This window comes from Patella vulgata, chromosome 6 (assembly GCF_932274485.2).
Source record: "Patella vulgata chromosome 6, xgPatVulg1.2, whole genome shotgun sequence".
NCBI lineage: Eukaryota > Metazoa > Mollusca > Gastropoda > Patellidae > Patella > Patella vulgata.
Window position 1 is genome coordinate 51,307,881 of NC_065884.2, and position 119,513 is coordinate 51,427,393.

At 34.7% G+C, this 119,513-nt stretch overlaps 3 protein-coding genes and 1 long non-coding RNA gene across 8 annotated transcripts; 1 reads left to right on the forward strand and 3 right to left on the reverse strand.

Moving 5' to 3' along the window:
- Nucleotides 1–4,567: 4,567 nt before the first annotated feature.
- LOC126823221 (peroxisomal membrane protein 4) lies at nucleotides 4,568–16,952 on the reverse strand. Its single transcript, XM_050551888.2, has 4 exons — nucleotides 16,810–16,952; nucleotides 13,871–13,933; nucleotides 13,375–13,573; nucleotides 4,568–5,567 (listed from the first exon to the last, which is right to left on the reverse strand). The coding sequence occupies exons 1-4, from the start codon at nucleotides 16,902–16,904 to the stop codon at nucleotides 5,316–5,318; spliced, it is 609 nt and encodes a 202-aa protein (XP_050407845.1). The 5' UTR covers nucleotides 16,905–16,952; the 3' UTR covers nucleotides 4,568–5,315.
- A 1,198-nt stretch (nucleotides 16,953–18,150) lies between these two features.
- LOC126824152 (SAP30-binding protein) lies at nucleotides 18,151–32,735 on the reverse strand. 4 transcript variants are annotated; one of them, XM_050553324.2, is made up of 11 exons: nucleotides 32,590–32,735; nucleotides 29,162–29,434; nucleotides 28,727–28,845; nucleotides 25,732–25,762; nucleotides 25,222–25,310; nucleotides 24,529–24,620; nucleotides 24,328–24,388; nucleotides 23,682–23,733; nucleotides 22,581–22,651; nucleotides 21,713–21,764; nucleotides 18,151–18,826 (listed from the first exon to the last, which is right to left on the reverse strand). In XM_050553324.2, exons 2-11 carry the CDS (start codon nucleotides 29,412–29,414, stop codon nucleotides 18,699–18,701), a joined length of 948 nt encoding a protein of 315 aa, XP_050409281.1. In that variant the 5' UTR covers nucleotides 29,415–29,434; nucleotides 32,590–32,735; the 3' UTR covers nucleotides 18,151–18,698. The 4 variants fall into 4 exon arrangements, with proteins under 4 accessions (XP_050409281.1, XP_050409284.1, XP_050409282.1 ...); XM_050553327.2 differs by having other exon boundaries at nucleotides 22,593–22,651; nucleotides 32,590–32,731; XM_050553325.1 differs by lacking the exon at nucleotides 32,590–32,735 and adding an exon at nucleotides 32,527–32,585.
- A 146-nt stretch (nucleotides 32,736–32,881) lies between these two features.
- LOC126824787 (kinesin-like protein KIF27) lies at nucleotides 32,882–94,901 on the forward strand. 2 transcript variants are annotated; one of them, XR_007681626.2, is made up of 37 exons: nucleotides 32,882–32,942; nucleotides 45,129–45,200; nucleotides 45,972–46,109; nucleotides 46,718–46,804; nucleotides 47,530–47,637; nucleotides 51,156–51,288; nucleotides 51,529–51,675; nucleotides 54,267–54,365; nucleotides 54,786–54,881; nucleotides 57,266–57,387; nucleotides 59,079–59,180; nucleotides 59,588–59,668; nucleotides 59,988–60,112; nucleotides 62,122–62,257; nucleotides 62,414–62,497; nucleotides 68,052–68,138; nucleotides 69,446–69,565; nucleotides 69,666–69,785; nucleotides 70,398–70,573; nucleotides 70,921–71,012; nucleotides 71,837–72,029; nucleotides 72,353–72,449; nucleotides 72,746–72,849; nucleotides 73,083–73,190; nucleotides 73,645–73,744; nucleotides 73,895–74,037; nucleotides 74,941–75,037; nucleotides 75,201–75,305; nucleotides 76,068–76,282; nucleotides 86,924–87,038; nucleotides 87,660–87,797; nucleotides 88,081–88,262; nucleotides 89,065–89,168; nucleotides 89,372–89,447; nucleotides 90,700–90,899; nucleotides 91,256–92,677; nucleotides 93,150–94,901. XR_007681626.2 is itself a non-coding variant. In XM_050554170.2 (36 exons), the coding sequence occupies exons 2-36, from the start codon at nucleotides 45,168–45,170 to the stop codon at nucleotides 91,288–91,290; spliced, it is 4,098 nt and encodes a 1,365-aa protein (XP_050410127.1). In that variant the 5' UTR covers nucleotides 32,882–32,942; nucleotides 45,129–45,167; the 3' UTR covers nucleotides 91,291–94,901. The 2 variants fall into 2 exon arrangements, 1 of the variants encoding a protein (XP_050410127.1); XM_050554170.2 differs by having other exon boundaries at nucleotides 91,256–94,901.
- An 8,527-nt stretch (nucleotides 94,902–103,428) lies between these two features.
- Nucleotides 103,429–106,445, reverse strand: LOC126824795 (uncharacterized). Its single transcript, XR_007681629.2, has 4 exons — nucleotides 106,315–106,445; nucleotides 105,863–105,977; nucleotides 105,603–105,776; nucleotides 103,429–103,764 (listed from the first exon to the last, which is right to left on the reverse strand). It is a non-coding gene; the product is annotated as an uncharacterized LOC126824795 (long non-coding RNA).
- Nucleotides 106,446–119,513: the final 13,068 nt, after the last annotated feature.

Sequence of the window (119,513 nt, forward strand, 5' to 3'; positions counted from 1 at the left end):
ACTCCCCGGTCCGAGCTACCCCTATACCCCAAATTTCAGACTCGGGGCAGACCTAGTGTAGCCGCAAACCCCGAACAGACCGGCTTCGCTCAGGGGTCATAACTCCGAAACCGGAAGTGGTAGACTAACGCCACCTGGCCTATGTTACTCCCCGGTCCGAGCTACCCCTATACCCCAAATTTCAGACTCGGGCAGACCTAGTGTAGCCGCCAACCCCTAACAGACAGACTTCGCCCGGGGGTCATAACTCCCACCGGAAGTGGTAGACAAACGCCACCTGGTCTATGTTACTCCCCGGTCCGAGCTACCCCTATACCCCAAATTTCAGACTCGGGGCAGACCTATTGTAGCCGCCAACCCCGAACAGACCGGCTTCGCTCGGGGGTCATAACTCCGAAACCGAAAGTGGTAGACTAACGCCACCTGGCCTATGTTACTCCCCAGTCCGAGCTACCCGTATACCCCAAATTTCAGACACGGGGTTTGATGTAGCCGCCAACCCCGAACAGACAGACTTCGCTCGGGGGTCATAACTCCGAAACCGGAAGTGGTAGACTAACGCCACCTGGCCTATGTTACTCCCCGGTCCGAGCTACCCCTATACCCCAAATTTCAGACTCGGGGCAGACCTAGTGTAGCCGCCAACCCCGAACAGACAGACAGACAAACGACAGTCACAAATATATATACTATTCAAAAAAAGTAGGGGATATTTGATTTTGGGGGCATAATACTAAAATATGCAAATGACTACGAAAAAAGTCACTATAGAACCTAACAGAAGAAACATTTCCAGTTACATGTGACGCCCAAACGCACCAATAGCTACCGCATGGAATGCAGGTGATGCTTGGGATCATCATGGGGGTCCAACCCAAGATTTGCACGACTCTGACTTTGAATGTTACAGTCATTGTGGCATTGAATTCCAGGGTGGAAACATCAGTTTAATTGTTTTAGTGACCAGAAAACAAATTTTGATATGCGTCGGCTTACCCAAAATGAAAGGTTACGTGCCCTTGGCATGCTACAGATCGGCACAACACAGGCGGTTGTGGCGCGGACGATGAATGTTTCTCAGTCTGTCATAAGCAGGCTATGGTCCAGATACCGTGATACACAATCTGTACAGGACAGACCACGCTCAGGTCGACCAAGGGCGACAACTCAAGCCCAGGATCGATTTATCCGTACCTTGGCCTTGAGAAATCGTGTCATCACAGCAAATCAGATCAGCGCTCGTCTTCAAACAGACACTGGTGTGAGAGTGAGTGGCCAGACGATTCGGAATCGACTGCATAGGGGTCACCTTCGCGCCCGACGTCCTCGCGTGATCCCTTGTTTGAGAGATCATCACATTCAGGCAATACGTCGTTGGTGTAGGGATCGTCAACACTGGGATAATCGACGCTGGAGCAATGTGATGTTTTCAGATGAGTCAAGGTTCACTGTTGATTTTTTGGACAGACGTAGGAGGGTGTGGCGTCGTCGAAACGAGCGCTTCCAAGACGTTAACGTCATCAGACATGATCGATTTGGGGGTGGTTCTGTTATGGTGTGGGGAGGCATCACTGTTGCTGGAAGAACGGCTTTACATGTTGTTGCAGGGCGTGTTACAGGCCAGTACTACCGGGACAACATCTTGGCAGTCCATGTTGTGCCGTTCGCACGACGTCATGGCCGCCGTTTCATCTTCCAGGATGACAACGCAAGATGTCACAGGGCCAGGATCGTTACAGGTTACCTCCAACAACAGAACATCACCACATTACCATGGCCAGCACTGAGTCCCGACCTCTCCCCCATCGAGCATGTCTGGGACATGCTTGGACAGAGGTTACGTCAACGTCAACAACGTCCTGCCAATGTCCAAGAACTTGCTGCTGCGTTGCAACAGGAATGGGACAATCTGGACCAAAATGACCTTAGACGTCTCATTAGGAGTATGCCACGTCGGATCAATGCTTGTTTGGCAAACAGAGGAGGATTTACCCTTTACTGACTTGGTTGTGATGCTGTGGTAACTTTGCTGTTTGACCCCGGGTATCATTTTACCCTTATAATGGTCAGTCTGTGCCTTACTTAGTCTAACGATCATTTGGAATAAATCGATGAATGTGAACTTCATTTCATTTTGTCATTTGTTTCTTCGTCAGTTTCATTAGGTGACTTTAATAACACTTAAAAATCAAATATCCCCTACTTTTTTTGAATAGTATATATAGATTGACTAGCAGGATACCCGCTCGGGGGTCAACTCCGAAACCGGAAGTGGTAGACTAACGCCACCTGGCCTATGTTACTCCACGATCCGAGTTACCCATATACCCCAAATTTCAGACTCGGGGCAGACCTAGTGTAGCCGCCAACCCCGAACAGACAGACAGACAGACAAACGACAGTCTCAAATATATATAAGATAATATTAAAATCATTTCAAAATTATGTTTTTGTGGTTTGTGAAGTACACAACAAAATTGATTATTTTTATATTTTATTTGCAATTATATGGGTGAAATTATTTCCATCGTATGGTGTGCCCAATACCTTTATGTATGGTTTGCACACAAGTTGTCAAGTTTTTCTTGTAGATCATTTGTTGTTTTTGGGTGGTTGTCCGCATGAGTATTGCAGGAGTGCAGTCTTGACATTGCTGTGATCCAGACGGAGATGTTCGAGAGCCTGCCAGATTGTGGGGTCTGATATTCCCAGCAGGGAACTGAACACCCTGTTCCAAGACTCGCATAGATTGTTAGTGCGAGAACCGCCACCAAGTGTTGTCAGATGAACGTTCCAGAGTTCTGCTGGGAATAGGGGTGGTATAGGAGATTTTAAATTGTAGTGCCATGACTTCAGTTGAGATTGATCAGATAATTGCATTTCACTTGAATGATTACAATAACTGATGCTATGTTATTCCTAGTAAAAAGCAGATTATGTTATGTTAATTGTGTGGTCCATTGTCTTAGTTGGTCATCGTATTTTTTTTTTAAAATAATAATATTTTATTTTTCAAATATTTTTTAATAATAATAATAATAAAAAAAATAAATAAAAAGGGGTTTTTTTTGTCCGTTTTTAAAGGAGCTAAATCGCTAACATTTGGGACCTAGAAATTGACAAAAGTGGGTTGCAACGCATATAATACTGTAATATGAATGTATATAAACTGATTTACATTCAATGGTTTCCGTTTTTACTCCAATTTCAAATCAGCAGTCTCAATCGAGTGCAGATTTCTAGCGTCTGGTTATTCCAGTCTACATACGCCGTTTGATTTGGTGCAATGTGTCTAGCCTCGTCCCTCGAGACTCTTGTTACAACTGGGGCTGAAGCCCATTATGGTACACGATTCGTGTACCAATGGTAAAATGTTTATTTTGTCTTACATATTGGATATCAAAAGCCCATCTTTTTCCGGTAAGATCACAACATCAATGTTGATTTAATTTGACAAATAAATCGTGTTTTCAATGTTGAAGATTTTGGATGATATTGAGTTAGAGACTTAGCTACTTTAATTTAAGTCCAAGGGGGTTTTGACCGGAGGGGGTTTTGACACGGACCCAAGCAAAACAGTAGGACGTTAAACCCCATTTCATTTCTGTTTAATGTCATAAAAGCCATCAATAAGGAAATGAAATCGGGTTCAACGGCCTACGTTTCTGCACCGACTGTGCTAATGAAGACGGGCATACGCGTGCACGTGCACCTCGGATTTTCGTCCCATCCGACACTGTCCTTGCCAGGCCAACACTGGGAGCGAACTCGAGATCTCCTGGCTAGCAAGCCAGCGTCTTACTCACTGAGTCACCGCGGTTCCATGCGTTAGAGAGGGAACTTGGCCCGTGACAACTTGTGTATCTTTTTAATTAACTATAATACGACAGTTTTGGACTTGCAAAAACTGTGTATTTATTTCGAATGATGAGGACATATTGTCGACAATGGCATAAATCACCTCTTATAGATAATAGACGACACAAAATCTATTAAATCAGATTATTGTATTTCTGTTTGAAGTGCACGAGCAAGTTGATTTGTTGGGCGACGATATTATCGGTAGATAGTATTCCGCTGCCATGACATTGTGTATGTGTACATAGGAAGATCTATAACTTTGGAGATCTTCGACGGTCCATTCAGAATTTGTGTATATGACTGCGTGCACATTTTGACACAGATCTGTAAATCCATTGCTGAAATATAAATGCTTTACGACTCCATGCGAGGTGTACGTTTTATCATAGCCTAAAACAGCAAGCGGGCGCACGTAAAAGTGATTTGGACTCACCAGGACAGTTTTTGCAAATTCGATAATTAGCCGGGTATACTGGGATTATTTTGAATATGATATATAATATTAATTACATTTTGTTGATGGTTTTTATTTAGCAGAAAGAATGAGACTTAGGAAAATTTCGACAGTGTTCATTTATAGCCATCAATTTTTAAAAAAAAAAAACCATCTCTCAAGCAACGCCAAAGGTTTGTTAAAAAATATATAGATGTAAATATTTTTTCATAATTTTTTTAAGATTTATAGTTTACTATAAAATAATTATCGGGCATTTAGAAATTAAGATATTTATTTTCAAAACTTTTGATTTTATTCACATATGCATACATTTTCAGAATACATTGTCACTGCTACCCTTATTATTTGCAACAAATGCCAGGCATTATATCACCAATTTGCAGTTGACCTAGGGTTTAAAAATAAAAACAGGCAACTTATTGCATTTTAAATGTAATTTAGATGATGAGGGCAATAATTCTGGTATTAATAGTAAGTTGCATGACAGTAAATTCGGACTGGCTAAAGGGATTTTCTCAGAGAGAGAGAAATGGAACTTAGTGTCTACTCAACCCAAACTAGGTCATTTTGGGACTAAGATTTGGTACAATTTCATTTCAATAATTTGCTTGCGCAGGTAAAAGTCAGGCAAGCTACCCAACTCCTTATCATGTACAAGTATGGAGTTGAAACCGTCCACTTAAGTCACTTGAGTTAGGATATGTTGAGTTAGGATCTGAAGGCATGCATTAGATCATTTACCCCCCCCCCCTTTCTCGAAACAAGTTTGAACCACCTGAGAAATGGTTATTTAAAATATAACATGTAGCTGTACAAAAAATAATCTAAAACGTCTATTCAAATAAAATAGATATAATGAGTCATAAACATTATGAGTGCGGTAGTTACATTCTATGGCAAAATAATTTCATAAAAAGACATATTTTTATAGGAGAAAAAATCACTATTTACATGGTTTAAAAATATATATTATCAAACTAAATATATAAAATTTTCATCAAGGCTTGTTATGGATAATAAAGTCCTTAAGATCATGCCACTTGTTACTATCAGTATATAAATATGTCATAGAAGATCTTAAGGAAGGCTGTAATGTGTCCTTTTCATGTTCAAAAAGCCAGAGAACTATTCCCCACACAAGTGCTGCAAACATGGGAAAGGCATCTTTCTTGGGTTTAGGTATGTATCCTTTCTTCACAGCTAATTGTGCTAAACCATATATTATTCTTGATAGAAGATACAAGTTTATCTAAAAAAAAAAAATATAAAAAAACCCATTAATGACCTTGGACTAACTAATCTAGTCTGTTCCAATTTTAAGCTTATATGACTACAATAATCAGCAAGAAATTTTATACCCTATTCTATAATTAAAAGGCTTTATATTTAAAATATTTTAGTTTAATTAAAAGATATATTTCCTAAGTAAATACTTCAATAAATATCTTCCAGATACTGTACTTCCATATAAATTTTGGAACACTACAAATTTGAATGTAGCTGCCATTATGTATTTCACTTGCAAGACAATGAGTGCTGAACACCTACATATACAATGCAACATTACATAATTCAAGATGGCATAAGTGTCAGAGCTATCTCCAAAGGGTTGGCATCACATTACAATCCTGAGACTAGCAGATCGTTTACAGTAGACAGGGTCCACCATAGATTGGCTAAAGCCTGGTTTGGCAATGCTTGGACAAGACTGGCACTTTATCCAGCAACATCTGCATGGCAGACATCCTTATGTTGGATCAATTCTTACTCAACGTGTCATAAGATCCAATGTTTGAGCATGATAATACTCACATGCATACAGCACACGTCTCCATGAACTTCAGTACCCAAACAATGAGGCAGTGCATGAAAGGCCAGCCCTCTCTACTGATCAATCACCTATTGGGCATCTAAGGGACAAGCAGCCATCCCATTTAGTGGCTTATCTGCTCCATGCGCTAATTTTGCATGGTGGGTGTAGCTGCTGGAAGTGGACATACGTTCTTACTTTGGATTTTTACGCCTTGTGCCTACCTTTTGGTAAATGTCCAGCATACATTCATGCCAAAAATCATATTTCAACAACATTACATTTTGCCAACACTTCTAGTCAAATCAGTGCTGTGTTTTTATTGTGTCTCAATAAGATTTGAATCAAGCATTGTTCTTTCAAAGCAAATTTATTATTTATTCAAAATCATTCTTAAAACTTAAACCAAAAATCAATTTGAATTGAAGAACAGAAAAGAAAAATATTATAGCGTTAACCGCTTGTAAATTTGTCGTTTTAATTGGGTTTTATTTGCAAATAATGACTGACAAGTAACATAATGGCTAGAAAATTAGGTAGAAAAGTTAGTAGAATTCTGTCTGGCCTAGTCATTTACATGTAATATGGATAGATCCTGTTAATAAGTTCAGACAAATAGCTTGAAGTTACTGCATACCAAGAGGCAAATTGGAAAACAAGTGAAAAACGAGTCTGTAGGATAGGTTTTGTATGAAGTGTAAATGAATCCCTTCTTTCTAATATCTGTCTAGAGATAAACTCCAATGCATTTATCAAGACAAACTAAATGAGAAAGAATCTTAAAATAGACCAAGAGTCAGGAATCCTATATGTTTCAATGTGATTTACACACACACACAGAGAAAAAAATATTCATTCCCAGACAGTGGCTGTAAGACAATTTGCCAGGATGAAATCCTAAAAGTATTAAAAAATGAGTTTTCTGAAAATATCATTAGATCACTGGAAAGAATTGGTATGGGTTTACCAAAGTAAAGTCTGCACTATTAGACTTAGAAAGTTTTATACTACAAAACATTTACATCTATTTTGAAATAAACATTAATTGATCAATAATGCTGATGATCAACATATGAAGGCACATGTAAAGTTATTCCACTCCCATTTGTTAAAGATACATTAGTTAAGAGTTTGATAAAGAGTTGGTCATTCTTACTATAATAATTCAAAAATAGACGATGAAAAAAAAAAATATTGAAAATTTCATTCAAATTACTTCATTCTCAGCCAAGTTATCATTGTTTGTAGTTTTGACAAGATGCGTGCAAAGTGGTAACCAGGGCACTGGTATAATCGGGACTTAGCCTCGCTTTCCCATTTTTAAATTAAATTTTTAAATGGCGAACCATTTTAATCTAGTTAAAATCTTGAGTATCCGATGCCATCGAGAGGCGATTATAGTTTTGTTTTGTTAATAAATTTTTAATTAATAGTTTATATTACATTTCAGGCCTAAAGAAAGACCTGCAATAGGCAGATTTAGCCTCTTGCATAGTGGATGTTTAATCTTATTAGTTCCGAGTGGATAACTAAAATTTCAAGTTTTGGTATTGACTTTTAAATATTAATTCTCAAGCATACTGCATTAAGGCATTGTATGTAATAAGACCTCATAGCATGCCATGGTTCACACCACTTTCTTTGCTATTACATTGCTCACGAAAGAAAATTAAAGAAGGTGCTCCACCAAATGATATATAACCATGACATCGACTGGAATCAACATTTAAAGACATACCTCTGTTCAAACACTACAGCACACAAAATTTAAGATTGCATTTGTGATGTCACTGGCACAATCAAAGATAGGTTGCCAGGCAACAAAACATACGCCCACAGCAGCTAAATCGTTCGAGCAGTTGACAAGGGTTGTCACATATTTATTCTGTTGTAGGTAATTAGGGGAATTTAATAGACAATTTCACACAGATTACATTATAATTTTCGTCGTTTGAGGGTTCACAAGGTTCTAAAAACTAAAACAAGGGCCGTAACTATGGAAGTAATCTACAGAAATTGTTCAAATTCGACAGGCTTTTTCGTTTTACTAATTCAAATAATCAATATAAATTTCATACAGATCGAATGATAACTTTTGTCGTTCGAACATTCACAAAGTTCAACAAAGTAAATCAAGGGCCATAACTCTAGATGTAATTAACGGAAATTTGCTGAAACTCAATAGGCTTGTTCGTTTTACTAATTTAAATGATACGTATAAATTTCATACAGATTGGATAATAACTTTCGATGTTAGAGCATTTACAAGGTACAACAAAGTGAAACAAGGGCCATAACTCACGGCATAATTAACGGAAATTGCTGAAATTCAATAGACTTGTTTGTTTCACTAATTTAAATGATGCATATCAATTTCAAACAAATCGGATGATAACTGTTGTCATTAGAGAGTTCACAAGATTCAACAAAGTGAAACAAGGGCCATAACTCTAGAGGTAATTAAAGGAAATTGCTGAAATTCAATAGGCTTCTTTGTTTTACTAATTTAAATGATGCATATAAATTTCATACAGATCGGTTGATAACTTTTGTCATTAGAAAAAAATGTTTTACTCTGAATACATGAACTCAATGCCTTATCTAAAATACCTGATTGGTAGTATAATAAATAAATGTAAAATCTTTCTTATTTTTGTTACTTCAAGATATATTTCTTTGAAAATCAAGTTCATAAAAATTTTGTTTAGAAAATATATATTCAAGCAACAGGGAAAATATATTTTGTAACCAAAACATTATACCTTATGATATTCTTCAAGAAGAGGACAAAATGACATGAAGTTGGGATTAATGTCCTACTTTTCTAGACAGACATATGTGCTATTAAGCTGAGGGAAATTTTGCCTGAACAGTGACGCTATGGCCTACTCTTATTTCAAATTCTAACTGTCAAGGGTTCTTTTATCATCTAATCCGACCGGATAGACCATGTCCTTGTCAGGGCCTCCATCCTGCACCACTGACAAGGGGAAACCACACCGGAAAATCTTGACGAGTACACATTATACAATACAAATGTCCATGCAGGAGCCCTGATGAATGACAGTGAGAGATGAGCATACTAGCAAGAGTCCACATAACTATGCAAAAGAGGATATAAGCACACACCGAAATCTCAACAGCAAAAGTTATTTATTGCCAGTTTATTATTTAATTTCGGGCTGTTCAAAAATGTCACCCCAAAAAAACATTTCTACTAATAAAATTCTATAACATTATCAAGAGCAATAAGTCTATCAGTCATTATTGGGATTAGCTTATATGAAAATTGAAATGTCTCTAGTAGAATGTTCACAAGATTCTACATAGTGATCACAGGTAACAGCTCTGAAAGTTCTTATAAGAAATTGCTGGAAACCATAGGCCTTTTAATGTCACTAATGTGAACAATGCATAGTTTAAACAGATAAAATGAAAAATGTTGGTAATAGTGTCTTCAAGAAATTGTGGACAGTGAATGGACTGATAGATATATGGCCATATTTCAACATGGCTATATAGAAATACATTTAGTGACCTACTTGGGTGCTTTACATATGTACCAGTATATTAAAAGGATATTATTAATGCAATGGAAACAAAATAAAATAATATGGGCACTCAAAGTTAGTTTAGATCATTTAAGAGAAATCGTTATCTATTTTAAATTAAAAGTGTGGTTATAATTGAATACATGTGTTAGATTATTATACTTCTATAGTGGGCGTACTTCAAACGGCAAGATAAACAGTGTATGTCAACAGGTGCATTAACATTTCACAAATTAAATAATAAATTACAAATCAGCATTCCTGTTTTACCACCTCAAAGTATAAATGTAATTACTATATCCTGCAAACACATATTAAAGAATAATATGAAGGTAGACATGAAAGCAAGGAAATTACTAATATGTACATGTAGGTAGGAGTGGAAAGCAGCAACAAATTTCCTCTCATGTATAGATATATCAAGATAAACAAACAGGGGGTGCCGGGGAGTCTGAACACCCTCTTAGGCCCCAAAATAATGGAGTAGCACCTTTAAATTCCGGAAGTGATAGATTAAAATTTGTGGACATAACACCCTACTTGGAAATATCCCAGCTACACCACTGACAACAAATGCAATCAAAGCAAGAAATTCTATTTAATTCTTTAGTGGTTTTGAATAAATATAAGAAAGATTAAATTGCTTAGTACAGCTGTTGAGGCAAACCTTTAAAATTTAAGGGAGGGGCCCTCTTTGATTTTGTTCTAAATAAAGTGTTAAGTTTCTCTGGTTTGTTATTTTGATTAATAATTGAACACATGCTCTATGATTAAATTTATAATTTCAGGACATCTGACAGTGAAAATATTTGACGGAATAGAGAAGGAGCCTTGCTGTGCAGGAGAAAATATGAAAAGTTCTTAAAGGGCTCATCACTGAGTAATCTTAGCAACATAAAATACAAAACTTCAAACACAAATATAGCTGGGCGATATTTTATAAAATGTGAATGATTTCAGTTTATCACCTTTTTCATATAAATAAACATGCATAAGAAGTTGGACCTACCCCCTGAGGATTTACTTGAAACTTTGTAGTCAATATTCTTAAAAAATTAGGCATAAATACAGTACCGGTACCATATTTACAAACAAAATTTAATGAGCAGGTTCAAACATAGATCTATATCACAAAGACTTGCTAAAAATGTTCGTCAATGCTGTTGTTGTTTATTACAATTTTATCTTCCAATACATCAGTTATGATATTTGATTTGATTAAGATTATTTAAATATGATGGAGGCATAAAAAGGAAAAAAAAAGGTAAAAAAAAAACAGTTTGTGTCGTTCTATCGACCGTGTATGTTTTTATAGCTAAGGATATGATATGAGTATGAGGCTATTCATTTACCCTTGCAAACCCGTTTTTACTCATTCAAGCATATGCCTTCTTGAAAATGAATTTTACTATACAGTGCCCAACGGTACTTTCAATATAGTTGGCATTATTCATATTTCTGTTATTTCAATCAGAAAATATCATCCAGAAAAATCAAAATCGCAATATATCTCAGAATGTTTAGTTTTTCGATATTTTTCTGAAGATGTTATATTTGACAGTTTTTATTTCTCCGACAGCTTTATATGGAAAAACTAAATATTGCTCAGCTCTTAAACACAAATATTCAGACTTTTCAAAATATACGCTAGCTAATCAGACAAGAGAAAGAACAAAGGGAGATCAATCAGTGCCTGCTCTCTTCCTTTCAAGATTACATAATTTTAACAACAAAAAAATCACTGAAATCTATTTCTAAACTTGGCAAGAACAACCAGGGTTGCAATGATCCAGTCAAATCTGAATTGCCAAACATTGTAATATGGAAATATTATATAGCAAAAGGAATTCAAGACGTATGTTTTATATTTAAAATTGTATATATTTTATGAAATGAAATAGAGTTTAATGTTCTACACAGACTGGGCTAATGAAGACGGATATGTTTTATGACAAAAAAATATGTACCGGTAATTACCTCAGCAAAGCCTATTAACATAGCAACTTGTCATTCTTCTTCTACTTTTAATATGTTTCAAGAATATTTAGAAAAGATATCTGAAAGGTTGTGTCCTACTTTTATAGTCTGAAATTACAAGTGCTATTAATTTTTCCATGTGATATGTAGCCAAATTTCTGTAGAAAATTTTAACTAACACCACAGAGAAATCAACAACAAACTCAAATAATTAGTTGCATAACAACCATGTTTCAGTAATTTCTGACTCTGAAAGTCTTATTTAATATCGTTAGCTTCACCAATCACTGTTTTTCCTTTAGACTGTTTGTCGTCTTCTCATTTTATACATAGTTCTGTTGTAATTTTTACTCCAATTCATGTTACAGCAGAGGTTGGTTTAAGAGTCAAGATATGGGCAACATGTTCTCACTGGTTGATTTCAATGGCATATTTACTGTACTTACTCACATGCATTTGTTTTCTAATTTTTATTGTACATTAAGAAAAAAAAAACGTCTAAAGAGTTAATATAATAATAAATACATATATTAGTATTATCTACTGTGCTTCCTAACTAAAAGCAGCAAGGTGTCAAAAGTAAGGTCTAAATTGTATTCTTTAGATAGTAATCTATACTATCTTGACCTTGATACTCATGGATAAAAACAAGTTATACTTCACAAGCTGACTGATGTTTAAGATAGAAAAAAGTGAAGTGAAGAAATCAATAGAATGTTATAAGAACTTAAGATGACCATATCTAATTTTAGGATTGATCAATTTAAATAATTTTGTAACCAATGTTTTTTTATATATAATGATAAAACCATGTCCTAATGTACGAAATGTTGTGGAATATGGTGGCTTTAATACAACACTTGATCATTATACAAAAGAATTAAATCTAGATTTTGATAGATAGACAGAACTACAAAAGATCATGTATGTTGTCAATTAAATACATACATTAGATTAGAGCAAATAAATAGTTTGATATAAACGTTTTGATCATGTAGCATTACAGTTTATAACACATTTAATCTCAACAGAGTTGCCTCCCTTATTAATATCAAATAATAGGGTTGAAATGAAATGGTGTTTAAAGTTCCACTTTTCTACGCCAACTGTGATCATGCAGAAGGGCCTGCAGTGTGATATATCCTGAGGAACTTTCTTGGCCAACACCAAGATAGAACCTTAAGAATACATGTTATTAATTCTGTTCTAACTGATTTACCAAAGTAAAATGAAGTTGTTAGAGTACAATTTTTCAGCTCCCGTTATACTTTCATGGGAGTACATAGAGCGCAATGCGATGTGTTATTTGCTTGACAAAGACTTGTCAAAATGTGCTTAAAAATAGAATTTTGTGTATTAAATTTTCCAGCATACAATTCAGCATCCCCTCGGTTATTATTTCTTTCCAGTAGAAGACTGAGTCTTAAAAACTGGCCAGGTCATCCAATGCCTACAAACTTGAAAACTACTTATTCCTTTTTTGACAGGATTTTATCCAGTCCAGCAACCCATTTCTTTCTCGACAGTCCCAGCCTATTGGGAATTGTGCAAATGCCCATATATGGACAATTTGTTATTATTTCTTCCACCACCTTAACATTAAATGTACATGCCAGCCATTAGATTTGGTGTTGTAGAACCATGAGCTACATAAAACAAAATATTGTCAATTTGAAAATGAACTTGCTCAGATGTAAATTAAAAGTGAGAGAACTTACTTGTTCATTAACTTTATTATATCGACCGAATATAAGATAACCAGCACAAAAAGCAGCTATGAAAGACTGGGGTTGATATTTCTGTGTCTGTACATACTGCATTATTGTTGTCAAAGTTTTATAAGACAGAACAAATAAACCTAGATTCTTGGAATGTGTGTAAGTTGCTTGTAAAATTGTTATGAGCTTATTTCTGAAACTAAAATATAGTAATATTATTGGATAACGTCAAGTCATTTTGAAACTAGATACATATATTCCTGCATAAGAAGTTAAAGGAGTTATTCACATTTAAAAGCAAAGCGATTGTTCAAGGTGAAAGGCTAATTATGAAAAAAAATGGCATTAGCAAAAACAGGAATGATTTACTTTTTACTGAGTAAAATTAGACTAAGACAAATTTGGAGATGAACTGAAGTGATATTCACTAGAAAATGGAATGTGTCCACACAGTGATTTCTATTCTAACACATATTGAAAAATATAGAATGCTTACCTGTCACTTTTAAAAAGAAATGTCATGACCAATGCATGTGGAAATCGTACTTTTGCTCCATATCTAAAATTGAAATAAAAATCAACTTAATAATACACATACCACAAGCAGTTTTTTGTATTTTGTTTCGCAAACATGAGGTCTCACCCCCATTCGCACCCCCAATGGTTTAACATAAATTGTTATTATATCTAAATCATGATTCTATGTATAGACCTAAAGTTTTTAATGTAGACAGATACCATTACCCATTTCACAAAACAAATCAACATACCAATAATATTAATTCAACAGTTTTATTATTTACCCTAACCCACCAGGTTTAGCAATTTTGGAATAGGAGTAAATAAATGTATGAATAAGGTATAAAAATTGGACATTTTTGTCGGTGAGTTAGCCTTAAACACCTTGTAAATAAAGGTTTTGTAACACCATTAATTTTATAGTAGAATAGGAATTATAACTAAATCATTTGTTGCTATTTATTTGATTATGGTCTTTGTAATAAGTTTATATTCCATTAAAAGCGGATATATTATGGAATACAGAATTTTGGATCATATTAGGCCTATTAGTTGCATACTATCAAATGACCTGTAATGGGGATATGGATAAACATTCATTTATCACATCCAATACAATAGAACTTCATTTAGATTTTCAGTTATACCTTTATTTATCAATTTGCTATTTCATTAACTATGCAGTTCAGAGCAGTGGCGGCGACAGATTTAGTAGCATGTATATCTAAAAAACGCATGATTAAAAAGAAATTACTATCATTAATATTTTCACTTGCTGTAATTTTTATCAGATTATTAATATTCGTTTACAAGTGGTACACATGTCATTCTGAATTCAGATTTGGGCAACTCTCTATAATGTTTTGTATAAAATAGTCTTGACAATCTAGGCTTATTGGTCAGTTGATGAAGGTCAGTAGTCAAATAAAAGCAAGTAAAGTGGACTCTGTCAAATCCGACATCATACGGGATCGTTACAATATGTCGGATCACCCAGAGTGTCGGAATACCCAGTTTTCTCAAAACCATAAATATTGTAACTTTGAAAAATGGAAGTATTATCATAAGGCCGTGTTGAATTGATTCCTTGTTTCTCCTGCCACCACTCTGGCAATCATGTGCGGTAGTGCGGTAAACACAACACAAAGTGGGTTTCAAAACACAAAGTGGTCTGGCATAATACCTATATAGTCTGAGGGTTGTGTACCATTTTTAATAATATTATAAATAATCTAGTTATATTATTGGTTAGAATAAAAACAAAGATAATATTTATTTAATTAAATAAATTTAATAACAAACTAAAATTTAGTAACAAGTGGCTTCTTTGTTTAACTTTTTAAAAAATGAAATAACCATATTTTGATATAAATTTTCCGTATTCTTGTGTTACAATACAATGGAAACATTTCAGTTAGACGAAATTTGATTTGCTTGTTGAGTTATAGATGGTTTCGACAATATCATCGAACGTGAAAGTGCTGGGAATACACACCAAAGTCGAGTCGAGATAAGTAAATTTGCGTACCGGTCAGCCTAATTTATTGATGTTCAAGGAAATAATAGTGGTCCCGTTCCTTCGTTAATTTATTGATGTTCAAGGAAATAATAGTGGTCCCGTTCGTTCGTTCGTTAAACTCCAGAAACAAACGAACGGGACCACTATTATTTCCTTGAACATCAATAAATTAGGCCGGCCGGTACGCGAATTTACCTATGGCCCGGCATAGCTCACCATTTTGTAAGGCGTGCGTTATTTATTACACAAGATATGATTGGGTAATACTTGAATAATAATGACATGTGTTATAATTTTAGCCAATGAAAAAATTGATTATTCAGGTTCCCGGTTGAATATTAGCGACTGTCTTACAGTTTATAATATGCTTTCTCATTAGCCGAAATGACTGCTACACGCGCCATTTTGCGGAATTCATCCAATCATATACAGTGTAACTTATTCCATAGTATGCGGGCCCCTACATGTGTATTATCAACCGGATCCATTCACTTGATTTGATATTTGTTTATTCGGTGCAATGCCTATTTTTTGTCTTGTCCGCAGGTTTATCTTGTAGATTTTTGTTTTGCGTGAAGTGCGGCCCCCCTGCACTTACTTATTTAGTTCGTAACGAGGAATAAACAACGAGAATTAACTTCTGATGTTTGGTAGAATTTTTTTTAGATGTTATTAACGTAATTTTTTTAATATTTTTTGGGGTGTTAAAAACGTAAGCGCACGATTTTCGGGGTCCTCGACCTAAGCGCGGGGGCGAGGAGAAACAAGGAATCAATTCAACACGGCCTAATGTAGCTTCGAATCACCAGAATGTTATTCCCTTTAAAAATGATAAACCTTTCTGTACATTCAAAATTTTATTACATTAATTTTTATTTCATTTAACATGCGTAGCCATTTTGAATAGGTCAAGTCTGTCGTTAATTTATCTTCTTCGCCGTCTCAAACAAGTGGTACCTGGAATTATTTTATTTGTCCAATTACCTAACTGCCGAGATCATATTCATAAACAAAATATATTTGATTTTGAAACAAGCAATATATGGCACCAATTACTTGAAAAATCAATGCGTATGACTTAAAAGTTATTAAGCCTTTAGCACTTGGACCACCTGAAACTGGTACTCCTTTTAGAGCACTCCAAACTTAACTGCTGGAGCCAAAGAGAATAACTAATATGTTGCTCCAATGAACTAGTATATGCAGTCCTATAATGCTGTTTCAGGTAGTCCAGGTTTTGCCATGCGACAGAAGTACTGCCCCATGACAAAGTTCACAAAGTCCATGTTTGATGTTTCTAGTCATATAGAGTCCATAGTGCAGAGGCTATAAATATTGTCTGGATCAAAAAGAAACTTAAATTAGATGCAAACTACATGTATGCTATTGGTACTTACACAATTCCATTTCGTAAACCTTTAATTAGTGCCAAGATTGAATGATATTGACCAGAAACTAAAAACTGGTTAATTGTTTGTATTGCCGCCGCCATTTTGAACGTCACCTGACCCCTTTCAACTTTCTCCCCTCCAATTGTGAAAAACATGAGATTATCTCCCTTCCCTTATTATTTTATGATTTTGAATTACTTAAACAAATTAAATATACATGTTCAATGAATATCAACAGCCAAAATTATATAGGCAATTTCAAATGGAAGAAATCCAAATCGAGGATCAAAGATGAATTAACTACAGGTAACAATAAAATAAACAAAGTTGAAATTCTGCACAGACCTGGCTAATGAACTACGGGTGTACGCCATACAGTGTGCTATGACCGAAATTTTGCCTGGACAGTGGTACTACGTCCTACTCTTATATCAAATTCCAACTTTTATGCAAACGCTGTGTACACAGACCTTGGTTTTTAGTCCCATCTGTATGACCAGACGTCCTTGCCAGGCCCTCTGTTCTCAACTAACACAAGGATCGAACCCAGGTACACTTACATGTGAGCCAGTGCCTTATTCCCTAAGCCATATTGAAGATCCTTACACATTTTGAAAATAAAGGGTTTTGAAATTTAGTGAGCATATATAAGATAGCATATATAACCCCATGATCAAAAACACACCTTTTATAGGTTTGAATGGTTAATTGCACCAGATATTATAAGGTACATGTATGTGCATACAAGTATAACCAAGATAGATACATACCAGTACTGGTATTTAAAAGATCTCCAGAAAAGCTGAAATTCTATAATATTCAATGTCCTGTTAATATTCTCCTCTCCTTGGTTTGGGTGGCCGAAATGGTCAATCGCATTCACTTTAGATCATAAGATCTGTCATTGAGTCAAGTGGCGTAGTGTGATTCCTAGCTTGGTCGTCTGTCCTGCCTCATGGGTTTTCTCCATGTACTCCCACTGCTAAAAACCCCAATGCACAAGCAAATTATTGAAATAAAATTCTCTCTTTGCAATCCTTGATACAACTAGTCAAATTGTAAATAATTGTTAAATTTCTTGCCCGATCTCTTCTTAACTCGGGAACTTCATTTGTTCAATTGCCTTAATATATCAAAGCCAAACATTCAATTTGTCTTATTTTCTTATTAAAAAAGTGATATCTTAACCACTAAGTAATTTCAAGATCTAAAATTTTCACAATTTGTCATTTACCAATCGATTACAGCTAAATTTTTATGTACTATAGGTTTAAAGTTCTTTAAACAAGGGCCCACTAATATTGTACTATTAAATATAATTTTTGCCAAAAAAAAAAAGAGAACTCATTTGACTTAACATTATTCTTTTTTTTTAATACAAATTAGTTTTTATTTGGTTGATAATGATATTACATGTAATGTACAAGAATATATACAAATGATAGAATTTTACTAATTCAAACTACACACACTTTTGAATTCCTGTTGTGATAGGGTTGTCAATCCATACTAGTTTTTTTTTATTGATCATCAAGTCAGTAAGTTTTTGAGATCAGAATAATCTTATAACTGTGTTAATTGTTTTGAACTAGATTTACATATATTCTCAATCCAGATAGTAATATCTCTAAAACATTCCATGAATATGACTTCAAAATCATCTTCATTTTCTCATCCAGTTTATATTCTATAGACTTCTATATGAATGATCACAGTTATTTTCATTTCAACAATAGAATTTGTTTATCAGTGAAACCATTAAGACAACAGTCTTATAACACACTACATTCTTGAATGGAATACACTGGCCGGATAATGCTCTTTGTTTATAGTTTAAAGACACTGTAAGATGTAACCACTGTTTAGATTTATAAAACTAATGATATAGTACTGTGTTATTTCGATTTCTTTGATATATTGCCCACAGCGGGTATAACTGTCGATTTTGTGCCTGTCACTGAACTAGTTAATGTTGATGATGCTGATGGTGCAGTATCCCACTTGGTTTTTCGTTTCTTATCATCTGTAAAGAGAAAGAGGACGTTTCTTTACAGATCTGCTAATGAACAGAATGCATATGTACTGTCTGAGCCATGCTAAAAAATAAACTATTTTTGTTCAGATGAATAAATTTTTTAGTTGTGGTTATGAAATCATACCTATATGTTTGAAGTCACCTTTGGTTAAATACAGTTCTCAATTGAAAAATAATATGTTTACTTGTATATTCGATTAAGTTCAAACACAACATGACACAAATCATGTTTAATGAAAGATGTTGGGGGGGGGGGGGGGGAGGGCAACTTTCATAGATTTTGACAACCCTGTTTTGCAATAAAAAAGAACTCTGAACATTTTGGTTGCTTGAGTCTGGGCAACATAAATATAGGAGATTTATATTGAAGCCGTATACTAAATTTTTATTCATAATAGATATATCATTCATTAAGCCGATACCAGTAAAGATATTGAGCCACAGTGGCTCAGTGAATAACACACTGGGTCACTGGCCAAAATGTCCCAGATATGATCCAGGTGTGGTCTTCCAATATCAGTGTTGCAGGACTGCATCTAGTGTTTCAGATGGGATGGAAAATGAAGGTAATTATTATTTGGGAATGAAAAACTTAACTATGACGTAAATTGTTCTATATTTATAGCCGTACAAAAATACATTAAAGACACTTGTCGCTTTTCTAGAATGTGATCATATATGTATATCAGCTCAAACGTTCATGTCAGTAAATATTTACAATATGAATTAATTATACAAGAAGTGGTTTGTATTGATCAAGATCTTTTGAACTAGTTTATTTTATTTTTTTGTGTTCTTCATGTCTTATTCCATATAAAACTTATTTAATATTATCTAAGTTCATTTATGTAATATGTATATATGTATTTCAGAAGACTTTTATAAGTTGTAAAACTTATGTCTTATCCAGTTGTTTATTGAACAATAAAATATGTTTAAATTAAATTAAATGTAAAAGAACATTTGGCAGATGGAATTCAAGGGGGATTAGGCATATGGCACGGAATAATCTACCTTAGCTTCCATTATGGTATTCCCAGTTAGTGATGTGTCCAAATTTTTAAAGAAAAAACTTTTTTATGCATAGGAACAATTAATTGTGCATGACATATATATTGCCTTTTTACTCAAACAAGGGGATTTCTAACATGGGTAAACCTTAAAAGATGCCTTCCCATGTACAAATTGTGTGATTTGATGATATATTTTGACTAAATATGTATTCAAATTAATTAATCTATCTTAATTTGCTTCAAATGTCTCTCAAATCTATTTAAAGGAGCCATGTTTGTGTCACATGACTTGGGGTCACGGAGGATGCCTAGCTGAAGGAGAATTCATTGCATATAAGTCTTTAATCGCTGTCCATTTGTCATAAATATCGAAGCCTAAGTAAATTCTTGAATTATCCCAGGCCCACTTCTTTTTCCGCAGTATAGTTTCAGAATCTGTTGTATGTTTGTAAGTCTCTCACTTTTCCCACATCCGCTCACTATAATCTTTATCAACATATACATTAGGCGCTCCCTAATGAAAAGAGGTAAGACAATCTACGCGTGCACTTGAGCAGACAGCCCTAAATCATCAGGCTGACAATTAGTGACACCCTCTCGTTTTTGTCTTGTGCACGCACCATAGATGTTTTTCAGGGAATACAGTATTTTTCTAGTAAGATTGGGTGTCTCTACTTTCTATATATACCACTATTGTCATACTTTTATTGGAAATAACCACACGATAAGTACTTTTGTAGGAATGTATTTTTAATAACCATAAATTAAATAGTTTGTTCATACAGAAAAAAAATACTTCATTTTTTAGAATGGCTTAGACTAGCTATTTTCAAGAATATCCCAATATTATTTTTTGATCAATATGCCATAGAGTAAAAAGGAACAAAAAAACAGGAAAGTAAGAACAATGGCATGTGATCACCAGTAGGTTTTATGTCTGACATACAATCATATTTTCAACACAATGTTCCTATATTTAGTAAAACAAGTGCAATCGTATATGTAAATTAATAACTGTACAGCTGTTGAATTTGAAAAAATCCAATCTGTGTTAAAAAAAAGAAAAAAATACATTGGCATTTCTTTGTAAGAAGTGGAACAATCTTATTACAAAGACCCAATGAAAATAGCAGACTCCAGAATGTAAACAAAATTTTATAAAGAAAGGTCTTACACTCAAGTTTGAGTTGAAAATTGATAGAGGTTTTCCTTTTACGAAGCTGATAAACTTTTAAAATTTCATAAAGAGACAATGATAACTGTGGCTCCCTAAGTATGGCTATTATAACTCAAGTCTACGCTTGATATCCCAAGGTTTTTATAGGCTGGGACCCATCAATTTGTAAGCTGTAAAACCAAAGATAGGTGTATGACTATTAAAACTATGCGGTGTTCAGAGTTTGTTCTGCAACACTTGTCTTTGTAAATTGCGATTGAACATTGTACAGTTTATAAGTAATGCTAAAAGAATTCTAAAAAATTATTCCAGGGCAGATTTTCATTAATATGTATGCATTTAAGGTCATTCAAAAAAAACCATTCTGGTTCTCCAACAATCCTTAGCAAAATAAATCTGATGCGTAAGGCAGGATTTTATTTATATTTTGTCAAAGGATTACCACTTGGATAAATCACATTTCAAGGCACTATATTTATCTGTTTATGGGATTATATGATTATCCAGTATCATCTATAATTGTCATTAACATTTATACTTGATAAATGAGTCTGTGGATTCATTAGAAAAAGTTACTTCCTGTATGCGATAAATAATGAGGTTGAGTTTTATTTTTTGATGCTGGATTATCTGAGAACCAAAATATTTTTTTTCTATGGTCTGAAGTTTTTTTATTTCATTTACCTGAAGAATCAACTGAACCTGATGTTTTTTTTGTTCCTGTAACAAATTCCACCTGAAATAATAAGTAATTTAGTGAAAATCAAACTGTAAAAACATCCCATTATTAATCATATAATTCCTTTTGGAATATGCTTCATATGAATGTCAAATGATCAGCCATGCCCCTATTAGGCTTTGTTGAGCTGTGGGGTCTCAGTGGGTGAGAAGCCGCATTGCTAATTAGGTCTTGGTTTACACAAGGCGTTGCCGCATAATGTTCTTCAGGATTTTTATGTGTGGTTGACCCTTGTGTGGTGCAGGATGGAGGCCTGACAAGGACAATGTCTAATCATTCAGTTCTGTTTAAATTGGAATGCACTTAAAAGAACCCTTGACAGCTGGAATATTATAATAAGAGTAGACCGTAGCGTCACTGTCCATTTCATTTGGTTGTGTGTAGTACAATTTGAGATTTTTGATGTTCAGGGAGATAACTAAAATTGCTTTTAAGTTGCAATATACAAGACAAGTCATTTGTATAATTATTTTCTATATGGCAGGAAATTAATTATAGTGCTGTCATTCAAACGAAGCAGTGATACTATTGATAAATAAATAAAAACACAGGTTTCTCGGCACCTAAACATATTTCCCTTTGATTCCCTCAGGTTCTTCTTTTCAATAGGATAGTCGTCAACCAATATAATTTTCAGAGAAACATATAATAATTACATTTCAGCCTTTAAGATTCTAAAACGATTTCATAGCAAAACTGTTGAATGTCAATAGACAACCCATATCAATTTCCAAAAGATATATGAATGCTAAAAAGAAATGTGAACGACATATGGACAGACAGGGAGGAGTGGCAATATACAACATAAGAAACCTTTGAAGAAACCTTAGTTTTGTCTTTTCTATCTTTTTCTCTTTTTTCCATTTCCTTTTTCTGCACTTTATCTGAAATCAAAATTTGTTTTTTATTTCTTGTACATAGATTCAGGGCTCACACTGGTGGAAAAAAATCATAAAATTCTAATGGTATTTATCCTAGACTGCCCTTTATGTTGAGTGTTAATCACTATCATGTGGTGGCATGCTATAAATTAACAAATTTGTTGATAATCTGGATCATGTCTATGAGTAATACTAATCTGTTGTTTAATAATTAGTATATTGCCAATGATATATATGCAGCTTATCTCAAGTCATTATTTACTCCAAATAATTAATCCAAGCAGTGATTATTTGATGTTTTGTTTCGTCTTAAAAAATAAATGGAAATAATCAAAATTGCAGACAATTCTTTTCAGAAATACAAGGATGCCTAATTGGATATTATTATTTCAGATTATATTATCATAATGGGTCGGAGAAGTAAGAATGGGGTGAATAGCGACAATTCTCAAGTAAGAAAAGAGTCCACTATTTGAAATCAACAAAAGACCTATTGTACATGCAAACGTCAGTTTAAAGAAAATAATTTGCCACTTCGCCGAACAGGCCTAAGTGTTTCTGTTACTTTCCCCATTCTTCATATAGCGCTTGTCATTTGTAATACATCATGGAAAGTTAACCTCTTTAAATTTCTGCCAAGCATGAGATATAGCCTTAGCTGATTGGCAAATTAATTGTTTTACAGTATTTATTAACCTCATTACTCTATAAACAAAGAAACAAAAGAGTTTGATGTGATGAAATAATAAAATAGACAGGATAGTGATGCAATGCGATGCAAAGGTTAACTTAAAAGCTATAATACTTATAATTTAGACCTGTATCACCATGGTTTCCTGTGGTTCAACAGATATTTTTTTTTTATAACAATTAATAGGTTACAAAATTTCTTAACTTTTTTTTTTAGTTCAGTGGCTAATGAAAATTGTATTTGGCTAATACTTTTTTCATGCATTAGCCACAGTAGCTAAAGAATTTTAGAAGCTAGTGCTAACACAGGATACATGCCTTATCCATAACAAAAATAACTTACCTAACTCATCATAATAAGATTCTTTTGACCACAAATAAGGATTATATATTTCCTGCAGAAAAGAAAAAAGAACGAATTTAAAAAGATACAATACACTGTGTAAAGAATGGTGTTTATGTATGTTACAAATTACCTCTTGCCAATACTTTACTTTATTAGGAAAATTATTAAAATCAGTGAATCTAAAAGCTAACACTGCTTTCTAAATATTTATTTATATTTGTCAACATCTGAACACGAACTCATTTCTACCAACAAACTGCTGCTTTAACTGTCTATATTACTATCTACAGAATTGTTTACGGCTCTTATCTTATTTTTGTTAAATTTAAGGGAGAGACAGAGCACAGCAGATTTATTTTTTAATCAATATATTATATTGGATTTGAAATTGGATTGGGGAACAGACTAGGCCTGTGTTAAACCCTGCCACCAGCTCAGTAGATAAAATCAAGATCCTTTTAGTCTACATATATGTCTAAGGCGTCCATGCTTATTGAAATTTATATGTACAGTATTTCACAGTTTTCTTGGCTATTAAAAATTTAAATTCTATAGCAAAATATTTCTGTAGCTCATTCCCCAAACCAGCCATTTAATAATATAAAAGGTCAACTGTTTACAAAGTAAAGCAAGTAAAACTCACAGCAGGGAAATTAGAACCATGTGAATCTATTCCACAAAAATCTATTAATTTTTCATATATACTGAAACAGAAAAATCAGATTTGTAAACAATTCATCCTTACATGAGATTGAACATTTAAAATGAAATATAAAAATTCTATAGCAAAAATATTGTTTAAAATTATAATTGAGTTTATCTGAGGATACTTAATTGTATTCACCTAGGATTTCTAAAATCTTTTCTTCTCTGTATTGTAGCATTGAGATTCAACCCATCTCTTCTCATTTTTTCATACAGACTTGATATCTTATCCTATAAATATATATCAAATAGAGTTCCACTGAACCTCTCTGCCCTGCATTTTGGTTTACGAGCAAACAAATAATAGTATATGCTTCCTCTAGCACATAATCCACTTATTGTAACTTTTTAAAAAAAATGTGACACATGAATGTTGATTTCATTGTTTATTCTGCTAAATATGTGTTACCCTAAACTTCTAATGAATATTAAAATCTAAAGAAAGTAAATCGGTTCAATAGTCTTCCATGAAAATGCATATTCAAACAAAGAATCCCCGCCAAAGATTTTTGGGCTAACAAGGGACATTTGGTGATGTAGGTGAACCTTAAGCTTGTAACAGAATATTGAGCATATATTTTGCGTCTCAACAATTGAAATAACTAGATCACCGAATATATGCAGACAGCTAGTTTTAAAATGTTCCCAGGTTCTTTCTTCATTTTCCTACTGATATATCTGTAAGGGTCATGACTTTTTTTCCTGATGATTGTGACTTTGTAATGCCTTCAACAATGAAAACTGAGTTTTGGTATTTATCTGCCTGTAAACTACTAAAAGTGTTATAAACAATCTAGTTTGAGACAGAAAATCATGTTACTCCAAAGTTTACCTGTAGAGTTTTAGTGCATTTCCCAGGAGGTTCTGGTGGTAGCTTAATATCTTCAGCTGGCATGTACAAAACACTTCTTGACAAAGATGCTTTAGAAAAAAACAAAGAAGATAAAAAAAATAGTCAGTACAAATTCCAAATTTATTAATATGGATTTTCACTATTGATTTAGTATAAACAGAAATATTTTCACCTAATACTTATAAACGATAATTCTTCTTCTTCAAATAATGTCGAAAAAGAAATTATTGTGCAAATGAGGATGCAATCAAGCAGAGACAAAATTATAGCTAATTAAACTTGTCAACTTATTGCTCTTAATTATTCATGTCATCATTCATAAATTAGTTGTTAATAACATAACAATAGTATAATCAACTGATAGTTAAAGAAGTGTATTACTTTTTTGTTCACGGTGTGTCACAAGCATTTCAATATGTAAACCACCTTCAAGTCACATTAACTTCATGACACATTAATTTCTTGTTTTACTGTTTACTGGATACTTACATGCAACTTCTGTTTCTAAACAACTACCTCCCTGAAATAGAAATCATTATTGAATATACTATTTTAATTAAAACATTAAAATTCAAAACAACAATATAGAAAATGAACAAAACAATTTTACAAGCCAAGAAAATAGCCAGGAATTATTTTATCAAGCTCTTCAGCTAAACAACATTTAGATAATATAACAATGACTAACGTCATAGCGTCATAGTAACACAGTAGTACAAAGAAGGGATATAAATTGAATATCAAATCAGACAACAATAACTTGGCCTATATGCAGTGAAACTAATACAATTCTGCATTTAAAGCTGGCCAATATTTGTCAACAAAATATTCCTCTTTGGCTTCTAACAAATCATTATCATTGTTATTTAACTTGTACATTGGAAAAATGCTAAATTTGCAACTGTCACAAACATCTATATGTCCACTAAGTGGGATCATCCTATATATCTTGTCGATAGAGACAAGGTTCATCTTTGTCTTTAGCATACTTATAGTTTTTCCAATGTACCATCTATTACAGCCAAAACAGACAATCACATATATGACATAACTGATTTTACAGTTCATGGGTTGCTTAAAGATACATTATGGGAGATTCGATAACGAGTTGGCAGTTCTCACTATAATAGTTAAAAACCAGTAGACGTGGTACAAGGGTTAATCAGCGAACTGGATGTATGAGATGTGTTGTTGACGTTTGGGAAAGTAGGACGAGGGGAAATGTGTAGGGAGTGAAGTGCTGTAAAGGGATAGTTAGATGTATTATGAATGGTTAGAGTGGCTGTGGTGTTACGGTGAAATACTATGCCGCCACCATAACACCACAGCTTTATGATTTGTTAGACAGGAGTGATGTAATGGGTGTCAACAACTGGGTATGCTGGTACCGTCGCAACGTAGCCGTGAAATATATATTGTGGGGGGGAAGGGCGGAAACGGAAAAATATACAATGTTGACAGTATGTGCCAGGCATGAGGCTGCGCAGACCGAGCGGCAGCTCGATAGGGAGTGTGTGGGAGGGTCACCCTCATAAAAATTTTTTTTTTAAATTTCAGTTTTCTGTAAGCAGTGAAAACACTATTTTGGCATTGTGTGCGGGGTTAAACCTAAAAATCACATTAATACACCTATTGCACGATATTGTGAAACTAGCTGACGAAGACAGCTCGAGCGGCGATGGTTCGACTCGGGGCTGCTCTGTCAGTATCTAACAAACGCATTTAGTTCGCGTACAACTTTTAAAAACCGAATGTCAGTATGGTATTTCTCACATAATTGCCTATCGCGAAAACAGAGTAAACTGAAAGCGAGTAATCTCGACTCAAACCTATAGTCTATAGCCTACTTACTACACTCGTCACTAGGCTTCCTATATTATTGTTTGTGGACGGTTTACTACTCAGTGATAAGCCTGCGCCGCAAAAAGAGGTCTCGCCTTTTATTATTAGTATAATGACTTCCTCATGTGCGGCAGGTTAGTTTGCTTCTAAAAACACTGTTTTCCGTTCCAAAAAATACAAAAGTAATTTTCTACCAGATGACCATGGTTCTTTTCACCGAGACTAGATAATTTCTCTCGGTGTAAGGATATAGCTATGGATAAGTTCATACAAGGTCAATAAATCCGCGGTCACTTCGGGTCACACTGTTGAGAAAATAAACCGATGGGTTTGTTTAGTAGCAAATCAAGCGTGAATCAACTGAGTTTGTACTGAAAAATTTTGAGTGATATGTATGAACTGTCTTCACACATTCGGTTTATAATTAGCGATACACAGGTACAGTGGCAAGTGTTGTACTTCACAGACTGTTTACCTCCGAACTACCTCCGCACGAAATCCCCGATTTGGGTACTTGTTAAAAGAAAAAGAAATAGTACCTGTGCGCATGCCAGTAAAAAAAAACTAAGAGTTCGCGCATAAAAATGCCCGAACGTACCAGGCGCCAGGTCATCTAGATAATGTAAAGGCAATTTGCTGAAAACATCATTCAAATTGATCCACTATGAACCGAGAACTAAGCAGTTGAAATTTCCACCTAGCCTCGATCATCATTACTAAAGTCAGTATGATAAACAGCATAGTCTTGATTATCCATTTAATCGTTAAATCGTCATAATCCAGTAAAGATTGCAGGCTAGCATAACCATCTAGAGTTGATTATGGTCTGGATAGGTTAATTAATGTCTAATTAGTAATTTAGATAACATTTCAGGCCTAAAGAAAGACCTGCAATAGACAGATTTAGCTCTTTCATAATGTATGTTTAATATTTAAAAATGTTGTCTGGATTAAAGAGCCCTTAATTATTATTTTACAGTTCTTACAATTTATTTCTCCACATTCACTAACCAACATTTAGATTTTTGCATTCTTGCATCCTTATTTTGTCTGATCTAAACTTAAGGCCCGAATCGCTGCATCTTCTACGAAACCTAGAGGATATTCTTGTTTCAATAAGAATGTTTTTAATTCCTCTAGTCGCTTAACTTTGACAACCAGGTTTGAAACAATGGTACATACTCTCCTAGCTAAATTATATGGAATGCTCCATTTGATATGAGAAGGATGACAAGAGTGAAAATTTAGATACTGGTGGGTGGTATCTGTTTGTAATACAGATCCGTTTCAATCACTCCTTTTGGCTACGTCCAAAAAGTTTAATGATGTTGGACTAAACTCTATAGTGAATTTGATATTAGTGTCCAACCCAACATCAGTAAACTTTTTGGACGTAACCATTAATCTGTCACCAAAGGAAGTGATTGAAACAAATCAGTATATAGAAATATGAGACTTTTAGAAAGAAAAAACTAATTTCATCTTAGCTAGCGCTTCCACCCACTACGGGGATCATCATATATATATGTATATATATATAAATCTGTCAGGTCCCAGTGGGCATAAATGTCTGCATTTAGCCATATGGCATATGATATTATAATTATCAGGTCTCTACTCTATTTTTGTCTACTGAACTAACCTTAGATCTATCTAGTGCCTTTATTTCAAATTCGTCCTCCTCCTCTTCTTCTACTTCTTCTTCAGATGAACTTTTATCTTCCTCATGGTCATCAGGTCCATATGACACTAATTTAGTAGCTGTAAAACAAAACACTAAATAAAAAACCACACAGGATATATTGATATCCAGATTTATTGAAATACCATGTTTTGAAACACATACAAGTAAAATTATCAAGTAAATGATTTACAAATGAAACGGAATCAAATGGCAACAGGTGTAATTGTAAAATAAATGCAATAATAAAGGACTATATGATGAGGACCTAAACACTTTCCCTAAGTAAGGTGGATTTAAGAACAACAATCAGAGATGTATCATCTACTCCCAGCTCTATATCCTGTAATCTCAATTTTAGAATGCATGTGTAATCAAAATATCGTTCTTTTGTACCTTTCTTAACTAATTTTGGTTTGGTAGGAGTATCAGAATAATCCATTATTTTAAGACTACTTGGTGAATTTTCATCAGTTATCATTGGTTCTGTTTTTGTGAGTTGGTTTCCTTCCCTTTTGTTTTCAGATTCCTCATCTGATATGTTGTCAACAGCAGAACCGGGTGCTTCATTAATAATTTCTTCATCTGATGCATCACCATATTGAGACAGTAGGGATGAGATAGCAGTAGAACTGTCTTTGTTTTCCATAATGTAACTAAAGGATAAATCTGTAACATATAAAAAATATTTATTTATTTATAAAAATACTATTTACGTCTAGTACTAGTAGTAGGTAATACACAAATTATATTCAATATTGTTACTGCTGCAAAATCTTAATCGGTCATATTCATTGGAATGGTGAATGAATGCCAGTCAAGTCGTCCACAAGCAAAGTCATTCACCCGAAAAATCTGGTTAAGTCGTCCACACGACTTAGTTTAATTTCGGGTTGTAGAAATACGTTGGTTAAGTCATAGTTTACTTTCTAGATACAGAAAGTATTCTTAATTAGTATATTTTTTGTGCTGAGTGGTGCTTTATCATCATTTCCACCTGGTTTTCATAATGTTTTGGATATGAGTATTATTTACTATACGTCAACTGGCAGACTACCGCTAAGCTAGAGCAGGTGCATTCATGAATAAGCAACAAAGTAAATCATAATGCCAAATAACAAACAATACGAATATACTTTATTACAAAAACATTGTGTTAATACTAATCAAACAATCCCCCCAAAAAATGCTAAAATCATAACGCCAATTTACAAACAATACAAAAACATTGGTGATTTGATCTAAAATCAAACAACCAAAACAGTCAATGAGTACAGGCCATTTCTTCCACTCAATTAAAGTGTGTACGAGTCATGTATTGGTTATGGACGACTTAACTATTAGTTGTGTACGAGTCAAGTATTAGTTGTGGACGACATCACCAATAGTTGCACTGGACAACTTAACCCTTAAACCGGTCTACGTCATTTTGACATTATGACGTTGTCTCTCGTTTTCTAAATCATTTTTATTGGAAATATCATCTTCAGAATCAGTTTCATCAATATAATCCGAGTCCGAATCATTTATAAGCATTTCAATCACTTTGCCAGTCTTTAACTAGCTACGAGAATGTAGCTAAAAACATTGAGACATACTGATGTGTTTGTTTTTAGCTACAATTGGATGCCTTTAGTTCCAAGTGGCAAACTCAATTTCTTTATTAATGCATTTAACATCTTTAAAATAAGATAAGTTTATGCTATTATGATTAATTAAACTTACAGAGGCCAATGTAGTGGCACAACTATCGCCTAACTCCAAATATTTGCGTTTAAATTAATGAAGCGTTGTTTTTTTCTGACTTTTCCCTGCATCGAAATCCATTCATAGTTACAGTGCTTTAGATTGCCCCTTTGATTGGCTGTTATAAAAGCCTTATATTTAACCCCGCCTTCATGATGACAGCGTATCGTTTAAAAAGATGGCGGTCTCAGTAACGGCTTAACGCCTCCATTTTAAAAACGATGGTTTGTACCCGTTTCAGGTAGGATTATATGCTTAATTGTAGTTTCGTGTGGCAGAAATATTATAAATAACAATAATCAATCGTTGTTTTGATTAAAAATATTGTCAATTTTGTTTACAAATGCCGGGTGCGAATCGCTCCCGCATGTGCTACGTGGAAGTTAATAGCACAAACTCTTATCTCGAAACACGGAGGGTTGAGAGATGAGATTTGTTATCTAGTCTTTAACCTTCTTGAAATCGAAAAATTTAATTTTTTGTCAGGAAATATTGAACAAAGGCATGTTTTTTTTTCAATGCCTTTGACATGGTCATAAATGATAACAATTAAATACGAAACTAAATACTCAAATGCGGCTTATAAAAAAGGTTCTTACTATGGTCGACAGCGGTCCACCATGACCACTTAGCTGTAGAACGTTATGGTGACTATAGTCGAAAAAGACCGGTTAAGGGTTAACCAGTGGCTGAGGACAACTTAAACTGGGTGCAGGCTGTTTCGTAACCTGGTTGTTTCGTACTTAGTTCATTCGCACCTCGGTTCGTACCTTAGATTGATTCGTACCTTTTCTTAAATGTTGTTGAAATAAAGATGAAACATGACGATTTAATAATATCCAATCACACCTCAAATTGATTCGTAATAATATCCAACGACTACGCGTGAACTGTTTAAAAAACAAAGACTGCTAGCTACGCGCAATTTATAAAAATGGCTGCTGAACCTCTTAAAAATAAGTTGAAATAAACATATAGGAAAATAAACGATTGACACTGCTACCTGTCTTTTGTTGTTTTTAATCTGTCCATTGAGTTGTGATTCTTGACGATAATTGATTGGCGTTTTTAATCCGCCGAGTGAGTTGTGATTCTTGACGATAATTGATTGACGCTTAAAAAGCGATTGAAAAATATTTAATCTGGTATTGATTATAGAGCCCATACAGCTGGGGGAGTTGTGATTATTGAAAATGAGTTTTGATTATTGACAAAATTGAAGCGATACCAACGAGTTCGCACCCGTTTTACACAGGGTCGGATTTTTTCCCTGTGGGAGGAATACACCCAGAATCAAATTTCGGCCAGTACCCTGCTAAGGAGGTGTGCATTTGTATATGGACCAACTGCCACACAATAGAACAGAAGAAAATAAAAGCAAAATTTTAATTACGCTAGCTGTAGTGACAGAAAAAAACAACTTTAACTCCGCCAACGCCGGTCCCAAGCCTGGGTGCAAAAGGAGGAGGGTTAAGCTTAAGTGCATGTAAAAGTTGAAATTAGCGAAGTTACGAAACAGCTCATGTTCTTTTGAAATTAACCGAGGTACGAAACAGCTCATGTGAGGTACGAATGAACTGAGTACGAAACAGCCAGGTTACGAAACAGCCGACATCCCTTAAACTGTGGTCAGTGTCATGTGGACGACTTTGCTTGTGGACGAGTGGACGACTTAATTGGCACCCTGGTGAATTATGAAACACACACTTCACTTGCTAAACTTGAAATATGTTTGAGCCTCTATTTCTTAGTCCAAAATATCTTAGTACACCCATAAATCTGACTCTTCCAGGCTTTTAATATATTTTTGGATACAGCAGATCATTTGAGGATAACTTGGTCTTGGATTTCTCCCAATAAAAAAAATTGAATTCAAGTCATAGTCATACGACAAAAACCCTTTCCTCGCCAACAAAGTTGTATAGTCACATGATCTGTAAATGTAAACCAGCCTTGGAAAGAAATATAATCCTAAACTACACATTAATTAATGATAAATAAATATCTGAACATACTTAGATAAGAGAAAATCTCAATAAAATTATCAGAAAAAGAAACCTGACTAAAAACACACTCACCGGAAATATCCACCAATAATACCTTCTTCCGCTAGAGAGTTCTGAAAATTTGTTCCAACGAAAACGGAACGAAATCGTTTAGAATTAACTACCCAACCAACAGTTGTACCAATTGTTCTTTGAAACAAAGAAATATATATTTTTCTGTTTGAATTGATTAACATACATGTCTAGTATTTTTCAGTTATGTGGTTGGTAAACATTTTTCCGCTTTTGTTTAAACTGGTTATTCATTCGTTTTGAAATATTTTTTGCTACTGGAAATTCGCGTCTACACATTCTTTCAAAATGGCGTCCTCATCAATCGATTAAAAATGTTTACGCCGTTACTGAGGAGAATAATGCAATATTAGGTAATTCCTTTACGCCCTTGAAATCCAACATTTGCGAAAGTATGATTTGTTTATCACCACTACTAGGTTGATACAGTTAAGTTATTTGTTGAACACGTTTTTGTTTATAAATTAAAACGTCGACAACAATTACAAACAAAGGCTAGATGATCTATAATAATAATACTAATAAAAAGTAATAGATTCAATATTTCATATGTTTTATGAAAGCTTATTGTTTTTGTTAATATTATTATTATTGTGTTTTTCCTGCCAAGCTAACATCTCAGAATCTAACCATAGGATCTTTCTGGAACTTTGACCTACCCCCCAAAGATTGGGTGGTGGCTTTGGAATGAATATATTTTCGAATCCGAAATCACCGAATTTTACTAAATTTTACGAATGAAAACACTTGACCTACATAGCTGTAACTTTCTGACTAGGCTAGTTCACCGATTTTACTATTTTTTTTTTTTAAAAGTACCTTGAATTTAATATGTAACAGGCATTGCCTGAGTAGAGCGAAACTGATGTGATTGTTGTTAAATATAAACCTTCATAATTAAGTGACACAACTGTCACACAAGTAATGTTAAAAAATTTCGTTTTTCCGAATTGAATTTAATTTAGATCTAAATTGTATGATTATTTTGTTATATAAAAAAAAAAAAAGAACAAAAAAGTTTGAGAATGATTTTCATTGACGTCAAAAATATGTGACGTCATTGATTAAACGTGTCAAAAATATTTCTATGGGTGGCGTAATCTCACTTGGGCGAGTTTTGGTAAGTTGGCATGCGCATTGCCATTTTTGCCCAATGTATCCGGTTCCAGTCTGAATTTTTTTTTAATCAACAGTCTGTGGTGGCAGATTTAATTACGCCCCTGTGTTACAGGAAAAGAGCTTTGCTCAAGCACCGCACTTCGTGTGATGTTTTAGAGCTTCACTCTATATTAGAAATAGGCCAATTATAAACGTCACTTGTGTCACTTGAGAAACTTAATTATGAAGGTTTATATTTAACAACAATCACATCAGCTTTGCTCTACTCAGGCAATGCCTGTTACATATTATGTAATAGGCATTGCCTGAATAGTGCGAAGCGGATTATTGTCAAATATAAAACCTTCATAATTAATTTTCTCAATTGATACAAAAAATGTTAAATAATTTAGTTTTTCCAAATTGATTTTTATTTAGATCTAAATTGTATATACATTAATTTTGTTTTTAAGAAAAGAACAAAAAAGTGTGAGAATTATTTTCATTGACGTCAAAAATATGTGACGTCATTGATTAGACGCGTCATAGAAATAGTTCTATGAGGCGCGTAATCTCGCTTGGGCGAGATTTGCTAAGTTCACGTGTGCATTGCCTGTTTTGCCCAGTGTATCCGGTTCCGGTCTGAATTTGTTTTTAATCAACAGTCTGTGGGTGACAATTTCAGTTACGCTCCTGTGTTATCGAAAAAAGAGTAGGTCAGATTGCCTTGAAATTTATTTTGTGTACTAGCTAAGACACTGCTGATGCATACACATGAGGGGTACTCAATTGAATGTTTCTGGAATTGAATTCTCTCGATCCCATAAATAGTGACAATCGAGTGAACAGGTGGATTTCGGGCTACAACGCATGCGTCGACTGAATAAGTAAATATCTCAACCAACCATGCAGCCGAAACATATTCGTTGTGTTTAAATATGTCACGATTCTACTCAAACCACCTCCATTGTCGGGACTGACAGAACTGTGACAGAACTGAATTCCGCGTTACTCGATTGCAATGCTGTCAATTCGGGACGTCCTGGACTGTGAATCGAGCATCCCCATGATATGGAGTTTGTTGATCAAATTTGAAGTGACACCATCTTGAAACGTGAAAAATGCTAAGGCTTTTGTGATATTTTACTTACAGACATAGGAGTTACATTTTCTGAATTTTCGAAGGAATGCCTAAATATCTATTGGATCAGAATTGTGATTTCGGTTAACTGATGGTCACCTTTTGAATTGAATATGAAAAAAAGTGAAAATGAACACAATAGGCAGTAGTTTGGAGACTACGTCTCCTATTTCCAAAATAAATACATTTCTGAATACTCTTGATCAGGGTCGAATTTTTCGGATTTGAATATTTCACAATTTCAAATTTTTCCTAAAAGGGGAAGACCAACGATTTTGAACAAGGTTTCCATAAATCTTAAATATATATTCATAAATAATCCCCTCTGTAACAAAGGCAAATTTGGCATTGGTTTACTGCTGTATTTTGTTCATGCGTCGTCGTTCGGCCAAAAATCTGATCAAATGGGCTGTTATTAGCATATAAATATAATAAACACCAATTTATGTTTTTATACGCCCACATTATGCCGTCGCCCCTGTCCGTCCGGACGTCCATCAGGTCAGGTGACTCTCTACAGGTCACAATTCTTATCCGATTTTGACGAAACTTGAAATATAGGTTTATCCCCAAAAGATCTCGGCTGCTTTAGATATTGGCATGTATCGGATCGAAACTTCATGGATTATGGCCCCTGATTGTACGAAAAATCACGTTTTTAGCTTGTGGACCCTATAGAGGTCACAATTTTTATCCGATTTGTTTGAAACTTAAAATGTAAGTTTATAACCCAAAGATCTCAGTTCCTTTCGATATTCGCGCATATCGGACCGTAACTTCCTGAATTATGGCCCCTGATTGTACGAAAAATCGCGTTTTTAGCTTGTGGACCCTATAGAGGTCATAATTTTTATCCGATTTAAAAAAACGTATTATTATATCACCGTTACACCCTAAGGAAGGTTGAGTTCGAATTTCGTGGAAATCGGCCCAAAATTGACAGCAAAATAGCCGCCGTTCGTTCTCAACTAGCGTAAAAATATGGTATGTCAAGGTTGTGGACCCTATAGAGGTCACAATTTTTATCCGATTTTGTTAAAAATTGAAATGTAAGTTTATAACCCAAAGATCTCGGCTTCTTTCGATATTCGCGCATATCGGACTGTAACTTCCTGAATTATGGCCCCTGATTGTACGAAAAATCGCGTTTTTAGCTTGTGGACCCTATAGAGGTCACAATTTTTATCCGATTTAAAAAAACGTATTATTATATCACCGTTACACCTTAAGGAAGGTTGAATTCGAATTTCGTGAAAATCGGCCCAAAACTGACAGACAAAATGGCCGCCGTTCGTTCTCAAATAACGTAAAAATATGGTATATCAAGGTTGTGGACCCTATAGAGGTCACAATTTTTATTCGATTTTGTTGAAACTTGAAATGTAAGTTTATAACCCAAAGATCTCAGTATTATAATATCACCGTTACACCCTAAGGAAGGTTGAGTTCGAATTTCGTGAAATTCAGCCCAAAACTGACAAAATGGCCGCCCTTCGTTCTCAAATAGCGTAAAAAATATGGTATATCAAGGTTGTGGACCCAATAGAGGTCACAATTTTTATCCAATTTTGTTGAAACTTGAAATGTAAGTTTATAACCCAAAGATCTCGGTTCCTTTCGATATTTGCGCATATTGGACTGTAACTTTCTGAATTATGGCCCCTGATTGTACGAAAAATCGTGTTTTTAGCTTGTGGACCCTAAAGAGGTCATAATTTTTATCTGATTTAAAAAAAAACGTATTATTATGTCACCGTTACACCCTAAGGACGACTGAGTTCGAATTTCGTGAAAATCGGCCCAAAATTGGCAGACAAAAAACGTATTATAATATCACCGTTACACCCTAAGGACGTCTGAATTCGAATTTCGTGAAATTCAGCCCAAAACTGACAGACAAAATGGCCGCCCTTCGTTCTCAAATAGCGTAAAAAATATGGTATATCAAGGTTGTGGACCCAATAGAGGTCACAATTTTTATCCGATTTTGTTGAAACTTGAAATGTAAGTTTATAACCCAAAGATCTCGGTTCCTTTCGATATTTGCGCATATCGGACCGTAACTTTCTGAATTATTGCCCCAGATTGTATGAAAAATCGTGTTTTTAGCTTGTGGACCCTAAAGAGGTCATAATTTTTATCCGATTTAAAAAAAACGTATTATTATATCACCGTTACACCCTAATGACGACTGAGTTCGAATTTCGTGAAAATCGGCCCAAAATTGGCAGACAAAATGGCCGCCCTTCGTTCTCAAATAGCGTAAAAAATATGGTATATCAAGGTTGTGGACCCAATAGAGGTCACAATTTTTATCCGATTTTGTTGAAACTTGAAATGTAAGTTTATAACACAAAGATCTCAGTTCCTTTCGATATTTGCGCATATCGAATTGTAATTTCCTGAATTATGGCCCTTGATTGTAGGAAAAATCACTTTCTTTTTAGCTTGTTCTCTATCCATCTCTCGAAAATGTGGGCGTATCCTGCCTGGCAGCCGCTGGTTAAACGTTTAGTGCACAAAACTGTCGCATAAATTCACTCATACTGAACAGTACGCGGTGACCCAATTCACGCCACATGGTTAATTGTTTACATCACATGCTTCGATGTTTTTATATACTCAGCCAAATTAAAAACTTGACACTTTTTGGGACTAGATTTTTAATATTTGGTTTAAGGCAACTATTTTAGTGTTATGTTGTGCACAGATGACCTTGACATCAACAGAAAGCAAGAATACGTCTCGCCGAAAGTCCTTGACATTGATAACGTTCATGATGTCACAGTACCCCCCAAAATGAAATTCACAGACTTGGAGAACAATCGGAATAAAGTGTTTAGTAAAGGCTGTGGCCTCCTCTAGCGTCTCGTACTGCCACACAACGTCTTCTCATGGATCTCAGAACATTAGTAAACACTACCCGAGGAAGACATCGCGACTGCTCAGCAAGATCATGTTGAAGGTCCTGCAACGTCAGTGGTGGATTCACTTGCTGACGAACACGTCGACACAGTTCGTCCCAGATGTGTTCAATAGGATTAAGGTCGGGGCTAAGCGACGGCCATTCCAGGACTTGGACACCGGCATTTCTTAAAAAATTCTGGGTAGCAATTGCTGTATGGGGTCGAGCATTGTCTTGTTGAAACGTTAGTCCAGGCCCATTTTTCTGCATAAACGGAAGAAGAACAGGTTGCAAAATCTGATCCCTGTACTGGACAGCATTTAAGTTCCCTTGGACAACAACAAGAGGAGAATGTCCATGTGCACAAAAAGAACCCCAAACCATGACGCTGCCGCCACCAAATCGGTCAACTTCTCTGACGCATACTTGAGCGTAACGTTCACCTCATCTGCGGTACATTCAGGCCCTGCCATCGGCAAATCTCAAAGTGAATCGAGATTCGTCACTAAAGACAACCGAATTCCACTGTCTTTGAGTTAATCTTATGTCTCTTGTGGCCCACACAAGTCGGTTACGGCGATGAAGAGGTGTCAATATTGGTCCATTATAGGGCCTCCTAGCTCGAAGACCAGCAGCCTGCAAGCGATTACGAACAGTTTGTGCAGTTACCCTTCCACCAAACATCTCTCTACTTGTGGAGGTTGCAGTGACAAATCTGTTTCTAAGATGACGTAATCGTATTGCTTGATCTTCCTGGAGTGACGTCACACGTGGCGCTCCCGCCCTTGGGCGGTCAGCAATAGTTCCAGTTTGAAGCACTCTCATTCTAAGATTAATTATTGTCTGGCGTGAACAATTAAAGGCTCTTGCAACAGTGACCACAGACTGACCAGCATAGAGCCTACCTATAGCACGTAGACAGTCTACATTTGAAAGGCGCCGCATTTTCTAACAAAGATGAAAATAACAATTTTAATTTGTTTTTCCAGTTCCAGTTACGTGTGCGTGTTCAGTTTAACCAAACTTGCATCAATTGACCTCAAGAGTTTGTGTTTGCACGTGTTTTTCAGGTTTTTTATCTTTATATGCTCAAAAGTCACATTCCACGTGACTTTACAATTTAATGAAATTAAAGGCTTCGTACTACTTACTATCGTTTGAAACATTTTAAAATTTATTTGACTTACCAGAAAAAAAAATTTGTTGAAATTCATCAGTGTCAAGTTTTTAATTTGGCTGAGTATACATGTACATCCACATTTTCATGTGGACGTATATCCCGTGGCCCAGTCCGTCTGTACACAATTAGTTTGTGGACACTCTACAGGTCACAATTTTTATCCGATTTTGACGATGGGTGGGTGGATGGCCGAATGGTTAGCAAGCCGCTATATCATACAGTCTGTCATTGAGTCAACTGGCGGGGTTTCGATTCCCTGGTTGTATGTGACAAGGAGTAGGGTCGTCTGTCCAACCTCGTGGGTTTTCTCCGTGTCATCTGGTTTCCTCCCACAACTAAAGACACCTACGCGCAAGCGAATTATTGAAATAAAATTGAACCATGTGTTAGTCCTGAAATGACCTAGTTTGTGTCGAGTGGACGTTAAACCCCATCTCTCTCTCTCTCCAATTTTGAAATATAGGTCTATCTCCTAAAGATCTAGGTTCCTTTCGATATTGGCATGTATTAGACCATAGCTTAATGGATTATGGCCCCTGATTGTACGCAAAATCACCTTTATAGCTTGTGGACACTCTAAAGGTCACAATTTTTATCTAATTTTGATGAAACTTAAAATGCATGTTTGTAATTCAAAGATTTTGATATTTGCACATATCGGATCGTAACTTCCTGAATTATGGCCCTGATTGTACGAAAAATCGTGTTTTTAGCGAAAATCGGACCAAAACTGCTGGACAAAATGGCCGCTCCTTGTACGCAAATAGTGTAAACATATGGTATATCAAGGTTGTGGACCCTCTAGAGGTCACAATTTTGATCCGGCTTTGATGAAACTTGAAAGACATGTTTATAGCCTAAAGATCTTGGTTCTTTTGATATTCGCGCATATCATCGGATCGTAATTTCCTGAATTATGGTCCTTGATTGTACGAAAAATCGTGTTTTTAGCTTGTGGTTCCTCTAGAGGTCACAATTTTTATTTGATTTAAAAGAACATATGAATATATCACCATTACACCCTAACGATGACTAAGTTCGAATTTTGTAAAAATGGGACCAAAACTGCCGGACAAACTGGGCGCCCCTTGTACCCAAATAGTGGTTCCTTTTGATATTTGCACATATCGTACCATAACTTTCTGGATTATGACCCCTGATTGTACGAAAAATCACCTTTTTTAGCTTGTGACCCTCTAGAGATGACAATTTTTATCCAATTTTAAAAACCGTTTAATTATTATCACCATTCCACCATAATGGAGATTGAATTTGAATTTTCGGGAAAATCAAAACGAAACTGCCTGACAAAATTGTGTAAAAGTACGTAATACAAAGGTTGTAGACCCTCTAAATGTCACAATTTTTATCCAATTTTGATGAAACTTAAAATATATCTGGGCAATTCCACGCCAAAGTAAACAATTAGGTGAAAAATTTAATTAGTTTATAAGTGGATAAGTGGACAAAAACAGTGTGTAATGGTGAGAAATAATCTATATATTTTTTTATTTGGTCTTGTGTAAAGGTTGACATTGTAAATATCGCATTTATATAATTTTATTGTATTTCCTTACTTTGTGTTTGATTATTCTAAATCATAATTGATGATTTGTCATTAGTTATCTGACAATGTATATAAACATGATATTTGTCCCCCGCCTTTCGAAGAAAGCAGGGGACTATTAAAATGTGTTCGTCCGTCTGTCTGTCCGTCTGTCTGTCTGTCTGTCCGTCTGTCCGTCTGTCCGTCCGTCTGTCTGTCCGTCTGTCTGTCCGTCACACTTTTTGGGACACAATAACTCTCTTCCTAATTGAGCTAGAATGTTCAAACTTGGTGTATGTGTTTATTAGGTCAATGCCTTGATGGAGTTCGAAGATGAGCATTTTCCGCTTAGGGTAAGCAGAGATAAGCAATTTGATTGGTTGATGCTTTGGGACACGATAACTCTCTTCCTAATTGGGCTAGAATGTTCAAACTTGGTGTATGTGTTGATTAGGTCAATGCCTTGATGGAGTTCGAAGATGAGCATTTTCCGCTTAGGGTAAGCAGAGATAAGCAATTTGATTGGTTGATGCTTTGGGACACGATAACTTTTAATTGAGCTAGAATGTTCAAACTTGGTGTATGTGTTTATTAGGTCAATGCCTTGATGGAGTTCGAAGATGAGCATTTTCCGCTTAGGGTAAGCAGAGATAAGCAATTTGATTGGTTGATACTTTGGGGCACGATAACTCTCTTCCTAATTGAGCTAGAATGTTCAAACTTGGTGTATGTGTTGATTAGGTCAATGCCTTGATGGAGTTCGAAGATGAGCATTTTCCGCTTAGGGTAAGCAGAGATAAGCAATTTGATTGGTTGATGCTTTGGGACACGATAACTTTAGTTCTAATTAAGTGAGATTGATGAAACTTGGTGTATAGTTTCATTACAGTAATACCTTGACTAAGTTTGATAATGAGCATTTTCTGCTCAGGGTAAGCAGAGCGATACGCAATTTGATTGGTCGAGACTTTGGAAAACAATAACTCTCCTACTTTGATTGTTAGACTATAAGTAAAGATATACTGTTTGATTGTTCAATACTTTGTAAAAGATAATTTGTGATAAATTTATATGTGTCCTCTAATTATTTTCCTATTTCGGCAGGGGACATCAGCCTCACTGTTGGCTTGTTATACATTAAAATATAAAAATAATATATTTTTGTGAAAGTAACCAACATTGAAAAATATCGCTATGAGAATGTACTTCCGTTACCAAATGTTTACATTTTTTTTTTCTCTCATTCAAATTTATGTATCATGTATGGAATTGTTTAAAACTTCATACCTAAAGCTAGAATAACCTATTCTTATTATAAAGGCCATAAAAAGGAAAAAAAGATAGGTTGCCAAGCAACGAAACATACGCTAAATCGTCCAGGCAGTCAACAAGAGTTGTCGCATATTTTTACTATTTTCGATAATGAAAAATTTATAGTACACTAAAATCTGATTAAGAGTAACATCTCAGTAAGTAATTATCAGAAAATCCTTAGAATTTGTTTGGTTTTTATAAAGTTCTGCCCCATGCTAACCTTTAGTATACAAAACATTTAAGTCAATCGGATGATAACTTTAGCCTCTAGAGTGTCACAAGATTTTTCAAAGTGATCAAGGGCCATAACTTTGGCAGTAATTATCGGAAATCGTTGAAAATCAATAGGATTCTTTGTCTCATGACCTCAAACACTGCGTATAAATTTAAAGTCAATCGGAAATTAACTTTAGCCTCAAGAGCGTCCACAAGCTTTTTTGAAGTGATCAAGGGCCATAACTCTGGCAGTAATTATCGAAAATTGCTGAAAATCAACAGGCTTCTTTGTCTCCTAACCGCAAACACTGTGTAAGTCGGATATTAACTTTAGCCTCTAGAGCGTCCACAAGCAATTGCGGACGGATGGATGGGGGCGACGACAATATACGACCACATTTCAATGTGGGCTTATAAAAATTGCAAAAATTCTCAGAATAACTTGGGTAAATTGAGTAAAAGTACGTAATATAAAGGTTGTTGACCCTCTAGAGGTCACAATTTTTATCCGATTTTGTTGAAACTTGAAATGTAAGTTTATAACCCAAAGATCTCGGTTCCTTTCGATATTAGCGCATATCGGACCTTAACTTCCTGAATTATGGCCCCTGATTGTACAAAAAATCGCATTTTTAGCTTGTGGACCCTATAGAGGTCAAAATTTTTATCCGATATAAAAAAACGTATTATTATATCACTGTTACACCATAAGGACGAGTGAGTTCGAATTTCGTGAAAATCGGCCCCAAATTGACAGACAAAATGGCTGCCTTTCGTTCTCAAATAGCATAAAAATATGGTATATCAAGGTTGTGGACCCTATAGAGGTCACAATTTTTATCCGATTTTGTTGAAACTTGACATGTAAGTTTATAACCCAAAGATTTCAGTTCCTTTCGATATTTGCGCATATTGGACCGTAACTTCCTGAATTATGACCGTTGATTGTCGGAAAAATCACTTTCTTTTTAGCTTGTTCTCTATCCATCTCTCAAAAATGTGGGCGTATTCTGCCTGGCAGCCGCTGGTTCAACATAAACAGACCAAAATTATGGACACATGAGACATACAAAATAGTGCATTTTGGCATATAATGTTGACATGGACAACTTTTCCTTTTTTTTCTTCTATTTCCTCTTGAGAATGGCTGGGCTCAAATCTGTATGGCATTACTGTAGTCCCACAGAAGAGATATCTTATATTATGATACGTTGGTGACTGACATTGACATACTTTGGAAATTTATATATTTATTTGAATATGCCACAAGTCCGTTGAAATAGATAAAAACACTGTCAGGAGACTCAGCACGCACAAAAACATTCAAGCAAACAAAATATCTCTCACTTGCCGGGTATCAACCAAACCATGTGATGTAAACAATTAGCTGTGTGGCGTGAATTGGTCCACAATGTACTGTTCAGTATGAATGAATGGACGTGTCGGATTTGTGTATTAAACGTCAAAAAACAATATAATTCTATATTTATAATATCCCAATAAACAGTTCCTTTGGTTGGATTCTCATCCAAATGAAGGCACGTGAATAAAATACAACAGCAACTTATGCCAAGTCTGTATAAATATTAATTTCCCACCTACAAAATCTTTTTTGCTTGTGTTACTTACAGATGGGATTATTTATCTATATTTAAGATTTATGGAAACCTTGTTGAAAATCGTTGGTCTTCCCCTTTTACTTATGTCAGCATAGAATTTAAGCGTAAAATAACTTGGACGCTCTTATGCTTTCCGAAACCAAACTGTCCCTCTATATACTCTCTTGCAAAAATAACATTCATTATTGCTATCTACATGACATGATTTGCAATAGCTTTTAATGCGCTTTTATACTTTTTAAAAGGTTTATAGGATAATAAGGAATTGGGTAACCGAATGGTTTAACACATCCACTTTCGATCAAAATTAGTGTACCATGATTCAGCTTCTCACAATTGTGAGAGACTTAATTGATATATATCCGCATTCATTTTTTTCAGTTTTTTGTTTCAATTAGTATTAATTAGTAACCTGTAATTCGTAACTCTTAATTTTCCAGGTCACACATTATCCATAGGTACACAAACACTCTTGAATTGTTTTGGTCCTTATTTTGATTCACATCAATATTGTGTTATAAAATAGTTTTATTTCTTCAACATCGGCAGAACTAAAAATATCAATTATTCTTTTACCCTGTTGTTTTCTTGATATATATTATCCTGGTTGTGAATTGTGCTACAAATCATATTGTAGCACCTGAATCGCAATACGTATCGTATCGTGACTGCAGTGGCAATACCCAGCACTAATCAAAACTTCTGTCATTGAGTCACTTGAGCGATGTTGTTTAGATTCCCCGCTTGTACGTGACAAGGAGTAAGGTTGCTTGTTCAACCTTTTGGGTTTTCTCCGAGTCCTCCCACGGCTAAAGTGAATTACATTGGCTACATGTAGAAATTGACACAAATGTGTCGCAATGTATACAATAATGTAATATGAATGTAAACTGATTTACATTCAATCGTTTCCGTTTTTACTCTAATTTCAAATCAGTTATACGCCAAAAGTCTCAATCAGATGGCAATTTCTAGCGTATGGGTATTCCAGTCTACACAAATGGTATTTATTTTGCATGCTCTCCAGATAAGATTATGGTGTCCCGGTTTGACATGACTTGTGGAATATGTCTAGCCAAGTTCTTTTAGTCCCCTGTTACAAATGGCGCTGAAATGCCTTATGGTACACGATTAGTGTACCATTGGTAAAATGTTTATTTTGTCTTAAATATTGAATACCAGAAGCCCATCTTTTCTCGGTAAGATCACATCAATGTTGATTTAAATTGGCAAATAATTTGTGTTTTCAATGTCGAAGACTTTGGATGATATTGAGTTAAAGACTTAGCTACTTTAACGAGGCCTATTTGACTATTGTTTGTATTTTTATCATTACGGGGGAAAAGACCAATGTCAAGCTGAAACACTATGTAGCTATAGCCATAGGGCTAACAATTATTTATTAATAATTAATTTTATGACAAAGATCCATTATGGTCATGATCAGTGATTTACAGTGAGTATACTCCTCAGTATACAAAACAGTGATTTTCATACTTGATAAAATATTATTTTTTCAGAAAACTTTTGGTAAAATATGTGAACACAAACACTGCAAAATGCAAGAAGATAATGTACAAGTAGCAGTAAGGGTAAGCCATGTTATGATTAAATAGGGAAGATAACTTGATGTGAGGTAATGACACTCAATTGAGATGATGATTATCTAATGTGCAATGTGCAAAATATTTAAATTAGGGGTTATTACGTGTTTCGGTACCTTTAGTACGAAACATATATTATTTTCGTAAGGGTTTTTATACGCCCACATTGAACTTTGGTTGTATATTGACGTTGGTCTGTCCGTCCATCCATTGGCCTGGCGTCCAGAATTGCTTGTGGACACTCTAAAGGCTAAAGTTAATATCCGATTGACTTTAAATTTATTACATAGTGTTTAGGGTAACACTGTAACCCTGATATCATTTAATCTTGCACTACCGGAAATTTCTTTCACATTCGTTTAAAATCAAATCTGTTTAAAAATTCGCAAAAATCATTTAAAATCAACCAAAACCATTATACTTGTGTCTGTTGTGGACCCTCTAGAGGTCACAATTTTTATCTGATTTTGATGAAACTTAAAACATATGTTTATATCCCAAAGATCTCAGTTCCTTTCGATATTTGCGCATATCAGACCATAACTTTGTGGATTATGGCCCCTGATTGTATGTAAAATCACATTTACATCGTAGGGAAGGTTGAGTTTATATACAAAGCTTGTAGACCCTCTAGAGGTCATATTAATATACCAAAGATCTTATAGTTCCTGTCGATATTTGCTGATTTCAGACCATATAATTTCATAATATTATTATAATATATAGCCAATTTATTTCTACTTTTGCATGTATTTGTAGGTTCGCCCTCTGCTACCAAAAGAACAACTAGCCTCAGAGCAGATGTGTGTAAGAATAATACCTACTACAAAACAAATTGTTATGGGAAAAGATAGAGCTTTCACTTATGACCATGTTTTATCTTCTAAATCGACACAGGTGAGATGTTTTATTCATCAGTATAACAGAATTATGATGTGAAACTGAGGAATTATTGTGATTATTAAATGATTTATATGCACATTTTGAGGGGTTGGGTGGGCGTGGAGGATTCAGTAAGTGATGGCTGAATGGTTAGCGCATGTACGCTGTATCATAAGGTTTCGATTCGCCAGTTGTACGTGGCAAGGAGTCGGGTCGCCTGTCCAACCTCATGGGTTTTCTCCTGTCCTCCAGTTTCCACCCACTGCTAAAGACCCCTATGCGCAAGTGAATTATTGAAATAAAATTGAACCATGTGTTAGTCCTGAAATGACTTAGTTTGTGTCGAGTGGATGTTAAACCCCATTTATCTCTTTCTCTCTCTCTCTGGGTGGCCGAATGTGCGCATTAGATCATTAGGTCAGTGGTGTGGTTTCGATTCCCCACTTGTACGTGATGAGGAGTCCAACCTCGTGGGTTTTCTCCCACTGCTAAAGACTCAATGTGCAAGCGAATTGTTGAAATAAAATTGAACCATATGTTAGTCTTGGAATGACCTAGTTCGTGTTAAGTGGATGTTAAAACCCATTTTTTTTGTCTCTCTCAATGCAATTTCTATTTTACAGACTGAAGTATATGAAACCTGTGTAGAACCTTTAGTAAACAGTTTATTTGAAGGTTATAATTCTACAGTATTTGCTTATGGACAAACCGTAAGTAAAGATAAATAAAATTGGGTCATAACAGAAATACTATGTGGAACCACATGAGTTTTTATACGGCCACATTTTCAACAAGGTTGTTGACCCTCTAGAGGCCACAGGTTTTATCCGATTTGGATGAAACTTTAAATATATGTTTTTATCATAAAGATCTTGGTTCCTTTTGATAATCACACATATCCAAACGTAACTTCGTGGATTATGGCCCCTGATTTGTCGAAAAATCGCATATTTAGCTTTTGAATTCTCTAGAAGTTACAATTTTTTATCCGATTCAAACCGTTCAGATATATCACTATTCCACCATAATGAAGGTTGAATTTGAATTTCTGGAAAACTGAAATGAAACTGTCCGACAGAATGGCCGCTCTTTGTATGCAAATTGTGTATAAGTATGTAATACAAAGCTTATGGAACCCTCTAGAGGTCACAATTTTTATTCTGAATATTATGTAGTCTCAAAGTAATCAAAGTGTCAGAGTTTCAGTAGTGGAAAGAAAAATACCCAGAGTATACAAATTGACAGTGTACATAACAGATACAAACGCAGTAGGAATTTTTCTGTCTGAGAAGATTCTTGTCTTATATAATGTTTAAATTAGATACCATATAATAAATAATTCTCAAAAGCTCTTACATAGAGCTGAATAGATGAAAAATCACATTTTGTTCATGGCTTTTATAGTGTTGAACATTTTTCGGCAATGTTTTTGCAGGGATCGGGTAAAACATTTACTATAGGAGGTGGTAATATTACATCTTTAACAGAAGAAGAATATGGTATTTTACCTAGAGCGCTTAAAGAAATGTTTTATATCATGCAAGTAAGTAACTTTATATATATATATATATTTTTTTTTTATCAAATTTATAAACTTTTCTAGCATTTGTTTCAAATGTTTAGATAGCATTTAAAATACAGAAGATTTTTTTTCATGTTTACATTAAATTTACATCATATAAGATTTAGATAAAGATCTGGCTGTTCTTGCTATAATGCAAAATCAATGTATTGAAAATTCATTATCGTAACAATGGTACTTGTCAGTCGAGACTTTGTCTTGGTTCGCTATTTTTATATGCCCACATTTTCATGTATTAGCCGTCGTCCCTGTCCGCTCTACAGCTCACAAATTTTATCCAATTTTTATCTCCCAAAGATTTTGGTTCCTTTAAATCATGTCATTTTTGCTAATTGTATGAAAAATCACGTTTTTAGTTTGTGGACACCCTAGAAGTCACAATTTTTATCCTATTTTAAAAAAAACCGTTTAAATGTATCACCGTTACACCCTAATGATGGTAGACAGGGATGTGCCCAGAAAATATTCATACAGAGTGGTAATCTTGGGCAGGGGGTGCATGAAAGGGGCTGTTGCCCCTCTCTTAATAGCAGGGGGAGTTTGAGGGATCAGCCCCTCTGGAGAAAATTATCAATTTTTCAGAGCGAAAAAGCATAATTTTGTGACGTTTAGGCACAGTTTTCCCGTTTTCTTAAATAAACTTTTTATGAAGTCTCTGGTAATTTATGATAAGTGGAAATTGATTGCCTGTTTTCCGTTGAGAAAATTCATACTATTACAGAGCTAAGCTTTACCATGCTGAAATATTATGAAGATCCAGTCTGATTTCTGAACATTTCGTGCACTGCCCTTGTTTACTAGCCAAAGTTTTCCAAAGGAAAACATTATGATGAGTATGTTTTGTGGATGACAGACTTGCTCGTCTGAATCAGCAAATTGATATTTTAAAGAGCATTTATTAATTATATTCCATTAATAATTACAACGGTACAGTGCCAGTAAACAAACTAGACTTTTTGAACCAGTCATGCTAGTTAAATGGCACTGATATGACTGGTTAAAAGAATCTACATATCTGTTAGATAACTCTACACAGCAAACAACAAATCGAAAGTAATGAATTTTTCCGAAAACAAATGTTATGTTTGGATGTTACAAGGTTAGTTAGACGTGAGTCAAGATGATTTATTCAGATTCTGAGGTTAAAAGGAAGAAATAAAGACGCTTTTTTCCATTTTAAATAATCTTTGTTTACAAGAAAATGACGATGGGCGGAAACCTGCTTCAAGATATTTTTCTTGGTGGATAATATTGATGCTGGGCGGTGCCATCCGGTAACTTTAATAGTAGGCACATCCCTGGGTAGAGTTCGAATTTCTAATTTTGGACTGAAACTGCCTGACAAAATGGCCACTCCTTGTACGCAAATAGTGTTTAAGTATATAATACAAAGTTTGTATTATCAGATGTTGATGAAACTTAAAATATATGTTTGTGTCCCAAAGATCTCAGTTTCTTTCGCTATTTGCACATATCAGACCGTTGTGTATTACAGTTTTTCAAAAAAATAATGTACAATAATTATTTCAAAGAATGCATAATGATTTAGCATTTAAAAATGAAATGAAAATCAAAGACTACAAATCTACAATCAAATTTTTATGAGATCAATTTCTTGTAATAATTTCTGCCAGCTTCCATCTACTGTTGTAGTTTTGAACAAATGTGTTGATTGCATCAAGGACAGTCTTTCTTCTTCCAGGCTTTAGGATATTACTGGTGGTTGTATTTAAATGTCATCGTTGTAAAATATCGATTAGGTCTTGGAAATCAAGAGTAAAAAATCTTTTCCTAGGTCTTACCTAAAAAGGCGGAATCAAGGTGTCAGGCGACTCAGATACAAGGAACGATTTCTTCTACAGGAACAGCAACCGATTTACACTTTGAAGTTATCATTTTCAAAGATGTCTTCATACTATTACTGTTTAGGATATATTTGTTCTTCGACCTTTGTGGATTTTCTTCAAGTGTCTTATGGTTATTTTACTTGTGGTTACCAGCAGTGAAGCAATCTGTTTAAATAAGTCCAACTGATTAAAACCGTCACATACAACAGTTAGGAGTAAAAAAAAAGATGCGTTAAATGAGTTCAGTTTAAGTTAAGGATAATGCCTATTATGGTATTTGAGTGATCAGTGCATCCCATGGATATCAAATTAAGCTTCATATTTTAGATGGGAGCTGCAGTGGCTTAGTAAGTAAGATGCTGGCTTGCTAATCTGGAGGTCCCGTTTTCTATCCTTGTGTTGACCGAGAAAACTTAGTGGAATTTTCTGGTGTGGTTCGCATTGGACAAAAACCAAGGTTCCTTGTAAACATTGGCATGATGCACATATAAAAGAATCTTTGACATTTGGTATTCAAAATAAGAGTAGACCGTAGTGCCGCTGTCCGGGCAAATTTTCTATCATAGCGCACTGTACATGTATGCATATGCCTCTCTTCATTAGCCCAGTTGTTTCAGAGCAGTAGATCCGATTTTCACGAAATTGAACTTAAAATTACTAGTGACAACTTGCAGTATTTAGAAAAAAGCCATTATGGTATGAGATATGCATGTCAATTAATTTTTAAAAGACAAAAAAGAGATTGCTAACAGATGTTTATTTTTGCACTAATAAAAAACAATCTTCTGAGGCATCCATTCAAATTTCCCATTTTGAACCTTAAAAGATAGGCATACTATGGACTTCAATTTTTTATTTTGTCTATAATATTTTATACACGGTCATGATATTGTCTTTTATATTCCTCAAACAACCCTCTTATACAGTGAAATGTTGTTTGTAAAAAAAAAAAAAAAAATAGCAATTTTATACGCAAAAACAAAATGCTATCTCAATTATTGCACCTTAGCAAATAAGTACTCTTATATAACTGCCCTACACATTTGTTACTGTACTTGCCTGAAAACATAGAGAAAGTACTCTATGAGTCTATGAAACAATGCCAGAATAGATTATTAATTGAATTGTTCTCACGTAAATATGTGTTATTTTTTATCCTTTGGGACTTTAAGCCCTATTTCATTTCGTTTAAGCTCGCTAGCCTGGAGGTCGGATGTTCGATCCCTGCATTGGCCGAGAAAGTTCATCCAGATTTTCCGGCGTGGTTCTCCCTTGTCAGTGATGCAGGACGGAGGGGCTGACAAGGAAAGCTGTCTAGTCGTTCGGATGGGACGAAAAACCGAGGTCCCGTGTACACATTGGCGTGCACGTAAAAGATCCCTTGGCAGTTGGAATTCGATATAAGAGTAGGCCGTAGTGCCGCTGTCCGGGCAAAATTTCCCTCATAGCACACTGTGTGGCGTATGCCCGTCTTCATAAGCCCAGGTTAGGAGCAGAAAAGTAGGACGTTAAACTCCATTTCATTTCATTTCATTTCATTTCATTTCGTTTATCCATTGTTGTTTGCACTCTTTTGACATAGGAGTATCACAAAATTTTCTAACAGGAATATTATTCATATTTGATTTTCAGGAAAACTCTAAAGTAGAATATAGTATAAGAGTATCTTATATAGAGATTTATAAAGAAGAATTAAAAGATTTATTAGATGCAGATAGTTCTAATAAAGACTTACATGTTAGAGAAGATGAGAATGGCAATACAGGCAAGTAATGGTTTATATTGTAGTGTACCATTTAATATTAAAGTCATTGATTTCTTGTTGTTAATTTCCTTTCACTGAATGGTTTGTCTGTGAAAGTATATCAGCAACTAATACACGCACAGCCAGTAGAAAGTTGAGAACAATTTTCGGGATTGTATAACTTGCCAAAAACGATTTAAGATATCATTTGCCGTCAAGGTTATGTAAGTTTAATATAAATGTTGTTTTTTTTTGTAACAGTTATAACTGGGACACGTGAAGTAGCTTGTGAATCATTAGATGAAGTCATGGATTTGTTAGAATGTGGTTCTGCAGCAAGACAAACTGGTTCTACACAGATGAATGAACATTCCAGTCGTTCTCATTCTATATTTACTATTGTTATTAGTAAGTTTTGTTAATTCCTGTGCATTTTTTTTTTAGACTATATATAATAAATGGGTGTCATAATCAAATCTTGAACAGTTATATTTTGGTCATTCCATGTCAAGTGGACCAAATTCTCAGATAGTTGTATAGTGACCACTTAAGAAAATTATAAAAAAAATATATATGTATTACATACAGACATTTCGCAAGTTTTGAAACTATTATATGACTCGATTTTTGTGACCTGATTTTATTCCTTCTATTTGGTCTATATTCTTGAAATTGTGGGGTTTGTAAGAGAATGTTATATAGATTAAGAATTTACCGTCAAATGTGTATGGAGTGCCTGAAGTGCCAAAAATTGATACATTTGCAAAAAATATCTATTTCGATACACTGTATTGGAATGTGGAAGTAATATGCTTTCAAATGGGCAAAAATGTAAATATATTAACATGGCAAGTTCTTAATATATTTAACATTCTCTTACAAACCCCAGAATTTCTAGAATATAGACTGACTGGAAGAAATAAAATCGGGTCACAAAAATCAAGTCTTAGTTTCAAAACTTGCAAAAAGGGGTATCCCAATTCAAATGGTCATATCTCAGTCAATATTAATGCTAGAGTCATATAATTTTGCAGTTTTACATAAGTCTGTATGTACTATAACATATCTTTTTCAGAATTTTCTGAGGGGGTCACTTAACATGGAGTGACCTATTTTCAACTTACTTGTTTTGTCATTTTGTGCAAATCAACTACTACTTATAATAATAGTAATAATATGTATATATACTATTCAAAAAAAGTAGGGGATATTTGATTTTTAAGTGTTATTAAAGTCACCTAATGAAACTGACGAAGAAACAAATGACAAAATGAAATGAAGTTCACATTCATCGATTTATTCCAAATGATCGTTAGACTAAGTAAGGCACAGACTGACCATTATAAGGGTAAAATGATACCCGGGGTCAAACAGCAAAGTTACCACAGCATCACAACCAAGTCAGTAACGGGTAAATCCTCCTCTGTTTGCCAAACAAGCATTGATCCGACGTGGCATACTCCTAATGAGACGTCTAAGGTCTTTTTGGTCCAGATTGTCCCATTCCTGTTGCAACGCAGCAGCAAGTTCTTGGACATTGGCAGGACGTTGTTGACGTTGACGTAACCTCTGTCCAAGCATGTCCCAGACATGCTCGATGGGGGAGAGGTCGGGACTCAGTGCTGGCCAAGGTAATGTGGTGATGTTCTGTTGTTGGAGGTAACCTGTAACGATCCTGGCCCTGTGACATCTTGCGTTGTCATCCTGGAAGATGACGTCGTGCGAACGGCACAACATGGACTGCCAAGATGTTGTCCCGGTAGTACTGGCCTGTAACACGCCCTGCAACAACATGTAAAGCCGTTCTTCCAGCAACAGTGATGCCTCCCCACACCATAACAGAACCACCCCCAAATCGATCATGTCTGATGACGTTAACGTCTTGGAAGCGCTCGTTTCGACGACGCCACACCCTCCTACGTCTGTCCAAAAAATCAACAGTGAACCTTGACTCATCTGAAAACATCACATTGCTCCAGCGTCGATTATCCCAGTGTTGACGATCCCTACACCAACGACGTCTTGCCTGAATGTGATGATCTCTCAAACAAGGGATCACGCGAGGACGTCGGGCGCGAAGGTGACCCCTATGCAGTCGATTCCGAATCGTCTGGCCACTCACTCTCACACCAGTGTCTGTTTGAAGACGAGCGCTGATCTGATTTGCTGTGAAGACACGATTTCTCAAGGCCAAGGTACGGATAAATCGATCTTGGGCTTGAGTTGTCGCCCTTGGTCGACCTGAGCGTGGTCTGTCCTGTACAGATTGTGTATCACGGTATCTGGACCATAGCCTGCTTATGACATACTGAGAAACATTCATCGTCCGCGCCACAACCGCCTGTGTTGTGCCGATCTGTAGCATGCCAAGGGCACGTAACCTTTCATTTTGGGTAAGCCGACGCATATCAAAATTTGTTTTCTGGTCACTAAAACAATTAAACTGATGTTTCCACCCTGGAATTCAATGCCACAATGACTGTAACATTCAAAGTCAGAGTCGTGCAAATCTTGGGTTGGACCCCCATGATGATCCCAAGCATCGCCTGCATTCCATGCGGTAGCTATTGGTGCGTTTGGGCGTCACATTTAACTGGAAATGTTTCTTCTGTTAGGTTCTATAGTGACTTTTTTCGTAGTCATTTGCATATTTTAGTATTATGCCCCCAAAATCAAATATCCCCTACTTTTTTTGAATAGTATATATATACCACACACAGCTTCATGCTAGTATGCATGGTGAAGGCACTGCAAAGTCTAGGTTCCATAAAAGGCCATAAATGGATATGTTTTTGATTTAGTTTTGAATGTTTCTAGGCTGGATGATAGTTAAATGTTCAGGGGAGAACAGGCACAATGTGAACAAATGATTGGTATCCAAATGATTTTCATGTTTATTTGTCCGCTCATATTGTTTCTGTCAAATATTTTCTGTTTTTATTATCAGTATTATTCAAAAGTATATGTTTAGATAAAATTTGAATTAACATTTATTTTAGGTCAGTCATGGAGCGAAGATGATTTTGATTTGAGTAGAAATAGTAGTGCTAGTAAGGCAAGGAAAGTATCGGTGTCTGATAGTTCAGAATCTTTACCCGGTAACAATCAGTTTATTATAGTGCATAATGTGTGAAAAAATCCTGCAAATAATTTTATTACACCCTTTCACCCTTTTATTTATTAGAACCATCTGCAGGTTAATAGCAAGTCTGGACATAGGGCACCTGTCATAGACTTTGTCAGGCACAAAATTTCACACAACATCTGTATTAATATTATATAAACATAATTTGTGGCTGACAATGTCTGTGACAGGTGCCATTTGTCAAAACTTGTATGTTGTGTGATAATTTGTACTTGACAAAGTTTGTGACAGGTAATAAAACAAATTGAAGATGGCAAATAGTTATTTGGTTATTAGTTAAAAAGTTATAAAATATTCTTATTATTTAAGAAGTAAAAGAATATTAAAATTTTGCAAAAACATTATTACACATTTCAAATGTTTTCTTTTACAGAGATTTCTCATTTTATGTCTGGCAAGTTTCATTTTGTTGATCTGGCTGGTTCAGAAAGGGCTCATAGAACAGGCAATGTTGGTGATAGATTTAAAGGTGAGTCAAACTTGATAAAAACATCTGATTTTGAAGACTGTCGTCTAAACATCAAAATATTACAACATCTTGATGGCTCAACAGATAGTCGATTGGGCAGGATTCAGAAATTCCAGCCTTAACCTAAAATAACCATCATGGCTGATCAGGAAAGTTTACATATTCCTTTAGAAAGTTAGAAAATTGAGGTGTTCCTATTTGAGTGCTGAAGTAGGATGTTCCACCCTGAAAGATGCTCGAAAACTGTTTATAGTTACAGCACTATATTTATGTGTACAACAACCCTACCCGATTCACTCTCATTATTCATCAAAAAATGTCCCTTAATAAGATACCAGTATATATATTTGCTTGCTCTTGGTTTAAATTGGATCAATCTAAACAAACTTTTCGACTGTTTCCCGTCCAATTGACTGACCTGAATTTTAAAGCTGTAGTCACTTATCATTGGATTTTTTTAGTTCTTCAATACTTGATAGATGTATAGACAATATCATATGCTTGGCTATATATTTATAGGCCAATACATGCAAATTGTGAGCATCTGTTAAGGTGGAGACAACTTTTATCAGTTGTTTGACAGTTGAAGTTTGAAGAAAAGTAGACAGAAACTGCCATCAAAGCAAACTTATATTCCCTTGCATAGAACTGATAATCATGGTAACTAAAAATAACCGTGTGTTAATCCCAATATGACTTACTTGGTACATAATTTTACACACTGTCCATGAGATCTTAAACCTCATTCTGTTGACTTAGTGGGCCTGCTTGATTTGTCCACCGATAGGTGAGCCGGTTTCTACTACGACGTACGCCGGTCAAGTTACCGTATCGAAGCAAATCAAGTGACCCGGCTGATAAACAATATGGCGTCGGATAATGTTATAATATTAAACCGGTTACATGACATGTTTTAATCAAAAACAGTATGACTTGAAAGTGCCCGCAAAATAAGCAGAAAATTATTATTAGTAATATTACTGAGAAAAAATAAATGACATATGAACTTCTGGTTTGACAAAGCTCAAATTCAACTTCAAAACATTTGGTTTAATTTTAACGCTTTAAAATTAGTGTTTTATGGCATTCCTAAATAACATGAATTTTTTATCTCGTTGACATGTTCAGCATCTTGCGCCGGCGTTCGCCGCTGCCACCAAAGCGGCACATTCGGCGTACACCACAGCCAAACTTTTGTCGACTTCAGGTGAAATCAAGTGACCTCGCGCAAAAACTGCCGAACTGTGGTCAGGCGGTATGCGCCGGTATTGACAAATCAAGCAAGGCCAATGTGTTGAATTTGTATATCTGACAACTAATAAATTCAGGTGATACAGTCACCTTAGTTAAGACTCTTAATACCTTGGTAGGCCACAGTGGCTCGGTGAGTAAGGCACTGGCTCACTATGAAGGAGGACCGGCTTTAAATCCTGGTGCTGGTCAAAACAGTTCCTTGATATTCTTCTGCTTGGCTTCCACTTGTCAGTGATGTAGGATATATGGCCTGGCTAGGAACATCATCTAGTAATTCGGATAAGACAAAAACAATGTCCAGTGTACATGTTGGTGTTGTAATATAAACATTGACCTTTTTTATTGTCTGCTAGTTAACTCTCTGTGGGCATGTATCACTGGACATGCTCACTGATGAGACAGGTCTTGGTATACACATGCACTGCAGTACACGCTGCAGTCATTCTTTGTGTGACATCGTTTGTCTCCATCGTACTTCATGTTTTTACTAAATGTGGGGATCATGTGGCTAAGTGAGTAAGACGCTGGCTCGCTAGCCTGCAGGTCGGGTGTTCGATCCCTGCATTGGCCGAGAAAGTTCATCCAGATTTTCCGGCGTGGTTCCCCATTGTCAGTGATGCAGGACGGAGGGCCTGACAAGGACAGCTGTCTAGTCCTTCAGATGAGACGAAAAACCGAGGTCCCGTGTATACATTGGAATGCACGTAAAAGATCCCTTGGCAGTTGGAATTCGATATAAGATTAGGCGATAGTGCTGTGTCCGGGCAAAATTTCCCTCATAGCACACTGTATGGCGTATGCCCGTCTTCATTAGCCCAATATAGGAGCAGAACAGTAGGACGTTAAACCCCATTTCATTTTTACTAAATGTAAATAATGTATACTTAAGAAGATGGCTAGACTATTTTACTTGAACAGTAGGTCTTCACAAAGAAACAATGAAGAGTAGGTGGAAATTCCCGTCATAGCACACCATTTCATTTCCTAATACCTTTGTTATAGTTTGAATGGGTAAGGCTTCATCAAATCCAATTCATCAGGTCAACTGCAATTTAGCAATAGCTTATTATTGTTATATTTCTCACGGTAAATCTATTTCCTTTTAATTATTTTTTTTTTTGTTGATCTAGAGTCCATCCATATCAATACAGGGTTGTTATCACTGGGTAATGTAATTAGTGCCCTTGGTGATCCAAAGAAAAAATCTACTCACATTCCATATAGAGATTCAAAAATTACTAGATTACTGAAGGTAAGAAGTTTCTTTACTTTGTTCATTTCACAATAAAATAAAATACCTGTTACGCCTAAAAAGAAATAGTTCGTTGGGAGGGTTGTTTTTTCTAAAAAGAAAAATTTGACCCATGCTGGCAAAATGAGTTAGAATGTGCAAGATCTTGCAATGAGCTACACACAAAACAAGTGAAAATATTGATTTTGATTGAAATTGAGATTTTCACAAAAATGAGTCTATCGACCCAAAAGATCAAAATAGCAATAAAGCATTTTAAAACACCTTTATTTGGACGTTTTGTAAGAGTACTGTATTCATAAATCTTGCTTTTGTCCTCAAATTCTCTGTGAAATTAGTCGTTTTTCTCCGCTCGCTGCGGGAATATCCCATGCCATAGTATTTCCAATGACCTTATTTTCAACCAATTACAATTGTGTTTTCAAACCTGTACAATATGTAAACAAACTCAGCTTGTTGTTATCAAGTCGACGCAACTCGTTCACTGATATCATGGCTGCATCCAGGGCTCATGTTGTCATTCGCCAAAGGTGCAGTTTGCCATAAAAAAAGTGAAAGTGGCGATAAAACTTAGATTTTGGCGATAATGTTTTTGGATACTTGCGATTCTTTTTGATAATCGTATATAGATTGACCATTATGTTGAGTCTCAATCACAACCATGTGGCGGCATACTACAAATTAATCAACAAGCTGATAATCTGGAGCGTCCGGATCATTGTGTCATTGAGTAATACAAATCAATTGTCATTGATTAATGATTAGTTGATTGATAATTGCCATGCAAGCGAAGATTATTTGATAATTTGTTTTGTATTAAAAAAAGAAAGAATGGAAATAAACAAAATGGTCGACAATTTTTTTCGAAGAGAAATAAATATTTTAATAGTTGAATTCCATTTACTGTGGCTTCATACGGCATGTAGGTGAGTTGGATGGCCTAATTATTAGCATGTGCGCGCTGTACCATAAGGTCTGTTATTGAGTCAACTGTCGTGGTTTTGATTCCCCAGTTGTACGTGACAAGGAGTAGGGTCGCCTGTCCAACCTCGTGGGTTTTCTCCAGGTCCTCCAGTTTCCTCCCAGTGCTAAATACCCCTACGCGCAAGCGAATTACTGAAATAAAATTGAACCATATGTTAGTCACGAAATGACCGAGTGGACATTAAACCCCATTCTCTCTCTCCCTCTCTATCAAATGGCATGTAAAATATACAAGCATACCTAATTGGATATTATTGTTTCAAATTATATTATCACTATTAAACGATAAATTAATAACATATAAATGGCATCGTTGCTATGTGAATTAGTATTGAAACATACCAAAATCTTTAACTTGCTTTTTCTCAAAACTTACTTTTCTGACTTTGGCAAATTTAAACAGATATTGCTCAGTCAATTTTTGCCCAATTCAGACAAACCATACATCATTTTGAAACTTTTGAGGTGGAAAATGAAAATAACAATAACTCATTGTGACTCATTTTGCCAGGACGGGTCACAAATATTGACTTTGTTACTACATTTTTAAGTTAAACTTTGATAGGAACAGTTGTAAAATGGTCACAGGGGCATAAGGATAGCAGCTTGAAATCAGTAGACATTAATATTAACTTCCAGTGACGATTAATCCCGAAAATTTAGAGTCATTAAACATTATTATTAATGGTGTTGAATTTTTTTGACAGGATTCTCTTGGTGGAAATGCTAAAACTTTAATGATCTGTTGTATTAGTCCCGCAGCATCCAACTTTGATGAATCATTGAATGCACTGAAATATGCTAATAGGGTGAGTAAAATTGATTAAAAAAAGTTTCTAATAAATCAGAAAAATGTTTTTCTGTTGTGATTAAATGGAGCCACTATAGGAAATTTATGTCTTGTCACTTATATTACTAAATATTTTGTATGACATCAAATTAAAAACACCCTATTGCCTTTGTGTATGGTATAAGATATTGTATTTGTTGTCTGTCTGGGTGCCTAGATTCTTTATACCTTAAACAACATGATTCCATTTTTCTGAACATTGAAATCTTACTCAAAGATTGAAATTTATCATTACTTAATAGTTTCTGCAGCGGTGGAAAAGGGTATTGGCCACTTATTTCAGTTCCAGTAAAAACAGGTGGGTGCTCCTTATTGGCATAGTGCAATTCATGTGTCAAACATGGAATAATTTATTTGTGTTTTCAGGCCAGAAATATCAAGAATAAACCAATAATAAATCGTGATATTCAGTCAATTAGATTTGAAGAAATGCAAAGTGAAATAAAGGTATAATTAGACTTTTAATGTTTTAATTAGAAGACAAACAATTATAGCCATTCGCACTATTTGAATAAATGTCATGTTTCATGATGAGCTGATGAGTTGGCTGATTGGTTTCAAAGTATAACTGTAGTCGATGTATGCCACAAATATTTTCAGTTATTTAGCGCATACTAAAATGTTCGGGATTAAATTATGAGTACTTGATTTAATTTTGCTATAATATGAAGCAGTATCTGTCTTCACTGCATATAGTTTCTAATAGAAGATATGTGGTGTAAGGTATAACTTGGTAGTTTCTTAATTTTATTTTATGAATATTTAGGCTTTGAGAGAAGAATTATCTCGACAAAGAACATCTGTGTTGAGTGCTGCAGGCGGTGATTGTAACATGGAGAGAGCTATGCAGGATGCAAATCATATTAAAGACTTAGAGGACAGTGTTATAAGGTAATTATTGTAGTTTTATAAGAACCAACTATCAAACCATCAAGTGCAACAGCTTAAATTTAAAAGAAGAATTATACAAGTTCACATTGGGTGTCGAGTTGATTAAATTTAATGTTTTTATTTGTTATCTGTGTATATTTGAAGGAACTAAATCGCTAATATTTGAGACCTAGAACTTTACACAAATGGGTCACAACGCATATAATAATGTAATATGAATGTATATAAACTGATTTACATTCAGTTGTTTCCGTTTTTACTCTAATTTCAAATCAGTTATGTTCGGCAAAATACGCCAGAAGTCTCAATCGAATGGCAGTCTCTAGTGTCTGGTTATTCCAGTCTACACCGATAGTATTTATTGCGTATGCTTTCCAGATAAGAATATGACTTCACCATTTGACATGACTTGTGGAATATGTCTAGCCTCATTCTTCGAGTCCCTTGTTACAAATGGCGCTGAAACGCATTATGATACACTGTTTGTGTACCAATGGTAAAAAATTTATTTTGTCTTAAATATTGGATATCAGAAGCCCATCTTTTCCCGGTAAGACTACAACATCAATGTTGATTTAAATTAACAAATAATTTATGTTTTCAATATGGAAGATATTGAGTTAGAGACTTAGATACACAGTTTTAGATGCACAGTTAAAGCCAACATTGATAAATAACTAATTTTATGGTCAACAGATGACAGTTTAAACTCGAAATGAAACTAAAATGAGTAAACCACATGTCATCTGGAAAATATTTTGAAACAACATTTTAGTTGCCTGAATCTTGTTCCGTGACTAATCAAAATAACACATCAGTAGTGCTCCTACGGTTAGGACTTTTTGTTATTCGAATAGCTGTAGCTATTAACCGGTTAGTAACCGTTAACCGTATGGTATCAATTTTTAACATAAAACAGAGCTTGTCAGGAGCTACGAGTCATTACTCGTGTGCACGCTATACTCGCCTTATAAAAGGCATTACACGCGCAAAAATTTCAGGAATTTTTTCAGACATGAACAATTCTTTAATGAAAATTTAAACTATCTAAGGCCATAGCTATTTATTTACCTGGTTAACTTGGTTCATTTGAAACATTTTTTTTAATTCAATATAACGATAATATACAAAACAATACTCAATTTCCCTTCGTACGTGACAGACGGCGATAATATTACGATTACACAATGTTACTAAGAATAGAATAAAGTAAATTAGAAGGCGTCTATTGATTGGACAATAAAGAAATAATTCCTCGCTTGCAAGTAGAATTTTTATGATTGGTTAATTTAACTGAAAACCAAAGTAGAATTCATTCGAGAAATTATGAGATATGAAACGTGTTCAATGCCGTAACGAATCTAGTATAATGTCATTTTCTAGCCTTTATGATTATATTTTGAATGGTGGTTACGTTTTGAAGTAAATAATAAACAAGGTAGAATATAGTTAGAAATGCCGAGAAGTATTTAGATTGGATTAACAATAGCAAAAGACGAACAAGGGCCGTTGACTTTGCCGTATGACTACGACGAGTGCTATTAATAGTATCATTGTTTAGCAGTCGACATCGTTGGACGACTGTTACATTCTAAAATTTTCAAACATCAAATACAAAATTACAACGGGCAAGTTTTGTTATAAAGAGGAATATAATCAGACACAACTCTATGTAATGGGGGACATCTCCGAATAACCGTAACGTTGAATTCAAACCGTTTAACCGTCCAGTTCTAACCGTTTACGGCTATCCGACTAGTCGTAGGAGCACTACACATCAGATCAGGGCAATTCAACACTTTCATTTTGAACTAAATCAAAGAGGTTTAGCTTCTTTAACACATACATAACCCCAACATCATTTATTCTGTGTTCTTATACTGTTTATTCTATATTTTGTTGGTTGGTTGCATTCTATAAATAGTAATACAAAGTGGTGTAAAAATGTCTTCTAAATATCAACATTATATATCCAGGAATCAATTCATTCAAGATCAGTTCTCTTTTAGGCTGCAGACAGAATGTGCTCATTATAGAATGATTGCAGAAGAAGCTTATAAACAACTAATGGAGATACAAGAACGGGATATTTTAACGAAAAGTCAGGATTTTAGACTAAAAGATTGGCTTGAACTAATGGAAGAGGTTGGTTACATGATATTTTATTAAATGATGATCAAAATACATCTCAAAGATTTTTGTACTTAATTGGTCTTAAATTTTTTGCAGGAAATTTTAGTTTCTGGGTAATTTATCTTAAAACAGTATGAATAATTAGAAATTATTTGAAATTATTTATAGATCAAGAATAAAGTTCCATCAACACTAACACCGGGTGAGATGGAGAATAAAACCATAATAGAATTAGAACATCAGCTCAAAAAGGTAAATATCTGTAAGTTGTTTGAAAATTAGATGACAGACTACCTCCTTGACAAGCCGGTTGTTGAACATTAACAAGCTGGTTCTCCTGGATGGTTACATTAACCTTTGATATTATTTTGAAATAGTTCAGATTTCAGGTCTGAACTTCTAAATATCAAATACACAACTATACACAACTTGCTCACCTGGAGGTCTCATGTTCGATCCCTGTGTTAGCTGAGAAAGTTCATAAGGATTTTCCGGCATGGTTCCCCCTTGTGAGTGGTACAAACTGGAGGGCCTGGCAAGAGACAAAGTATAGTTGTTAGGATGGTGCAAAAAGAACCCTAAACACTTGGAATTCGACGTAAGAGTAGGCTGTAGCACTGCTGTTTAGGCAAAATTTCCCTAATAATAAAACAATGTATGACATGCTTGTCTTCATTAGCCCAGTAGGAGCAGAACACATGGATGTTAAACATCATTTCATTTCATTTGCTATATAGTCCTGGAAAGAACTAATGTCAAAGGATGTGGAGCCTATTTCCTAAAACAATACGCTTTTTTCACTGGCTGAGTGATCAAAGTTTAGCCTTATAGTGGGGCGGTTAAGGAAGAATTTTTGGTAGAATCGTGCATTTTGGGTTAAAAGCATGAAACTTGGCATATAGATGGCATCAACCCTACTGATTATTTTGGGATGTGGATCCACCTCAGCAGCTCCCCCTGGTGGTCGTTACGGCCATCTTTTCCAAAATGGCCGCCTATTCATTGATATACATATAACAAGGGGTGTCACAATAAGAAATTTTTTTACAAATCATTTCAGGCCAGCAATTTCCAGATGCAAAATTGCTAGCTGAACACGATTTTTGAAAAAAGATTTATCTATGACGTCATTTTCGTTTGGGGTTTGCCTGATTTCAAAAATGGCCGCCAAAATTTGAAGAAAAATGAATTTCCAGATATGATGGGTGATTATCACGCAATGTATGCCTTGTAATATATCAAATATAAGGTTTTTGTTGTAATTGAACTGAAAAATAATCTCTTAAATTATTTTCCCCAAATCCAAGATGGCGGAAATTCAAAATGGCGGCCAAAATATACCCAAAATGGCGGATTGATCAGATTAAAGTCATTTCACTGTTTGATTTGGTTTGTAATATATAATTTAAAGGGTTTACATTGTCACTGAACTTAAAATTAATCTAAATAAAAAAATAGTTTCCAAAATCCAAGATGGCGGAAATTCAAAATGGCAACCAACATTTATCTAAAATGGCCGATTTGTCAGATAAAAGTCATTTCACTCTTTGATATGGTTTGTTATATGTAATATAAAGAGTTTTCAAAGTCATTGAAATTAAAATCAATCTAAAAAAAGAGTTTCCAAAACCTAAGATGGCGAAAATTCAAAATGGCGGCCAGAATTTTCCAATAATGATCAAATTTTAGGATAATTGTGAATTTTCTGTTTGATATGGCTTGTAATATGTCCTCTATTAAGTTTTCAGAGTCACTGAATTCGATAATTGTAGATGATTGTTTCAGAAAAAAAGAGACAATCGTCAATCTTTTTATTGAATTGGTTTATAATAGCAAAGTGTAATAGTTTTTCGAGGGCAACTGAAATTGACAGGACTCAGGAATCTACCCGTCAGTCAATTAACCATGTGCAGAACTTAGCTAATTAGAATTTCAAAGAATTTAACCTTAAGACACAATAAATGTAGTTTAATTGTTTTATGCATTAAAACATATGATGCTAATGATAATGTTAAGAATTGACACATTCTTTGGAGAAAATATCTGGTTATTCCGACCCTCCACCCCCACCCCATAACAATACAACGGGGCCAACTGAGGCATTTTTAATTTCATCTCCTTTGTCTTTGCACCATTTTACCAGGGTGAGAATCATTTATGGTATATGCAGTTGTTAAGAATTTCAAATTATTTTTGTGATGATTATTTTTAAACTTAGAACTTGGTGTGCGATACATTACAGATGAAAATGATCTGTGGATACCATATTTAGACTATACGACAAAATTTGCCGGACTTTGATGATTCATTTTACACTTTTCACTGGTTCAGAATACTTATGGCCGGAAACCGTTTGTGGTATAGTCTAAATATGGTATCCACTATCCACAGATCATTTTCGTCTCTAATGTATTGCACACCAAGTTCTAAGTTTAAAAATAATCATCACGAAAATAATTTGAAATGCATTTACGACTAGTATAGATATCCCAAAAGTCTTCCCCCTTGATTTCCTCTTTTCTAATGTGTTGTTCTTACATGTAGAACTTGTGAAATATGTCACTGAAGAAAATTACCTGTGGATACCACATCTAAATTCTACCACAAAAGTTACTGGACACAGAGTCTTCCGATGCAAAAACGGATCACATTACCATTTCTGAACGAAGAGGAGAACTTAAATTCTTTACAACTGCAAATACCATAAATGATTCTCACTCCGGTAAAATGGTGCAAAGGCAAAGGAGATGAAATTAAAATGCCTCAGTTGGCCCTGTTGTATTGTTATGGGGTGGGGGTGGAGGGTCGGAATAACCAGATATTTTATCCAAAGAATGTGTCAATTCTTAATATAATCATTAGCATCATTTGTTTTAATGCATAAAACAATTAAACTACATTTATTGTGTCTTAAGGTTAAATTCTTTGAAATTCTAATTAGCTGACTGGTAAGTTCTGCACATGGTTAATTGACTGACGGGTAGATTCCTGAGTCCAGTCAATTTCAGTTGCCCTCGAAAAACTATTACACTTTGCTATTATAAACCAATCCAATAGAAAGATTGATTATTGCCCCTTTTTTTCTGAAACAATCATCTACAATTATCAAATTCACTGACTCTGAAAACTTAATATGATAATTCACTGACTCTGAAAACTTAATAGAGGACATATTACAAGGCATATCAAACAGAAAATTCACGATTATCCTAAAATTTGATCATTATTGGAAAATTCTGGCCGCCATTTTGAATTTCCGCCATCTTAGATTTTGGAAAATCTTTTTTATTTTAGTTTGATTTTAAGTTCAATGACTTTGAAAACTCTTTATATTACATATTACAAACCATATCAAAGAGTGAAATGACTTTTATCTGACAAATCGGCCATTTTAGATAAATGTTGGTTGCCATTTTGAATTTCCGCCATCTTGGATTTTGGAAACCATTTTTTTATTTAGATTAATTTTAAGTTCAGTGACAATGTAAACCCTTTAAATTATATATTACAAACCAAATCAAACAGTGAAATGATTTTAATCTGATCAATCCGCCATTTTGGGTATATTTTGGCCGCCATTTTGAATTTCCGCCATCTTTGGGGAAACTAGTTTTAGAGATTATTTTTCAGTTCAATTACAACAAAAACCTTATATTTGATATATTACAAGGCATACATTGCGTGATAATCACCCATCCTATCTGGAAATTCATTTTTCTTCAAATTTTGGCGGCCATTTTTGAAATCAGGCAAACCCCAAACGAAAATGACGTCATAGATAAATCTTTTTTCAAAAATCGTGTTCAGCTAGCAATTTTGCATCTGGAAATTGCTGGCCTGAAATGATTTGTAAAAAAATGTCTTATTGTGACACCCCTTGTTATATGAATATCAATGAATAGGCGGCCATTTTGGAAAAGATACCCGTAACGACCACCAGGGGGGGCTGCTGAGGTGGATCCACATCCCAAAATAATCAGTAGGGTTGATGCCATCTATGTGCCAAGTTTCATGCTTTTAACCCAAAGTGCACGATTTTTTGCTTAACCGCCCAACTATTAACCAGTGAAGAGATTGTATGCTAAAAAAGGACTAAGAAGAATGAAATCTAATACAATTGAAGACAAGCATTAATGCCATTACTGGTTCTGATGTGAACTGTTGGTTGTGTATGTAAATTAAGTTGCTGCAGATTTTAAATGATAATAATATACTATTCAAAAAAAGTAGGGGATATTTGATTTTTAAGTGTTATTAAAGTCACCTAATGAAACTGACGAAGAAACAAATGACAAAATGAAATGAAGTTCACATTCATCGATTTATTCCAAATGATCGTTAGACTAAGTAAGGCACAGACTGACCATTATAAGGGTAAAATGATACCCGGGGTCAAACAGCAAAGTTACCACAGCATCACAACCAAGTCAGTAACGGGTAAATCCTCCTCTGTTTGCCAAACAAGCATTGATCCGACGTGGCATACTCCTAATGAGACGTCTAAGGTCATTTTGGTCCAGATTGTCCCATTCCTGTTGCAACGCAGCAGCAAGTTCTTGGACATTGGCAGGACGTTGTTGACGTTGACGTAACCTCTGTCCAAGCATGTCCCAGACATGCTCGATGGGGGAGAGGTCGGGACTCAGTGCTGGCCAAGGTAATGTGGTGATGTTCTGTTGTTGGAGGTAACCTGTAACGATCCTGGCCCTGTGACATCTTGCGTTGTCATCCTGGAAGATGAAACGGCGGCCATGACGTCGTGCGAACGGCACAACATGGACTGCCAAGATGTTGTCCCGGTAGTACTGGCCTGTAACACGCCCTGCAACAACATGTAAAGCCGTTCTTCCAGCAACAGTGATGCCTCCCCACACCATAACAGAACCACCCCCAAATCGATCATGTCTGATGACGTTAACGTCTTGGAAGCGCTCGTTTCGACGACGCCACACCCTCCTACGTCTGTCCAAAAAATCAACAGTGAACCTTGACTCATCTGAAAACATCACATTGCTGCAGCGTTGATTATCCCAGTGTTGACGATCCCTACACCAACGACGTCTTGCCTGAATGTGATGATCTCTCAAACAAGGGATCACGCGAGGACGTCGGGCGCGAAGGTGACCCCTATGCAGTCGATTCCGAATCGTCTGGCCACTCACTCTCACACCAGTGTCTGTTTGAAGACGAGCGCTGATCTGATTTGCTGTGATGACACGATTTCTCAAGGCCAAGGTACGGATAAATCGATCCTGGGCTTGAGTTGTCGCCCTTGGTCGACCTGAGCGTGGTCTGTCCTGTACAGATTGTGTATCACGGTATCTGGACCATAGCCTGCTTATGACAGACTGAGAAACATTCATCGTCCGCGCCACAACCGCCTGTGTTGTGCCGATCTGTAGCATGCCAAGGGCACGTAACCTTTCATTTTGGGTAAGCCGACGCATATCAAAATTTGTTTTCTGGTCACTAAAACAATTAAACTGATGTTTCCACCCTGGAATTCAATGCCACAATGACTGTAACTTTCAAAGTCAGAGTCGTGCAAATCTTGGGTTGGACCCCCATGATGATCCCAAGCATCACCTGCATTCCATGCGGTAGCTATTGGTGCGTTTGGGCGTCACATGTAACTGGAAATGTTTCTTCTGTTAGGTTCTATAGTGACTTTTTTCGTAGTCATTTGCATATTTTAGTATTATGCCCCCAAAATCAAATATCCCCTACTTTTTTTGAATAGTATATTACACTTTCTATATGTTTTTTGTGCTTATTAACTTATGATATATTAATGTTTATATTTTAGTGTAGAGCAGATCTTGTCAGTGATGAAGAAATATTTTCAGAAAAGGCCAAAGAAATGAATAGTTTATCAAATAGAATAGTTCAATTGGTTAGTTATTGCTTTGTACAATTTGATTAAAATTGTCATTTAGCAGTAGAAATGGCTTTATAATGGCTCTTAAATCAGACTTCAAGGAAAACAGAAAATAAATAAAGGACTAATTAGATCTTTTATGTAGTGTAAAACAACAGTTTTAATTAGATTTCTAAAATTCTTTCAAATGAATATTTCTCAACATTCCGTCTGATGTTCTCAAGATCGCTGCTTTATTTTAATTTCAAGTTTAGTTAAGATGAAATGATCACCTCCTTGACAAGCAAGTTGTTGAACATAACAATCAGGTTCTCCAGGATGGTTACATTAACTCTGATATTAATTTAAAAGTGAAGGTTTTATGTCCGAACTTCTAAATATCAGATACAAAAGCAACATTTGATACTGTATGCACTGTCTGGAAAATGTAACTATTTCAGAGAGTAGAATAGCACATTTAAAAAGAAGTCAAAAGTTTATTAAATAGAACATCTATCAAAAAGTTCAGGGCTAGAAATTCGTCATTTTTTGCGAGAATTTAAGAGGATTCTCATATATATGCAATCAGCGTGAATCCTACAAAGCTTACCGTTATTAGTAATACTGTCTAAAAAACAAAATAGTGTTTATTGTGTTAATCTAAAACACCAAACTACAACAACAATGATAAAAATAAAACAATCATGTTTATTTTCAGAATCAAACATAAACTTGTAGTTTTCATTTAGTTCCTTACTCCATTTCATAACAGTTTCTTTAATTAGATACAGCTTTAATTTTGCTTCCAAAAGCCATGTAAATGCCCGGAATTTCAATTGATAACTGCACAAAGGAATATAATAAAGGAATATATCCGCACAAAAGAAAGTGAAAAAAAAACCAAAACAAGTGGCCAACCTTGACAGTGACAGAATAGAATTGGAATGACCCAATTTAACCTCATTATATTGATGTGCAACTAGTGGAATCAAATCGCTCGAAAGGATAAAATGGAACCCAAAATTATTTTGTTTCAAGGCAGGCCTGCTAAAGTAGTTTCTTTTAAATATTATTTAACAGGGATTACAATAAATAATTAGGAAACAAATACATTTTTATCGTAACTGAAATTCAATTCATAAATACAAATGTAAATGGAGTTGCACTGACTGAAATTCAATAGTCGGACTTGACAATTCTCTGAGGTTTTTTTTTTCCCTTTTACAAAAACTTTACTCGAATCCTTGTAGATTCTCAGCGTAAGCTCGTGCGGGAATCCTTGTTCGAATTAGATTCAGAGATTCGCATAAATTTCTAGCCCTGAAGTTTTTTTGAATTCACAGGAAGATGCAGCTGAAGATACAGCAAATGCATTGTTATTATCAGAAGAAGTTGTTCAGAAACAGGAACAGCAACTCTTACAACAACAGATTAAAATAGAAGAACTTCAGAAAGCATTAAAGGTTGGTGTTTCTTTGTAGATACAGAACATAGAGTGTCAAAAGAAGTTGTAGTACATATCAAATAGCATAATCAATTGAAATATATAACTTGATATTACAGAGTGCTTTGGTACGACAGAGCAGTATTATAGACAGTGATTGTACAATTACAGACAGACAACCAACGTCTAGTCGACGTCCTAAATCTGTTCCAGTTCATCTACACAGACAACCTAGTAATGTATGTTTACAATGATAATATTTTTATCTCAATTATTTATTTTCAACATGCATAATATCAAATCAGAATGTCTTAACAGAAGTGGGGGGTTGGGTGGTTGAATGGTCTAAAGCCGGCTTTTGTACATGACAAGATTTGTTGTGTACTTCGGTTTCCTAGCGCTACTAAAGACCGGAGACAAAACTTTACTTCCAAGGAGCAGTAGCCACCTGGGCTAATTACTAAATATACCAGTAGCCCAGTTCTACACAAAAAGATAACTTTGACAAGATATCTTTCCATCTAAATTCAGCGCAAACCATACATATAACATACCATGTCATTTTCAGTGGCTTTCAACCAGGGTTCTTAATCCATTTTGAAATGAATGGGCCAGAGGCCAAAATTGGGTTGAAAAGAAGTCACAGTAAGAAATAGGGTGATTCTCCCTTTAGTATAACCAGACTTCAACAAAAATAATTCTTGGTAATTTGTGATCGTTTAGTAATTATATGATTAACACAAAAAATAACGAAAAATAGGTACATCAGCGGGATACATGTTTCCTGATTTCTTATATTAACTTGGGATATGAATGACGATTAGATAATATAGTACTGGTTTTATTTACAGAATGGTAATCGACCGTTATCTCGGAACATAAAGACAAGTCCGGCTCTTTTTTCTTTAGAGCGAGTTATGCAGAGTTTTCGCGCGCGTAGTCAGTTATTAGTGAGTAGATTAGAGGATCATGACGATGTTTTACATCAGACATTTAGTGATGATAGTTCATATAGTGATTCTGAAGGGTGAGTGTTATTACATCTTTTCTATTTTTCAAGGAATACCAGGAGCCGTTTAGGTGCGGAAAACAAATCTGGTGTACATATTGCTGTGCACGTAAAAGAACCCTTGACAATTGAAATTTGATATAAGCGTAGGCATAGTGAAGCTGTCGAGGCAAGATTTCCCTCATAGCACACTGTGTGGCATTTGCCCAGTCAGTGCCGAAAAATAGGTCTTGCATGTAATGATATGTTTTAAGGATTGTGCTAAGTATTAAAATTTTCGTTTATCTTGAAAGAATTAAAATAAGGGGATTGAATTGATGAATGTTTTATGAAATGTCTTAATGAATCTTGATATTTTATAACAGGGATGTGGAAGGTCAGTTTGTTAGAAAAGGAACATTTAGAGTGAAGAAAGGTGGTTGTAGAAATGCTACTGTAGACGGTAATAATCCATCTGGTAAATCATGCTTTGTTTATTACGTCATTAAAGTCCAGATGGGCTGTTTGCATTTTTGCTGAAATATCACATTTCCTATGGCTTAAGACACACTAAATATGTACTCAGATTGATTATTTTACATTTAATTAGGACAACAGACTCAAAATACCAACGCTAGATAATCTCCCGACTTGGATTCAATCGGATTTAAACTAGGCCCATCAGGTTTTTCTGCTAACGATATATGATGGCAAAGTCTTATGCTCGAGCAGCATTGGTCGGTGAAATTTCAATTTAACATAACTTTGTAGATACTGAAAGGTCTGTCATTGAGTCAACTGGCTTGGTTTCCATTCCCTGGTTGTATGTGACAAGGAGTAGGGTTGCCTGTCCAACCTTGTGGGTTTTCTCCGGTTCTTCCGGTTTCCTCCCACTTCTAAAGACCCCTTCACGCAAGCAAATTATTGAAATAAAATTGACCATATGTTAGTCCCGAAATGACCTAGGAGTGAACCTTAAACTCTCTCTCTCTCTCTCTCTCTCTCTCACACAGTTTTCGAAATTTTATCCAGCATCGTATTAATACTTGATACAGATTGATATAAATAAATAAAAATGATCAGTTTGATCATACAGTATACAGTTCATTGTGTCACTCAATCACCCAGTCATGTATAAAATGAAGGTAAATTGTAACACACTACTCTAATATGAATAGAAAAGCATCAGAGAGCTATTAAATCAAGTGAATTTTAAGAATATTATACTCCAAAAGGTTAAAAATTTATAATAAGCCCAATTTTAATTTTAAGAAATAAATTTGATGTGTCTTAAAATTGTAGATGTGAGATCAAGTACTAGAATTTTAGATCACAGTATGGATATGCAAGATGGACGACAACAAGAAAGTCGTTTAACGTACACCAATATAGAAACACGAACAAGTGCAGAAATACAAAAGAAAAAGATAAAACAAGCTCAACTTAAAGTTCTTGAATCAAATCAGAAGATGAGAGATCTCTCAATTAATATTAGGTTGGCTAAGTTCATAATTTTACTTTAAAAAGAAATTTTATAGCGTAAATGGTCTTTAATGTTTCTCATGATATGGATAAGAGATTTTATAGTTTCAATTATATTATGATTTCTAGATCCTCTGTGTTATTAGTTTGTGTAACAGTAACTTAAAAGACTTGACAACAATGAGCGGGTACTTGTCGAAAGGTTGTGCTTACCGATATATAATGAACCAGTGATTGTTTCCTATTAAAATTGTGTTCTTTTAATGTGTTTCTCAATTACTAAATGCCACTTAAAGATTATAACATTAGCTTGTTTTTTTAAATATTCTTTTTTAGAATGAAAGAACAACTTATATGTGAACTAGTTAAAACTGGTAAAGATGCAGAACTTATGAATAAACAGTATGAAGAAAAAATTAAAAGTCTAGAAAAGGTATGAATTAGTTCAAAGGATAGTTTACAATTTAATAAAGCAACTTTTCATAAATGGAAGTTTTATGAATTTTATTTTTAAATTATATTGAAGCTTAACATGAATTGTTTAAATTGTTTACATAGTCACTTTTCTTAATTTGTAATGAAGCTTGATAAGATTATATTACAATGCGATACTTTACCAAAGTAAAAAACTGTTAACTATACCCTAATGTTCTAGAAAGACTATTAAGAACATGATACCTTGTGAATGTCAACCATCTCTATTTATGTAATATGGGTTTTTTTTTGTAGATGAAACAAATAGTAGAGAAGGAATTACAAGGTACACAGAGGGCTTTACAAGATTTAGAACATAAAGAACACCAAGAAACGGCTGAAAAACAGAAACTACAAACGTGAGCTTTTTTGTAGGAATGGTTGATTTCATTTGTGTTATACTGTAATTCATGTTTAGAATCTCAAAAGCAGATATTGTGAAAAAAATTATGTTTAGTAAATTTTTCCATTATCATTTTTACAAGGGAAATGATAAAGTAAACAAATATTTTAGAATTCATTTCACAGCAAAGATAAATTGTATGTTATTATTTGATAAGGAATATAGGTTCTCTTGTGTATTTATTTATAGTGAATATAAGAAGAAAATTGATGCTGCTAAAAGTAAAATGACAGCTTTACAACAGAAACAAAGGGATACAAAAAAGGTTGTAGATTTTGCAGAGCAAAATGAGAAAAAGTAAGTAAAAAAATTAATCTGTCTGTCTTTTGTATTGATTTTAATAAGTAAATTGTTTATACAGTATCTGTAGTCAACACATTTTGTAAATAATTGTTCTTCTGTAAGTAAGTGTTATAGTCTATTGGTCTATCCAGTTACTAAGTGCCTCTAAAGGATTTAATTGTTATTTTCTACCTCAGTGGATGGTTAAATTATTAAAAACTATTCTCATTTATTGGTTTAAAGACCTAAAATTTAAAAAAAAATCTTCTGATCTGACATTAAGAATCAAATTCCTAAAGATAGAGATGGGTAGTTGAATTATTGGGCCGGATACCTGATAGTAAAAAATATTAGGTATTCCTCATTAAGCACCCCTATCAATATTCGTCAGACATTGTTAACTTTATACACATTGTATTATCTTTCAAAATACATTCTACTTTCAATTGACTGATGTATCTTTTCTTAGAATTCAAGATTTACAATTAGCTGTTGATAGAATGAAACAACAGCAAGACCATCTTCATAAAAAACTTAAAGATGAAACAGAACAGAAGTCAAGAATAGAAGTAAGTAATGGGTTTATTTCTGCTTGTGCTAAACATCTTGTTAATCAAAATGATATAGTTTTTTCTGAGAAAATAAAATAAAACATGAAATGTCTTATTGCTGAAAAATTGGAATTTTAAAATTTAATTTGTTTATTTATTTTTCTGCAGAGAGATATGCAAAAAGAATTACAGAAAGTAAAAGAATTAGAAATAAAGAATGAACAACAACAGAAAATATTAAAAAGGAAGAATGAAGAAATAGCTGCTGCTCAAAGACGACTAAGATCTGGTTCTTTACCTCCTATACAGATGTAAGTTGTATAAAATTGTACTTCATCTTTGCTGTAGATTAAACCTCACTTTTGGATAAGTTTAATCAGCTTAGCGTAAGGTGCAGTTCTAGATGCAGCTAACAATAGTAGTTGAACTACTTTAATATGTCATGACTTAAGAAAGATAAATTTTATAAAAAGCAAAGTGTAAGCTTTAAAATCACTTGATAGAGGGGATAAGTCTGCTTGATTAATGATGTTTCATAATGATGTGTAATATCACAAGACTGAATGATTGAGACTAATAACTTGTTAAAAGCCTATTAATAAACTGTCCAGTATTAGGGTGCCCTTCCATAAATAGGTATCTCCAAATATTTTGACCATCTATATACCGTTATATAACAAGTCTCAACTTACTTTCTCACATTTATAGTCATTAAATAAACAGCCATTTAAACTTCAATAGAAAAATATACTGGAAATGTAAACCACAAGCAGCCATTACATCTGGGCATTTTTGAGTGTGAAATAGATTACATGCCTTTGGTTTGAAATTAGACCTGCTTAACCAGTCTACAACCGTTGCTGATTGACGGGCGATACTAAAACAAGACTATTGTCTAGGAAACATTACAGAAAGCTAGATCAATAAATCTAATTTCGTAACTCCTTGTTTTGAGAGCCTTGTAAAAGCAAAAGGAAAATACTACTAGTAATTCTTGCTAATGAAGGAGCTTTGGAGACTCTAATATTTTGACTGTGTGCAGTGGGGCACCCCACAATATATAATTTACATTCAAATGACCTTATTTTCAAATTCAATTTCAACTCTCCTTTATCTTCAAATTCAAATCTCCTTATATGCAATTTTTGTAAATCATTTCCATAGGACAAGCAAATACCTGAAATAATACATATTTTTGATATTTTCAATGTCAGGGAACAGTTAGAGAAACTAGAAGAACAGAAACGATGGCTAGATGGTGAAATGGACAAAATAATACAACAAAGACAACAAATGGAAGGATTACAAGAGGTAATTTCAATATCTCACATTTTTTATTCAGAATATATAGAGAATCTTCAAGTTCTAGAAAACTATAAATATCTGTTTACAATATTGATATGTAGATAAGGTATATTTTAATTTGTTGGGAGTTGTCAGCTTATTAAACTTTGGTTTATTTCTCCTTTATCAGGAGTTGAGAAAGAGGGAAGATATCATTGTTAAAAAGGAGGCCATATTGTCAGAGAAGAGTGAATTAGAAATCAAGAAACTTCGTTCAAGTCAGATGCTAAGCAAGGTAAGTCTTGATTGAAAGAATCTTATTTTTCTAAAGCTTAAAAAGACGTTAGTGATCTTAATTCAACATTCGGTTCAAATTGTGATTTGAGTATATAGTGGCACTTGTACAAAATGCACTGGGGGGTTGGATGGCCAAATGGTTAGCATGTGCGTGCTGTATCATAAGGTCTGTCATTGAGTCAACTGGCATGGTTTCGATTTCCTGGTTGTACGTGAAAAGGAGTAGAGTCGCATGTCCAACCTTGTGGATTTCCTCCGGGTTCTTCGGTTTCCTCCCACTTCCAAAGACCCCTACGCGCTAGCGAATTATTTAAATAAAATTGAACCATATGTTAGTCCCAAAATGACCAGTTTGTGACAAGTGGACGTTAAATCCCCTCTCTCTCTCTCTCTATCAAATGCACTGAAGTAAAGAAGGGCTTGGATTTTTGGTAATTAAGGTGCGTCTATACAGTTATTTTGAATATGGTATAACAAATATATTACATTTATTTCCTTGTTAGAAATGGTAATCCCTCTTTAAATTCTTTAGTGGGAAGTTTATACTATTAATAATATTTGTGGTTCTTGCATATTGACCTGAATCGTTGAATATAATTTGGTATTTTGACAATCACAACCTCATGGCTATTATATGTCATAGAGCTTACAATTCAAATTTTTCCAAGTTTTGACAAATGTTTATTTATAATCATGCTTGTTAACAAATTTATCACTGGAACTGGATATATTTGATATCTATTTTATTATGTTTGCCCAGGACCTGGTAACAATGTCTAGTAAACTAGATTCTATAGAAAAACGAATAGATGAGAAGAAGAAAGAATATGGCGAAGTACCAGAAGATAGAAGATCTGTTGTAAAAGAAGAAATGCAAAAGTTGAAACATAGTCGTGATAAATTACAAAAACGTAGATTAGTAATTGATGAAAAACTTGGTTGTGGGGAAGTTCTGTCTCATGAAGAAGAAAGAAGGTAGGAATTATGTATATTTATTTGGATTTTTGTTTTGATGTTTCATGTCATCAAGGATACATATTATTACCTGTATTGTGTTCACAGCAGGCACTCTTCTTACAGAATAATGTTACACTATTGGCAAATTTATGATGCTAAGAACCATTTCATTTAGAAATTAGAGTTGATATGGCTAAACAATTTACTACACATTTTTTTTATTATTATTACAAAGATCTGGATAATTTAAGATTTAATAAATCATGTTTCCATTATAAAAAGGGTGTAAGAATTATTATTATTTTTATACGCCCACATTTTCATGTTGACGTATATTATGGCTGTGTCTGTCCGTCCATTGGTCTTTCCAATTTTGACAAAATTGAAAAATAGGTTTATATCAAAAAGATCTCTGTTCCTTTCGATATATCTTTCGATATTTGCATATATCGGACCATAACTTTATAGATTATAGCCCTTGGATTGTACAAAAAATCATGTTTTTAGCTTGTGAACACGCTAGGGGTCATAATTGTGATCTGATTTTGATGACACTTAAACTATATATTTATAACCCAAAGATCTCTGTTCCTTTTGATATTGGCGCATCTCGGACCGTTACTTTCTTAATTATGGCCCCTGAAGGCAGGAAAGATCAAGTTTTTAGCTTGTGGACCTTCCAATTTAAAAAATGTTCAAATATATCACCGTTACACTATAATGACAGTTGAATACGAATTTTGTGAAAATCAAACTGAAAAAATGGCCTTATCCGATTTTGATGAAACTTAAAATATAAGTTTATATCTAAAAATTCTTGGGTTCCTTTCATTATTCGTGCATATCGGACCGTAAATTAATGGATCGTGATATTTTCATTTTTGATCACAATTCACGTTAAATCCGTTCCAAATACTCCAAAAATGAAGAAGAAATCAAATTGTAACAAGTGCCGATATTAGATCTATTCCATTTTCCAAATTCCACAAAAGACTTTGAGACAGCCGATTTTAATGCAAAGGACCAACTGACAGACATTAGTCTCATGTATTAAGTACATTTCACTGAATAATATTAATCGTTATCATACACATGTTGGCTAGGCTTTGATATATTCTGGTCACATAGCCCACAAAGAAAGCATCCACAATATTTATAAATATGATTGATATTATAACAGTAAGGATACCCCTACTCTTAATGATACAGTTCTCCATAGTAATGAACAGGTGGTTTATCGTTGATTACCCAGTCTATTGAAAATTACATTGACATTTTACATTGAAAAATCGTCTGGATAAATCTTTTATTCTTTGAATAAAATGACTTCCGAGCTTAAATCTGTCAATGTCAATCGAAATCTTTTTGATGACAGTTCGGCAGACTGCGAAAATACACTGCTGCTGACACAAAAAAGAACATTTCTTTTGTCACTCATATGGGGATATTTTAGTTTAAAAAGAACACCCGACAAGTCTGTTAACCAGATATTGAGTTAATGAATATTGAGTATTCGGTATTCCAGGCATTCCAGATGATCAGAATAGAATGATCTGATGTGACAATACCTACAGGACTAATCTTACCCCAGCATTTATACATGTATATATGTCTCACTTCATCAGTGCATCTCACATACATTGCTAAATACCAAATGGATACACTCGTACATTAATCCATTTATACACCTCAAGTTATATCAATTTTATATCAGTAATTATCACGATATTGAATTTTAGAAGCACGATAATTCTAACACAAGCTACGATTTTATGGATACACAATTACTGAGTTTAATACTAAGCGACGTATTGACGAGGATACTCTCGTCTTTATCAAGCAAATGATACGGGTATGTGAATAGTAGGCAAATATATACAATGCAACAACAATCAAATACAATTAAAACTTAACACCTTTGCTTTGATTAGCAGCAAGGGGGGTTGGATAGTCGAATGGTTAGCACGTGCGCTGTATCATACGGTCTGTCATTGAGTCAACTGGCAGGGTTTCGATTCCCCGGTTGTACGTGACAAGGAGTAGGGTCGCCTGTTCAACCTCGTGGGTTTTCTCCGGCTCCTCCGGTTTCCTCCTACTGCTAAAGACCCCTATGCGCAAGCGAATTATTGAAATAAAATTGAACCATGTGCTAGTCCCGAAATGACCTAGTTTGTGTTGAGTGGACGTTAAACCCCATTTCTCTCTCTCTCTCGATTAGCGGAAAGACTGGACTGGTGTTTTGGGAAGTAATCCATTGGGAATAATGGCACTATCTCTGCATTGCATTAAAAATGTCAAAGAATTCTAATTATCACGATAATTTACTCCAGACGATAATCTATTTTACCAATATCGTGAGATATCGCAATATTTTTTTTCTGTATCTTTGCAATCTTAATGTTATTTTACCATTATGACAGAGAAAAGTCAATATGATTTATAGTAATATGATTGCTACTTTATATAAATAATTTTATATCATTGAAAAGTAAACAACAGTCTGTACATTTTTGTAATAAAGTATTTCTTTGTATTAAAACTAGTTTTTTTTTAGTTATTTGCATTTATAAAGAGTGAATTAGGATTAATACAAATCCACTAATTATCTAGCTATAGGTAGGGAAGCATGTTGGAATAATTATCTGTAGGGATTAGATAGGCTTCTGGTAATTGCCTCTTGGGTACAACAATGGGTTAATAAATCAAGATGAATAATTACAACAACTATAAAACATTAACCCATATAAAACAAACATTAAAAAACAAAAACACTTTTTAATATAAATGTAGTAATAGTTTAACACAAACACAACTAGGGTCGTATTGAATCAGTTGTATGTTTGATGAAGCCGACTTCAAATTATGTACACACATTCAATAGAGCTACATTTAATTACTAATGTGCAAGTTGTGAATGCGCTTTGTGTATGGTGTGAAATAAAACTACAATAATATAGTTTTGTAATTTTGGGATTTGTTATCTTTCTATTGGTCACCTTAAATTTACAATAATATTCACTAGCCCATGACCAAGAATTGTGTGTTTTAATCAGATACCTATATTTAAAATTGAAAGCAATCAAATTTTAGGAAACTCCCATTTGATGGTACATGAAACCCTACATATCTCGATCTATCACTGTGATGGAGAGATACAAGGAAGACTCGTGCTGACCACTTATGGCCTCCCTTTCTATCTAGAAAGCCGTACATGCATAGGATCGGGTGTAACTAGCATCCATAGATCACCTCGTATATCATACACCCGCCAAATGACTGGGTGATCAGAATCCCTAAGATGCGACTCACTGAACATATACGTGGAATCTTTAACTCCGGATCTCACATACCATCAAGTCCTTAAATTAATCTACATATTAATTATATAAGATGGAGTCTACATTCAAACTCTAAAATAGTACATAGCCTATTACTTACTTTTCTTTTTTTCCTAAATTTTGAATAGGCCTATAGAGATTTCAATTTTTAAAAGTTAAAAGATTATTGAGCCTAAATAAATTTGAGTAGGCCTATAGTGATTTCAATTTTTATTCGATAAAAGATTATTGAATCGATATAAATTTGAGTAGGCCTATTGTGATTTCAGTTTTTATACGCCCACATTTTTATGTGGATTTATATTGTCGTCGCCCCTGTATGCAGAAACTCTACAGGTCACAATTTTCATCCGATTTTAACGAAACTTTAAATATAGGTTTATCTCCCAAAGATCTTGGTTCCTTTTGATATCGAACCGAAATTGCCCAACAAAATGGCAGCTCCTTGAACGCAGATAGTGTAAAAGTATGTCATATCGAGTTTGTGGACCTTCTAGATGTTAAAATTTTATCTGATTTTGATAAAATTAAAAATCTATTTTTATATCCCAAAGATCTTGGTTCCTTTTGACATTCGTGCACATCAGACATAGCTTTGTGGATTATGGCCCCTGATTGTTCCAAAAAGCACAATTTTAGCTTAGAGTTCTCAATTTTTATCCGATTTTAAAAGCCCATCAAATATATCACCGTTGCACCATAAGGAAGGTTGAGTTTAAATTTTGGGAAAATCAAAACAAAACTGCTCAACAAAATAGCTGCTCCTTGTACGTCGCAAATAGTGTGATATGAAGGTTGTGGATGAAACTTAAAATATATGTTTATATCCCAAAGATCTCCGTTTCTTTCGATATTTGCACCTTTCAGACCATTACTTACTGAATTATGGCCCCTGATTGTACGAAAAATCATGGTTTTTTTTGTTTTCTTTAGCTTGTTCTCTATCCATCTCTTGCAAAATGTGGGCGTAACGTGTTACAAGTTAATAATAATATAGATTATTAAGACTATATATATAAATTCTGAGTAGGCCTGTTACACGGTGATTTCCATTTTACAAGTTAAAAGGTTATTGAACCGATAAAAATTTGATTAGGCCTATAGGCCTAGTGATTTCAATTTTTAAAGATTATTGAGCTAAAGATTTTGAGTACCGGTTGGTAGGCATATATTATATAGTGATTTCAAGTTAAAAGATTATTGAGCCTATATATAAACTTGCTTTTGTTCTAAATTTTGAGTAGGCCTATATAGTGATTTCAATTCTTACAAGTTAAAAGATTATTGAGCCTATAAACTTCCTTTTGTTTTAAATTTTGAGTAGGCCTTTATAGTGATTTCAATTCTTACAAGTTAAAAGATAATTGAGCCTATATATAAACTCACTTTAGTTCTAAATTTTGAGTAGGCCTATATAGTGATTTCATTTCTTGAGAACAGAGTGTATCAAAAATATTGAAGTGACATTGGTTGTTTACATTAAAAGTAAAGTTTAATGTGTTTATCTTTTTTAATTCTTGGCCAATTACAAATATTAAGGGTGTGTCTTGGTTTTTTTAAATTATGTGGATTTTTTTTCTAGGGATCTAAAATGTATCTGTTGTTGCTCAAAGAGTTGTTTATCTTATAACATTAAGGGCCTACTAAACATGGAAGACATAGGTTTCAATTGATAATGATATTTTGACTAAGACATTGACAAGTGTTTATAAAACAGATATTTAAGTTAGACAAAGCAAGCAGCACATACCTTGACATGGCTTTCTATGCTTCCTGTTTGCTTAGAACATTTTTCAAGCTTTTCTTTTTCATTCCATTTCTCCTTTTTTTTTCTTTTCTTTTTTTTTTTTTTCATTAAAAACAAAAAGCAACCTTTCATGACACAGTTGAATAGGCAAATGACAGGCTAGCAGACGTCATCTGTCAGATTTGAAGGGGAGATAACTCTTATTTTGGTGTCAGGGGCCCTGCTTCACAAAAATTTAAGCTAAAATCACTAAAATAGATTTTAACTAAAATCTAAATGAAATTTTAAATTTTGTGTGTTTCAAGAAGATCAATTGTAACTTAAAATGCAATTTTAATAGATTTTAGTTAAAATTGCTTGCAGCTGTCCTACACATTCCCAGTGCTGCCACTTAGGGTGTAAGCAAATATGCTACGGAACTGAAATCTGTTGACAGGTTGAATTAATGGTTACAATACCAATGGGGAGAGTTTCATATGCGGTAAGACAGTCGTAGAGAGATGAAATAAATGAGTTTATTGCTTATTATTCATTTCGAAAAGTAGCCTATTTGTGGGTTGAACTTGCATTGTGCTTTCATGACCTTGGCATTTGATTTACTTGCAGGCTTCAATAGAAATAATGCGTATCGATAAACTTAATTCCTTGAATTTCATAGTTTTATGGTATTTTGGATAACAAAACCTATTGAAAATTGTCATAAACATATGATATTTGTGACTCAAACAACTAATCTAGACTGTAAATTATTGTCGAATTTTCAAAGTATTTAACGACTTTTAAACTAATACACCAGATGCTTAGATTTGAAATGTCAGCCCCAGAGACTATTTCACTGATACTTTTAAAATGCCAAAGTGCCACACTCCTTATTGGATAATGCCCATCTACTAAATTAAAATGGGGTTTTTCCCCCCAAGATAAGATACCTTTACGTTGTGTTATTAACATAAGCCTTCATTAAGAAATGATATTAAATTTATGATATTATAATTTAATTTCAAATAGGCCTATAACATTTTTTCAATAAACACATTCAAGATTATTGATTCATCTTTTTACAAATCATCATAAATAGTCTGTACATTCATGCCCTTGTTAAACGCCCACATTGAAATGTGGTCGTATATTGTCGTCGCTCTAGAGGCTAAAGTTAATATCTGATTGACTTTAGATTTATACACAGTGTTTAAGGTCATGAGACAAAGAAGCCTATTGATTTTCAACAATTTCCAATAATTACTGCCAGAGTTATGGCCCTTGATCACTTTGAAAAATCTTGTGGAAGCTCTAGGGGCTAAAGTTAATATCTGATTGACTTTAAATTTATACGCAGTGTTTGAGGTCATGAGACGAAGAATCCTATTGATTTCCGATAATTACTGTCAGAGTTACGGTTTTTATTCATTCTATACTTAATAAAAACATGGTAGTGAACAGACTTTTTCTATTTTTCTCATTTTCTCTTTATGTAGTGACAGTCAATTATTTTTTTGAATTATCAGATATCCTCTCACAGTCTCACATAACTTTTGGTCTTCGAAGGAATTATTAGTGAGCAGAAATTTGCCCGTGTATCTGTTATCACTTGCCACTTCAGTCAGTTATATAGAAGGATAACTTGTGTATCCTTTTTGCATTCGTTACTTCCCTTTCTTGAAATCTTCATAACATATCTATCATAGCAATGATCTCTGTGTTAAAATATATTTGGAATGTGTTTAACCAGTTCTATCGCATTGTGATATTAACTGGCACCAATAGTATCCTTTAAGTTTTTGTGAAATGGGGCCCAGATTTTCTGTTAGGTTTTTTTTTGTTTTTGTTTTTTTATTTTTGCCTACTAATTATTTGAAAATAGTATTATTTATACTTGAATATTATGGTAATATATAAAACAGTAACAAAGAGTTTTGTTTAGTTGGGTTTTGTTTGAGTGTTTTTTGTTCTTGGTGTTCTAATTTTGGGCGTCATCTAATAACCTAAATTGCCTTACAATAAAATAAACGGGTGGGCCGTAGCTGTATTTCCCATACTATGAAAAGAAATTAAATGAGAATTGTTTTTGAGAATGGTGGGATGTTAAGATTATTCCAAATCTATCTATATGTCGCATTAGATCTAACAACGTAGTCCAAATCAGTGTTTGTTAATGTCGTGATTTAAGTTAGGAGAGGGTGACAGCTGTTCTAAGTTTTAATTGATATTAGTTAACTTAAAATTGTTCCTAAAATAGTTTTGTGAAACGCTACTGTTTTAAGTTAAGACAAAATTTTAACTTACAATATTATTTTAGTGGATTTTATCTAAAATGCTTATAAACGTTTTGTGAAACTCGTCTATCTTAAGTTAGGATGAGATTTTAGTTTAAGATGATTTTAAGGAGATTTAAGTTTTCGTGAAACAGGGCCCTGATTGGTCTTGATATTTTAGTAATGATTTCCTCACCACAGTGTGCTCTTAAAATGCTTTAGAAGCTCTATTTTATCGCCTGCTTTGGAATGTAATAAACATTTTATGCGTTGTGGATTATATATGTATTTATATCCATGGTAAGAATTGTCTTAGGCCTAAAAGTCAAATGAATGAACATAATTTTCATATAGCCATTATAAATATCTCTTAACTGACCCACGGCGACTTTTGTCGACACCTATAACGTTACCGTTAAGTACCCACGCGACTTTTGTTGACAAAACCAGTTAGCCGAATGCAACGTTTCTATCATAATGACAGTTACTTCCATTATGAACAGACCACTTTTTCTCGTTTGTTTACTTCCTGTTTGACATTTTGACAGTGAAAAATCTTTCTATTTCTTTTTGAAAAATTATAATTTAAAAGTGATATATCTAGACCTATAGGACGACGTTCTCCTAACGACGGATTACAATCCTTTTTGAATGACAGTGATTCAGATTTTATCGGTCGTGTAGAATTTTATAGTTTTACGTTAGAATGTGATAGGCTAGTAGGCCTACTGATAAGTGATAGAAGCAAGTAGCCCTACTTAAATAAGGTTACATTAAAAGAGATTCATGATGAATGATTTTTAGTTCACAACCGCTGAACAAAAAAAAAATAGAACTAGCCATTATATACATAAATTTTGCATGAAATGTCTAAATTAATTTTTGGTATAAAATTCATATTTATGAAAATAACATTAAAATGATTAAATTTAGATTATTTCATCCATTTACAATTACATGTAGGGTCTATCTACAGTTCGTTTTTTAATGTATATGTATATTTTAACACTATTGATTTGACGATTATGACGTTATGACGTCAAACCTCTGGGTCATTTAAGAGATATACTCTTCAAAAAAAGTAGGGGATATTCAGAAACAATACAAAACTGCGGAAATGCACTGCTGTTTTTATTAGAGGTCATCAGTGTTTGTTAATAGCAGGCCAATTGCCTACACATGAACATAAACAGTTCATATGGGCGGCTTATCTGACGGCTCCATTTCAATCGCAAAGAGATACACTGTCAAAAGTGAAAATGGACCTTTTTGATTTTTGTCTTAATAATGAGTAATTGAACCACCAATCCTTAGACATTCAGCAATTCGTCGTGGCATGCTCCTTATCAACCGTCTAATCACGATTTGGGGCAATCTGAACCACTCCTCTTGCAGTGCCCCGGCCAATTCTTGCAGTGTTGTCGGTTGAAGTTGGCGTCAACGAACACGTCTCCTGATAAAATTAAACTTAATACACTAAAGCAAAGATACGCTAAACAGTAAATCTTATTCAAGAACCGATAGGAAAGCAAACATGGATAGGATAAACCAGCAAGCGGCAGTTTTCATCAACCCTTCCTTGAAGTCTCAAATTTGACAATGAACCCCTCCCACGTTTATGGCGCTATTGTGTGTCGCACATGCAGCTCAGTGGTTCTGTTGGAGCCATAAGTTATTCATCTGTGAACATACTCCCAAAGCATGTCAAGTGTCCATGACTATTTATCATATTACAACCTACATAGGTATTTGCATTTCAATTTTTAGTCTGGTAGATCAAATCTAGTAAATTGAGTTGGGATGGTTTAAAATTGGAATTGAAGAATATTAGTTCAGGAAAATGATGGATTTATTGTCACAAATTGCAATAATTAAAATGGTTGGAGCTCTTTGATTTGAATTAAAAACAAAATTATGAATTTCATTGGATTTTATGTTTTTGTGCTGTGAGTTGACTGTCTTTGTTTAAATATTTGCATCTCTAGATAAAGCTAGTGTTGATATATAACTGATTATGTATTCCACTATTAACACATGAAGCTAGAAGTAGAAATTAAACTACAATTTGAAAACTAGCTGACTTGTGCTTAATCTTTTAAAATAAAGATTTTTAAAATCATAAATGCTTTTAGAGCTTTATGTTACAAATTCTATAGATATTTATTGATTGGGGGGTTGGATAGCCAAATGGTTAGTGCATACGTGCTGTATCGTAAGGGTTGTCATTGTGTCAACTGGCATGGTTTTCGATTCCCCGGTTGTACGTGACAAGGAGTAGGGTTGCAAGCGAATTATTGAAATAAAACATATGTTTATCTCGAAATGACCTAGTTTGTGTCGAGTGGATGTTAAACTCCCTATTGTGATTAGTATTCATACACTTTTCTCTACACACATGATGTTATCTGTTTGAATTCATTTGGGCAATACCTGTTAAAATTCAAAATCTGTGGATTGCAAACTTTGAATATAAATCTGTTGTGTGATGATTGATATTCTTTATGTTTCCCTATTTTTTAATACGCCAACATTTTCATGTGAGACACTTCCAATCAATACAAACAGGTAACACAAACCAATTACAGACAATTTGATGGGATCAATTTAGACTAAGTTAAAACGATACTACCTGGTGGTGCTTTAACGTCTGCTTCCACAGAAGTGATATCGCAGGGTTAAAACGATGCAATTGATATTCAGATAAACTGGAATACAATTTAAAAAAACGATGAGTTTTTGATATTGTATTCTATTAATTATATTGTATATCACATTTTCATGTGGACGTATATTGTTGTTGCCCCTGTCCATCTGTTCACATTTTGTTTGTAGACACTCAAGAGGTCACAATTTTTATCTGATTTTGACCAAACTTGAAATATAGTTTTATATTCAAAAAATCTTGGTTCCTTTCAATATTGGCATGTATCGGACCGAAAATTCATGGATTATGGCACTTGATTCTTTGAAAAATCATGTTTTTAACATGTGGATCCTCTAGAGGTCAGAATTTTTATCCAATTTTGATGAAACTTGAAATGGTTGTTTATATCCCAAACATTTCGGTTCCTGTCAATATTGGAATAAACATTCAATTCAACCAAATAAGCTTCCATGCATTTCTGAATGTCTGGATGTGAGCGAGGGTTGGGGAAGGAATTGTCATTTGAATCCGCAGTCAGTAAATAATGTTAGAATATAGGTTTATTTAATTATGTCCATTTGCAGCAGACGAAAGTCATTATGTATGCGTTGTATACATGCAAGTTGGAACCACCATAAGATTATGAAAAAATACTATTATATCAAATTATATTTTTAGACTAATAGAGTTAGATGAAGCTATAGAAGCTTTAGATGCTGCTATTGAATTTAAAAATGAAACCATCACAAGTCGTCAGACTGAGATTAGACAGTCACAAATAATCACACAACAGGTATGTTTTATAATATACACCTTTAAGTAAAATATGACAACATATGAAGATTCTTATGTTGAAAAAGTGGGGTAAAATGTGACAACATATGAAAATTCTTATGTTGAAAAAGTGGGGTAAAAGAAATATTGTTTAAGTAATAATAAATAAAGAATAATACTTAAGCCAGGCATACAATGGGCCTGCTTGATTTGTCCGCCGATAGGCGAGCCGGTTTCTGCTACGGCGTACGCCGGTCAGGTTACCGTAACTTCATGGATTATGCCCCTTGATTGTACGAAAAATCACTTTCTTAGCTTGTGGACACTCTAGCTGTCACAATTTTTATTAGATTTTGATGAAACTTGAAATGTATGTTTATAACCCGACGATCTCAATTTTTCGATATTTGCACATATCGGACAGTGACTTTGATTCTAACTGATGTAGAGTGATGAAACATACTGATAGTTTCACTACCAGTTACTTCAAAACATTCAAAACCTTGACTAAGTTTGATCGTGAACATTTTATGCACAGTTCGATTACACAATACTTTTGTAAAAGATAAATGTGTAATTAATCAATATGTGTCATCTGTTTATTTTGACATCAGCCTCACTGTTGGCGTGTATATTTTAGAGTGATGAAAGTGTAATGAACAGAATCAACTTGTTGAAAACATCTGAGATTAAATCTCTACTAGCTAGATATTTTGATAAAGTTATTACATTACGTGAAGAAGAACGTAGAATAACTTTGACTTGCAGTGAATATGAGGTAAGATCTGTTTATGTTGTTTTAGGTTTTGAACTTCATATTCTATAGCTGTATGTGTTAACCAACATTGCACTGGTAGATTTTATCTCCATGTTAGTAACATTCATAATATCGCAATAATCAATTCATTATTAAAGATGCATTATGCAAGAGCTAAATCGGCCTAATAATGTAATTGTCAGGGATATCACTTTGGTGAAGCGGACATTAAATAAAGCTATTTCACATACACATTGATTGTCTTTAAATCTTCCTCTTATCAAGTTCAAATTACATTTGAAAGGTTAAAGTGGATGAACAGGAGAGATTAATTCGTGAATTAGAAAGTGCTTTACAACGTACAACAATGGATATAGATAGACGATTAACTAAGCAACAGAGGGAGTATGAACAGAAGATACAACTATTAATGAATCAGTTAACAGATGGAGGAATGTCAAGTGGGGATGCAGCTGTTGATGTCAGGTAAAATTCTTTGAAATACTGAATATCTCAAGTACATTATATTTACTTCCATTTTAGTAAAGGAGCCACAGTAGCTCAGTGAGTAAGGCACTGGCTCACTAACCAGTGATTTTCCAGCATCCTGTGATTTTCCAGGATTCAGGGCGGATGGCCTATCATAGACAACATCTATAGTTATTGGGATGGGATGAAAAACCAAGGTCCGGTATGTGTACACATTGACGTGTACGTAAAAGAACCCTTGACAGTTGGAATTCAAAATAACAGTAGACTGTAGCGCCACTGGTTGGGAAAACATTCCCTCATAGCACACTGTATGGCATACACTGTCTTCATTACCCCAAGTCATTGCATTTTAACAGATATTTGTGTTGTGTTCCAACAGGATGGAATAAAGGTTAAAGTTAAAGAATATACACCCCCAAAACTACTTTATAGTAAACATTTTTCATCCAAAAATTATTCAAATCGATAAATTATAACTTAATTTTACACTGATATTTAGAGTTTGTATTGGTTTTTATTGATTTCACACAGAGCCATCATTATGTGTCTTAGACAAATAAAGCAATTCCATCTTTCTTATAATACAGCCAATTTTTATGAGTGGTTTTTTTTTCATACTAGGATGTACATAATAATAACAGTCTATTATGACTTTAAGGTACCATATATGTAAACAGTCTGGCTTGCCTTTATTAAGATCATTAACGTCTGTTCCATCTGTGTCACTAAATATGTCATCAGCAAAAACAGGTCATGGTTAAGTTATCTTAAATTGATGTCAATTGGTATTTTACAGAATGCAGCAATTAGAAAAAGAATTATATTATTATAAGAAGACTAGTCGAGATTTAAAGAAGAAAATAAGAGATTTGATATCTAGTGGTGTTTTAACGTCTCAAGGTAAAATACATATATTATATTCTTTTTCCTTTTTATTTCAAATGATGGTTAGAAGGAGACTGTCTTATTGTATTATATATTTCATTTGTGAACGGCCTAAATTGAAAAAGCTACCACTGGTCGTTACATCTTTTCAATATCTTCCCTTCGATTCTCAGTGAAAACGCAGATGTATTTGTAGTTCTTTCTTTCATGATTTTCAGCTTTTGAAGATATTAGTGTGATTAATTCTCTAGCAGAAACACCTAGAAATGTTACCAATAAGGAAATTCCGAGAAGGTGAGTTTCGTGTAGATACCATAAAAATAGTTTTAACTCAATGTCTAACCTAAATTAATGATTAAAATCAATGATTTAGGTTAGACATTGATTTATGGTTTTATCATTATGTTTAGTAGTAAAGGTGGAAAAATAAAATAAATTTATACTGAATTGACAAATAAATGGATGAGGACAGCATATGATGATTTTCTAAAAAGTATCAATCCTAATAGGCGTTCTGCTGTAGTGAAGACACGTCCCAACAAAAGGAAAAATTACAAATATAAAAGCAGGACACCCCTGCTACCGTCATACATTTCTGCACCTCATGTAGTACCATGGGTCGTCTGTCAGACGTGGAGAGCAGACACCGGGAAAACCGGTCGCCACATCCTGGGTATAACCCATGCATCGTCTCTTACTACATATTTTGGAACAGCCCTTGATTGTCTAGTATTGTCTCTGTACTTCTTTAACTGGTTTGGATGTATCTTTTAATGCCAATCCGACATCTCACATTAATGACAACTTCACGTTGTGATTGAATATACTGCATCTTATATAATATCAACAGGAACAACAAATACCATATTTTGGTTCTACATTTTATATTAAGCACTGCTACATATAGGTTACATGGTTACAAGCATTATAATAAAGTTATTCTCTCAAACCCCATCCAGCCAGACTCGGCAAGTCTGCTGATAGAGATTGCTACATCTTCTCCCTTCAAGAACTACACGGCTGTCTAGCAATCGCGCACATCTCAAGTATTTTTCTACGCTTGGATTTTAGCTACCCATTTTCTAATTGGTCAAATTTGACGTAATTTTAATCATGATCGGTCATGATTCATGCCTTGCATACCAACAGGGACTCATTTTTTAACAGACATATTCCATTCTTGACCATAAAGCTAGCATATGACAACTGTGTTTATTACCCTATAGTTGAAATTCATGTATCATATCAGCACAGACTTGCCTTCTGTTTTCCTCGCAATATTTCATAATCAATTTAATTTGCGTTTTAAATAAACTCATACCATAACTAATATACTGACAATGGAAAATAGAAATAAAACATATCTATATATATCAAATTATAAACCATGCACTTACAGTATATTCGGCTAATACAATTTTGCATAAATTATCAAATAGTATTACATTCAGTTGGTGTAGCTATGTGTATTGGAGTAGGTTATCCATTCTTGACTCTCAATATCGAAGTGTCCTATTAAAGATATTACATACTTTCTGGTTTTCAGTCGTCCATCCAGTAGTAGAGATCGAGATCCTGGTGATTATCGGAATTCTGCTAGATCAGTTCGTAACTCGAGCACTGATTTACCACAAATAACTACACCAGTTAAAATATCACGCAAAGATTTACGTCCAATGACTGACGAAGAAGTACAGATGAGAAAATCAAACATCAGTAAAAGTATTAATGGTTCCCATTTACATGGTGAGTACCTATATATTTTGATTTATACTATTGTTTAATTAAAAGCAGTTATGTCAAACAGAGAGGGATAATTGCTGTATAATATTTCCTTGTCTTTAGTTGTCCTTGAAGAAGACAAGTTATTCTTTTTAGCCAAGGACATCATTTGAAAATTGGCCATCCAGTCATTTTACTCCTGTTTGTTTTGATCACTGCAGATAAATGAGATAATTTGTGAGGATTGAAAAACTATCAAATTAAATACAGATTACCATGTTTTATTCTTTAAAGTAATTTACCCCATATAATAAACTCCTGTTGGTTTTGGGTTTGTTTTTTTTTAGCTGATATAACATCAATTTTTCTTTGACTTTCAGATTCCTTGGAAAGTCAGAATAATCCATGGTCTTAGCCCATATGATAATTCAAGTATCTTACATCCATCCATCCATTAGATAATATATATTCAGACATATTTAATGTGTGAAATATAACCATAGTATTTAAACCAGTATTGTTGTATGTATTGTTATTATTATGTTATTTATGCTTATAGATTGTAAATATTATATTGTTTCATCATTTTGTATCATAATTTAATCAATCATTAGACAATATAAGTTCATAATATTATATTTACACCTGGTTTCCAATAGTGTGTATCACGTTTTTTTTTTTTTTGCTGGTGGATTTCTCAGCGAGACATTTTCAAAACCAGCCAGAGATTGATGGGAAGAAAATGTCTCAAACAACACAGTTTTACACCCATGTGTAGATATGTAGCTTTGTGTGGAATTGCTTTAAGTAACATTTTAATCCACAATTAAATGATGTCCTAAACAGAATGCTTATGTGGTTATTTATATTTTTGGTCTCTGTCCATCTTTTCTGCCTTGTATCTAGACTAAAATATCCACATATTGGTGAAAACTGAGAAGTGGATATATACTAATTTGTAGAAAGGTTAATTTCTCATTTATTACAACATTGCTAACAATAAAGGCTATTTGTATATAATACTGTAAGTGTTAAATTAAAACACTTTATTTATCTAATGAATAAGAAAAAACAGAATTTAAATAACAAATCCTTTAGTCTAAAAATAATAATAATAGTATGTACACATGTTATAAGTGTCTGGCTATATTAATTACATTCAAACCTTGCCATATGTTACAACAACGAAAAAACAAATGCTTCTATCAAACATGTTGGAGTGACAAATAGACTTAATGATGATCATGATAAGTCTGCAATAAGCTTATAGACACCACCTTTTGTACCTAGACAAATCTATATCAACATCATTCTTCATATATTATTTTAAAGCATGGTATACTTGTACCACAATATTTACATTGTGGTACCGTACCTATTCATTCATGAACATACCCCATGTTCATTGTATTTGCATTTAGATCAAATTTCAGAAAAGTTTGATAATTACTGCCTGCTCTGTGTAAAAATAGATATTGTTTTTGAATACAAATTTTTCCTGTATTATCAATCCATCCTTGATTGTACTTTAATTTGTATGATTTTCTGTGTCTATCTTGATCGCATGGAATGCTTATGCATGTAGATTAAGATAATAATTATATGCAATTAATTATATGAGAATAATAATTTTAAACTTGACTTGTGAATTAGAAATCCACTTCTTGGTTATTTAATTTCGAAAAACAATTATCTACCTTAGAATTATATTGCTCTAACTTCATTTTTATATGCCCACAGTTTCATGTGGACGTATATTGTCATCGCCCCTGTCCGTCCGTCTGTCTGTCCACAATTTGATTGTGGACACTCTACAGGTCACAATTCTTATCCGATTTTATCGAAACTTGAAATATAGGTTTATCTCAAAAGGATCTTGATATTGGCATGTATCGGATCAAAACTTCATGGATTTTAGCCCCTGATTGTACGAAAAATCATATTTTTAGCTTGTGGACACTCTAAGAGGTTCCAATTTTTATCTGATTTAGATGATACCTGAAATGTATGTTTTATAACCCAAAGATCTCGGTTCTTTTTGACATTCGTGCATATTGGATCGCAACTTCCAGGATTATGGCCCCTGATTGTGCAAAAAATCACCGTTTTTTGCTGTGGTTTTCCTAGAGGTCAAAATTTTTATCTCATAAAAAAACGTTCAAATATATCACTGTTACACCACAATGATGACCAAAACTGCCATACAAAATGGCCACTCTATGTACACAAATAGTGTTAACGTAATGTAATTTCAAGTTTGTGAACCCTCTAGAGGTCACAATTTGGATCGGATTTTGATGTGTTTATGTCCCAAAGATCTCAGTTCCTTTCAATATTCACACATATCGGATTATGACCCCTGATTGTTCAAACTTGGTGTAGGTGTTTATTAGGTGAATGCCTTGATGAAGTTCGAAGATGAGTCTTTTCTGCTTAGGGTAAGCAGAGATAAGCAACTTGATTGGTTGATGCTTTGGGACACAATAACTTTGTTTCTAATTAAGTGAGAGAGAGATGAAACTTGGTGTATCGTTTTAGGACATCAATACCATGACTAAGTTGATAATGAGCATTTTCTGGTCAATGTAAGCAGAGTTGTCTTGTTTTATATTAAGGAAGTAACACGATATCGATATATGGGCATATGTGGTTCAAATGTCAATTTCAAATATCAATAAATTAGTGTTGATCTGTTTTACCGACTAGTAGATATGTATTGATTTACTTATTCCTGTGAAGTAATTAGGATCTAGTAAACTATACCTAGTAGTTTATTTTAACTAAAGATCTAGTATATATTATAGAATATTTTGTAATTCTATCACAATCCCTCCAACAACCTTTATTACAGAGTTTATTTATTGTTATGTTATTTGATTTATTTATGAATTATTGTAAATACAGGGTCTAATTTATTTGTGATTGTTTTGTATATTAGGCAAGATGTCTTGTGTATGAAACATATCAATTGTTTTACAATATTGGATATGAAAAAGTCCCAAAGACACAGTCATAGTGCCCCCTTCCTAATCCCTCCATTGGCATACATTTTATTACTTTGCATCATGATAAAACGGTGATCTGTACCAGTGAAAAGGAATCAAACAACTTAATCACATGGATCAATTTGGATTAGTTTATTTAAGACTCTTCATTTCACCATTCATTGTTAATCACATTTATGTAGGCCCACAATAGCACATTATAGGCTGCTGTTAATAATTAAGAGATATTAAATATCAAACATATATTATTCATTGGTTAATACAGTAATAATATGTGAATTCATATACTCTTTTAGAGGTAAGTAATACATTTAAAATTTTTTCAGCTTTTCTCTGATTTCTCAATATATTTCCGTCCTTCAGTAATATTATTATCTTGTTATTTGTTACAGTAATATTTTGTGATAAAGCCATTTGACCTATTGTACATGAAAACTACTTATGTCCTCTATTAACATTCCATTCTTCAAATATGTTCAGTCTTTTTATTCCAAGAATTCTTGTTTTGATTTATGTAAAGGTACATGTAGTTTTATTACAACTAACGCTTTGTAGGGAACTTATATTATAGTCCCAGAGAAAGGAAAAAGATCAGTCTAGCAAGTTTGGTTCATTTGGGCATTTTTTGAAGAAGGTGAACAATTATCTATGCAAATGTTTTGACAAGCTCCTGTATAGTTGTTATATATTTGTTCATCTAGTTCAGCCTTCATATTGTAAGAACATCAAAAATGCCTCAGATTGCAATACAAAATAGTCACTGAGTTATTTTCCAGTCTGTATAACAACTTGGAATTTGAAATGATTATGATTTAAGATAATTCTTCATTATTATATTTTGTTTAAAATGAACTGTCAATAGCTTGATTTTGATTTCTGTATCAAGTTCTTGACTATTGCATGGACTTGTTTTTATTAGTATGATTATTATCTTTTATTCATATACTGTGTTCTTATATCATAGGTTTTTCAAGAATTGCTGAGTTCATAATATTGTCTGATCATAATAAAACATAATAAATATCAATTAGTTTGATTTATTATATGAATTAAAATAAACGTGGAATTAAGTAGGTACAGAACTCATTTTGGCAAAAACAGTAGCTAATAAATCCCTGTGACCCAACACTCCACTGTAACACCCAATGAGGATGTAACCAGACAATAAGAAAGTGTGCATCCAAAATAGAACCCCTTTGGAGGAGACCTAGTTTTTTCGACTTGAATGGGAAATATTACATTTAGAGTTTGCTAAGATGAACAGTTCTGACAAGTTATGAAAATAAATCTGTCTTAGACTCATATATTTCATTGAAGATCACAAGGGCCGTAATTCTTTGTGTGACTCAGATTTTCATGAGGTTCTCCATAGTCAGACAATCCAGGAAATTAAAAAAAAATCCACACACTGACGAGCGTTTACAAAGTTTTGCTGACGGCAAAAAATCGTTGATTTACGCTGAATTTCAATAAGGTTCATTCATAGGATTAGCCAATCATCCTAGCAAATTTTTGGGGAAAAGTCTCGGCATTAGACTTAGTATTATAATTTAATATAATAATATAGAGGATATCTAAAAATATGTACCTTCAGACAGGTAATGTTATTGGACTTCATAAAGACATGACCTAGCAGGAGAGTATAACTGACAAATAGACAATTGATTCAGTGTGCTTGAAATTTCCAAAACAAACCAGTCACCAACAATTGATCAATGGGAAATTAGGCTGGACAGTAATACGTTTACGCATGGACCTTATAATACAAGGTTCATAGTTTACGTATTGTCTCCAACCCATTTCCGTAGACCACTGACAATAAGCTCGTGTGTCAGAACCGGGATAATACGGCTGTAATACTGATCCGATAATAATCTAACATATCAACACAAATAAGTTATATTTAATCTATTAATACCGAAATAAATATGTGTGATATAGAATATCGTGGTCATTTCATGGTCAACATGATTGGTTAGAGAACCGGTTTGTGAAATATTACGTCTAGAAGCCGTTTTATAGGTCTCATTCATCTGGCGGACCATCAGTTGTTAATAACGGTGTCAACCCTATTCTCTTGATATTTCTAGGAATTGCGGAATAATCCTTCACAAAACTTGGACTTAGTTCCAAATATCCGTCACCGGGCTTATCCAAATGAACTAATCCCTTTTCCAAACTCTTAAATCGGGGATCCCGCACCGATTTTTCATGAAGTACTTTGTCTTCTTCAATTTGAAAAGTGTTAAACATATGCGTTATTCCATTCACTGTTTGACTAAAGCCCACTTTCCTGTTTCGCGACAATTGTGGCAGCTGAACCTCGTCGTGCATCTGATGCTTTCTGATGTGCTGAATATTAGTCTCCGTTCCATTCACCAGTGGAGGCAATGCGACGTCTTTGTGAATACCATGCGACGACGATTCTAACATATTTCTCTGCTTCTTTAGTCTTCGATATATAAATGATTTTCGGTGCATGTCCAATAAGCGACCCGACCTGTTTTTCTCTATTCGAATATTTTTTAGTTTCATATATAACATCTGTTGTTGAGTAACATTATCGTAGAGCAGGACACGAGATACATTTGTTTTGGGCAAGAGTTGAACTTTCTTTTTTCCATAGTTTGGGACGATGCGTGGTGGATGTTGCATGTACCTCAAACTAAATTGTTTGATCTTTGATTCTGCTTTGGATGGTTCACCATCTCCTATGTTGCTGTTTAATTCCTTGTCTGTAATCATATTGATTTTCGACTATCTCTGAAATATACGTCATAAAATCGTGCAATTATTATTAGGACATAGATAATTTAGTTTCGCCTCAAACCTAACTCCCCTTAGTTTAATAATCTTCACTAGAGACTAGCTAATCTAATAACATGCGGTGTTCAACAAGGAGTTGGGTCGCCTGACCAACCTCGTGGGTTTTCTCCGGGTCCTCCGGTTTCCTTCCACTGCAAAAGACCCTTTTACACAGGCGAAATGGGGGAGGGGGCGAATAGTTAGCACGTGCGCGTTGTATCATAAGGTCTGCCATTGAATCAACTGGCGTGGTTTCGATTCATTCGCCAGTTGTACGTGACAAGAGTAGGGTGGCATGTCCAACCTCTATGGATTTCTTCGAGTCCCCAGGTTTCCTCCCACTGCTAAAGACCCCTACACAAGCGAATTATTTAAATAAAATTGAACCATATGTTAATTCCAAAATGACCTGTTTTGTGTCGAGTGGACGTTAAACTCCCTCTCTCTCTCTCTCTCTCTCTCGTCCTGAAATGACCTAGTTTGTGTTGCTATCCCGAATCCGCCCCATTACCCATGCTGTACCTGCTCTTCTGCTTTTTATTTGTACAAAAAGGCCCGAAATTCAAATGAACTATGTTATCATTTATAAACATTTACCCAGTTTTTACTTCTACGCTGACGGTTTTCATATTGATTATTTTAAAGATACATTATGGGAGATTAGATAAAGAGCTAGCAGTTCTCACTATAATGATTACAAACTAGATAATGTAAAGGGAATTTGCTGAAAATTTCTGACAAATTCATCCACTCTGAACCGAGATTTTATCGATTGAATTTTCGGTCTAGCCTCGAACATCATTACTAAAATCGGTAGGCCTACGATAAAAAAAAATATAGTCTCGATTATCCACTTCATGATTAAATCATGAATGAAAGTTGAGCTGAAAATCGGAACCTAATCCAATAAATATCGCAGGCTAGCGATGTCATCGAGAGTTGAGCATGGTCTGGATAAGTTAGATAACATTTCAGGCCTAAAGAAATACCTGCAATAGGCAGATTTAGCTCTTGCATAATGTATGTTTAATACTGAATAAGATCACGTTATACTGAATTAGATTCAAGCACGGATCAGAAAATTTTCGACGGATGTTGATATGGGCATATTTCCTGTCTGGTCGCAGTTTAAGATATTTTTTAATTTCCTCCACTCCCTTCCCGACCATCAAACACTTGCCAACAAAGAGCCATTTGCCCTTCTAAATGGCGTACTATTTGTAATAAATAACTTGTTTATTTTTTATTTGGTTACTTTTTTAACAAATGGGCCCACCACACCACAATACACCTAACAATATTTCCGACAATAGTTTGTTAGCCGTGAATGACATATTGAACTTTAATAAACATAACTTGAACCTGATAAAAATACCAACGCCCTTTTATAAGGATCGGTAAAAATATAATCCTTGCCGTTTCTTTGAATAAAGTGCAATTTGTATTTTGTTCCCTTTTGACAATGCGTTGGTATAGAAAACATAACTTTAAAATTCGATTAATCATACAATGCATTCATGATAAAGGTGTAAATTTATAAGTCTTTCCATACAAAAAAATATAAAAAAGTTATTTAACACTACTTTCAAAGAGATAACATGTGATTGATCTATCTTTAAAGACGGTCATTAACGCGTGTTTTTTCTTATTATGACATATAGGATGAATAGAAATAAATTTAACGTTCACCTTTTTTACATAAATAAAGGACCTTAATTGTTAGTCGGTCCGTTTATAAAGGGAAAGCTCATTGGGTCATAAAGTAGAAACTATAATTGATATTTCAGAACGTTTAGATCGCGGGGTTAGCGCATTAATTACACCTCCGTTACATTTAATTCATAAAGCACGTTAGCGGACTCTTAAGGAATACTTCTTAATTAAAAAATTCGATACGATTTGACGTTCAAAGATTCGTAATGTCTTTAATTAAACTGGTGATTGAACGTTAAAGTTCGGTACATAGAGCATTTAAATTATAACTAATAACTCTACAGTACCAAAAACCTTACCCACAAAAAAACAAACCCAAAACGTATACTACCAGAAAAAAAACCCACCCAAATCCTTCAAGATTTCTATAAAACACCACTATGTGTGTACAAGTACCGATAATGTTTGACACTGATTGAGCAATATGAAAATCGCATTAAAATCATGTGGGTTTTTTTTTTCATTTAAGAGCGGACGCAATAATACTAAACCCATGGGGAAAATAGAGGATTCGTTATAAAACCCAACCAATAATCCTCCCGATTATAATTACTTAATAACTCTGTCATATTCAATTGACAGTCAAAACCTAAAAGAAAACCCAACAAAACAACGAGACTGATATTTGCCATTGAACAAAATCGAAGCAATTATTACCCTTTTTAGTGTAATTTGTTCATTTTCTACTTTGAATAGACTTTTAATATAATTTTCAAACAACAAAAGTTTTTCTACAGTAAACATCCATGTCTACTGCAGAAAGAAACACAATAATGTTAAAATTGTAACGGACACCAAACCCACCAAATATTTATAAATAAATTTTATGAAATTATATACTTACATTTTAATTTCAATTAATATTTTCCAGTTTAAAGAAAATAAATTTTTCTGTCACTTCATGTAGGTCCAATCTTATTCAATGTTTACAAGCACTCAAACAACGTATGGGGTTTGTCAATAAACTTCTCAAGTGTGTATGAAAAGCTTTGATTACATGGCATATCTCACTTTTACTTACACAGTTCGCGCTATATTATATGACCGCTTTAACAACACCACGCCAAAAGAATACAATATGAAAAAACAGCTGGTGAAGACGTACAAAACCATGCACACAATGAATTAAATCAGCTACATATATCATTTTTTTAAACAAAAATTAAATGCAGTTATATTTTTTACGAGGAGAATACAGTCGTTTTATTTCCAACGGTAGAAATTATCTGGAATACTCTTGTTTGATAAAATAAATATTCGCATACTTTAACAAGGCAATAAGTTTTTCTTCTATACTATAAAATATAAATCTTCAATAAATAGACCTAATATCAAGTTTCTTCTCTCACGAGTGTCAATTGACGATGTTAAAGTCTTATTTGTTTTGTTAAGAACGTGGTTGTTGTAAAGACATTACGTCGAGTAGTGACAAGGCGGCTATTTATCCATGTTTAATAACCCATACGTCTTTATAAAGCCAAATGAATTGTGGCTGCCCGTTCACGATATATCAAATCAATTTAAACAGTCTTGCTTCATAGTAATGTTCAATATAGAATGTAATTCCTTGTAATAAATACGGCGCTTATCGAGCCATTTATTCAATACTACAGACATCGTTAATTATAAATCTGAAAGGAAAGTGAACGAAAATTAATATGATGGCTGTTATAGAATTTTTAACGACACACGTTATCGATGACTACAGTTAGGTGTGATATAGGCTATGTCTGTTCCTAATTCCACTCTGATCACATGATAAAAGTCATAATTAAAGAGTTACCAGAGCTTAAAAGGTCTTCGTCGGTTGGTATAAAAAAATAACCTTCGCTTTGTCGTGATTAGAATATACATCATCTCGTATTTCCAAAAGTAAAATTTTGTTAGAAAACTACCAATATCCATTACTGAGATATATACACATTTTAACTTGAAAATACAACATTCAAAAAATAATTACGTTATTTTGTTTGTGAGGTGATAATGGATAATGCATCTTTGACATAAAAGTGTATTATATTGAGCAGCTGAAATTAACAATAACCCCTGAATAATGTACATAGTTTAAATATTAATAAATCGAGCCAATACGAATAAACAAACCCCATTTAACACATAATGCCGTCCATCACTGACATTACCTGTATAACACACCCCAGACAAAAGTTCAGATATGGTAGACACCACAGTTATTTTAATTCTAATCAGTACTCAAAAAATATTACCTATGTGCACTTACATTAAATTCATTAGCATCACCACTAAAAATTGTTATGGTCGCCGAACACACACATCGCAAAACACAATTAATTAGTTTTCAGAATAGTAAATAAATATCGCATGTGTAGAAAGCCACCATGAACATTAAAGCGATATTTCGCTTAAAACCATTTGTACCTGTATATTAGAGATAATCTGCCCGAGGATGTTTTCTGTAACCAAACATTTACTTATAATTAAGTCAGTGAAACGAAAATAGAATACGACTTTAAGGTAAAAAAAACCTCCACCTGTTATTATCATTATGTTTTCCATCTCTAATGAAAATTGTCACCACCCCCTTTAATCCAAATCGATTGTAATCAAAATTCATGTTGGAAATTGATTTAGCGACGTAGCCTTTTTATTGTTTCAACAACTTTTATTAAAAATGGGGCTTTGACCAAAAAACCTGCAGATGAAAACCCCAACACCGAATAAATATTTTGGTTGGGGCTATATGTGGTAAGTCTATTTGGGGGCTATTTGCCACATGTGGTAAGTCCCGGCAGACCATATTATAATTCTATTTGGGTGAAACTTATACAATATGATAACAGTAATAATATCTCAGATTAGACAAACATTGGGTCACTTCTGGTCAGCGATTTCGGAGATATCAGGTTACCACATATTTCACGTGGCACGGTTACACTTCCGGTAACCTAATATCTCCGAAACCGATGACCGGGAAAGGCCTAAATTATGTCCACACTGATATATTATAAATGTTATCATAATCTGTAAGCTTCATGGAAATATCCACACTGATCCGCAGTGAATATTCGCTTGGCCGCTACAATCACTGATAAGGATGACATCGATGCGACTTAATGACTACAAAATATTAACTTTTTTCTTTCGACAAATTAAATTCTGAAACATTTTTTTTTAGTATTAGAAAAATAAATAAAGGTGTTTGAAGTATATCTTGATAAAAAAATATTCCATATTTAGCGTAAATAGGTACAGAAAATAGTACGCGGAGGCGTAAAATGGGTAAAACGATATAATTTTGCCCGTACCAGTTCATATTACTACAACGCACGTGTGACCATCAATTTGACGTTTTTTTCTGTTTGTTTACTCTGAATTCTTTCAGAAGTACATTTTTTACCGTCTAATCTGATTGACCTGCTCGTGTTTGTTTTAAAACAACAAAAACAAGCCACAGAAGTAATCTTTTTTGGCGTTATCGATGCCACCTTGCTTTGTTGGTAAATATTATGATGTGACGTCACCCTTAGAACTACAGCGGTCTGACCTTTTAAAGGTCAGTCATCTTGGACAGAGATAAAAGACGGATGTCGCATTAGGTCTGTAAAACAGATTGGGAAATATCCACACTGATATATTATTAATGTTATCATAATCTGTAAGCTTCATGGAAATAGACTGATTATTGCGGTCTACAGTCGTACCACATAAAATGTGTGGTAACCTGATATCTCTGAAACCGCTGACCGGAAGTGGCCTAAATTGAGATATTATTAATGTTATCATAATCATCATGATGCTCAATTGCAAGACCAGAACTTTCCGCCACATTGATGAATCGGCTCCTGTCTGATCCAATTCTTTCAGTCCCGAAACCAGATGCGATGTGTGCAAAATCAAACGTTTCGCAATGGTGCTTGGTTGAGATAGTATCAGATTCAGTCTTGGGAGCCGCGGTGGGTCGATGAGTAAGACGTTAGTAAGATAACCGAGAGGTCCTGTGCTCGATCCCGGTGTTGTCCAAGAGAGTTTATAGGGATTTCCCGACGTGACTCCATCTTGACAGGGGTCCAGGATTGAGGGTCCGGTAAGGTAGAAACGTATATTCGTTCGGATGGTACGAAAAACCGAATCCTTTAAAAAAAACCCTGAATTTTCAGCCATTGATGGCTTTGCCTATAGATAGAATCTAATTTTTCCAAAGATTCAATTTTTTTGCCCCTGGTTATTTAAATTTCGTTTGGTCTTTGTATGGCCGAGGTTCTTAAATTTTCGCGTTAATTATATTTAGACTTCAATAGCTGCTGCCAAGCAAATTAGGAGGGGGGGGGGGCGTATTTTGAACACCATGTCGTGTCTCACATACTGACTCTAGCGAGGTGAGCAGTCTTATTTTCTCACTAAAATGTTCCTTTACATCGTACAAGCGTTCACAGGGACCGACACGCGACCGTTTAGCAGTAAAAAGTTGCCCATTAAAATTTACTGGGGAGTCAATAGGCCGGTCTCTGAAGTGCAGGGGCAGTGTAACGAGACTTACGTTCAGAGCTGAACTAGAGAGGCTACACTAACCTATATAACATTTTGAAATTATTATGGGTTGTCGTTTCATTGAAAAATGCTAATGTCTCGTTGACGACTTAAAATATAGCCAGGTGTATACCACGGTGAATATCTAATATTTAAAGTAATTTATCTCCGTTTCACCCTGTCAGGGATATAAACGATAGATTTGCTAGCCACGTTTGTTATAAATTTACTTTATATTACTCTGATTTTTTAAAAAATTTTATTGCTTTTTTTTCCCGAAAACGCAACACAGCACTCATTTTATATCTCGTGGGGTTTCTGCCATTGTAGCCTACCCAATTCTAGTCCTGAAATGATCTAGTTTTTGTCGAGTGCCCGTTACACCCCCCCCCCCCCTCTAAACATTATGCATGAAGATTCATCTTTGTCCCAAAACATATAAATGGTCAATGATCGAAATGCTCATTCAACTGAGTAAACTCAGAAAACGGTTTTGTATACTTTTATTTTTCAATTCCACTGAACACTTTCTCCGGCTTTAACGGACACGTTACCTTGAAAGAATGTTTTGTTGACACCCAAATGTTTTAAATTTAATTGACCAAACATCAGAGTTAATGTATATGCCGTTACGTTTGTATCACTGACACTAGATGATATAGTGCCGAGTACACCTGGTAACATCACTGGGTAATTAAATGGTGCTGGTATTTTAGGTTCAAAGGTCAATATTCCGGATGGTAGATTTGCTTCCTGTCCAGATAAAGCCAACAATATATGCCATGATGACATGTAGTATCCATAGTGGCTGAGCATCAATGGTTGACCGCCTATGCCATAACCAATTCCACCAGAGATACCTAAATATAAATGAGCACATATCACTTATTTTAAACTAGACCAGTAAAATAAAGCACAGCAGTACGTAGGAAATTTATAGATGTTTATTTTCTCGAACTTGACGTATTAAAATTCATTTCATCTATAATTCTAACAACCAATACAGGACACAGGAACATAACATATAACAAATTGTAGTCATTACGGCCATCATCCTAATCCACGTCTGCATCCTTTGTCACATGCCCTCGTTCTGTCTCCGATCTGCAGCCTGCGCTTTGCTACTACAACTACCTTGGTGCTTTAACGTCTGTTTCCACAGAAGTGATATCGCAGACAAGATGTGGGAGAGCCGAAGCTTCCTCTTGTTTGTTTAGAATATGATTTTGCAATCTTTCCATTCATGGCCATAGGCCATGGAGTTGGTTTAGTGGGGAGTTCTTCCCTTTATTTAATAAAAAAACCATATTGTTTGGTAGTCGATCTATAGTATAATAACATTTATGCAGACATGTGTCTCTTCTCTGGATTGGTAGGTGTCATCTTTGTGGGTTTAGTGTTTAGGAGCCAGACCCGTCTTATCGTACCCCCACTCCCTTACTCCACTTTTCAGCAGATTATTGTTTAGATGCCGGGTCCGTCTGACCGTGACCCTCCCTTACTCCACTATCCTGCTAGTTTGGTGTATGCCTTCTATGTAGTTTACTGTTTGGATGCCGAGCCCGTCTGACCGTGACCCCCTCTCACTTCGCTATTCTACTTAATCCAAACGTGGTCATTAGATCCTGGATGAGTACGAAAATTCGCAATTTTAAGTCTGGTCTTGGAAAGAGTAGATTCCTGGTGTTGAGAGGTATGTTGTTGGTCTCCGTCATCTCCACTTGTTCTCTTCTCTCCTCCCTGTATACTTCACAGTCTACCAGCGCATGGCTGGTGGTACATTCTTCTCCGCACTCACAGTTTCGATATAAATTTACATATATCTCTTCTGGGGTGATTGATCGCTGTGTAGATCTTGTCATCCAGCCGAAATCTGTATGTATCAAGTTCACCTTTAGACCTTCGTTTGCGAGTCGATCTGCCCCTTCGTTTCCTTTGATGTCCACGTGTGATGGGATCCACACGAGTTCTAGTTGGCTTCCTTTCTCTATGACTCTCTGATACAGCTTTCTGATTCCAGAATGACTTCTGGTCTCGAGTCCGAATTGTCATTTTGAATTGAAGTCAGGCTGCTCAGTGAGTAGCTCGGTATGACGAACTTACTAGTATTTTCATGGAAGATCCATGATATGGCATCACGGATAGCCACGATCTCTGTAGTGTACACCGAAAAAGTTATTGGACAGTTTTCTGCTTATTTCCTGTTCCCCGCTAGGTAGGAAGATCCCAAACGAGCTGATGTTCCTTTCAGGATTGCGTGGTCGACTTGTGTTGATAATTTTTGATATCAAAAAAAACTCGCAGGAGATTCTCTATATATTAATAGCCTTCATTGAAAGGGCAATCATATAACATTATCTAATAATATTGAGGGGATGTCTTTACTAACTAACTGAATTAAAACATGTTTAGCGGTCCTTTTTGGTCTTGAATTAATAATGTCACATGCTAAATTTGTGGATAAGTCAGTGTTTCAAAAAATTTGTCACGAAAACCTTTTAACTTCTACGATATTAATTAGATTCCCGTCTTCGATGGTTTATAGATCTGATGTTTTTCAGATGTCAGACATATCTTTTCCCAATCATAAGGATGTCTGGGATTTCCAATGGTACTAATATTGGCAGACTTGTAATATGGGGGATTCCAAATGTTTCCTTTTTTATGCTCCGTGGACAAATAAAATAAAAAGTCTTACCAGCCACGTTCCAAAGATCATTAATGACAGTGCGGTATCTATCAAGACTTTTCTTGGCTACATTCAGAGCTTCTTCTGGATCAAAACCAAGGCGAAGTTGCGTGGAGGCCCAGTTAGGATTGCCCATCATCCATACTGCATTGTCTTGGGTAGGTCCGGGGTATGGATATCGTCCTATAAAACACAGATGTAGCAAACATAGACGATGTTTTGTTAGGATATAACACCGATCTGAATGTTATCAAAGATTATTTACGTACCAGTTTGAACTATCATACCATAAGGGGAGTCGTTGTGTGATAACTCTGCATTCATGTGAGAGGATAATCTCCCTCTGTCGACTAGATCACCAAGACCAGCTGAATGAGCCAAGACCTGGAATCACACACATAAAGTATACCAATAATAGACAATGCTACACTAACATGGTCAGGACGGAAACCCCCAAGAGCTAACACAGAACTACGCCAGAAACAATCAGAATACATAACCGTCAATCAATTGAACCTGACAGATAACACCAATCTAAATATAAAGCCAGTGACAAGTGGTATAAGGTATTCCGGAAAGGGTTAGTCGATCCTGTTCTCTGTACGATGATCTTTAGGATTATCTGAGTTGATAAGGGGATAGCCCTGAGGCCACACATAGTCAGAGTTTGTTTGGCGGTACACGAGGATAGACCGAATCAGTGAATATTAATAAAAAATACCTGAGAATAAAAACAATCAGTCATAATAGCACCTGGATTAGGTTGAGTCATGTTTATATGTGGTGTATAAGAATTATAATATCCCATCGTATTGTTCCATAAATATTTATCTAAAGCCATTTGTCCAACTTCAAAAGCCTTTCTTGATTTATTGGCAAAATCTGTATCACCTGAATCACAAATCATTTAGAATCTAATTAAATGACGAATACATTAATAGCCCATGACCATTGAGGTATCGACATTTTTAGTAAGTAAAACAGAAGAGAATCAGACGCCAAAATCAACAGTATCGAATTAGTTGGTTTTAGTATTTTTAAATTTTTAATAGCTTATTTGTTAGTTATTTATTGACATAAATTAAGCATATTATCGCAAATCGCCAACCTTTCATCCGTAGAAGAACCGATATCCATCAAAGCGGTTACATGTGGTTCAGTTCTTCTACATTTGAACACAATCACTTATGTTTAGGATTCAGTCTTCAAATCGTAGCAGATATTCAAAGATGGCGTTTATCACAACCTCGCTCGGGACACCAATGTTTAATTAACGAGTCGTTGCTGCTTATCCTATACATTGTTTTCCATGGGTGATGTGCTTTGCAAGAAACGATGCGATTTCCATGAATTAAATAATTCCCTTTCATTATCTATGGTCGAACAACAGCAAACTCTTTGATCTTTTCTCTGAACTACATCGACCGTTGCTGTATTGAGACGTTATTTACTTCAGATTTAAATTTTTAGCTATGAATTCCACTTACCCATCGCACTTGCCAATTGTTCGGCTGCTTTCATGGCCAAAAGATGAAAAGCAGAGTTGTACGTGGCTACATCATAGTTATTAAGACCAAGAACATCGTAAGTATTTTGAATACGATAAAGTGTTCCATATTTTTCTGCAGCCACCATATGCCATTCGGCAGCTTTTTTAGCAATTGGCCACAGGGATGAAGCAAACTCTTGTTCGTTTCCCCACCTGAAAGATCAAAATCAAAAGCACAATGTCCTGGCCCCTCCCTGTGATTGGTGCAGGATAGACCGCCTGGCAAGGAACAACGTCCATTTTTCTGATTGTATTAAACACCCAGGTCCCGTGTACATGTTGGTGTGCATACGAAAGCGCCCTTAACAGTTGAAATATTCGACTTTCCCTCACAGTACACTGCACGGCATGTGCTTGACTTTATTAGCCCGTTTTGTTCGGATATGTAGGAAGTTACACCCCAGTGACCAGTTGTTCAAAGCTCCGTTAACTTTTAAGGACTCGTTAACATGGAGATAGTGGATCGTTATCTTTGAAGGAGAGAAAGCCTGTTGCTGGAAGCCTTGTTAACTTCGACATGTCGTTAATTTGCCGTTATATTTAACGGAGGTGTTAGGCTCCGTTATCTGTTTAACGATGACATTAGTCGGCTATCAGTCGAAGTATACACTTAGCAAAAAGTCATAGATGTTATCGTATATATAACATTCTTGATGGTCGTGCGCTGGGTGGATGGGCGTGTGTGTGTGTGGGGGGGGGGGGCTATTCCATTTTCTATAGGGTGAAGTTCTATAGTATTCTACAGAATTTTGGGGGCTTGTAGGAAATAATGGCCCCAAATATTCTACAGTTTCTGTAGTGCAAATCCCATAATTTAGGTTTATGCTAAAATTTCTAAAGGAAAAAAAAAGTATTCTATAGTGTTTTCTGTAGTTATCTTTTTGTCTTTATTCAATTTTTGTGAACAGACTGCACAGTTGCCCCACTGTCTTCAGTTTATACATGTATATTGAATTTAAAATTTTTAAATTCAGCCAGTAAACAAACAGTCTTCTCTTGGATTAACTTTAATTATTCCATTAGCTAACAGATAATGAAATTGACTTTCCAGCAACAGAACTTTTAATGGACCGTTAACAAACGACACGTTTGCAAGGTAACGATCCGTTAGAGTTTAATGGATCGTTAAAATAACTTAGTTTTGAGCAAACGTTCCCTGCAGATTAAACCCCAGTAGATTTTATTTTGCAATCTTTGTTCTTAATCACAAGAGTATTCTGAAAACCTGCATGAAAATATTATCATGCTCAGTAGTGTACGGATATTTGTCATTGTCCGAAACACAAATTGAATAGGCCTTGTCGTAGCTCTGTGATATCCTCCACCTCCTACACCTTCCACCCCCCCCCCCTCCATCCAAAAGACGACCCCCCCCCCCACCAAAAAAAACAACCGATTTGTGACCTGGACTAAACAAGGCTTGCTGATCAACTTTATATTACACTGTGTTCTCTTTAGATATACGATTGAAGGACACGTTCCAGGTATATTTTATTTAGATGTTTAGTAAAACTTAACTCACTTGTAAAGTTCCAGTAAATAAACTATAAACACCGAAGATACATCAGACATAACTCTACCACCGGGTTTATCTATTACAGGATTTATCGAATGAGCATTACAATTAATAGGCTGTAACTCCTCTGGTATAACACCATCGGGCTGCTGCGATTTAGCCCATCCAATCATCTTACTTTTAACGGATTCAGGAAATATCATGATATATGGTATATGGCGTTCACCGTCATTATGAACAGAATCTAAAGGAGACATTAGAAAAGTCATACATAATATTTAAATAGATTTGGACTAAAGTAAAATTACTCGATAATCTATATTTAATACTGCATTGAGATGATATATTTTACTTACCAACATTTGGGCAATCAAAAGCTTCAAATTGTCGCCATCTTCCATCGGCCACCCAAAAGGCAGACCTGTGAAAATTTAAACTTTGAAAATTACCGATAACCTTTGAACACGCATGCATTTATTAAGCTACGGTCATTTTCTGGCTTTAAATTACAAGAATTAGAATTGGAGTCGTAAGTCTTTTTTATTTGAAAGTCAGTTGTATTAGACCACTAGGATCAACTCCTAACCATTCACCTTCATAAAATAATCTACTGCCATCATTTCTTGCTGACCATTTAGTTTTGTCAGGTCTTTGTTATCCAAGGTACAACCTATTCATAAATGTATCCCGTGGAAACTTTAGAAAAGGAACCCTCCTGGCATAACCGGTGGTCAATATGACCCAACAATTAAGGCCTGGCTCACAAACCCAGAGATCAACGTGGTTTCCACTTGTGAGTGGTATAGGGTGGAGGGCATGATAAGGATCATCCTCGGTATTCCCAGTGGTATAATTCCGTTCTACTTCACTAACCCTGGAAACTATGGTTTACGTTTTCATGTTATCTGCCCTTGATGATTGTGCTATTTTTATCGACTAATCCCATAAATCGTTAATTGCAAGGGAAGTTGGCAAAAGAAAGTAACTCTCATCGGGTAAAGTAAGCAAAACACAAAGGCTCCCCTTCAAGGGACAAGATTAGGGATTAACCAGAAAGTAGCCTAATTGTGAGAAGTCGAAATTATACTAAGTGTGTATTTATTAAAAACAAATTACAATTATTATATAATATATTAATGAAGATCGGACAGGTGTTTTTATATATATATATATATATATGTATATATATATATGTTCAAGAGTTTTATTCAATAATAATAAACATAATAGAATGAAACATTTCAGACAAAGAACAAATAGTAATAATAATAACAAAAGTCAAACATATAAATGTTATATATATTTGAAATCTGCGAAACGTACTTTAGATTTTGATAATACAATTAAAGTAGAAATAATATATAAATTATTTTGTAAATGGTTTTTTAATTGGTTCGTAGACTTAAGCTACAATCAGGGCCAGGGCAGATCATTTGAAATCGCGCAAACCTTATGGATTAACCCAGGGTATAGTGGAATGAGAACACTTGGGGATACCGAGGATGGATAAGGATCAGCGCCTTTTCGTTCTTCATGAGTCGAAAACTGAGGCCCCGAGTACAAGTTGAAGTGCACGTAAAGGAACCCTCACAGCACACTGCATGACGCATGTTCGTCTTCATTTTCCGTGCAGAAGAGTTTGAATTTAAACCCCATTTCATTTCATAATATGAATAATACCTACCTGATATGACTTAAACTGTTGATTAATACGTCTGATAACCAAACCGGAACACTACTTGGGTTACCTAGAGTACCTAGAAAGGCTTGATGTAGCTTAGTAACAGTTTCAGTCTGTTCCCCAAGATTGACATTTTCACCATTTAACATTTTCTCTGCTACGTCTTCACTGCTTGAAAATAGATGCTGATACCAATTTCCAAAGACTTTATCACCAAAATCTTTATTAGGGTAAAACCAAGATATAGTCATTGGACATTTTGCTACTTGACCTGGTGGAAGGGTCATTTTAACGGAAATAGCTCCATGGACTCCATATGCATTACTTCCGGAAAAATTAAATTGTCCACTGCTAGAAAAGATTTCCCAGAGATCAACAATGTCATCAGCAACACCAAATGTCACACCATCAAGCTCCATATTACTACATAGTGATATATTACCGCTAGGTGGGGCTATGCCAGGTCTGTTTAAAGTCAGACATTTTAATTGGGTTGATTGACTGACACTCCATGTGCCTTTTAAACCAGATGATTTAGAAACATTAAAACCATTCAAGTTTATGGATGTTAAAGTGGTACAGGTCGAATTAGAATCATCATAGATCCATGTTAAACAAGCTGGTAACTCATTGCACATCGTAAAGCACTCCAAATCTGAAGCCGCTTCTTTAATCATATTTCTACTCTCACCGCCATTTTGAATTCCTGATTGTATTGCAAATTCTCTGCTGGTCATTTTTTCTATACCAAAAGGTAGATTAAACATGAAGGAGGCCTCAACTGTGTCGGTCAAGGACGGATTGGTTGCAGTAAAGATGAAAGATATGGCGGGAAAAGCTGAAGAGTTGAGATCATTAACAAAATATGTTGACATGGCAGTGACGTTAACAGTTATTGGTAGACGTGTATCTTCAACTGTAAGATGGGCTGCTGGATATAGACCAGTATAAGATAAACTCTGTACACCTGGTAAACCAGCGGGAGGATGTGTTCTTAACACAAAAGATTGACTCTTCTCATCATTGTGGTTTCTGTGTTTATCATTATTTGGGTTCTGGTAGGGTTTACCTGTAGTACGTATTCCAAGGAATGCATCATCGAAAACCTGAAAATATTGCTATCGTTATAAACAACGTACGGGTTTTGTAGCAATATTCTTTGGCATGGCAAGTGAAACAAAATCCTCGACTTCACGTTGGAGTGAAATATGACTTCACGTTGAGTTCTATATATTACAGTTTTTAATAGCCGACATAATGAATTGTCGCTCGGAATAGACTTTTGTACAAGACGTGAAATGTCACACATAGCCAACCATATGGTCTTGTAAGGCTTGGGAAGTTTCCAGTTAACCAGTAATTAATCTTTATCAGCAAATGGTAAAGATTTATTTATCGGAAATAAATTTATAGTTAATCGCTTTTATTTACAGAACGTTTTCTTTAGTTATAATCTGGACATCATATCGTGCATTACCAAGATTAATCACCATTTTTTGATACAGGGGTTGCGATAAATATTCACTTCCAAATCCCTTTGGCAGTATTTTAATCACACGTGCAGTATGATATAAACATCTGACTTTAGATGTGTTTGTTAAGACCGTTTTGCTCTTTGAATCAATATGTTTTGTATTAGGTCTAAAAATGGTTTCTATTGGGTCAGGATTAAACATTACATTCACACGGTGCAGCATGAGGGTTCAGATTTCAAATTTGACCGGAATGAACGTAACAGAATATTCCGATTTGTTGAAATAAAACACCGCCTAACATGAGATTGTCATCTCTTTGTTCACATGCTAGAAAATCATAAAAACGTTCGGGAATGGTCAATGATTAGAGATCTTCATTTATTAACTAGATGGACTTACTTGGATTTTCGCTCCGCCCACAGGTGATAGATTCATTATAGTCCATTCATGAAAACTTCCATCAGCTCTTAATTCAACACTTCCCGTTGTTACACCTGTAAATTTGACAAGTGACATGTTTTATTTTATCATAAGACATGTAGTGGAAAATAGGGCAAACAATGAAATAATTCACGGCTGTGTTAAACAATTTTATTGCTAAATGTCTCGTTTACGCTGGAGAATAATAGGATCGTTGAGCTACTTGTCGTCTGCATACCGATGAAGGCCAATGTCGTGTTTTGGCAAATGACTGTATTTTGTACGGTAAACAGCACCAGGCTAAACACAGAGTCAAGGAAGTTTGGTAGTTGCTAATGACTACTGACTGGGTTCGACTAAACCATTCCAAGATTCTAGCACAGGGCCCTGTTTCACAAAAACTTAAACTAAAATCACTAAAATAGATTTTAACTAAAATCAAACTGAAATTTTAAATTTTATGCGTTTCACGAAGATCGATTGTAACTTAAAATGCAATTTTAATAGATTTTAGTTAAAATTGCTTGCGCTCGCGCAGTGCACAATTCCGGTGAGGGCACATAGGGTGTGAGCGTACACGCTTCGGAACTGAAAACTGTTGCCAGGTTGAACTAACCATTACAATACCAATGAGGAGGGTTTCATACGTTGTAACAATGTCTGCACATGGTCAATCAGTCGTAGAGAGATGAAATAAATAAGTTTATTGCGTGTTTTTTGCTTTGAAATGTATCAGTTGGTTGGCCTTGAACTTACATGTCGCTTTCGCGACCTTGGCATTTGATTTACTCGCAGGCTTCAATGGAAATAATGCGTATCGATAAACTAAATCGCTTGAATTTCGTAGTTTTATGGTATTTTGGATAACAAAAACTATTGAGAAATTGTCACAAACATATGATATTTCTGACTCAAACGATTAATCTAGACTAAACTATTGTCGATTTTTAAAAGTATTTAAGAACTTTTAAACTAATACTTTCCGGCGTGGTTTCCCCTTGTCAGTGATGCAGGATGGATGGCCTGACAAGGACAGCTGTCTAGTCGTTCGGATGGGACGAAAAACCGAGGTCCCTTGTACACATTGGCGTGCACGTAAAAGATCCCTTGGCAGATGGAATTCGATATAAGAGTAGGCCGTAGCGCCGCTGCCCGGGCAAAATTTCACTCATAGCACACTGTATGGCGTATGCCCGTCTTCATTAGCCCAGGTTAGGAGCAGAAAAGTAGGACGTTAAACCCCATTTCATTTCATTTCATTTTAAACTAATACACGAAATAAGCAATGTTCCGGCGATGCCTAGATTTGAAATGTCAGTCCCATGGACCCTTTCAAAAATAATTTGAAAATGCCAAAGTGCCACACTCCTTATTGGATAATGCCTATCTATCTTACTAAATTAAAATGATTTTTTCCCCAATATAAAATACCCTTGGCTCCTATATAAATCATCATAACCCCAAAGCCATAAATATTATAGGACTGACGGAGTTTCGATTCCCCGGTTGTACGTGACAATGAGTAAAGTTGCACGTCCAAGCGAATTATTCAAAAAAAAAATTATTTATGTTTTAGTCAGGAATGAAATAAACGGGTGGGCCGCAGCTATATTTCCCATGCAATGAAAAAAAAAATGAATGAAAATTATTTTTGTGAATGATAGTTTAAATTATACAATCCCGGCCATTGGCAATATTATCATTATTCCAAATATATCCATATGTCGCAATAGATCTCACAACATAGCTCTAATCAATGTTTGTTAATGTCGTGATTTTAAGTTAGGAGAGGGTGACGGCTATCCTAAGTTAAAATTGATTTTAGTTAAAATTGTCCCTAAAATAGCTTTGTGAAACACCACTATTTTAAGTTAAGATACAATTTTAACTTACAATATTATTTTAGTGGATTTTATCTAAAATGCTTAAAATCGTTTTGTGAAACACATCTATCTTAAGTTAGGATGGAATTTTAGTTTAAGACGATTTTAAGGAGATTTAAGTTTTTGTGAAACAGGGCCCGGGTCAATAAGGGTATGTTCTATAGTGTCAAAGGCAGCAAGATGTTTTGTTGTCGTGATTTAAGATAACATCATTATGCACACATACAATAAAGCTGTTATGTTACTGTTCCCAAATCTATGTGCACTTTGAAATTTTTCACTAAGATTGTTCTTACTGAATTTTTAGTGGACAAGCAGCCACTTGTATAGGAAAGCCAATCCTTCGCTTGTAAACAAACAAAGTAGATACACGTCTAACACATAATTTGGCGAATTTACTTCATAATAATAATAGTAATAAAAAAAAAAAAGCTTGAGGACGCCATTCTGAAAAATATGCTATTATGGGGATGACGTACGCGTTCTGTAATTAAGGGCACTCTTTACCGGCGAGTACTAATACAATAGTATCTGTGGGCATCATTTATCTTTTATTAAAAAAAAAACAAAACAGGCGGGCCATATCCATTACGTGGTAATTGAAATGGCCACCAGAATATATTAAAAAGGCAAGTTCACCAACTAATATGAATAGCCCCTACCTCCTAACGGTACAGCACTTCTGATTCCTATGGGTGGTGGTGTGGTGCAATTGTCTCCACATTTTTTATATCTATAGTTAAATTTATGTTCAAGAGTCCAAGCCTCAAATGGGGCAGTGATGTTTTCGGGTTCTAGATATCCACAATTTTGTTCCTCCCAAACATATTCATCCTGACTGTGAACTGTTCCTTTATTCAAACCAGGGATAGACAGGGACGGTAGATTTAAAAATGATGACGTCTGAGAAACCTGTAAGCAACAGACGACCATCAGCACGTTCACGGTAAACGCCATTATTGCTGAAAAGTAAGAGAAATACCTGATTCTTTTTGTAATTACCTATACAAGAAAATTTCAAAACCTCAAAGCAGAAAACCACGACAATTTGACAAAATATTAGGTTTTGATTTAGCTTTACGACCAAATTTGTTATTTTTTTTATCTTACTTGTGTGCTTTTCAAATGTAGTTTAAAATCTAAGATAAGAAAACTGCCGTAAATCTTTTTATAGTATATAATGTGAACCAACGGTTGACTAGGCAACCATTCTGAACGTTTTTTGTTTTTCTAACTTGACTTTGTTATCTAATTTTTCGTGCTTTGGTAGAAACTGGGCCAATATTTGTCAGGCAGTCCGGATAATTATTGAATGGTGTAGGGCCTTTGTTCATAAAACATAGAATAAGTTTTCAAGGACATTTGAAGCCCACACCTAATGGGCGGTGTAGTAAGACCAGGGCCCGGTTCCTAGAAAATTCTTAAAAATAAGCACAAAGTCATGCTTCACTTTTGCTTACGTAAGAAACTTTATAAAATACCGTCCCTAGAAAATTCTCAAGACCGTTCTTACGTAAGCACAAGTCAAGTACGAGTCTAAGCAAATTGTGACTTATAAACTGAGACTACGATGCTTTTTAACATCATTAAACAATTTTGGTATGCGAATTGGTCAGCTGCATAGAATTATAAATAGATCAATGGCATTAACTTCCCAGCAAATAGTCGATTTAGATGCATTCGACATGTCCCCCATACACATAAAATGTGCCACAAGCTAAAAAAAAAACAAAAACAGCAAGCACATGCAAACAGACGGAATAATTGCGAGAGCGCCTGTTTGTGTTGTTTACTAATTCGTAAATAAATAAAATGGTTTCAGGGTTCTAGAAGCGAAATTTTCTATAGAATTCTTCGAGATTATGTTTCTAAAGGATTTTCTCTTGTCTTTCAATTGTCTTTTTGACACCAAAAGATATAGGAAATGCGGTCGAATAACTCTGCGGTCAGCCATATTTTTTGAAGCAGAAACAGGCTTAAGGTTGGTAAGCAAACCGTATATACCTTGCTTGGGACTTGTGCTTAGATGACAATGTTTAAGAACGAAGTTGTGCTTAAGTTTTTTCTTGGAACACATAATAACGTGCTTCTACTTAAAATCTAAGCACAAGAACATTCTTAAGAATTTTCTGGGAACACAAAATAAGATAAGTTTACTTAAATGCAAAGTCTACTTATAATCTAAGCACACGAACGTGCTTAAGAATTTTCTAGGAATCGGGCCCAGGATAAAACAGTATCCTTTGGTTATATTTGTATGTAGATCACCTAACGAAAATATAGCAATTTTCTCACAATCTTTGCAGGCCCGAGCCTAAATTCACAGCTATGACGTTTTCTTGTTTTCTCCAAAGAAATGTTTTTGACGTTTTCTAGTGAGTTTTCCGGGAATTGATTTCGACTTTTTCTAGTGATTTGTCCGAGAAATGTTTGGGACCTTTTAGTTATTTTCCGAGAAAAGAACCACGACAAAAATCGACTAAAAAGTACAATTTGGCACATTAAAAAGTTTCTGATTTCTTATTTGAGTCGTATATGTTGGCACATTAACGGAACTATTTTTTCAATGCTTTGCGGAGTTCCTCAAGGATTAGTCATGGGGCCTGTCTTATTTATAATATTCACGAAGCCATTTAATGCAATATTGTGAGTGTTCGTTTCTTAGCAGATGATACACATTTATACATGAGTTTTTATCATTCGTCAGAAACAGCAACTGTACAGGATGTTGAGAACTGTTCAGATGAATTCACAACTAAAGTTAAATCCACACAAGATCAAGCAACATGTCCACAAAATCAATAGAGTATCCTTTCTATTGCTGGGGAGTTTTTTCAACCAATTAACAAGGCAAGCGCAAACCGGTGCTATCACCGATTCAACAATATCTTTCGAGAGCCACTTCAAAATAATCTTTTCCTCAGCTGTTTACCAGATACCTTTTAGGGACTGTATCTGTATATTTCCACGCTTTTCGTGGCCACCTTATGTAATAGATTGGTAGCTAAGCAGTAAAAAAAAATGCAGAATACCTGTGTCCAAAGCTAGTACCGTATATAACTGACTATGAAGCTACATATGACTATATTTTGTGTCTATATGTATTACCGAAAATGTAATAAAGATAACACATCCAGAGTCTTTCATGGGTCTTGCTTTTTAAACTAACAACAACACTTTTCTGAGAGTCAAGTACCGTATATAACTGACTATGAAGCTACATATGACTATATTTTGTGTCTATATGTATTACCGAAAATGTAATAAAGATAACACATCCAGAGTCTTTCATGGGTCTTGCTTTTTAAACTAACAACAACACTTTTCTGAGAGTCAAGAATAGTTTGAGAATGTGTAGTATTAAATGAAGTATTATTGGTAGTTTATATAAAATTGAAAAACAACAATTGGTGATAACAATATAATGATATATATTCCCCACCTCTTTATCTGCGCCTGTTCAAGGGAACATATCTTTAAAAAGTTTTCGGGCTACTGGCATTTTTTTTATTGAACTTGTTATCTGTCTTTAAATAGGTGCTTTAATAAAAAAAATGTGGGTATTCACACACATGCCAATATGAAGGGCAACACTTAATTCAAGGTCGGAATACTAGCTACAATGTGGAACAGTCTAAGACAAACTTAAACCTTGGGCTGTTTTATATTATGTTCTGTGGCATTTACACATTTACAATAAAACAAATCATTATAAACAATAAATGCAAGTTCTATGATGTGAAATTTGTATTTGCCTGTAAAAGTTTAAGGGTTTTAAGCAATGTCTTTTAAATGGGGAAGTCCAAATGCCCTATTAACTTTTTAAATTGAACATAACCAGACCAAAATTAAAATGGTCACTACGTTAAAGAGACAAATTAATCAAATGATTTATATTTATATATTTTATTTCTGTATATTGTCGGTTTGGACTTTTTAAAGTTAAACAATTCTCTCATATTTTGTGAATTTGCCAAAAGTCACATTAGCCCCTCTTCAACCAATGCAAAACCTCACTGCTAAATTGATTCTTCGACAATCAAAATTCTGCAGTTCACAAGACGCTCTCACACAACTACATTTATACCAATGCTTTTCTATCGGTTCGTGCATACGATTTTTGCTTTAGTGTGTTACGTTTAATTTGCAATGAACGTCTACGTGCTATTGGCATGCTTCAAATGGGTTCTACACAGCGAGCAGTAGCCAACATGCTTAATGTGTCACAGTCTGAGATCAGCAGACTGTGGAAACGGTACCAACAAACACACAATGCTGATGATAGACCTCGTTCAGGTCGTCCTAGAGCCACTACACAAGCCCAGGATCGATATATTCGTACAATCAGCTTTCTGTAAACTCGTACCAAGTTACAGAAATTCGAGTTACACCCATACGATTAGAAATCATTTGCATGCGACGACCGCGTGTTGTGCCTCTATTAACTCGGCAGTACATGGCAAACAGGCGTCAATGGTGTAGACAGTGTAAAGATTGGGGTAATCGTCGATGGGCGCGTGTAATGTTCTCAGATGAGTCCAGATTTATTCTGGATTTCACCGATAGGCGTGCTCGCGTTTGGAGGTGAGTAAATGAGCGTCATGCTAACGTTAACGCAGGGCCGTAACTAGTTCAGATCAACGAGGGGGCGGGAAGTTTTTTCGGGGGTGCTGTAATATTGACGGACAATGTATATCTATTTTTTTATGGTCGAAAATCTTTTCCGGGGGGGGGGGGGCTGTTACGGGCCTGCGTTAACGTCAGACAGCATGATAGATTCGAGCGTGGGTCTGTTATGGAGTGGGGAGGAATCACTATGACTGACAGAACGGACTTGCATATTGTTCAAGGAAGGGTCACTGGTGTGTACTACCGTGACCACATGATCGGGCGACGTGTTCGTCGACGTCAACGTCAACCGACAACACTGCAAGAATTGGCCGTGGCACTGCATGAAGAGTGGGTCAGATTGCTCCAAATCGTGATTGGACGGTTAATTAGGAGCATGCCACGTCGAATTGCTGAATGTCCGAGAATTGGTGGAGCAATTACTCATTATTAAGACAAAAATCAAAAACGTCCATTTTCACTTTTGACAGTGTATCTCTTTGCCAGTGAAATTGGCCTGTTATTAACATACACTGGCTACCTCTAATAAAACAGCAGTGCATTTCCGCAGTTTTGTACTGTTTCTGAATATCCATTACTTTTTTAAGAGTATAATATATATATAGTATATATTGTTGATGTACAGGGCCATTGATTGCATGAATGATGTAATGATGAGCGCTATATTAAATTCAATAAATATAACCGTACCAATTTGCTGTTTTTTTTCTGTATAATGAACTTACCTAATATTACTGTTTTGCTCTTTAAAGTTTGATATGTTGTTT

What these genes read in the sequence shown, in the direction of transcription:
- LOC126824152 (XM_050553324.2), bottom strand. Translation starts at nt 29,414, where the DNA reads ATGGAAAACAAAGACAGTTCTACTGCTATCTCATCCCTACTGTCTCAA. An exon ending in TTTAGAAACAGAAGTTGCAT is followed by an intron (nt 25,311 to 25,731) that starts GTAAGTATCCAG and finishes TTTTTTCTAAAG; the next exon opens with CATCTTTGTCAAGAAGTGTT. An exon ending in AAACTAAGGTTTCTTCAAAG is followed by an intron (nt 21,765 to 22,580) that starts GTTTCTTATGTT and finishes TTATTATTTCAG; the next exon opens with GTGGAATTTGTTACAGGAAC.
- LOC126823221 (XM_050551888.2), bottom strand. Translation starts at nt 16,904, where the DNA reads ATGGCGGCGGCAATACAAACAATTAACCAGTTTTTAGTTTCTGGTCAA. An exon ending in TTTCTTTTTAAAAGTGACAG is followed by an intron (nt 13,574 to 13,870) that starts GTAAGCATTCTA and finishes ACTATATTTTAG; the next exon opens with TTTCAGAAATAAGCTCATAA. An exon ending in ATAATAAAGTTAATGAACAA is followed by an intron (nt 5,568 to 13,374) that starts GTAAGTTCTCTC and finishes TTTTTTTTTTAG; the next exon opens with ATAAACTTGTATCTTCTATC.
- LOC126824787 (XM_050554170.2), top strand. Translation starts at nt 45,168, where the DNA reads ATGCAAGAAGATAATGTACAAGTAGCAGTAAGG. An exon ending in TAGTTCAGAATCTTTACCCG is followed by an intron (nt 54,366 to 54,785) that starts GTAACAATCAGT and finishes TTTCTTTTACAG; the next exon opens with AGATTTCTCATTTTATGTCT. An exon ending in GCAGAGCAAAATGAGAAAAA is followed by an intron (nt 73,191 to 73,644) that starts GTAAGTAAAAAA and finishes ATCTTTTCTTAG; the next exon opens with AATTCAAGATTTACAATTAG.